At 42.0% G+C, this 144,179-nt stretch overlaps 1 protein-coding gene across 1 annotated transcript; it reads right to left on the reverse strand.

Annotated features, from left to right (window-relative positions):
- Positions 1-33,772: 33,772 nt before the first annotated feature.
- On the reverse strand, positions 33,773-85,179 carry LOC106586820 (VPS10 domain-containing receptor SorCS1). Its single transcript, XM_045713261.1, has 5 exons — positions 85,174-85,179; positions 84,772-84,839; positions 41,405-41,504; positions 34,662-34,820; positions 33,773-33,835 (listed from the first exon to the last, which is right to left on the reverse strand). Exons 1-5 carry the CDS (start codon positions 85,177-85,179, stop codon positions 33,773-33,775), a joined length of 396 nt encoding a protein of 131 aa, XP_045569217.1.
- Positions 85,180-144,179: the final 59,000 nt, after the last annotated feature.

Consider the following 144,179-nt stretch of genomic DNA (forward strand, 5'->3'; position numbering starts at 1 on the left):
AAAATATGGGGGCCTTTCTCTGCTGTGTGTGTGTGTAGTGCTATTCACATCCATGAGGGGTGTCACTCCATGTTAACCAGATCTGACTCCTTGTCTAGACCCGTTACAGACCTGGATTAAAGAAGTCGAGGAGAGAAGGAAGGATGAAGAGGCAGAGGGTGAAGGAGGGATAAAGTAATGAAAAGAAGGGAAGAGGAGGAGTGGAGACAGAGGAGGAGAAAATAAGGGAAGAAGAGGAGAGGAGGAGGGAAGAACAGGATGGGAGAAGATTGGGTGAAGTTAAGGAGGAAAATAGAGGAGAGGAGGAGAGAAGAGGAGGGAAGAAGAGGAGAGAAGAGAAGGATGGATGAAGAGGAGAGGAGGAGGGAAGAAGAGGAGAGGAGGGGGGAAGAGAAGGAGGGAAGAAGACAATAAACAAAGTGAGATGAGTCTCAGCAGAGGTATTCCACTCCAGATATAGATGTCTCATTTCAGCGATGTTTCAACAATGATGGCATTAAAATAGCAATGGCTTTACATGTGAGGACGTTCTCCCCAGAGCGGTGTCACAAAATGTCAAATTACCTTAGCAACCCCCACAGCAACAGCCAGACACTGTGGGTTTGTTATTCTACCAAAAAGTGGTATCTGTCACAAAAGCATAATTACGCAGCAACCTAAATATGGAAATTCTTAAGTCAGGCACTGTACAATGGCAAGACTGTGCCACATAATTCAAGTTAGAGTCACTGTACTGTATATCACTGTATTATATCTGTCACAATTCAAGGTAAGAACCAGATGCAGACAACGTCAAATTAACAACAGTTTCTTAATCCAACAGGCAAAAGACAGGTCAAGGGCAGGCAGGGGTCAGTAATCCAGATAGGTGGGGCAAAGGTACAGGACGGCAGGCAGGGTCAGGGTCAGGGCAGGCTGAAAAGGTCAAAACCGAGATAAATTGAAAACAGGAACAATCAAGAGACAGGAACAGAGGGAAAAACGCTAGTAGGCTTGACAAAGCAAAACGAATTGGCAACAGACAAACAGAGAACACAGCTATAAATACACAGGGGATAATGGGGAAGATGGGTGACACTTGGAGGGGGTGGAGACAATCACAAAGACAGATGAAACATATCAGGGTGTGACAATATCATTTTATTGGGTATACTGGATTACCTTGGACAGATATGGCCTTCCTACGGTGTGATGTATGTCATTCCTGGTGCTGCGAGACAGAAAACCTAATTGTCTGTAAGCATGGCTTGAGGGGCCCGGGGAAGTAATACTGAGAGCCAGAGTTTAAAGTCCTTGAAGGGGTTGGACCATGCACATTTTTTAGAATATGTAATGAAAAGTAGACACTGGATTTATGCAAGTTGCTGTGGACATAGCTGGCAGCAGCTCGGGACAGCACACACACACACACACACACACACACACACACACACACACACACACACACACACACACAGCATCACCTTTATCGCTAGGAAGGAAAGCAGTTAGGCAGAACAAATTCAGAGCTACATTTGTGATGAGTGTGCACTTCTCAGAATGGGGACGGCCACTGCGGTTGGCTGTTGGGGGGGATGAGGGCTGACGTGATTAGATGAGAGGCAACAGGAACTTCCTGGGTGATCTATTACTCATGCCACCGGGCACGACTTGTTATACTGTATCTTCCTATTTTATGTATATACAGTATGCATGGATAACCCCCAATGAAAAAGTAATGAGTGTTTAGATAGGTTCAATTGCCATGATATCTGAGAAATGAACCAGAATGTGACATCTGAGAGGCAGAATGTGAAATGGTGACACTGTGGATGTAGATTAATCTCAGTCCAATCATATCAACAGTGGAAATGAGCAGAATGGTACACAACATTTCCCACCAGCAACACTAGTCATTCAGATAACGTGTTGAAACGTATTATCAATGTACTTCACAGTCTCTTGCACTGCAGAAAACAAACAACACGTTGTTCCACAGACTGCTAGTGATGCTCCAAAACAGTTTGTGATGAGAGTCTGAGTAAACAAAGGAAAAGATCAGGAGCAAAGGATGATGAGAAGAAAGAAGACAAGCGTATGACTCACAAGTAGAACCTCTTCACATGCTCATGAACCAGCTGCTATTTTCTCCCAAAGTCCAGGGAGGCGTACAACTGTGGAGAAGAACATAAAAAAGAGAGAAGAGAGAGATAGAGAACATATCAGTCTACTTAAAGTGACCATGGGCTTGAGTCATGGCAGGATAATGCTAGGAAATGCTAGGAAAGAGCGTACCCATGAGCAATATAGCGTGACACTCTCCAAATTTAAATTAGCACTAGGAATAGATAAAGCACTTCATGTCCAAAATGTTTGCTGAAAAAAAGGTTTAACATCATCATTTGCTTTTCATGGAACAGCAAGACCTTATGTGGATTCCCAGTGACCAAATTAAGTGGAGTGCTTATATATGAAATTATGCATAAAACAAAAGGACAACATTTTTCCAACCCCTATATATCAGAGAGAGAATACAAATCTCGAATGCTACTGTTGTGACTTGACTTACATTCATCTGATGACTGTTATTTATTTAATCCACTAACTATGTTTAATTGTTACCTGATAAAATTAACCATGTAACAATTAACTCATAAGGAATTTAGGGCACCACGGAATAAGTTGTTTAATGAGCTACGATCTCCCGATTTAAACTCTAGTTATAAGTTATATATCGGTAACAGTCATTAATCATTACCTCATATCAGTCTCATTCTGAACAGTCGTAACTCTCTTGGATCTGCAAGAAAGCCAACCTTTGCTCATCATTCAGTACCACAGAAATTGGTTTAATTATTTATTTACAAACGAACTAAATAATAACACAGAATATACATACACACTTACATGAGACAAAAGTCCCTGGACTGAAAAGATATGACGGCTTACTACACAGAGATGGAGAAAGGGGTGGGGAAGATAGAGAAAAAGGGACATTTATCATGAATACATTCTAGGACTGTCTTTACATTAATCATATACCTTGCACACAAACTGTCGCCCATTTTGTAATAGGAAGCAATGAATGTATTTACCTGTTTGAATGCAGTAGTTCGTCATCGATCTCTGTTGAAACCAAACCTTCTTTTTTGGTTTCAACAAAGCACATGCTCTGATTGTCCACCAGATGTCACAACAGTTTATTTTCTTCACCTCGTGTTGTTTCAACCATTTCCCACATGTAGCTAACGCTCCACGTTTCCTGGTCTGAAATGTTAATTCTAACCCAGTCCTTTTAAGCACTCTGGTTGAAAAGAGCGGTTCCATCATGCTGACAAGCTCTCTGACCTCACTCGGGGTGTGGCTACTATTAGGTTGCTGCTTGTGTAAATATTTTCTGTCTGGATTTTAATGATTTGTATGTTCTTAGCTGTTTGCAATTCATTTGCAATTTTTCAACACATGCAGATATGAAAGCCAAAATCTATTCAAAGTGCAAAGGTACTTCTTTCATTCAAGGGGAAATTTCTAACCAGTGGTGTATTCATTACATTTTACAATGAATAAATCAATAACCTTTAAAACTATTGTTCTTCCAATCAATCAAATAACAACTAGACATAAACGGGCCATTTAGATTCTATTCATCAAAATAGTAGAATTAACCTGTTAGGGCTAGGGGGCAGCATTTGCACGTCTGGATAAAAAAAATGTACCCGATTTAATCTGGTTACTAATCCTACCCAGTAACTAGAATATGCATATACTTATTATATATGGATAGAAAACACTCTAAAGTTTCTAAAACTGTTTGAATGGTGTCTGTGAGTATAACAGAACTCATTTGGCAGGCAAAACCCTGAGACATTTTCTGACAGGAAGTGGATACCTGATGTGTTGTATTGACTTTAAACCTATCCCATTGAAAAACACAGGGGCTGAGGAATATTTTGGCACTTCCTATTGCTTCCACTAGATGTCACCAGCCTTTACAAAGTGTTTTGAGTCTTCTGGAGGGAGATCTGACCGAACAAGAGCCATGGAACGATGATGTCCCATTAGACACCTGGCGCGCGAGTTCATGTTGGGTACCCTCGTTCCAATACGTTATAAAAGAGTATGCATTCGTCCACCTTGAATATTATTCATGTTCTGGTTAAAAAGGCCCTAATGATTTATGCTATACAAAGTTTGACATGTTTGAACGAACGGAAATATATTTTTTCCCCTCGTTCATGACGAGAAGTCCGGCTGGCTTAGATCATGTGCTAACGAGACGGAGATTTTTGGACATAAATGATGAGCTTTTTTGAACAAAACTACATTCGTTATGGACCTGTGATACCTGGAAGTGACATCTGATGAAGAGAATCAAAGGTAATGGATTATTTACATAGTATTTTCGATTTTAGATCTCCCCAACATGACGTCTAGTCTGTATCGCAACGCGTATTTTTCTGGGCGCAGTGCTCAGATTATTGCAAAGTGTGATTTCCCAGTAAGGTTATTTTTAAATCTGGCAAGTTGATTGCGTTCAAGAGATGTAAATCTATAATTCTTTAAATGACAATATAATATTTTACCAATGTTTTCTAATTTTAATTATTTAATTTGTGACGCTGACTTGACTGCCGGTTATTGGAGGGAAACGATTTCCTCAACATCAATGCCATAGTAAAACGCTGTTTTTGGATATAAATATGAACTTGATAGAACTAAAAATGCATGCATTGTCTAACATAATGTCCTAGGAGTGTCATCTGATGGAGATTGTAAAAGGTTAGTGCATCATTTTAGCTGGTTTTATGGTTTTGGTGACCCTGTCTTTGACTTGACAAAACATTACACACAACTCTTGTAAATGTACTGTCCTAACATACTCTAAATTTATGCTTTCGCCGTAAAACCTTTTTGAAATCGTAAAACGTGGTTAGATTAAGGAGATGTTTATCTTTCAAATGGTGTAAAATAGTTGTATTTTTGAAAAATTTGAATTTTGACATTTATTTGGATTCAAATTTGCCGCTCTTGAAATGCACCTGCTGTTGATGGAGTGCACCACGGGTGGCACGCTAGCGTCCCACCTAGCCCATAGAGGTTAAATGTGTTGTGCAACGTATTCTCAAAAGAATTACCTTATTAGAAAACTAAAATCACATTCCTATCTTAACAAAAATACTTCCATAATGTGTCATTGTCTACAGCATGTATTGGATGGAAACTTGACATATACAGTGTGTACACTTTCCAAAATACAGTATTTTTGTTATACCATTTTTATACATGTTTTTTATGACAATAGACATTCGTTATCCACGTCTACCTATTGACGATTTCCCACATTCGGATGTTAGAAATATTTGTTCTAGAGTTCACTTTTTGGACATTAGAGTTTTTGGCTGGCAAAAGTCTCTCTCTAGACAAAAACATTCTGATCCCAATACTGGAGAGAGAAAGTTTCCCCCTACAGCAGGGTGTGAAGGGTGACCATCCAGCAGCTCCCCCTGTCCTCTCTGTGGGAGAGACAGAGGCCTGGTTACTGTTACCCCCCCCCCCCCGTCAGTTTGATCTGCCCATTTTGATCCTCACAGGACAGTCATGACACTACTGTAAATTATGGATATATGTGACTAATTACATTTCCCACTTCCTGGGTGCATAATGACAGGGTGCATTTTGTTCCATTCCACTGATTGATGGTACTGATGTTGCTTCCTGCTGGCTGTCTGTATAGTTATTTTAGTCCTACAGACAGAGTCGGTGGCCCCAGTCAAACTCCATGCTAATGTTCTGACATTCAACTCCGAGGCCAACAATCATCAAACACCGGATGCACCTTGCCATAGTTTCAATATATTTATACAGGTTTTTCTCATTGAGATAAAAATCTATTTTTCAAGAGACATCTTCAAACAAATTGGTATGCACACACACAACTACACTGTCATCATCATAATCATCCTGTTATTTATCACTGGCTTCGTACCAGATCTGATCCTATAGCTAAACCATCAGTAAATAAATAGCAGTCCCAAGCAATGTTCCACCTCATAGGATCCTGCATGTGGCAGGCAGGCGGAGTCATGTTCCTTCCAATAGCAGTCTGTGGTTGCAGAAAGGAGGAGCAATGTTCCTCCCAATAGCAGTCTGTCGTTGCAGAAAGGCGGAGCCATGTTCCTCCCAAATAGCAGTCTGTGGTGGCAGGCAGGCTGAGCCGGGTAGCAGGTAGGCAGGTCGGGCTAGTCTCTCATCACCCTGGACAGTGACATATGATGCCACTGGGTGAGCTCAAGCTGCACTCATTCATCAGGCCAATGATATTTTTATTCTAAAACTCAGAGCTGTCACAACGTGAGCTTCATAGTTTTCCACTCACATCAATAACTCAAAAAGAGCCACTGATGAGTCCTGCCCGGCGACAGTCAAGAGACTGAGAGAACGAGAGCTGCCAGGGAAACTTCTCTAAATGGTGGTTGAAGGATTGAGGATAACAGTTGTTGCTTCCACTCATCTATTCACATTGATGGAGGATTTCAACTTAAATCTAAATGGCGTTATATACGCTATGTACGCTATTGTATGCTGACACCAACTGCAGAATTTTAAAAGTAGAACATGTGGTTTACCAGGAAAGAGAGACGGAAACGAGTCATTATTGTTGTGCCTAAGCTAGGTTGGTAAACCATGTAAGCATTTGAGAACATGTCAAGCAGACTAATGAAAACATCTGATTATGTACAAGAACAAAAACATCACGGCGCATGAGGGCATGGAGGGTGTCGCACAGCAGGTATTGCGTCTTCATCTAAAGAGTAATTAATTCTAATGTGGATTCAAGGAAAACACAGAACATTATGTACAAACCTTATCACTGACGCATATTGTGCGTTGCAACCCCAAAGAGTGGGCATCCTGCAGTCTGAATCACAGTCAAGGCTCCAAGATCTTACACAGGCCTTTTTTCCAGACAACTGTAGCTTTTACATTGTCTGCAGCCAGCCAGTTGGAATGTTTACAGCTATGCCTTGGTCTTTAAGAGGGGGAGTAAATGGGATTCATTTTAACATTGGCCATATGACTGATATCAGTTAGATGGGAATATTGGATTTCATATCTGGAGGTGCTTTTTATAAGTGAATGCGTGCATATTATTGTGACTGACACATCACAAGCTGTAAGTCATGTCTCCACAAGGCAATGTTCATCACCTCTTAGCAAACAGTGTCTGACAATGTATTGGCCAGTCTGACATTGTACTGGTCAGTCTGACAGTGTCTTGACTAGTCTGACAGTGTCGTGGCCAGTCTGACAGTGTCTTGGCCAGTCTGACAGTGTTGTGGCCAGTGTGACAGTGTCTTTGCTAGTCTGACAGTGTATTGGTCAATCTGACAGGGTCCTGGTCAGTCTGACATTGTCTTGGCCAGAGATATCCTGTATAGAAGCTGTACTATGCAGTACGTGGACAATCTTGACAGCCATCCCTTCAACTATGTATCTTTTAGTAGCTGTACATAGATACAGTATCTGATATCACCAACACATGCTTGTGAACACTACTATCACTACCTATTCATTATCATAGTGGATATGAGGTGATGACTAAGATGACTGTCATTCTGTCCATCATGTCAGGATCCTGATTGACATAGAGGAAACAGGGTGGCATCATTTGACAATAGCCTGCGTCTTGTGGATGTTTAGCCTACTGTGAACTCTGTATGAGTCCTGGGCTGAAGTGGCAGTAATTTGCAAGGCAGAAGGCAGAATGTGTTTGACTTCCAATTAGTAACATATGCATAGTATAGTATGCATAGTAACATTTACAATATGCGACTCGTTTCAGGAAACTAGGCATATGTCGCACATCAGTACCTAACAGAAATACCATTTGAACTTAAATGTTTTTTTTATCAAAATGTATTTTCTTTGCAGAAATGCCTTCTGGAACTTTCATGTGACTTAATAAAAAACTTGTATGGTATCTGTAAATATCAATACAATTGTTAAATTACAAGCCTAGTTGGTTTAGCCATGGAAAAAGTAAGCAACTGTAATGGCTTCGGTAGTCGTGTAGGAGGAATGAGGCGCAGGAATCAGCGAACACAGGGAGTGGTGTTTTTAATAACACTGGAGAATAAACAAAAGTTCCCAAACATAGGGAATAAATACAAATATGCGACCAGGTAAAGCCGACGAACAACACGTCATCAATGAACAAAATTAATCCCGCACAAACAACGGACGGCCCAGCTAAACTAAATACCCCCTCTAATAGCTAATTGTCCACAGGTGCCCAAAACCCAAAAAAGGGAAAACCAAAAGGGGATCGGTAGTAGCTAATAGGCCGGTGACGACGACCGCCGAGCGCCACCCGAGCAGGAGGGGGTGCCACCGTCGGTGGGAATCGTGACAGCAACCTTCTCGTTAGCATTGATTGGCTGAGATAATGAGTGGGCTGGACATGCTGAGAGATGAGTTCGGATTGGTCTGCCATATTGCTGGCTTCTGTCTATATTATGATCTGGTGATTATGTGTAGGTAATCCTTTCTAATGCAACTTTTTTTTAAGATATCATGTAGTAGAACTGCGTAAATGTTGCTCTCCACTTTCTAGAGGACGAGTTTTGAAATCAGTGGAATTAAACTATGATATGAAAGGTGATGGAGAAAATCTGAAAAGAGAACACAGAAGGCTCCGGATTACATCTTCAAACTAAGGGCAACTATGGCATCCATGACAGAGAGGGAGAAGCATCCATCCATGTATATGGGTAAGAGAGTCTAGCTAGCTACATTTTCAGATATTACACGTTTTTCATTTTGTCATGAAGTCATTTTAATTTCAAGTTAAACTGTACTGTTAGATAACGTTACATGTATGATCTGTGTAGTAATATTATTAGATTCTGAGAGCCATTTGCATTGCTAATTATAGACTAAGGATAGCTAGCTAACATGGAACCTGGTTGGTTGCTACCTACAGATTCATGCAGGGTAGTACTGTTGACGAACCCCATTCCGTACAAATCAGCGCAACCGCAGCATTCAAACGAGGCTGCAATGAAAACCAATGGGACTGTAGTGACTGTGTTGGCATCAAAATCTGGGGTGTGAACTGCATTTCTATTCAAGTGTTGATTGACATGGTAATGGCCAAATGGTATTGAAGAAAAGTTGAAAAAAACTGACCCCTCCGACGCTGTATGTTAAATTGTGACCTGTCATGACATAATGTACAGCAAGCATAATGAAACTCATTCTGTGTCATACAGCCTCTCTCCACCAGGTGTAGCGCTTCTCTCGCAGTTTAAAAATAAGAAAGGGACAGGAACAGGGTGAGGGTAAGGGGGATACCTCAATTGTACAACTGAATGTGTTCATTTTTTGCATGATCACTGCAAGCCATCATGACTCTCAAAATCCACGACAGCCGCTGTTTACTTCTGAAGATAACTTTTGCGCTGCCCTAAAAACCCGATTCAAATTTTGCACAAACCTTCAAATAGGTATGTAATGACACATTATATAAACTCTTTATAGTGTAGTATTTACATTTTAGAGGTGATAAGTTGGACAGATCGGATTTTCCCACATGGTTTATCTCCCACATTCCCTATCACGTAGTAGGTTTTGCTTCCCCACCTGTCATTTTTTTCAAAGACCCGATGGAGCTCATTGCCTACTTCAATCCTGCAGAGACGGGCAGCATGAAGGTCTCGTCATTGATATTGCTGGAAAGGGGAGAAATTGTGCTTTACAATGGTATTCATATTACAGTTGACCTGGAAGTATTATGTTTTTGGGGCGCTAAAATAAGGTCAATTGTACGTTACAGCGTGATGTACAGAATTGCGTTAGTTTACGGAAACTTTATGAGTTGGGATTATGGTTAATTTTTTAGCTAGCTAGCTACATGTCTAAACAAAAGACTCCACTATGCAAGTAACTATTTCAATAGAATGTTTATGATGTCACTGTGACAACTGTCAATAGACGTAGCTGGTAAATTCGCTCTGGCTATAAACTCCGATTTCAGAGCACTCTCGTCTGAGTGTGCCAGAGCGCAGAATAACTGACCAGTGTCAGTAAACGTTGGCAAAAAAAGCGTAATTAATTTGTTGCCAGCAGCACAGTTGCAGTCACCAATGCTCTTCATAACATAAAAACAGCCTAACCAGGTCTGCTAGGGCGACTAAAATGGTCAGAGTGAGCTGTTCTCTCATTTGTGTCTGGAAGTAGCTAGCAAGTTAGCCAACATTAGCCAGTTACCTTGGGTGCTTGACTGCTGTTGTTAGGTCAAAATGTTTGGATCAACCTTACTGTTTACGAACACACCCGTAGTATGAACCAGCCTTTAGTCTTGAAATGTTTGGTTGTTTAGTACATAGCCTCACTGTCACACCCTGATCTGTTTCACCTGTCTTGTGCTTGTCTCCACCCCCCTCCAGGTGTCGCCCATTTTCCCCCATTATCCCCAGTGCATTTATTTGTGTGTTTTCTGTTGCCAGTTTGTCTTGTCTCATCAAGCCTACCAGCGTTTTTTTCCCGTAGTCCTGTTTTTCGGTAGTTCCTGTTTTCTAGTTCTCACAGTTTTTGATCATTCTGCCTGCCCTGACCCTGAGCCTGCTTGCTGGATTGTATCTTTTGACACTGCCCTGGATTACTGACCCCTGCCTGCCCTGACCCTGCGTGCCATTCTGTACCTTATGGACTCTGCCCTGGATTACTGACATCTGCCTTCCCTTGACCTTGACCTGCCCCCTGTTTTGTAAATAAACTTCTGTTCTTTCACACTGTCTGCCTCTGGGTCTTATCCTGAGGTCTGATACTCACATGTGAATCCTTAAAGAGATGGTTGGGGCTAAAGCTTAAAAGGTTGTGAACGATGCTGGATGCGTGTAGACAAAGAAGAGCTCTCCAGTATGTATCAAAACAATCAAGGGCCATTTTCTCAAAAGTGAAGTTACAAGTTTATCAACTTCTACTTTTATCCAATGTAAAAAAACACAATTTCAAATTTTGCTGCATTAGACCTAATCGAGCCGGTCGGTCACATACTGTATGCTACAGGTCAACAATCATCTCTAATTATTTGATTAACTTCATACAGTAGCAGATCAAGTATTGAAGGAACTAAAATGGGATTTCAAGCCAATAGTATCAGAGATTGTTAAGTTTGTTGGTGCTGTACTTCAGGCTACATACTTCAGTTGTTCCTGGCTTTCATTCAGAGTTATTCAACTTGAATCTTTTTTTCACTAATGTTCTTGCCCCTGTGGTCAAAAATACGTAGGCAAAACATGACTGCAGTCACTGAAAGGTTATCTGGGGTTCTAATTATCCTACTGCCTTCTTTCATCTGAACCCTGGAAGCTAGATATCACAACTGACCTCTCTTTCGCCATCGAAACATCCTCATTCATTAAAGGTCTAACACAGTGCAGCGTTTACCAGGAGATTTATCGCACAATCCCCCCGTTGATGGGGTGGTAATTGAGTCGCCTTCTTTTTACAGAAGGCGAGAGCCAAATCGGCATATTCTGGGGGGATGCACATGGTGGAGACCTGGTCTGGACTTTCAACCATGGTAGCACCAACGGAAACCCCTACACACCTCCCCGAACACTCTCTAGACCACCCCTTGAGAGCCCTCTGTTGCCATGAAATGGTGGGGTCATGACGAGCCAACCAGGAAATGCCTAGTACCACAGGAAACGCAGGAGCGTCAATGAGGAAGAGACTGATTCTCTCCTCATGACCCCCCTGCGTCACCATGGCCAGGGAGATGGTGGACTCCCTGATTAGCCCGGACCCTAATGGATCGACTATCCAGAGCATGTACTGGGAAAGGTCTAACCACAGGAACAATGGGGATTCCTAAATTAAGGGCTAACGCTCTGTCAATAAAATTCCCAGCCGCGCCTGAATCGACAAGCGCCTTATGCTGGGAATGAGGGGAAAACTCAGGAAAATAAACAGGTACAAACAGGTGGACAACAGAGGACTCTGGATGAGAGTGGTGCAGACTCACCTGGGGTACGCCAGAGTGCCCTGCCTGCTGCCTCGACTCCCAGAGGGACCAACTCGGCACCGACTGGCAGTGTGCCCTCTGCGGCCACAGATGGTGCACGTGACGACCCCTCCTCCAGCCTCCCTCCGTTCAGCCCCTCCCAGCTCCATGGGCACCGGAGCGGGGGTGCTGGGGGATGGACCCGACAGAACCCTCTCTGGACGTCCGCGGGTCAAAAGTGAGGTTGGCATCCCTGCAGGCCAACTCCCGTCGGACGTCCTCGTGCAGGCTGCATCGGTAGTGGTCGATTAATTATTATTATTTTTTTTTTATTTCACCTTTATTTAACCAGGTAGGCAAATTGAGAACAAGTTCTCATTTACAATTGCGACCTGGCCAAGATAAAGCAAAGCAGTTCGACAACATACAACAACACAAAGTTACACATGGAGTAAAACAAATATACAGTCAATAATACAGTAGAGGGCCCTGTCGTTCCATCCTGCTCCGGCAGCCAAGGTCAGGAATTCTAAGGGGAACTCCTGGGCGCTCCTCATCCCCTGCCTCAAATGGAAGAGCCGTGAACTCCTCGAAGTGGTGAACTCCTCGAAGTGGTCCAACGCCGCGTTTCCTTCCCCCCACACGGCATTTGCCCAATCCAGAGCTCTACCCGAGAGACATGAGTCAAGGGTGGACACACTTTCCCTTCATGAGGGAGCTGGATGAACGGTGGCCAGGTACAGGTCCAGTTGTAAGAGGAACCCCTGGCACCGTGCTGCTGTCCCCCAGCTGTCCATGTTTTGGACAACGCGATCCATCATGGCGCCGAGATGTTGTATCATTGCCAAGTGTTCCTTGACACGCTCCTCCACTCCTCTGACCAGGGTACCTGCTCCTGCTGACTCCACGGTGGTGTGATATTCTGTCAGGCGTGTGCGTACTTGTGGTGAAGTCAGGTGCAGGAGAGCAGAGTATTGTGAATAGGTGCACACTTTATTTCGGCAGGAGAAAGATTACAGACGGACGCAGCTGCGTCATAAACCTCCAGACAACAAGGCAAAGTGTAAAGCACGCAAAAACAGTCACAAAACATCAATGTATACTGCTCAAAAAAATAAAGGGAACACTTAAACAACACATCCTAGATCTGAATGAAAGAAATAATCTTATTAAATACTTTTTTCTTTACATAGTTGAATGTGCTGACAACAAAATCACACAAAAATAATCAATGGAAATCCAATGTATCAACCCATGGAGGTCTGGATTTGGAGTCACACTCAAAATTAAAGTGGAAAACCACACTACAGGCTGATCCAACTTTGATGTAATGTCCTTAAAACAAGTCAAAATGAAGCTCAGTAGTGTGTGTGGCCTCCACGTGCCTGTATGACCTCCCTACAACGCCTGGGCATGCTCCTGATGAGGTGGTGGATGGTCTCCTGAAGGATCTCCTCCCAGACCTGGACTAAAGCATCCGCCAACTCCTGGACAGTCTGTGGTGCAACATGGCGTTGGTGGATGGAGTGAGACATGATGTCCCAGATGTGCTCAATTGGATTCAGGTCTGGGGAACGGGCGGGCCAGTCCATAGCATCAATGCCTTCCTCTTGCAGATACTGCTGACACACTCCAGCCACATGAGGTCTAGCATTGTCTTGCATTAGGAGGAACCCAGGGCCAACCGCACCAGCATATGGTCTCACAAGGGGTCTGAGGATCTCATCTCGGTACCTAATGGCAGTCAGGCTACCTCTGGCGAGCACATGGAGGGCTGTGCGCCCCCCCAAAGAAATGCCACCCCACACCATGACTGACCCACCGCCAAACCGGTCATGCTGGAGGATGTTGCAGGCAGCAGAACGTTCTCCACGGCGTCTCCAGACTCTGTCACGTGCTCAGTGTGAACATGCTTTCATCTGTGAAGAGCACAGGGCGCCAGTGCCGAATTTGTCAATCTTGGTGTTCTCTGGCAAATGCCAAACGTCCTGCACGGTGTTGGGCTGTAAGCACAACCCCCTCCTGTGGACGTCTGGCCCTCATACCACCCTCATGGAGTCTGTTTCTGACCGTTTGAGCAGACACATGCACATTTGTGGCCTGCTGAAGGTCATTTTGCAGGGCTCTGGCAGTGCTCCTCCTGCTCCTCCTTGCACAAAGGCGGAGGTGCGGTCCTGCTGCTGGGTTGTTGCCCTCCTACGGCCTCCTCCACGCCTCCTGATGTACTGGCCTGTCTCCTGGTAGCGCCTCCATGCTCTGGACACTACGCTGACAGACACAGCAAGCAAACCTTCTTGCCACAGCTCGCATTGATGTGCCATCCTGTTTGAGCTCACTACCTGAGCCACTTGTGTGGGTTGTAGACTCCATCTCATGCTACCACTAGAGTGAAAGCACCGCCAGCATTCAAAAGTGACCAAACATCAGCCAGAAAGCATAGGAACTGAGAAGTGGTTTGTGGTCCCCACCTGCAGAACCACTCCTTTATTGGGGGTGTCTTGCTAATTGCCTATAATTTCCACTTGTTGTCTATTCCATTTGCACAACAGCATGTGAAATTTATTGTCAATCAGTGTTGCTTCCTAAGTGGACAGTTTGATTTCACAGAAATGTGATTGACTTGGAGTTACATTGTGTTGTTTAAGTGTTCCCTTTATTTTTTTTGAGCAGTGTATAACAATTAATACAAGCTTCGTGAAAATAACACGGAAAAATAACGAACGCCAGCCTGGCACGTTACAAAACACGTAACACACAAACAATAATCACACAAAGACATGAGGGGGAACAGAGGAATAAATACATGCAGTGTGATTGGGAAATGTAAACCAGGTGTGTAAAACAAGACAATACAAATGGATAAATGAAGCATGGAGTGGCGATGGCTAGAAAGCCGGTGACGTCGACCACCGAACGCCGCCGAACAAGGAGAGGAGCCGACTTCGGTGGAAGTCGTGACAAGGAAGGCCAAAACTCCATCCCACCACAACAGGCTGAAGTTTCAGGAAGTCTATTGAAACAGTTCTTCTTCTAAATGCCATTATCATAATTTTCGCAATTTCACAGTCATATTCAGTAGTGTGGATAGATAAATCACTTTTTTGACTGGATTAGTCCTTTATCACCTCAATAGCACCCTAAGACATAATGGCAGAATCTCATCCCAACGGAAATAGGACATGTGGAGTTATGGAAATGATAATGACGCATTATAGCCCCTGTGTCCCGAACAAATACTATGTCACTTTTACAACACCTAATTAAGCCTCCTATGAATTTCTTAAGAGTTTATGTACAGTACTCTAAATCAAACTGCACCAGTTGACAGTGCCTTGGCTCTGACTAGAGCGGAAGAGGAGGTGATTTTTATGGAGCCAGGAAAATGCAACGCGGCGGTGCTGGAGACGATCCTATGAGGGGAGTATGTGAAAGTGTATGCAAATTAACCATCTGGATTGTTTGAACTGCCTGGGTGTTAGGGAATAAAAAGGTCTCTACTACTGAAATAAGACTGTGTTCCATCCCAAATGGCACCCTATTCCCTATATAGTGCACTACTTTTGACCAGAGCCCCGTAGCGAATAGGGTGCCATTTGGGATGTAAACTATGTCCATTTACTGTACAGTAGAGCTGATACTCTGTAATGAACTCCAGAGTTTGATGTAGTTAATTTAACAGTTGTGTTTGTAATTGATGAACAAATACTTGAAATGGAATTAGACCTGATGATACTGTATGGATGTTCATCACATTTGCTAGGTGCCATGCTGTCACTGCAGTAAGATAAATCCCAGTCTTATAGATTTATAGACCTGTAATACATATTACAACACAGCATTACATCCTCACTCAACTATGAATCGAGAAGGTAATAATCTTCAGAGTATGAAAAATGAAATACACTGCAATGGCAACAGCATGTATTCTCATACAGCATACCGTATTGCTAAACACGTAAGCGGAAAATCTCATGTTGCTAATAGTATGCACTTGCCAAATAAAACAATTATCTAAGGAGATGAACTTCACACTCTAATGGAGCCCACTTTCCTATAAACCAATACCAATTCCCTCTCGCATTGCAGTGATGTATTACCCACCACCGTCCCTCAATGGATGTTAATGGGGCACACATCTGCACTACCGCAGTTAAAAAACAAATGATAGCAGCCATTCAAACGGCGCTGCAACTGCTTTGGTTCACAATGTCACCAAAAGTGTAATCTCTGGTGGGGAGGAGTGATGGCTGCTGAGCTCAGTCATCTATTCCGCTCGGTTGGATACGCTCTGCAAACTCATCAACAGCAACCTCCGCCTATAAACCCATCCACCTTATATAGGTGTAGTTTAGTGGTGTGTAAAGACATGTAAAAAAAGGTTCATGTTATGGTGGAATAACGTGTGTGGATGTGTAAGTAAGTATATTGCTTCTACATGTCTAGACTGTGAAAAAACGTGGAGATTCACAATGCAAATTAATAATACCCAACTAAGTACTTAGGCTTGGTATGTCTGCATTGTTATCCAATTAGACATAATTGCTCTGTGAAGTTCTATGAGGTAAACGCAGAGAAAATTACACTATTAGTCCACTGCCAAAGGCAATATGGGTGCTTATTAGTCCATTGTGAAAGGCAATATGGAGGTCTGCATTGTCATGACAGTGTGTTTCAAATTAAAGTCTTGCGGGTTGCGTCATGAGAAAGTGGGCCTATGCACTGCAGTGGTGGAGACTGGGGAGGCCATTTTGACTCAAGATCAACATCCCCTTCGAGGATCAGTTTATACGGAGGAGTGAAACTGCTGACGTAAGGAAGCCATTTTGTCATACAATGTGTTTCATTGCGGAGTCTGCACCACATAATATAATACAACCACAGTTGGATACTAAACTTTTACTACCTGGATACAGGTCTGGGAACACACATAAGAGGCAGATGTTGCTTCTGCTAACACAACACAAGCTCTCAAATCAGAAAAATGGTTTACTGCTCCCTCTGTATTACAGTACATCTATTTAAGTCTTGTCAATGTCAGAAACGGGAGGTTTTAGAATGAAGAATCAGTATGGAGCAGCAGAAAGGTGTCAGCCATGGATTACAATGACAAGAGATCCTGTAAGTGAAAGCACTCTGGGATTTATAAATTCACTGACTCCTATTAGACAAGGATTGATTTAAACCAGCTTATCTGAAGGAGACTCCTCCAACGACCAGAGCTGAAACCCATCCACAGAAAGGCAATATCCCACATACTACTATTATTACCACAGAATTGGAAATGCTAATGAGTTTTTGTAAAGTAAATTTAAAGCAAATATAGACAGAAAAACCTCAAATCCTGAGAATGTATTTTTTCTATTTATGTTCTCGCTCTGCATACTTTATTGAAACGGATGTCCCCCGTTGCTTTTGGGCTAACGTTCAGCGATGATCCGATTCTGTGTAGAAAATAATTTACGGCGTACATTTGCATCCTTAGGGCGGATTGAGTCAAGCAATATTTCCATATAGAAGGACTGGAGGGAATGTGTGGCTTGCTCAAAGATGCTGTTTCCTACCATTTCCTGATTTGTTTAATTCTGCTGGCAAGCTAAGTGCCAACAGCCAACATTTGGACAAATATTTATTTGTGGCCTGTGTGTTTTGAAAAGCAAAAACAATGGCAAGTGACAAATGTTGGAGAAAACGAATCACCAAGGTTAATAAAGTAGAAAGTGTCAAGAGAACAACCGTATATGTGATTTTGATGATATAACACCTTAGCGATTAGCAACATTTTACCTCTCCCTGAGCCTCCTCGCTAACACAACTTAGTTCTGCCACAAAAGTTATGTGCCCATTTTCTTCAACAGTTAGAGTGTTATTTTCTAATTTTCCAGCCTGCCTCTCTCATCCAGACTGATAATACCTCCAAATCCTAAGACCCTGACAGACTGACGCGGGTTTATCCAGATGTGGGCCGAACCTATTCAGTATGATCCCTGTGAAACCTGGAGAAGCCAAACAATCCTCCAGACATTTTCACATGCCCTTGATGAGTATGGTTTGCTCTGGGCCGCAATCAACTCCTGTTCATGACTTTATCTGAATAACAGAGAGAGGATGATAGGAGGGGGGAAGGGAGGATAAGGGTCCATCTATCACTCTACTCAGGATGAGAGACAAAAGGTACAAGGTACATTGTGGGGTGTTCTCTCTTTCATTATTCAGCCCCCATGATTTTAATTTGCTCCCCATACAAAATGTTCCCTGCTGTTTCTTAAAAATCACTATTCCTATACTTCCTTGCTCTCTAAATAAGTCTATGGTACAGTTGAACAACATGTCATATGCTGTTGGGTTTCAGAGGATATTTCGTTCCAACAATGGCCTGCATCATGCAAACTAGTATACTACAAAGTAGGCTGTACTGTGACATATTGGCAACATTATCTACAATGTTTGTTTCATACTCAGTACAATACTAAACATAAGTGTACATGGAATATGCCATATTGAAAGGATGATGTTGCTATATAGTATTTTGTACGGCAGACTACTAAACAATAGGTTTGTATTTAAAGCTGGAATCCTTAACAATGAAACTGCCATTTCCGTTTGCAATATTACAACAACAAAGTTACTTCAAGTAACAAACACTGTGTTGTTTTTCTCTGACATCATTGTGCGTGCGATAAACAGCAGAGTATGTACTGTGATTTATTTTTACTGTGATGCTGGATGTTCCTCTCCTCAGTTACTTCAACTAAACAAAAGCAATTACACATGTGCTGGGAGGAACAGTGACACTGTTTCACCTTATGGAGAGTTCAGCTTTACAATAAGCTTGGGACTATATCTTTTTATATATATAGACATATTGGTTTATGTCTCCGTGGTGGCACGATGAACATATTAAAACCCCAACATGCATGTTATGAATGCACATGCAGTTGTTAACGTGACAACCATCATGCCATGGGCCTCCAATGAGGTTTCCTAACACATAGGGAATGAACTAACAGCAACAGCATTATACCACAACCCAAAATGGTCTCTGTCAATTTCAGTCACCTATTACCATTTGTCAACCGGTAGAGTGATTCAACTTACCACATTCTGCCAAAGACAACAAAATGCCACGAGGACGTAATTAGTGATATTTTCTTTTGAAAAACTTTTGAAAACGAGATTGTGCCACTACTCTTCAGGACATTTGGTAGATTTTCTCTGAGAGCGGATAGGTGGAAACCGCATAACGACGAGACACTTAGTTTCACTACTGTTTATGATTTATAAGCTCCTGGGCAAGTTTCGATCTTTAGGGGAATATGTGGGGGAGTGCATGGGGGGTATGACCAGTGGTGGACAAAGTACCCAATTATCATACTAAAGTAAAAGTAACGGTTGTCAAAAATAAAAATAGAAAAGTAAAGTACAGATACCACCCCAAAACTACTTAATTAATACTTTACAGTATTTTTACTTAAGTACTTCACACCACTGGGTACGACTAGAGTGGATAGGAAATTACATAAATGTTTTTTCTGGTGAACGTAGCACTTTTCAACTATACATCTTTGATCCTCCCTCTGCACTATTTGTTCAATGGCATTTTGTGCAATGACGACTCCCTATAATTTCACACTCCAATTAGTACATTACTAATTAACCTGTTGGGTCTAGGGGGCAGCATTTGCACGTCTGGATAAAAAAAATGTACCCGATTTAATCTGGTTACTAATCCTACCCAGTAACTAGAATATGCATATACTTATTATATATGGATAGAAAACACTCTAAAGTTTCCAAAACTGTTTGAATGGTGTCTGTGAGTATAACAGAACTCATTTGGCAGGCAAAACCCTGAGACATTTTCTGACAGGAAGTGGATACCTGATGTGTTGTATTGACTTTAAAGCTATCCCATTGAAAGACACATGGGTTTAGGAATATTTTGGCACTTCCTATTGCTTCCACTAGATGTCACCAGCCTTTACAAAGTGTTTTGAGTCTTCTGGAGGGAGATCTGACCGAACAAGAGCCATGGAACGGTGATGTCCCATTAGACACCTGGCGCGCTTACTTCATGTTGGGTACCCTCGTTCCAATACGTTATAAAAGGCTATGCATTCGTCCACCTTGAATATTATTCATGTTCTGGTTAAAAAAGGCCCTAATGATTTATGCTATACAACGTTTGACATGTTTGAACGAACGGAAATATATTTTTTCCCCCTCGTTCATGACGAGAAGTCCGGCTGGCTTACATCATGTGCTAACGAGACGGAGATTTTTGGACATAAATGATGAGCTTTTTTGAACAAAACTACATTCGTTATGGACCTGTGATACCTGGAAGTGACATCTGATGAAGAGAATCAAAGGTAATGGATTATTTACATAGTATTTTCGATTTTAGATCTCCCCAACATGACGTCTAGTCTGTATCGCAACGCGTATTTTTCTGGGCACAGTGCTCAGATTATTGCAAAGTGTGATTTCCCAGTAAGGTTATTTTTAAATCTGGCAAGTTGATTGCGTTCAAAAGATGTAAATCTATAATTCTTTAAATGACAATATAATATTTTAACAATGTTTTCTAATTTTAATTATTTAATTTCTGACGCTGACTTGACTGCCGGTTATTGGAGGGAAACGATTTCCTCAACATCAATGCCATAGTAAACGCTGTTTTTGGATATAAATATCAACTTGATAGAACTAAAAATGCATGCATTGTCTAACATAATGTCCTAGGAGTGTCATCTGATGGAGATTGTAAAAGGTTAGTGTATCATTTTAGCTGGTTTTATGGTTTTGGTGACCCTGTCTTTGACTTGACAAAACATTACACACAACTCTTGTAAATGTACTGTCCTAACATACTCTAAATTTATGCTTTCGCCGTAAAACCTTTTTGAAATCGTAAAACGTGGTTAGATTAAGGAGATGTTTATCTTTCAAATGGTGTAACATAGTTGTATTTTTGAAAAATTTGAATTTTGACATTTATTTGGATTCAAATTTGCCGCTCTTGAAATGCACCTGCTGTTGATGGAGTGCACCACAGGTGGCACGCTAGCGTCCCACCTAGCCCCAAGAGGTTAAGAGACAATCTCCGGGCCACATTAAACAAAAAAGTTCTAAGCCATCACGTCGACCATTTCATCTTCCCCACAGAAAAATGCTGGAATGATGGCAGCTCTGGCACTGATACCCAGCTGATCCTATTTGCAAAGGTAAATGTCAGCCTTGTCCATGGCCGAGATACTGAGATACACACTCTGACTTCTGTCTGTGACAGAGGAGAAGAGGGGGATCCAAAAGGCAGGGACAGGGAGAATCAAGTGAGGGAGTGGGAGAAGTGAAATAAACAAACACATAGACACAAACACTCACCTCCCCTGCATACACACCGTTCACCACTCATATGACTTGACCCCAAGTACACAATAAAATCACAAATAAATGGTTAACAGCACACCTTTATCCATCTGCTGTTGTGACGATGCATATATGCTATTCCATTAAAAGACTAACTTCCCTCTGTTTGTGCTCTCTATCACTCCTTGCTGTATCCATAATTTCCCTTTGATTTCAGTCCCCTGTTCTCTCTGTTCTCTCCGCTTCATTGTGCCAGTTAATGCCAAAACTGCATCGCCATGCATCCTATTGAGTTTGAGTTCCACCAGGCCTGTGCTTTCTAGTTGAGTCTTGTTTAAGTTTTATGTTTGTGTGTATGCATAAATACCCGGCCTGTGCTTTAGCTCTGTATGTTTTCGAACAGGTGTGTGTGTTTGTTTGTGTGTGGGTGTGTGTCTGCATCCCTAGAAGATACATTCTCCAGCTTTAACCTCACCAGGAAGACCCTCCTCCACAACACCTTCTCCAGCTTTATCCTCAACAGGAAGACCCCCCTCCACAACACCTGCTCCAGCTTTATCCTCCACAGGAAGACCCCCCTCCACAACACCTCCTCCAGCTTTATCTTCACCAGGAAGTCCCCCCCTCCACAACACCATTTAGTTATAGTCTATTGTATTTTAATCTATTGGGCTCTGAGCCATCATTCCCACACTTGTCTAATGACACTAATCCTGCTATCTGTAACAGGCAACAAACCTAATGCAGACAAGGGGCCAATGAAATCCCCATACGCAATGTAGGGCAAGTGAGTTAGAGACTGGAGAAGTCACAAATAAACCTGAGATACACTGATGCTTTATTCTAGCAGGCGCTGTCTGGCAATACAGATTATTTCCCCCAGTGGAAGGAATTACAAATAACCCAAACGGGGCTTAGGCGGTGTGTTGGGTTGCCTGCGATGTAATTGTGATGCTGGGTGACTCGGCTGCAAATAGTGTATGCAGGTGATTAACTCCAAACGCATTGGTTTTGATATATTTAATTAAATTTGCTGGAAACTGTGAGCTCATTTGACTGTGTGAAGAAATGTGACTTGTTTCTGTTGATACATCCGAAGTGAAACGTTTTTTTGCTCACTTTTTTCAAAGGTTGAAATGAAGTGTGAATAAATGCATCTCCAACATGTCAACTATCTGATCTGGTTGTTGTACAGAATGCGGTAGACTGACGTTCTTCATCTGACATTGTGCGTCTGAGTGGGAGACTACAGGGGGCTGACAGGAACATTATTTGGGGAAAACAAAGTTATGTCAGACACCTGTGGTTCTCCTCTTGACATACCCAAAACTAATCGATTTGAACACCAGAAACCTGAAAAGGATATAATTAAACACAGAACACTTTTCTTCAAAGACTGGTGTTAAGATAGCTAAGGTTGAACTTAAACAGGATAGATATTGATAGTCTGGCAATAGATAGACGGACATAAACTGGATTTTTTTGTAAATTAATGTTCATTATCTTTCTGTGCTAATGTCATTTTATCTACACTAGCAGCTTAGGTGAACTGTCTGCACTCATAAACACTTCTAACTACATCATGAAACCAAAACCACATATCCTCAAGTGATCGCAGTAACTGCAGTGTGTACTCAATACTTGAACTCAACAGTCCCACCAAGTTAACGTTTTGATGAACATATATTTTACACAATCCATTAGGGACCCAAAGCCCCAACCAAATACATCTCAGACTATAAACACATTCTGAAAAATATCATCTTTGCTTTCTTGCTTTGAATCACCGCAGGGAGGGTCTTACATGAATAACTGAACTGCACAAAACAATTCGGGCCTGAAGTTGTCTAGCATGAAAGCTCTTGTCAAAAGATTTATAAGACAAGCAGCTCTATTATATATTTCGTAGCTGTCTATTTACCACAACAAACCGATGCTGGCACTAAGACCACACTCAACGAGCGGTATACAGCCATAAGCAAACAAGAAAATGATCATCCAGAGGCGGCGCTCCTAGTGGCCAGGGACTTTACTACACACAGAGACGCGTACAAAGCTCTCCCTTGACCTCCATTTTGTAACGTCTGCTTCCAACTCACACCCTCAAACACGTAGATCCCCTGACCGCAGCTCAATTTCCAGCCCACTTTCCAGCTCACACTCTCAAAAACCTAGATGCCCTGAACGCAGCTCACTCTCCAGATCCCAATCACCTGAATTCTGATCACCTGTTCACACACCTGTGTCGTGTCTTTGGCTATGCCGGATTAAGTGATATGACATGCTATTCTATAAAATCATTTCTCTGAAATTAACTTCTTTGGGATAGGGGGCAGTATTTTCACGGCCGGATAAAAAACGTACCCGATTTAATCTGGTTACTACTCATACCCAGAAACTAGAATATGCATATAATTAGTTGATTTGGATAGAAAATACTCTAAAGTTTCTAAAACTGTTTCAATGGTGTCTGTGAGTATAACAGAACTCATATGGCAGGCCAAAACCTGAGAAGATTCCATACAGGAAGTGCCCTGTCTGACAATTTGTTGTCTTTCTGTTGCATCTCTATCGACATTACAGCATCTGTGCTGTAACGTGACACTTTCTAAGGCTTCCATTGGCTCTCTAAAGCCGCCAAAAAGTGGAATGGGGTGTCTGCTGTCTCTGGGCAAAGTATAGGAGCAGAGTTTGTAAGTGGTCAGCCTGGGGACAGTGAGACTGGAGATGCGCGGTCACGAGAACTCGCCATGTTTTTCTTTCAGTCTTTGAATGAATACAACGTTGCCCGGTTGGAATATTATCACTATTTTACGAGATAAATAGCATACAAATGTATTTTAAACAGCGTTTGACATGCTTCTAAGTACGGTAATGGAATACTTTGAATTTTTTCATCACGAAATGCGCTCGCGTGTTACCCTTCGGCTAGTGACCTGAACGCCCGAACAAAACGGAGGTATTTGGATATAACTATGGATTATTTGGAACCAAAACAACATTTGTTCTTGAAGTAGAAGTCCTGGGAGTGCATTCTGACGAAGAACAGCAAAGGTAATCACATTTTTCTAATAGTAATTCTGAGTTTAGGTGACCCCAAAGTTGGCGGATGTCAAAATAGCTAGTACTCTCTTAACTTAATCTAATGTTTTGCTTTCGCTGTAAAGCCTTTTTGAAATCGGACAATGTGGTTAGATTAACGAGAGTCTTATCTTTAAAATGGTGTAAAATAGCTGATTGTTTGAGAAAATTGTGATATTTTAGTTGGTTTTGTATTTCGCGCCGTGCGATGCCATTGACTGTTGGCTAGGGGTTCCGCAGGCGGAACGGGGTTCCGCAGGCGGAACGTCTGTCCTCAACATGTTAATATTACCTGATTAAGCTAATCAAGTAAATAATTAACTAGAAAGTCGGGGCACCACGAAATAATGTTTATAGAGCTGTTATCTTCTGAACAAACTCTTAAGACCTAGTAATCTTTTACATCAATAGCAGTCAATATTTAATCGTCACCTTATTTAGTCTCATCTGGAATTTGCAAATTCTTCACGAACCCTGGCTAACAAGTTGAATCAGCAATACAAAATTTGGTTTAATTATTTATTTACTAAATACCTAAATAATCACACAGAATTACATATACACAGAATGTATCATACATTGATTACAAATTATGTCATAAAGGAAAACGTCCTTAGCAGACGGAACAGATACGACGGCTGGTTACACAAAGAGAGGGGGTTGGGTTTGAGTGAAAAGAGCGGTAGATTGTTCGTAGATGGGAGACCGGGTGGTCCAGAATGGATCTCTGGTCCTCTGAAGAATGTCTCTGGTGGTAAACTGGATACGTTGTAGTATCTTTGTGTGTGTTAGACTGGATACGTCGTCCGTCCTTTCCTAGCCCACGTTTACAGCGACTGCTGCTAACTCAATGGCTAGGAGGTATCACTTCTGGAGTGAATAAGAGTTCAAAGTTCATACCAAGTTGCCATACTTTTAAGCTCATGCTATATTCTGGCTGGTATAGTCGAAATTCATCCTTTCGGCATGTTGACCGTCATCTTCACGTTGAAATTCGTTGCTAATTTCATTAGGTTATTATCTGAGCCCTTTTAACGTAGGACTGTCGCCCTAACATCCTCGGAGCAGGAAGTTACATTTTCGTAAAGGGGCTTATATAGTGGTGAAAGAAGGCAAGTTTCATAGTTACAACCCATGTCTGTTCACTTGGGCGGGGCCTCTGAGAGAGCAGAGTGGTGTTCTGCTGACAAACCGTTCTCTCATTTAGAAGCTAAAAATTACATTTAATCTTTTCACAAATAGTTTCATATTTAAACATTTAAATTGCACAACAATTCCATGTGAATCTGATAACAGAATGTGTAGACTTTCCAAGATACAGTTTATGTCGTCCTATCATCAGTAATAATGTCTCAGACGCCAACTGATCTGAAATCATATTCATTAAGTTCCAACGCATATTTTCAACTGGTTGGATTACCGAAATTTGGTTCAGTTTCCCACCTTTTGATGTTACCAGACTCTCCATGTTAACAAAGGGATTTTCAATAGTCACATCAGTAGAGTAGAGAGGAAAAAGGGGAAAGGTATTTATGGGGGTCATAACCCTCCTCAACAGGCCAGCGTCATGACACTTGTATGTCATTAACACACACTATTTAGTTCAGTTCTTTGCACCCCATCACTGTGAGGTATTGTTTGTTTTGTGACACACGTCTTTCGGAGCTCTGGTTTTCCCGTGATTTACTCCTCCAGTGTACAATAGTTTATGCCTGCCTCACTAAAGACGAATTTTTGCCTATTTGCTGCTTGTACTTTAGCCTATTGGATTTCCTGTTATCTACCTATTGCCTGAACTCCCAGACTACGTTACTAGCCTTTTCCCTGCCTGTACTGTTGCCTTTGGACCCCTTGTGTATGACCTTCTGCCTGCCCCTGGACCCAGCTATCTGCCTCCTCCTGTGGTCCTTTTCAATAAACACCTGCTGCACCCTGCGCTTGAAACCAGCTTGAAACCAGCTCAATCTGACCATAACTCTATCCTCCTGATTCCTGCTTACTAGCAAAAACTAAAGCAGGAAGCACCAGTGACTCGCTCAATACGGAAGTGGTCAGATGACGCAGATGCTAAGCTACAGCACTGTTTTGCTAGCACAGACGGGAATATGTTCCGGGATTCTTCAGATGGCATTGAGGAGTGCACCACATAAATCACTGGCTTCATCAATAAGTGCATCGATGACATCATCCCCACAGTGACTGTACGTACATACCCCAACCAGAAGCCATGGATTACAGGCAACATCCACACTGAGCTAAAGGGTAGACCTGCCGCTTTCAAGGAGTGGGACTCTAACCCAGATGCTTATAAGAAATCCCGCTATGCCCTCTGATGAACCATCAAACAGGCAAAGCATCAATACAGGACTAAGATTGAATTGTACTAAACCGGCTCTGACGCTCATCGGATGTGGCATGGCTTGCAAACCATTACAGACTACAAAGGGAAGTACAGCCGAGAGCTGCCCAGTGACACGAGCCTACCAGATGAGCTAAATGACAATGCTCGCTTCGAGGCAAGCAACACTGAGGCATTCATGAGCGCATCAGCTGTTCTGGAGGACTATGTGATCATGCTCTCCGTAGCCAATGTAAGTAAGACCTTTAAACAGGTCAACATTCACAAGGTTGCATGGCCAGATGGATTACCAGGACGTGCACTCCGAGCATGTGCTGACCAACTGGCAAGCTGTCTCTGACTGAGTCTGTAATACCAACATGTTTCAAGCAGACCACCATAGTCCCTGTGCCCAAAAACACCAAGGTAACCTTCCTAAATAACTACCGACCCTTAGCACTCACGTCTGTAGCCATGAAGTGTTTTGAAAGGCTGGTCATGGCTCACATCAACACCATTATCCCAGAAACCCTAGACCCACTCCAATTTGCATACCGACCCAACAGATCCACAGATAATGCAATCTCTATTGCACTCCACACTGCCCTTTCTCACCTGGACAAAAGGAACAACTACATGAGAATGTTATTCATTGACTACAGCTCAGCGTTCAACACCATAGTGCCCTCAAATGTCATCAATAAGCTAAGGACCCTGGGACTAAACACCTCCCTCTGCAACTGGATCCTGGACTTCCTGATGGGCCACTTCCAGGTGGTAAGGGTAGGTAACAAAAAATCAGACACGCTGATCCTTAACCTTAAGCTTTTATTTCTTTCATCACGTTCTCAGTGGGTCAGAAGTTTACATACACTCAATTAGTATTTGGTAGCATTGCCTTTAAATTATTTAACTTGGGTCAAACGTTTCGGGTAGCCTTCCAGAGGTTTCTCACAATAAGTTGGGTGAATTTTGGCCCATTCATCCTGACAGAGCTGGTGTAACTGAGTCAGGTTTGTAGGCCTCCTTGCTCACACACGCTTTTTAAGTTCTGCCCACAAATGTTCTATAAGATTGAGGTCAGGGCTTTGTGATGTCCACTCCAATACCTTGACTTTGTTGTCCTTAAGCCATTTTTCTACAACTTTGAAGTATCCTTGGGGTCATTGTCCATTTGGAGGACCCATTTGCGACCAAGCTTTAACCTGTTGGGGCTAGGGGGCAGTATTTTCACGGCTGGATAAAAAAACGTACCCGATTTAATCTGGTTACTAATCCTACCCAGTAACTAGAATATGCATATACTTATTATATATGGATAGAAAACACCCTAAAGTTTCTAAAACTGTTTGAATGGTGTCTGTGAGTATAACAGAACTCATTTGGCAGGCAAAACCCTGAGACATTTTCTGACAGGAAGTGGATACCTGATGTGTTGAATTACCTTTAAGCCTATGCCATTGAAACACACAGGGGTTGATTAATGTTTTGGCACTTCCTATTGCTTCCACTAGATGTCACCAGCCTTTACAAAGTGTTTTGAGTCTTTTACTGTGAGATCTGACCGAACAAGAGCCATGGAACGGTGATGGCCGATTAGACTCTGGCGCGAGTTCATGTTGGGTACCCTCGTTCCAATACGTTATAAAAGAGAATGCATTCGTCCACCTTGAATGTTATTCATGTTCTGGTTAAAAAGGCCCTAATGATTTATGCTATACAACGTTTGACATGTTTGAACGAACGTAAATATATTTTTTCCCCTCGTTCATGAAGTGAAGTCCGGCGGGCTTAGATCATGTGCTAACAAGACGGAGATTTTTGGACATAAATGATGAGCTTTTTTGAACAAAACTACATTCGTTATGGACCTGTGATACCTGGAAGTGACATCTGATGAAGAGAATCAAAGGTAATGGATTATTTACATAGTATTTTCGATTTTAGATCTCCCCAACATGGCGGCTAGTCTGTATCGCAACGCGTATTTTTCTGGGCGCAGTGCTCAGATTATTGCAAAGTGTGATTTCCCAGTAAGGTTATTTTTAAATCTGGCAAGTTGATTGCGTTCAAGAGATGTAAGTCTATAATTCTTTAAATGACAATATAATATTTTACCAATGTTTTCTAATTTTAATTATTTAATTTGTGGTGCTGACTTGACTGCCGGTTATTGGAGGGAAACGATTTCCTCAACATCAATGCCATAGTAAAACGCTGTTTTTGGATATAAATATGAACTTGATAGAACTAAAAATGCATGCATTGTCTAACATAATGTCCTAGGAGTGTCATCTGATGGAGATTGTAAAAGGTTAGTGCATCATTTTAGCTGGTTTTATGGTTTTGGTGACCCTGTCTTTGAATTGACAAAACATTACACACAGCTATTGTCAATGTACTCTCCTAACATAATCTAACTTTATGCTTTCGCCGTAAAACCTTTTTGAAATCGGACAACGTGGTTAGATTAAGGAGATGTTTATCTTTCAAAGGGTGTAAGATAGTTGTATGTTTGAAAAATTTGAATTTTGACATTTATTTGGTTTCAAATTTGCCGCTCTTGAAATGCACCTGCTGTTGATGGAGTGCACCACGGGGGGGACGCTAGCGTCCCACCTAGCCCATAGAGGTTAACATGGGGGCCCCTCAGGGTTGCGTGCTCAGTCCTCTCCTATACTCCCTGTTCACCGATGACTGCATGGCCAAGCACGACCAAGCACGACTCCATCATTAAGTTTGCAGATGACACAACAGTGGTAGGCCTGATCACCGACAAAGATGAGACAGCCTATAGGGAGGTGGTCAGAGACCTGGCAGTATGGTGTGTCGTGTCTTTTGTATCATTAAAGGTGAAGACTATTATTTTATCTAATCAATTCTCTGTAATTATTATTACATGATTAAACAAATGTACATTTCATTAACCTCTCTAGGCTAGGGGGCAGTATTTTCACGTCCGGATGAAAAGCATGCCCAAAGTAAACTGTCTGCTACTCAGGCCCAGAAGCTAGGATAGGCATATTATTATTAGTTTAGTTGTTTCTAAAACTGTTTGAATGATGTCTGTAAGTATAACAAAACTTATTTGGCAGGCGAAACCCCGAGGACAAACCATCAAGGATTTTTTTGTTGTTGAGGTAACTCTCTTTTCAATGGTTTTTCAATGGGAATCTAGAATTCTAAGGCAGTTGCTTGCAGTTCCTATCGTTTCCACTGGATGTCAACAGTCTTTAGAAATTGGTTGATGTTTTTCCTTTGTGTAATGAAGAAGCAGCCCTGTTCAGAACGAGGGTCGAGTGAAGTGTACTGTTGTGGTTGAGGCGCGTGACCTGAAAGCACGCTCCACTTTGTTTTCTTCCGGTATTGAACGCAGTTTATCCTGTCTTAAATTTTATTGATTATTTTACGTTAAAAAATACCTACAGTTGTATTAGGAAAGTTGTTTGAAATGTTTGGACAAAGATTACAGGTAACTTATGAGATATTTTGTAGTCATGTTGCACGAGTTGGAACCGGTGTTTTTCTGGATCAAACGCGCCAAATAAATAGACATTTTGGATATATAACAACGGAATTAATCGAACAAAAGGACCATTTGTGATGTTTATGGGACATATTGGAGTGCCAACAGAAAAAGATTGTCAAAGGTAAGGCATGAATTATATCTTTATTTCTGAGTTTCGTGTCACGCCTGGCGGGTTGAAATATGATTGTCTGTGTCTGTCTGGTGCTATCCTCAGATAATCGCATGGTTTGCTTTCGCCGTAAAAACATTTTGAAATCTGACACGTTGGCTGGATTAATAACAAGTGTAGCTTAAATTTGGTGTATTGCATGTGTGATTTCATGAAAGTTTAATATTTATAGTAATTTAATTTGAATTTGTCGCTCTGCCATTTCACTGGATGTTGTCAAATCGAAAGGGATTTGATCCATAAGAAGTTAACTAGGAAGTCGGGGAACCACGTAAAAACGTCAGATTACAAAATTGTAATTTTCCAAATATAACTCTTCAGATATTAAAATATCTGATAAATTAGTCTTCTATTAATGAATTATTCTTTACCTTAGGTCAGTCACATTTCAAACGTCGTAGAATTCTGAGTTATCTGCACGAACCCAGCCTAAACTATGAATCATCCATGCACCAATTGGCTTAATCATTTATTTACTAACTAACTAAATAATCACAGAAATGCATAACAAACAGTAGATATTGTTTACTAACAACAATAGGGAAGATCTCCTAGTGGGCTAAACCGATATGACGGCTTGGTATACAAAGGAAAGGGGGTGTGGACTGATAAAGGAGCGGGAAAGACAAATGGATTAATTAACGCAGTCTATAATTATATACATTGAAAAGCTAATCCTTCGCACATGAACAGCCGCTCCTTCGAGAATAATTGCAAGTATATATTTACGCCCGTATGTCATTGTTGTCTTCTCTGTTGGAATCTGGTCTGTCTGCTGGAGAGTTCATCAGAGTCTCTCTGGTTGCGTTTCCCGAACATCAAAGTATTTTGGGGTTAGAATGGATACTTCAGAGTACAATTCAGAAATCTTCTCATAGCATAGGTGTTTTGGCGGTTGTCGGTACTCGCATCCTAGGTTTACATAATTTCTAGCTGCAGTCTAGTAATTTGTATCTAAGATTTACTCTTATTCTGTAGGGATCGATGGTCTCAGAGTTTAACCATTTCCAGCAGTGTAGCCAATTCTCCATGCGGTATGGTTAGGAATTCAACAACCATTGCAACCTTAGCTTACACCGGGGTTTGCGTGGTCTTAACTATTCGCAAAAACACAGCTCACGCTGGGGGTTTGCTTAGTCTGATGTGAATTTCCTCAGGAGTGGGTTTTATTCGTAACAATAGAAAAGGGCAGTTCCATGATGCCTGATCATGTCTGTACTCACAGGGGCGTGGCCACTGACTTAGTTAAACTTTACAGGAATACAATTCTCTCAAATAAAAGGTTAACATCACATTACATCATTTCACAAATAGTTTAGTCTTTACTCATTCATTTTATGCAAGAATCAGATGCAAACCCAATAATTGAGAAATGTACACATTCAGAGATATAGTTATGTGTTTCCTGTCCTTCATGAGGTCACCAAATGAAAACACACTCAACATAATTGTCCCTTAAGTGTCCATGGACCATTCCCACACTCTCAAAAGTGGACATTTTGTTTAATTCTACCATTTTGGGGATTTAGGAGTTCGGCCAAGGGAAATAATTTGTTCACTCTGTGGTCTCTCTCTCTCTGCATGACCAGGGGGAGAGAGTCTCCGCAAGGAATATATGACCTGAGATAACAGAACCTGGGTGTAGGAGAGAGTGAGAGGGGGGAAGCCACGATCTACATCCAGAAAGGGCCATCTCATGACAGGTGCCAGGTTAACAACTTCTCCCTCAGCGTGATCAAGACAAAGGAGATGAATGTGGTCTACAGGAAAAGGAGGACCGAGCACGCGCCCATTCTCATCAACGTGGCTGTAGTGGAGCAGGTTGAGAGCTTCAAATTCCTTGGTGTCCACATCACCAACAAACTATCATGGTCCAAACACACCAAGACAGTTGTGAAGGGGGCTCGACAACTCCTATTCCCCCTCAGGAGACTGAAAAGATTTGTTATGGGTCCTCAGATCCTAAAAAAAGTATATAGCTGCACTGTCGAGAGCATCCTGACTGGCTGCGTCACCGCCTGGTATGGAAACTGCTCGGCCTCCGACCGCAATGCACTACAGAGGGTAGTGCGTACGGCCCAGTACATCACTGGGGCCAAGCTTCCTGTCATCCAGGACATCTATACCAGGCGGTGTTAGAGGAAGGCCCTAAAAATTGCCAAAGACTCACACCACCCTAGCCGTAGACTGTTCTCTCTGCTACTGGACGGTAAGCGCTACCGAAGCACCAAGCCTAGGTCCAAAAGGCTTCTTAACAGCTTCTAACCCCAAGCCATAAGACTCCTGAACAGCTAATCAAATGGCTACCCGGACTATTTGCATACGCTGCTGCTACTCTCTGTTTATTATCTATGCATAGTCACTTTACCTCTAACTACATGTACATATTACCTCAATTACCTTGACTAATCTGTGGTCCCGCCACATTGACTCTGTACCAGTACCCCCTGTATATAGCCTCACTGCTCTTTAATTATTAGTTATTTTCCTCTTTTTTTTCAGATTATTTTAGTAAATACTTTATTAACACTTATTTTTCTAAAAACTGCATTGTTGGTTAAGGGCTTGTAAGTAAGCATTTTACTGTAAGGTCTACACCTGCTGTATTCGGCACATGTGACAAATAACATTTCATTTGATTTTAATGCTGATTAGGAGACATGAACACAGACAAACAAGAAGAAAAAAAAGCTCTGTATTATATTGAGTTGTATCCATACTTTCTACTCAAATTCTTTTTTGAGACTTGTCACAGATGCTGTAATTCTATCGCCCTAAGTCAGAGAGAGAAAGAGGAACAGCTACATCAATAGTAATCATGTCTTTACACTGAGCACACATTCTGAGATAAGAGTCAAGACAGGTCACCCAGAGTTCTAGAACACGAAATAGAACAGTTTACTCCAGACATTGAGGAAAGAGACAAAGATTGACCTGCATTGAATACAAAAAGACTGAAGACAAATATTAAAGTGATCTGACAAAGCCTGAAAGACTTGTTTGAATATAGAAAAAACATATATATTATCAGTACAGAACAGACTGTTTTAAAGTTGCACTTGTATGGACTCCCAATGAAATATACTACATTATCTAATTTATTAATCACCATTGAATTCCATGTTGCATCAATGCTTAAGTAATCATTTAATCAGCATTGTACTTATCTCGTCTCCGAGTGTTCCATGTCCACAAAGGTATGTTGTCTGCGAGTGTTCCATGTCCACAAAGTTGTTGTCTGCGAGTGTTCCTTGTCCACAAAGTTATGTTGTCTGCGAGTGTTCCATGTCCACAAAGTTATGTTGTCTCCGAGTGTTCCATGTCCACTTTTTCCATGTTCAATGTCCACAAAGGCCCATCCTTTTTAGTGCAAACAAAATATCACCAACATCTATAGTGTGCATCAAACAGCCCAACAGCTTCTGTTACAAACACGTATAGTCCACATTCTCCAACAAAGGCCATCACAGACTGAAAGGGCAACAAATTACAACCTCTGGATCTGTCCAGGTTTCATTGTTATGACTGATATTGGGGTCAGTTAGCAACCCAAGGTGTCAGCCTTCTCCCTCCTCCACCTCAACCAGACTTCCCTATGTGATAGCCATCATGGTAGCCAGGTCAGACTCATTGGCCATAATAATAGGTCTTCTTCACAGGAGGTTATATGGGATGTGACCTGTGTGTGAATGGGGGGTACAGAGCTCTCCTCAACATGAGACCACTGTACAGTGAAGGTTACAGATGAGAGCACTGGTGTATAGGACTGCATAGTCACTGTATGTGGTTTGCAGGCCAATAGTGCTGACATCTTCTAATGAATATTAGAATGTTCCCTAGTAGTTACAAATAAAGTTACTGTGTAGTTGTAATCACGTTATAACACGTGTGTTCAATGCATCTAACTAATTGCCATGGTAATAAAATGAGCTAACGTCTAAAAAAAGTATCATCAAATGGATAACAATAATCAATATTCTAATCAAAACTTCAAGACGGTAAATAAATAATATTAAGAGTACAAAAGAATATTCAATAAACCAATACGGGGCCGCTGGAACCGGGATGGAATTAAGGTAAAACATCAACAGCTAGGAGCTTTATCCGACTGTGTATCACAGTTCAAAATCCAAAGCATACTGTATCAAACAACCAACTGTGGAGAAAAAAACAATATGGAGCTCACCTTCTGGTCGTGGCTGTAGGCTAGAGCCCAATCCTCCTGTGTTGGATGGAACAGAAGGCTTAGGATGTAGAAGCTGAGGCGGTATTTCTGATAGCTCGCTCCTTCATCTGAGCTGATGAACACACTGCTCTCAAACTCAGGGTCTGTCAGCACCATTATCTGGAAAATAGGGAGAGGGAGGTTGGATGGAAAGAGAGAGAAGGGTGGTGGGGGTGGGAGAGGGAGGAGATGGAGAGGGATAGAGAAAGAAAGAGAGTGAATTCATGTGTAGAGAGTGAGGGGAAGATTGAGAGAGAGAGAAGGAGAGTGAGCGAGCGAGGGAGACAGAGAGGGTTAGCCATGTCAGCACTCCAGGTCTAGTGGTTGGCATGCATCATGCTGTTACTAGTGCTAACACCTTCACTTTGTTTTGGACATCATTTCACAAATGTGCCTCTCGCCTCTGTTGCCATGGTTTTTTTGGCCTCTTCCAGTGCACTCACAGGTCTACACTTTGGTGCACTTTGGCTTCCAGTCGCTCCTCTCCAGATACATTCCCTTTAATAAGATAGGTTGCTAGATCAAATCCCCGAGCTGACAAGGTAAAAATCTGTCGTTCTGCCCCTGAACAAGGCCGTCATTGTAAATAAGAATTTGTTCTTAACTGACTTTTTTTTTTTTAAATAAGTAAGTAAATCGTGAGGGGCCACAACACAACTACAACAATAAGTTGCTATGTTAAAGAATAGGATAAGTTTTAAGAATAAAGTTTTAAGAATATAGCTATGTAGCCAGAGAGAACTCCACAACTTGGCGTTTACCAAGCGTGATTACATGTCTAGGCAATGCAATTTGTTTTGAACAATATTTAAATTTGTGATAAGAAAGAACAAATATTTGTGCAATGAAGAATAATGTCTTTGCATACTCAATGTTACCACAGTGGCGGGAATTCTAATTCCATGCTAGGAATAATACAGTCTCTACTTTCATTTCGTCATAAATTCAGTGAAAATGTAAATGTGTTGCTGCATATTTGTTGGAAATGAGCCTCTCGTGAAAGCAATAACAGAGCAAGATCTGTAAAACTAAAATCATAATAGGAACACAAATGTAGGTATTCGGTATAATTATGTAAATTACAGTACATGTTCATACTATAAAACCAAAGATACTGTGAAAGTACACAACGTTGATACAACTTATTTAAAACGCCAATATCCAATGGTAGCGCCTGGTGCGAAATACGAAAAACCTTAAAAATGCTATAATTTCAATTTCTCAGACATATGACTATTTTACACCATTTGAAAGATAAGACTCTCCTTTATCTAACCACATTGTCCGATTTCAAAAAGGCTTTACAGCGAAAGCAAAACATTAGATTATGTCAGGAGAGTACCCAGCCAGAAATAATCACACACCCATTTTTCAAGCTAGCATATATGTCACAAAAACCAAAACGACAGCTAAATGCAGCACTAACCTTAGATCTTCATCAGATGACACTCCTAGGACATTATGTTATACAATACATGCATGTTTTGTTCAATCAAGTTCATATTTATATCAAAAACCAGCTTTTTACATTAGCATGTTTTGTTCAGAACTAGCATACCCACCAAAAACGTCCGGTGAATTTACTAAATTACTCACGATAAACGTTGACAAAAAACATAATTATTTTAAGAATTATAGATACAGAACTCCTTTATGCAATCGCGGTGTCAGATTTTAAAATAGCTTTTCGGTGAAAGCACATTTTGCAATATTCTGAGTACATAGCCCGGCCATCACGGCTAGCTATTTTGACACCCACCAAGTTTGGCACTCACCAAACTCAGATTTACTGTAAGAAAAATTTGATTAACTTTGCTGTTCTTCGTCAGAATGCACTCCCAGGACTTCTACATCAACAACAAATGTTGTTTTGGTTCGAAATATTCCATAGTTATATCCAAATACCTCCGTTTTGTTCGTGCATTCAGGTCACTATCCGAAGGGTAACGCGCGAGCGCATTTCGTGAATTTTTTTTCTCCAAATATTCCATTACCGTACTTAGAAGCATGTCAAACGCTGTTTAAAATCAATTTTTATGCTATTTTTCTTGTAAAATAGCGATAATATTCAACCGGGAGACGTTGTATCCGTACAAACACTGAAAGAAAAACATGGAGTCGTCACATGCACACGCGCACCAGTGCCATTGTCCTCAGAAGGACCCTCACCAAAACCCCTTCTGTTTTTTGCCCAGAGACTGCAGAGCTATCATTCCACGTTCTGGCACCTTCCTAGAGCCAATGAAAGCCTTAGAAAATGTCACGTTACAGCAGAGATCCTGTATTTTCGATAAATAGGCTATAGAAGGACAAGAAATGGTCAGACAGGGCACTTCCCATATAGATTCTTCTCAGGTTTTGGCCTGCCATATGAGTTCTGTTATACTCACAGACACCATTCAAACAGTTTTAGAAACTTTAGGGTGTTTTCTATCCAAATCTATTAATTATATGCATATTCTCGTTTCTGGGCAGGAGTAATAACCAGATTAAATCGGGTACGTTTTTTATCCGGCCGTGAAAATACTGCCCCCTATCCCAAACAGGTTAAGAAAATCCCTTTGTTTGGAAGTCTGTATGATATATAATATTAAATACTACATTGTAACAAAATCTGACCTTACTGGTGTAGTATCTATATCTTGGTATTATATGATTTATTTGTGGGTGAAGTAAAGCAGACATTAGCATTACAGTTCATTACTCTCAAAACACAGAAATATCCCTAAAAAAGCATTTCCCCTATATAAAACCATGGATTTTTTCTCTCAAAGTAATCCATAGATATCTTGATTAATAAGACATACATAGCTCAAATATGCTTTAATTATAATAAACTACTAAACCCAGACAGAAAAGGGAGAAGGAAAAAGCGTGACTTGGATAGTGCAACAGATTTGAATTGGAAAAAACAGCAGTGCATTTGTCACTGACAAAAATACCTTCGTCTTTCCCCAGCTTTAACTAGGAATCCTTCCCACCCCTCTTTCTCCAGCTTTAACTATGAATTCTTCCTGGTGGTGATTTAGATTAATTGTTTTTCATTAAAGCCAATAAACAGACAGCGGATTCTGTGCCAGTTTCTCTTTTTTTAAATGTTCCTTTGTTTTTTTTGCAAAGGGCCCCCTCTATTTCTCCCAGTGTCTTAGGGCCTTGTCCCAGGTAATTTATAGTTTCTAAGGTCAGGTCGAATCATTTTCAATAATATCGTATTAAACGACAGCCTTTATTATGAGTGGAAATTGCATTTCACCTTGTATTTCTGATTCTTCTGTCAGGCCATTTCTCTCTGTCTCACCAAGTACAAACGCTAGAAGTCCTTGAAGGATCTGGTTGAATCAGTGTTTCTTCACCACTGAACAGGGAGAACGTTTCCCAGCTCTCTAATAATAATTTAGGCGAGTCCTTTTCAACCAGGCTTCCTTTATATTTACTGTAATACATCTTAATATTAAGTGTATCTCTATTGAGGGCTTGTTGTATAGCTTTGTGTATAGCTGTACTCTGTATATCCCCTATATCACTGCTGCATTTAATGGAAGGCATAACATACACTTTAAAGGTTGAGAATGAAAGGAATTGCAGAAGTTTGGAAAAGTATAAACTGCCAAAGATGATTCATCTTTAACCAACCTGATTTGATTTCCTGCACAGTAAATAGTATTTGCCATGCGACATATTCAAGATTAAACCCTAATCACACATTATTTCTCTTACAAAATGTAGAAAAATGTATTGAAAAAAATTCTCATAACCCATCTCTCAGTAGATTGAATTCATTTCCTTTCTGATATTGTTTATGTGGCTCATGTCGATCTGTTCCTGAATCAGTTTTAACAGGCACTAAGTTCCACGAGGGGAGGTTATGTAACAGCTCACATCATCGTCAATAACGTTCACATCATCAAATATTACATCGCCAGGTAATTAACATTTCACTCCACATCCACTTTGCAATTGATCACCAATGTGTCTCCCGGGAAGTAAGAGGAGTGAGGTTAGTAACAAAGCTTAGATCAATACAGGTTGTTAGGATAACCTCTACATGTTATCTGCTTATGATCAGCTAGTCAGTGGGAGTCCAGTGACCGAGCTAATCGTCATGTGAAGAGTGCGATAGTTATTACTTTGTTGTCTGAGGGGCTGCAGCCTGCTGTTGGATGGTGCGCAAGCCATCTGATGACCGCAAGAATGGGAGGAGAGGAGGAGATGATGCCTCACAGCAGATTAATATTGTCAAACCCAGATCAATTGTGGTCTATCTGTGAGTGAGCACTCTATAGGAAAGGTATATTTAGGCTCATTTCCAGTGAATTCGGATATCAATCTCGTTACAACCATAGAAATAGAATGTCTATTCATTCTATGTCTATGTCTATTAATTAAATGTATATGTCTAGAAGGCTAGACTTCATTATTAGCAGTGGTTGTGAGTCAAACTGTGCAGAAGACCTTGGAATAAGGCTCAACATGCATAAGAGTGTCTTCTTTCAATGCTTGAAATTTAATGTCAGCACCATCATTCAAATCTATTACCTGCTCTTAGTAAGGTCAAACCTCTGGATTTTTACCTTTAGACAACATGAGAATATAGTCAGTGACGTTATCAGAATATTGTTGTGTGGAAACCAATCGATTGTAATGCTATATTCACATGGGGGAAAAAACATCCTTGAGACATTAAATACACAAATACATTGTCATGGTGATTTAATGGTCATTCCTGCCTCATCTCAACAGATTAGAGATAACACTCTTTGTGTTTTTCCCATGCTTTACATGCAGATGTTATGCTTGGCCACTCGAATGCAATGAAGAAAAAGCGTCCCAGCTTATCCAGTAGAGAGTTGGGCTCATCCATCGATAATGAGATAAAAGATAAGGTGAGGAGGATTGTGGGTCGGTGGAAGCCAGAGGTCAAAAGTGGTTGTCTACAAAACGTGGCCCAAACAAGGGCATCTGGACATCATGGGATCTCGTGACTAGCTTCTACTACAATGTAATTCCCTAACTGGGGTGAACGAAACTACAACATCCTCAGTCTATCACCATAAAAGGGAGATGATAAGGCACTTGCAGCTAATCTGTTTCCTGTCCATGTATCTCCTGTGTCTTTGGCTTGGTTAGCCTTTATCCCTGTGCCTGGGAAATGTACTGGATGGACATACTGTACCTCCAACTAGACTTTAGGGTCTATCGCTATGTCCGGCACGGCCAGTGGGAAAATAGTCACAATGTCAGACCGAGGTATTACTGAGTCCAATGCTGACGCGGGTTAAGTCCATCAGTATTCCACAAACCCTCTCTTTCCATAGAGGGATTTTTAGGGTCGGCGCTAGTAATCTATGGACTTATTTGACTCTCTTTGGGAGGCCCAGAAAGTCATCTGTGGCCATTTTCCTTCACATTACCAACACAGAAAAGCTTATCCATGGAAGTTTGCTAGTGAGGGACCTTGGCATGACCCTTAAAAAAAGATCAGAAGAGACTGAGCCACCTGTGTTATAATTAAGCAATAAGGCTTGAGGAGGTGTGGTATATGGCCAATATACCACAGTTAAGGGCTGTTCTTAAGCCCGACGCAACGCGGAGTGCCTGGATACAGCCGTGGTATATTGGCCATATACCGCAAACCCCTGAGGTGCCTTATTACTATCATAAACTGATTATCAACGTAATTAGAAGAGTACAAATAAATGTTTTGTCATACCCGTGGTATATGGTCTGATAGACCATGGTTTTCAGCGTATCAGCATTAAAGGCTCGAACCTCACAGTTTATAATGTGGAATAGATGGTGAACTTCCCAAAGTAAAAATATACTTTGCTCAGAGAATTAGCACCTACTTTGTTTTATTAGTTTTGCTTCAGCATTTATCTACAAACCAACAAGATGCTGTATTGATGTCACGTCCTGACCAGTATAAAGGGTTATTTGTTATTGTAGTTTGGTCAGGACGTGGCAGGGGTGTGTTTGTTTTGTGTTGTCGGGGTTTTTGGGTTGTGTTCTATGTTTTGTATTTCTGTTATTTTTCTAGTTTTTCTATTTCTATGTCTAGTTTATTGTTTTGACCTTCAATTGGAGGCAGCTGTTCCTCGTTGCCTCTAATTGAAGGTCCTATTTAATAGGGGTGTTTTTCTATGGGTTTTGTGGGTAGTTGTTTTCTGTTTAGTGTTTGTTGCACCTGACAAGACTGTTTTCGTCGTTCTTTTTGTTCAGTATTCATTTTTGTTTAATAAAGAAGAAAATGACCATACACATTCCCGCTGCGTTTTGGTCCAATCCCTATGACACCCGTGACAATTGAATACGTTTTGGCTTTCTAAAAGATATTCTTCTGGTCTCTGTGCTGTGTCATGGTAAATGTCCTGAGGCTATAACTACAGTATGAGTAAGTTTTGCTTGGTAACAATCTTGAATTGACTTTCTAACTCCGGGCAATCTTCCAGCATAAGGCAATGTAAGCTCAATAAGGTCATTACACTTTGGGCATCTCAAAAATAAAAAATAAAATGTAAATGCTTGAGAGAATATATGTATTCAAACCAAATGTATTTTATTATAGTCAGTCTACCATCTAACCTTCACTTCGAGTTAACATTCAATTTGATCGGAAAGAACAAATAGCGGCAGCAGAGAATGGACATTGAACAATTCAGTCATTATTGTGTTATTGAAAATCACTCTTTTGAAGTTTGTCTTACCTTTCTCTTGTTGGATGGACAGACATACAGGTAACTCAGCACTGTCTTAGATCCCACTTTGTCATTCATCCTCTCATAGGTGGATCCATAGTCTGTTGATCTGTAAAAAAAGAAAAAATCATGTGTTTAAACTTAGGGAATACAGACAGCCATATATGTTTATACATAATCTATATACAGACTAACATACAGACTTACAGACAGTGGTTACGTACCAACACCTGCTTCCAACAATAACCACATCTTAAGGTAGGTTTATGACCGAAATCAATTGTCTTGGCTTTGAACCATGTCATGTGAAATAGCCCTGTTATTGTACATCTTACAGTACTTGCCTATCTCACCCTTATAACTACAGGAATCTAGGGTGCTCGAGGGCCTTTGATCCTATAACATGCAAACTAAATATACGACCATAACATATGAAGAAGGCAAAGACATGTGGATGTGTCCCGAATCTCGGAGACTTGAACGTGCACAGATAGGGCTATACCTGTGCAGAATACATGTCCCTTTGCCCTTTCAGTCTCCAAAGTGTCCTTTTCGGTGGTAGTATAATTTCCCAGCCAAAGATTTATTTTAAATACATTTTTTGTTGTTGTTGTTCTGAACCCACTGCATGCAAGTCATCTTTAAATTCTCATCCATGCTTCAGAACCAAAAGGTTGCCAGTCTTGATTGTTGACCAGTCATCAGCATTGGAGCACAAAGGTGGGCACACATATCCAAATTAGTGATCAAAAATAACTTGTATAATTTCTTCCACAGGGATGCTTGCCTATGTTGATTACAATGTGTCAAGTTGGCTGGATGTCCTTTGGGTGGCAGACTATTCTTGAGGGTGAAAAACACAGCAGTGTCGAAGTTCTTGAAACAAACCAGTGCGTCTGGCTCCTTCTACCATAACCCGTTCAAAGGCACTTTCACCCTCTGAATGACACACATAAACAACCCATGTCTCAATTGTCTCAAGGCTTAAAAATCCTTCTTTAACCTGTCTCCTCCCCTTCATCTACACTGTTTGAAGTGGATTTAACAGGTGACATCACTAATGGATCATAGCTTCTACCTGGATTCACCTTTTCAATCTATGTCATAGAAAGATCAGGTGTTCCTAATGTTTTGTATACTCAGTGTATGTCTAAAGAATAGCAGCTGTAACATCGCACTGCTGTCAATATTATGGGATGAAGACTTAACATATGCTGGCAAATGTATTACAATATTTGTGAGGAAGAACAGGGCTACCCGGCTGGCAATGAGCACTCTGCAAGCATGCTGCCCTCCAAAGCGATGGCACGGTGCAGACAGAACATGCTTTCCATCTGATCCTGCAACCTCCATTAAAAATAGGCAGTATGATTTTGCTTGCTCTGGACTCCAGAGAAGTTACATGATATATCCCTAGTTGATATTGGCTGCTAACGTGAACAACTTTCAGCTAAAAATGCAGTTTATATCTGTATCTTGTGATTGAAAATGCATCACCGTTTATGGCTGAATTGACAGGCTACATTTTCGCTCTGATTTTGTGTGCATGTTCGTGTGAGCCTAAGATTAGCTACCATGTGCCTGTGATTAACTAATTATTTCTGGCCGAACACTGAAAAAAGTCCACACCCACTCAGCAATAACCCCCTTCAGATGTGCGGTGCAATTTACAGTATGAGTGAGGAAAGACGAATGGGAACAGATTCTTATTTTATAGCTCTTTAGGTTTTTTCTCCTGATGCGTAGTCGGCAGAGACTAGTGCTACTGTGCCATTAATGGATTTTTGATTGAAATTACAATAAGATCTTTTTTCATTCCAGTTTATTCTGGAGTGCCGGGGAAAGACGGTCACGATGATTACAAATTAGAATAACGAGAGAGACAGACACTGCATGTGGGCATGCTGACAGCTTGTACAGGATATTAAAACAGAGTTGGGGAATTTAATGGGGCGATGACTGATTGGAGAGGGAAATGTTATGGGGAACGGGCCTCCGAGCACTAGGGAGCTCCCAAGGGCTGCGTTATATTGTTTGAGTCTTCTCATGTCCGCGGCAGGCAGGGACATTACAGCAAAAACACAGAATGCTGTCTGACTGAGTTGCTTGTCAAGTATAAATTGAAGAGATAGCAAGCTCCTGTGTGGTATTGTATGTAGGCTACGCATCCATTTTACTTTTCACCACTTAGTTCTATCCTCAAGTACTAAGGCTCTGGTGTGAGAGTGTCACGGATAGACTGTACAATCAGACAGAAATGCATTCAATCAAACCTCCAAACCATAACGCATATGCCTCCTACAGTTTGTCTGATTTCCGAGGTGCCTTTTTTGTTATTCCATAACCTAGAATTACTACATATTCATGAGTGTCTGCGGGGAAGGAAGCTGTAATAATTAGCATGCAATTGCAGTGTTAAACCTGGCTTCACCGCCATACAATATGCTCTTCTCTTCCTTCCTAATGTTTTATTCAGTAATTTCATCCTCATCAGCCCCTGTCCACAGAGACAGTTGTTTATCTGGTGTTTATGTTGATGGGTTCTGAATTCTATACTTGAAAATATGAAATATCCTTATTCATGTCACTGAGCGAGAGAGGGGAATGTAGAATGTTTACATTTTGTCAGAATATGTTATTGTTAGACATCAGGTATACTATAGGAAAGAGGAGGGCCACAGTCTGAGACAAGTCAACATGACAGCCGTAAGTTGGGGAGGAGTGAGGAATTTGGACAGAGGTCAGGTCAGATGATGTGAGGAAGAACAGATATCACTAAAGTTCTTTATATCAACAGAGGTGTAAGGAGGAGACTCAACATAGGAGGAAGGGTTAAATACCAGTGCTTGTGAAAACATGTCTTGGTCTATTCAGCTGTCTGACCCTTTTGGTGAATAAACTTGGTTTGAGCTCTTATACTTGTCTGTCAGATTCTAAATAACAGGGTAAAAATTAACAGTTGGCGTTGTCGACAGGATTCACCACGATTTCTAGTCAAACCAGAGAGTCCAAATCAGTGGAGCAGGATTTACCACTTATTTTGACATTTTGGGGAGATGAGAATCGTAGGCTGAACAATAATAGAATAAGGACCTAAAAAGCCTGAGCTTATTCAGAAGTCCCATTGCATTATGACCGGTCGTAGATTTATGGTATAGGTTAAGTCCCAGAAGGTAAGCCCGCTGATACCTGTAGAGGGTAAATCCTAGCAGGTAAATCCCGAGTGGGTTGGTTCTGGTGAGTACTATAAAGAATAGGGTAAGTACCGGAAGGTAAACCCGAGCAGGCTAGTACCTGCAATGGGTAAGTCCTAGGGGGTAAATCCCAGGGTGGGTTGGGTTGGCGGCAGGGTAGCCTAGTGGTTAGAGTGTTGGACTTATAACCAAAAGGTTGCAAGTTCAAATCCCTGAGCTGACAAGGTACAAATCAGTTTTTCTGCCCCTGAACAGGCAGTTAACCCACTGTTCCTAGGCTGTCATTAAAAATAAGAATTTGTTCTTAACTGACTTGCCTAGTTAACCTGTTTGGGATAGGGGGCAGTATTTTCACGGCCGGATAAAAAAAAACGTACCCCATTTAATCTGGTTACTACTCCTGCCCAGAAACTAGAATATGCAGATTTGGATAGAAAACACTCTAAATTTTCAAAAAAAGTTTGAATGGTGTCTGTGAGTATAACAGAACTCATATGGCAGGCCAAAACCTGAGAAGATTCTATGCAGGAAGTGCCCTGTCTGACAATTTGTTCTCCATCTAGGGCATCTCTATCAAAAATACAGCATCTCTGCTGTAACGTGACATTTTCTAAGGCTTCCATTAGCTCTAGGAAGGCGCCAGAAAGTGGAATGAGAGCTCTCCAGTCTCTGGGCAAAAAACAGCAGGGGTTTTTGTGAGTGGTCCTTCTGAGAACAATGACACTGAGGTGCGCGTGCACGAGACGACTCCATTTTCTTCTTTCAGTGTTTGATTGAACACAACGTCGCCCGGGTGGAATATTATCGCTATTTTACGAAAAAAATAGCATACAAATTTATTTTAACCTGTTAGGGCTAGGGGGCAGTATTGACACGGCCGGATAAAAACGTACCCGATTTAATCTGGTTACTACTCCTGCCCAGTAACTAGAATATGCATATCATTATTGGCTATGGATAGAAAACACCCTAAAGTTTCTAAAACTGTTTGAATGGTGTCTGTGAGTATAACAGAACTCATTTGGCAGGCAAAACCCTGAGACATTTTCTGAACAGGAAGTGGCCTGTCTGACAAGTTGTTGTTCATCTTGGCTCTTTTTATTGAAGACTGAGGATCTTTGCCGTAACGTGACACTTCCTACGGCTCCCATAGGCTCTCAGAGCCCGGGAAAAAGCTGAATGATATCGAGGCAGCCCCAGGCTGAAACACATTATTGCGTTTGGATAGTGGCTGGTCAGAGTACTCTGAGACTCAGGCTCGTGCACGAGGGCACGAGATGTTTTTATTTTCTCTCTCTTTGTACGTATACACGCTTTCCCGGTCGGAATATTATCGCTTTTTTACGAGAAAATTACATAAAAATTGATTTTAAACAGCGGTTGACATGCTTCGAAGTACGGTAATGGAATATTTAGAATTTTTTTGTCACGAAATGCGCCATGCTCGTCACCCTTATTTACCCTTTCGGATAGTGTCTTGAACGCACGAACAAAACGCCGCTATTTGGATATAACAATGGATTATTTGGGACCAAACCAACATTTGTTATTGAAGTAGAAGTCCTGGGAGTGCATTCTGACGAAGAACAGCAAAGGTAATAACATTTTTCTTATAGTAAATCTGACTTTGGTGAGTGCTAAACTTGCTGGGTGTCTAAATAGCTAGCCCTGTGATGCCGGGCTATCTACTTACAATATTGCAAAATGTGCTTTCACCGAAAAGCTATTTTAAAATCGGACATATCGAGTGCATAGAGGAGTTCTGTATCTATAATTCTTAAAATAATTGTTATGTTTTTTGTGAACATTTATCGTGAGTAATTTAGTAAATTTTTTGTAAATTCACCGGAAGATTGCGGGGGGTATGCTAGTTCTGAACGTCACATGCTAATGTAAAAAGCTGGTTTTTGATATCAATATCAACTTGATTGAACAAAACATGCATGTATTGTATAACATAATGTCCTAGGGTTGTCATCTGATGAAGATCATCAAAGGTTAGTGCTGCATTTAGCTGTCTTCTGGGTTTTTGTGACATTATATGCTAGCTTGAAAAATGGGTGTCTGATTATTTCTGGCTGGGTACTCTGCTGACATAATCTAATGTTTTGCTTTCGTTGTAAAGCCTTTTTGAAATCGGACAGTGTGGTTAGATTAACGAGAGTCTTGTCTTTAAAATGGTGTAAAATAGTCATATGTTTGAAAAATTGAAGTTTTTGCATTTTTGAGGTATTTGAATATCGCGCCACGGGATTACACTGGCTGTTGAGTAGGTGGGACGCAAGCGTCCCACCTAGCCCATAGAGGTTAACAAAGTTTGTCGTACAAAATTCGCTGAAGCTGAGGAAGTTGCAAATATTTCTGTCCATCTGGAGAATCTGTCCACCACCAATGCATGAGTCTTTCCACTGCTTCGAGGGAGTGGCCCTATAAAGTCTATCTACAATGATGTAAATGGTCCCTCCGGCAGGGGTTGCTGTCAGGCAGGAATAAGCATTGTAGGTACAATATTATGTTGAGCACATATCACATCTTTTAACTCAGTCCCAAAATGTTCCTAACACCCCATTTCCCCACCATGTCGTCTTGAACTGAGAGTACATCCGAGTGATGTGTTGGTCCGTGATACATTTCAGAGAGAGTGACATTTGTCCCGCTCGGTGCCACGGGCCCGCCAGTGTTAGTATCACACCACAACCCCTCAGTGTCTACTTGGCACCCATGTTCTAAGCACTGCCACATTCCTTTCTTGTTAGTTTGCTGCTGTAAATCTTTTAGAATCCCGGCCCTAGTATTACCAATATTTACATGTGGTTCCTTAACACCTTCTCTGAGTAAGGCTGCCGCTTTAGCTGATTCGTCTGCTCAGAGATTCCCTATGGCTATTTTATCTGTACGACTAGTATGAGCTTCACATTTCACCACTGCTAATTTACTGCGTAGCTGACACACTTCTAATAAGGCCTCTACCTGTTGTCCATTTTTTATTGGTGTCCCTGTCGCTGTTAACATGCCCTGTTGTGACCACTATGTACTGAAATCATATACCCCTAATGCATATTGAGAATCAGTGTATAATGTTACATTCTCCCCTTCCGACAACCTGCGGTGGGTTTACTAGTTCTGAACATCACATGCTAATGTAAAAAGCAGGTTTTTGATATAAATATGAACTTCAACAAAACATGCATGTATTGTATAACATAATATCCTTGGAGTGTCATCTGATGAAGATCATCAAAGGTTAGTGCTGCATTTAGCTGTGGTGTTGGTTTTTGTGACATATATGCTTGCTTTGAAAATGGCTGTGTGATTATTTTTGGGAGGGTACTCTCCTGACATAATCTAATGTTTTGCTTTCGTTGTAAAGCCTTTTTGAAATCGGACAATGTGGTTAGATAAAGGAGAGTATTGTCTTTAAAATGGTGTAAAATAGTCATATGTTTGAGAAATTGAAGTTTTTGCATTTTTGAGGCATTTGTAATTCGCGCCACTCTATACCATTGGATATTGGTGAGGCATTCCGCTAGCGGAACGTCTGTCCCTAACAGGATTTATATAAAGGTAAAATAAATAAAAAACCTGTAACGGGGGTGAAAGCCCAGCCGTGGTGGCCGTGCGGCCGTAGGGTGTGTGCGTGTGTATGAATGTTTGAACAAGGATCGTCTGTAGTAACAGTAGCAATAAAGGGTGCTAAAACCAGAAGTGTACAAGGGAGTGACCAAATTATTAATAGCCTAAGCCTAAGCCTAAACTGTAACTACTTCAGGACGTAACTGAGATGGCTTCTAGAGGCCAGGATACTCCCAGAGAGGGAAGGGTAGAAGTGGAAAATGTTACCAAAGCCTTAGAGGCACTAAAAAAAGCATATGACCAACACCAAGAACCAAATAAATGGTGGGTAAAATTTGCCAAATTTGTACACATTTTCCCGTAGATGGAAAGTTTAAAACCAGCCAAAAGTATATGGATGCATCGTAGTGTGGAACACTGAAATCAGAGAACGGTCCAGACCACAATACGCAGGCATCCTAACCACAGCATTTTATCAGCGGTGGATAAAACTGGAAAAATAGAAAAATAGAGATCTGCGATGTAAAATGGAGTAGGCAGTAGACAAGAACGAGGCGACGAATAAAATACTAGGCACTGCCGAAGGGCATGCACATAGATTAGATGAACAGAAGCAGGAATTGGCTATTGCGCTAGAAAAGAGTAAAACAAAAACAGGATATAGAGAAAGACCTTGTGGATAAACAATTCAGAATTACGCTACAACAACATCAAAATATGTGTGGTGTAGTATATACACAATTGTCACTCCTCCGCGGTTCGCCCCATGCTATGAGGTGAAACAGGTCACAACTGGTAGACCACCATTATACCCCTCTCTTAAAGAGCAAAAAGAGTGATATGGGTTGCGAGAGGCAGAGGACAGGCACATTACGAGTTCGGACAAAGTAGTCCCGGACTGAGTAGTGGACCAGCATGATCCAGGTAATCATAGAGATGTGCGACCAGTACAAACACATGTGACCCCGGTTACATATTATCCGGGACAAATAGTAGCAGGGGTGGACAACCCTATTCCAAATGACTCGCAGCCCCAAATACGGATACAAATTCAGCATCTCCATCTGCCACTGAGCGTGAGCAAAATGCGTAGTATTATGAAAGAGGCACCAGATTCAGTAAGGGAGGGACAGAAATGTAGAAACAATGCGTCCTCTGGCAAGGCCAAACGCTCCTCGCACACTCAGGAAAACCCTAGGAGTTTTCAATTTTGTGAGACATTTTATTCCGTTGTTTTCTGAAATTACTGAACCACTTACAGAGTTGACGAAAGTGGGGAAGGGTCCCCATGAAAGGATAGAGTGAAGTCAAGAATGTGAGGAAGCGTTTGTCGAGCTAAAGAAGCAATTGTGACCCGTTTCAGGAAACTAGACAAACATCGCAAGTCACGACTTCACAGGAGAGCCATTTGAATTAAAAAATATATATGTTTAATCAAAATGCGTTTTTTTTGGCATAAATGTCTTCGGGAACATATGAACTTTCTTGTGCCTTAAAACTTCTTGGTGACAGGGGGCAGTATTCGGAAATTCAGATGAATAACGTGCCCAAATTAAACTGCCTGCTACTCGGGCCCAGAAGGTAGGATATGCATATTATTAGTAGATTTGGATAGAAAACACTCTGAAGTTTGAAAACTGTTTCAATGATGTCTGTGAGTATAACAGAACTCATATGGCAGGCAAAAACCTGAGAAAAAAATCCAACCAGGAAGTGGTTTGTAGTTTTTCAAGTGATTGCCTATCCAAACAACAGTCTCTGTGGGGTCATTTTGCACTTCCTAAGGCTTCCACTAGATGTCAACAGTCTTTAGAACATTGTTTCATGCCTCTACTGTGAATGGGGAGAGAATAAGAGCATATGGAGTCAGATGACTGAGAGAATGACATGAGTTCAGTGGCGCGCACTCACGTGAGCATTAGCTGTGTTCCTTTTCTTTTTTGAAGACAAAGGAATCGTCCGGTTGGAATATTATGGAAGATTTATGTTAAAAACATTCTAAAGATTGATGCTATACATCGTTTGACATGTTTCTACGAACGTAAATATAGCTTTTTTTGACTTTTCGTCGTGACATTTTGCGTGCGCTTCCTGCATTTGGAGTAGTGGACTAAACGCACCAACAAAAAGGAGGAATTTGGACATAAATGATGGACTTTATCGAACAAAACAAACATTTATTGTAGACCTGGGATTGCTGGGAGTGCATTCTGATGAAGATCATCAAAGGTAAGTGAATATTTATAATGCTATTTCTGATTTTATTTGACTCCAAAATTGCGGGTATCTGTATTGCTTGTTGTTGTCTGAGCGCTGTACTCAGATTATTGCAAGGTGTGCTTTCGCTGTAAAGTTTTTTTTAAATCTGACACAGCGGAGAAGTGAATCTATAATTCTTTGAATAAGAGTTGAATATTTTATCAACGTTTATGAGGAGTATTTCTGTAAATTGACCGGAAGTTTTGGGAGGCAAAAACATTTCTGAACATTACACGCCAATGTAAAATTGGGTTTTTGGATATAAATATGAACTTTATCGAGCAAAACATAAATGTATTGTGTAACATGAAGTCCTATGAGTCCTTTTTGTGATGCCTCTCCTTGCTTGGAAAATGGCTGTGTGGTTCTTCTTGTCTCGGCGCAGTCCTAACATAATTTAATGTTATGCTTTCGCTGTAAAGCCTTTTTGAAATCGGACAATGTGGTTGGATTAACGAGAAGTGTATCTTTAAAATGGGATAGAATAGTTTTATGTTTGAGAAATTTGAATTATGAGATTTTTGTTGTTTTGAATTTGCTGCCCTGCTATTTCACTGGCTGTTGAATAGTGTGTCCTGCGGGTGGGACGCTAGCGTCCCACATTTCCCAGAGAGGTTAATAACAAATTTGCATGGCATCTGTAAATACAAATAAAAATTGTTAAATTACGAGCCTTGTTGGTTAAGCCACAGAAAAAGTCAGCAACCTTTCCACTTGCCATGATTGGCTGAGATAATGACTGGGCTGGACATGCCAAGAGAGGTTTTTAAAAAATGTATTGTGTAATGGAGCTGCATAAGTGTTGCTCTCCACTTTCTGGAGGATCGAGTGTAGAAATAAGTGGAATTAGAGTAGGATAGCTAACGAGATGGAGAAAACACTTGTCTCCAGATTACATCTTCAAACTAAGGGCAACTATGGCATTGCATCCGTGACAGGGAGATGCGTCCATCATGCATGATGATGTATATAGGTAAAATAGTCTCGCTAGATACATTTTCAGATATTACACATTTCTAATTTTGACAGAAAGTGGTTTCATTTCAAAATAAAGTGTAAAGCTAGCTAGCTAACGTTAGCTGACAGGATCCCTAGCTAACGTTACGTGAATGACGTTATTATTCGTATCCCAGAGCCATTTGCTTTGCTAGTTTGAGCCTAATGTAGCTAGCTAACATTGAACCTGGTTTGTTAGCTCCCAGTAGATTCATGCAGGATAGTAACGACATGATTTGGCACTATGTTGTTTAACTAGTTGACGTTAGCTGGCTGGCTCGTTAGCTAACGTTACATGTGTGATCTTACACATTGTTTACCTAGGTACGTTCATTGCTTACCTAGTTAGCTACATGTCTTAAGCTAAAGTATACAACACCCATTGAATATGGCCGGTGTTAATGAAATTGTTTCCAGCAGAGCTGGTTAGGCTGTTTTCATGTTATCCAGAGGTAAACAAATCATCGGCTAGCACGTCAAGTGTGCGCTTTGAACGCTTTGAGAGCGAAACGAGATGGGTGAGGCTAAAGCTTAAGAGGGTGTGAACGATGATGAATGGGTGTAGACAAAGAAGAGCTCTTCACCAGATAACAAAACATTCAAAGTCAATTTTCTCAAAAGTGAAGTTTATCAACTTTCAATGCAGAATTACTTTCCCGTTGTTCCTCAAAAATGCAGTGTATGATATACCATTTTTTTTGCTCTGAGTCTCTACTTTATGCAATGTAAAAAAAACTATTTCAAATTTTGCTACGTAAGACCAAATCCAGGTGGTGAGTCACCACTTTGTGACTCACCACAAACTAAAACCTTTTAAAATGTTTGTTCATGAACATGAAGGACATTGTAGTGCAGTGGTTACGCAAAATCATGGGGGGAAAAAGGACCAGTAATGTACTGGAGTAAATCGTTGGACTTGGTGGCAAGAGGAATGCCACCGTGCATGAGGGCGGTACAAGTGACAGAAATGGTGTTGCATAACACGGCTTCGATTACAATGGGGCAAAAAGTGGATTTGTATGTTCGACACGCAGTAGCAACCATTGTTAACAGCACGAAAGCACAACATGGTACTAATGCAAGATGGACCAAATGGGAGTTGTGTTGTTAATGCGTTGTTAATGCAGTTGCCTGTGGAGGGTGAATTGCATACATGTAACCCAGATCAAATTACGGCAAATCTTAGGCCAGATTTGCAAGAGACAGCATTGGAATCGAAACAAGTATTGTAAACAGATGGCTCTAGTTACATGACCGTAAAAGGGTATGCTGTGTGTGAGGACAGGGGTGTAGTAAAGGCTGGCCCACTGCCAGCCTCTGTGTCAGCCCAGGGGGTGGAGTTATATGCATTAGCCAAGGCCTGTAGGTTGTCGGAAGGGGAGAATGTAACATTATACACTGATTCTCAATATGCATTAGGGGTATATGATTTCAGTACATAGTGGTCACAACAGGGCATGTTAACAGCGACAGGGACACCAATAAAAAATGGACAACAGGTAGAGGCATTATTAGAAGTGTGTCAGCTACGCAGTAAATTAGCAGTGGTGAAATGTGAAGCTCATACTAGTCGTACAGATAAAATAGCCATAGGGAATCTCTCAGCAGACGAAACAGCTAAAGCGGCAGCCTTACTCAGAGAAGGTGTTAAGGAACCACATGTAAATATTGGTAATACTAGGGCCGGGATTCTAAAAGATTTACAGCAGCAAACTAACAAGAAAGGAATGTGGCAGTGCTTAGAACATGGGTGCCAAGTAGACACTGAGGGGTTGTGGTGTGATACTAACACTGGTGGGCCCGTGGCACCGAGCGGGACAAATGTCACTCTCTCTGAAATGTATCACGGACCAACACATCACTCGGATGTACTCTCAGTTCAAGACGACATGGTGGGGAAATGGGGTGTTAGGAACATTTTGGGACTGAGTTAAAAGATGTGATATGTGCTCAACATAATATTGTACCTACAATGCTTATTCCTGCCTGACAGCAACCCCTGCCGGAGGGACCATTTACATCATTGTAGATAGACTTTATAGGGCCACTCCCTCGAAGCAGGGGAAAGACTCATGCATTGGTGGTGGACAGATTCTCCAGATGGACAGAAATATTTGCAACTTCCTCAGCTTCAGCTAATTTTGTACGACAAACTTTGTTAACCTCTATACTCAACAGCCAGTGTAATCCCGTGGCGCGATATTCAAATACCTCAAAAATATTTCAATTTTTCAAACATATGACTATTTTACACCATTTTAAAGACAAGACTCTCGTTAATCTAACCACACTGTCCGATTTCAAAAAGGCTTTACAACGAAAGCAAAACATTAGATTATGTCAGCAGAGTACCCAGCCAGAAATAATCAGACACCCATTTTTCAAGCTAGCATATAATGTCACAAAAACCCAGAAGACAGCTAAATGCAGCACTAACCTTTGATGATCTTCATCAGATGACAACCCTAGGACATTATGTTATACAATACATGCATGTTTTGTTCAATCAAGTTCATATTGATATCAAAAACCAGCTTTTTACATTAGCATGTGACGTTCAGAACTAGCATACCCCCCGCAATCAGCTTTTACATTAGCATGTGACTAGCATGTGACTAGCATTCCGACCGAACACTGCTGGTGAATTTACTAAATTACTCACGATAAACGTTCACAAAAAACATAACAATTATTTTAAGAATTATAGATACAGAACTCCTCTATGCACTCGATGTGTCCGATTTTAAAATAGCTTTTCGGTGAAAGCACATTTTGCAATATTCTAAGTAGATAGCTAGGCATCACAGGGCTAGCTATTTAGACACCCAGCAAGTTTAGCACTCACCAAAGTCAGATTTACTATAAGAAAAATGTTATAACCTTTGCTGTTCTTCGTCAGAATGCACTCCCAGGACTTCTACTTCAATAACAAATGTTGGTTTGGTCCCAAATAATCCATTGTTAATCTAACTTTATGCTTTCGCCGTAAAGCCTTTTTGAAATCGGACAATGTGGTTGGATTAAAATGGTGTAAATAGTTGTATGTTTGAGAAATTTGAATTATGACATTTTGTTGTTTTGAATTTGCCCCTCCTGATATTTCACTGGCTGTGTCCCACGTAGCCCATAGAAGTTAAGGAGAAATTGGCCAAGACTTTGAGCGCCACAGGGAAAGTGGGTTACTAATTTACCCGTGGTACTGATGTCAATGAGTGCGTCAACTAACACCAAAGGACTCACACCACATGAAGTGGTAACTGGGAGAACGATGAGAGTACCGGGTGCTGTTATTCACATGTCACAAATTTGAGATTTGGCAATAATGGGAGAATCTATGTTGTTCTATTGTCAGAAAATGAACCTTGCATTGCAGTATGTATATTCCCAGGTGAAAGCAGCACATGAGGAGCAGGCGCCAGGAGATAACCGAGAGCACGGGCTGAATCCTGGAGATCGAGTGTATATCAAGACCCACCAGGAAGGGGTGTTGGGACGGCATTGGACTGGAACACACATAGTACTCCTTACAGCACCTGCAGTGGTAAAGACCATAGCCTCTCCTCGGTGTGCTCACACTTCTCATGTGGAATGAGATCCAGCTGCATAATGGGTGAGCTGGAAGCTGCAATGATAGAGGAAGTGGAGCTAAAGAGAGAGAGGAAGGGTAGATGCCACTGTTGACAAGCAGTTGGGTTGGGTCTGTGAGCTACTTTAACCGCCATAGTTTTTGTGTCGGTTGCTTTAATGGTTACTGAACCATGTAAAAAGGATAGATTGACTATTAGCGTAGAATGGGTTGCCAAATATAAAGACACAAGAATACATTGGGGTACAGTCAGTACTAATGCTACGGATACTAGACAGATCACTAATCACAAAGGTATGGTGATCTGGGTGGAACCACTTGATAACAGGACTAGTATATTGGATGTAGGTTGTTCAGAACAAGGTGTAGTTGTATTACAGACAGGATTGTGGAATGAACGTAATAACACTGAGAGTCTAAAGAACTACTCAGTCGATAACTTTGATTAATGTTACCAGAACTAAAAATATTTCAGGAGGATGATAGCGTGGACACAGTCATTGCTGATGATGAAGCAGCAAAGGATAGTTGGGGGAAAAGCTATATCATAAAAGGAGGTTTATTCACCAGTAATGGCCTTTAGTACAGCAACTAAGGGAGTGAAGTGGTCAGAGAAAGTTTTAGACACCAGTAGATCGCGCACCTTGGGAAAGATAGCTTATTGGGGGTAATTATACTCTGGACAACATCCTAAGGGGTGATTATGGGAACCAAACTATTCTTACTGTCAAGAGTTTTAGGGGCTGAACTAGTGACAGACAGAAATCCATCAGTGTAGATGGTATGATGTGGGGGTCAAGGGTCAGTCCTACGGAGTGTTAGTTGCAGATTCTGGCAGGACCGATATCAGTGCATTCTATGGAGTCCCAAAAACCAAGGCATTAACATTACAGGAGATGGGGAGCAAAGTGAAAATGACATGACTTGGGAACACCTCTTGGAACCTGTGGTCTGAAAGCTGTAATCAAGACAAAGGGTGGCTACCTTGAAGAATCTAAAATCTAAAAAACATTTGTTTGACACTTTTTTGGTTACTACATGATTCCATATGTGTTATTTCATAGTACTGATGATTTCACTATTATTCTACAATGTAGAACATAGTAAAAATAAAGAAAAACCCTTGAATGAGTAGGTGTGTCTAAACTTTTGTCTGGTACTGTATAATTGTGCATAGTTTAACACCTTATTAATAGTGTTATGTTTTGTGTTTCTTTTTGCATCTCAAGTCTTGTGCTATCACTCTCTTAAGGAACCAGATGCTGAACATTTTACAGATGCACAAGTGAGAGCATCCTGTTGGGCTGTATCACCGCCTGGTACGGCAACTGCGGTCTGCACAATGCCTTAGCGGGGGCACGCTACCTGCCCTCCAGGACACCTACAGCACCTGATGTCACAGGAAGGCCAAATATATCATCAAGGACAACAACCACCCGAGTCACTGCCTGTTCACCCCGCTACCATCCAGAAGGCAGTACAGGTGCATCAAAGATGGGACCGAGAGACTGAAAAACAGCTTGTATCTCAAGGCCATCAGACTGTAAAACAGCAATCACAAACTCAGAGAGGCTGCTGCCTACATACAGACTCAAATCATTGGCCACTTTAATAAATTAATCACTAGTCACTTTAAATAACGCCATTTTAATCATGTTTACATATCTTACATTACTCATCTCATATGTACAGATGAAATTGGAAGTATACATACACCTTTGCCAAATACATTTAAACTCAGTTTTTCACCATTCCTGACATTTAATCCTAGTAAAATTTCCCAGTCTTAGGTCAGTTAAGATCACCACTTTATTTTAACCCTTTCACGCGTGAGTTCCAAATATCTCTAACGGTCGCCCCAGCGTGAGTTTTTTTATGCACGTGATGTTCGAACGTTCTCTCCATTCCAGGATGTGATTGTTACATAAACAACAACACTGAATGGCTCAGAGTGGGAGTGAGAGGTTACCGTGATTGACTGCCTAAACGCGCAATTTGTATCAATAAATCACTATCAGAAAATGTTTTGTGTGGTATTATTGATATATTTACTATTTTATTTACGTTTTTCAATTACCCGTGATAAATCATGCGTTCCGATTTTTGCATAAGTTGTAAAGGGCGCATAGTATGTGTGTAAAATAATGTTTTGAAGGTTGTACTGATTATGATGAGCTAAGCTAATTCCAGCTTTGTGTATGGGGCCATGTTTGTTGACATACAATGCATTCTGGGTTTCACTTGATCGTCTGTCGGACCAAAGATGCTATAACAAAATGAGGTGAGTAAGGGTTCACTCATTTTTTGAGAACTTCAGGAAGTGAATGTGGGATGTGAATGATGGTAGACCACACCCCTTCAACAACTCATCTTGTCTTCTCTTATTATCTTCGGTTTCTGTGAGGTAAAAAAGCATGGCTGCGCGCTGAAACTAATCGTCGGATTACTTTCGATTTCTAGAAAGTGTTTTACTCAATTATTTTGATCAACGGTGAGCTCACCCGTGATGTGATTAATTGTACATAGTAATTGCTATTAGCTAATTCATAGTGTAGTTTATGTCAGCCGATAGTTAGAAATTATGACCGCTTGTGTTGCGTCAATCTTTCCTCAGCGCTAGGACAAATGTAGCCTACATTTTTCCGGTTAGGATGATTGTGTTATGCTATAGATACTTCTGTGAATATCTGAACATTGCATCCAAAAATAAACTGCTCACATTCTGGACATAACTTTGTAAGGACTGTGTTTGTGTAAATAGTTTCTGAAAAAAGTGTGGCCAGCTCAAATGTTGATTGTTGCGTCATTCGAAACTGGCCGTTCTAAATGAGTGTTCTAAATGAGTGTTCTAATCACACGGGGTGTGATCGTACGCTTCAGGGACCACTGTAGAACGATCACACCCCGTGTGATTGTACGTGTGAAAGGGTTAACCTGTTGGGGCTAGGGGGCAGTATTTGCACGGCTGGATAAAAAAATGTACCCGATTTAATCTGGTTACTAATCCTACCCAGTAACTAGAATATGCATATACTTATTATATATGGATAGAAAACACCCCAAAGTTTCTAAAACTGTTTGAATGGTGTCTGTGAGTATAACAGAACTCATTTGGCAGGCAAAACCCTGAGACATTTTCTGACAGGAAGTGGATACCTGATGTGTTGTATTACCTTTAAACCTATGCCATTGAAAAACACAGGGGCTGAGGAATATTTTGGCACTTCCTATTGCTTCCACTAGATGTCACCAGCCTTTACAAAGTGTTTTGAGTCTTCTGGAGGGAGATCTGACCGAACAAGAGCCATGGAACGATGATGGCCCATTATACACCTGGCGCGCGAGTTCATGTTGGGTACCCTCGTTCCAATACGTTATAAAAGAGAATGCATTCGTCCACCTTGAATATTATTCATGTTCTGGTTAACCTGTTAGGGCTAGGGGGCAGCATTGACACGGCTGGATAAAAAAACATACCCGATTTAATCTGGTTACCACTCCTACTCAGTAACTAGAATATGCATATACTTATTACATATGGATAGAAAACACCCAAAATTTTCTAAAACTGTTTGAATGGTGTCTGTGAGTATAACAGAACTCAAATGGCAGGTCAAAACCTGAGAGATTCCTTTACAGGAAGTGGCCTGTCTGACCATTTCTGGAACTTCTTTGCCATCTCTATCATTTACTAAGGATCTCTGCTCTAACGTGACACTTCCCACGTCGTCCATAGGCTCTCATAGCCCGGGAAAAAGAGAATGTCGTCATTCCAGCCCCAGGCTGAAACACATTATCGCCTTTCTCAAGTGGCCCATCAAGAGACACTAGCTTATGCGCGTGACCCCGACCGCCCCGCCTTTGGGATTTTTTCCTCTGTTTGCCGAAAAGGAGATTCCCTGTCGGAATATTATCGCTTTTCTACGAGAAAAATGACGTAAAAATTGATTTTAAACAGCGGTTGACATGCTTCGACGTACGGCAATGGAATACTTTGAATTTTATTGTCAGGAATTGCGCCAAGCGCGCGACACTTCTTTACTATTTCGGATAGTGTCTGGAACGCACGAACAAAACGCCGCTATTCGGATATAACGATGGATTATTTTGGACCAAACCAACATTTGTTATTGAAGTAGACGTCCTGGGTGTGCATTCTGACGAAGACAACAAAAGGTAATGACATTTTTATAATAGTAAATATGATTATGGTGAGTGCTAAACTTGCCGGGTGTCTAAATAGCGAGCCCGTGATGCCTGGGCTATGTACTTAGAATATTGCAAAATGTGCTTTCACCAAAAAGCTATTTTAAAATCGGACATATCGAGTGCATAGAGGAGGTCTGTATCTATAATTCTTAAAATAATTGTTATGCTTTTTGTGAACGTTTATCGTGAGTAATTTAGTAAAATTTCCCGTTTATGTTTGGGGGATGCTATACAACGTTTGACATGTTTGAACGAACGTAAATATATATTTGGACATAAATGATGAGCTTTTTTGAACAAAACTACATTCGTTATGGACCTGTGATACCTGGAAGTGACATCTGATGAAGAGAATCAAAGGTAATGGATTATTTACATAGTATTTTCGATTTTAGATCTCCCCAACATGGCGGCTAGTCTGTATCGCAACGCGTATTTTTCTGGGCGCAGTGCTCAGATTATTGCAAAGTGGGATTTCCCAGTAAGGTTATTTTTAAATCTGGCAAGTTGATTGCGTTCAAGAGATGTAAATCTATAATTCTTTAAATGACAATATAATATTTTACCAATGTTTTCTAATTTTAATTATTTAATTTGTGGTGCTGACTTGAATGCCGGTTATTGGAGGGAAACGATTTCCTGAACATCAACGCCACAGTAAAACGCTGTTTTTGGATATAAATATGAACTTGATAGAACTAAAAATGCATGCATTGTCTAACATAATGTCCTAGGAGTGTCATCTGATGGAGATTGTAAAAGGTTAGTGCATCATTTTAGCTGATTTATGGTTTTGGTGACGCCTGTCTTTGAATTGGCACAACATTACACACAACTCTTGTAAATGTACTGTCCTAACATACTCTAAATTTATGCTTTCGCCGTAAAACCTTTTTGAAATCGTAAAACGTGGTTAGATTAAGGAGATGTTTATCTTTCAAAGGGTGTAAAATAGTTGTATGTTTGAAAAATTTGAATTTTGACATTTATTTGGATTCAAATTTGCCGCTCTTGAAATGCACCTGCTGTTGATGGAGTGCACCACGGGTGGGACGCTTGCGTCCCACCTAGCCCATAGAGGTTAAGAATGTGAAATGTCAGAATAATAGTACAGAGAATGATTTATTTCAGCTTTTATTTCTTTCATCACATTCCCAGTGGGTCAGAAGTTTACATACACTAAATTAGTATTTGGTAGCATTGCCTTTAAATTGTTTAACTTGGGACAAATGGTTTGGGTAGGTCAAATGGTTCGGGTAGCCTTCCACAAGCTTCCCACAATAAGTTGGGTGTAATTTGTCCCATTCCTCCTGACATAGCTGGTGTAACTGAGTCAGGTTTGTAGGCCTCTTTGCTCGCACATGTTTTTTCAGTTCTGCCCACAAATTTTCTATAGGATTGAGGTTAGGGCTTTGTGATGGCCACTCCAATATCTTGACTTTGTTGTCCTTTGTTGCCACATCTTTAGAAGTATGCTTGGGGTCATTGTTCATTTGGAAGACCCATTTGCGACCAAGCTTTAACTTCCTGACTGATGTCTTGAGATGTTGCTTCAATATATCCACATCATTTTCCTGCCTCATGATGCCATTTATTTTGTGAAGTGCACCATTCCCTCCTGCAGCAAAGCACCCCCACAACATGATGCTGCCACCCAGGTGCTTCACGGTTGGGATGGTGTTCTTCAGCTTGCAAGCCTCCCCCTTTTTCCTCCAAACATAACGATGGTCATTATGACCAAACAGTTCTATTTTTGTTTCATAAGACCAGAGAACATTTCTCCAAAAAGTATGATCTTTGTCCCCATGTGCAGTTGCAAACCGTAGTCTGGCTTTTTTATGGCGGTTTTGGAGCAGTGGCTTCTTCCTTGCTGAGCGGCCTTTCAGGTTATGTCGATATAGGACTCATTTTACTGTGGATGTAGATACTTTTGTACCTGTTTCCTCCAGCATCTTCAAGGTCCTTTGCTGTTGGTCTGGGATTGATTTGCACTTTTCGCATCAAAATACGTTCATCTCTAGGAAACAGAACGTGTCCGTCATTTTGTTTTCTGAGGTCTTGGCTGATTTCTTTAGATTTTCCCAAGATGACAAGCAGAGTTTGAAGGTAGGCCTTGAAATACATCCACAGGTGCACCTCCAATTGACTCAAATGATGTCAATTAGCCTATCAGAAGCTTCTAAAACCATGACATCATTTTCTTGAATTTTCCAAGTTGTTTAAAGGCACAGTCAACTTAGTGTATGTAAACTTCTGACCCACTGGAATTGTGATACAGTGAATTAGAAGTGAAATAATCTGTCTGTAAACAATTGTTGGAAAAATGACTTGTGTCATTTACAAAGTAGATGCCCTATCTGACTTGCCAAAACTATAGTTTGTTATCAAGACATTTGTGTAGTGGTTGAAAAACGAGTTTTAATGAATCCAACCTAAGTGTATGTAAACTTCCAACTTCAACTGTATATACTGTATCTTATACCATCTATTGCGTCTTGCCTATGCCGCTCTGCCCTTTACATTTGTGTGTATTAGATAGTTATTGTGGAATTGTTAGATTACTTGTTAGATGTTACTGCACTGTCGGAACTGGAAGCACAAGCATTTCGCTATACTCGCATTAACATCTGCTAACCATGTGTATGCGACCAATACAATTTGATTTGATTTTAAATGGAGAAAGTCAAAAGCTACAGCTGAAATGGAGGAAGCCAAAAACTCCAGCTGAAATGTCATTCTGTTGTCTGATGAGAAATGGAAATAAGAGGGTGCTTAGTGTGAATATCGATCAGGGGCCATAAGTCTTGGAGGTGTAAACATAATAATCAACTGTGAATGTTAATCATGTTACATTTTTTGTTCATGTTTTATTATCATTGTTTGTTCATTTATAAGTAATTCCCAAGTGTATATAATGATGAACAGTATGGAGTCAATGTTCAACAGGGGGGACTGACAATGTCTGACTTCTAAACTTGAAAATTTGAAATATACTTATTCATGTCACTGAGGAAGAGGTAAATGTAGAATGTTTATATTCAGAACGGCTGTCATATGTTAGTTAGACATCAGGGATACTATGGGAAGGAGGGGGGGCACAGTCTGAGACAAGTCAACATGACAGCCGTGAGTTGGGGAGGAGTGAGGAATTTGGGCAGAGGTCAGGTAAAATGAAGTGAGGAAGAATAGATTTCACAAAAATTCTGTATAGCAACAGAGGTGTATTGGCTGTTCAGAGGTGTAAGGAGGAGACTCAACATAGAAGGAAGGGTTAAATAACAGTGCTTGTGTAAATATGTCTTGGTCTGTTCAGCTGTCTGATCCTTTGTGTGAATAAACTTGGTTCAACCTGTTATTTGGAACCTAACAATGTCTAGGTTCTGGTCTGGATACAATGTCTTAAGTGAGACAGAGAGAGCCAGAGCCACTGTGGCAAGTGAATGGAGATTCAGAGGAAAATACGAAAAGTAATTTGCCTTCAGAATTTAAATTCTGAGCAAAACATAGCTGAAGTGCCTTCAGCAGCTCAGCAGAGAGGTAATACTCCCTCTTGTTGTTGGAGCAGCAGTTTATGAAATATTCCAACACTTGCCAGGCACCTGAAACTAATGGGGTTTTGGCTTGCTGATGGAAGATAGCAGCAGTCTGAAATATTACTTCAGTTTCAGAGAAGGGATTAGGTACTGCAGTAGTTACACTGTCTGCTGTTGTGTCTGCCTGGATCGAGGAAGAAACCCTGAGGTAGTATGGATATTAGTGATGAAATGCTTTCACTATAGTAAAGAAGTTAGTTATTCAAGGTAAATAAGAGTGCTTGAAGCAGTTTAATCATCCATTCCATTTGTACACAGTTTGATGCAAGAGAAAACTTCTCTCATATCCTAGAGTTAAATTCTCATTTACTAGGAGCTTCAATCCAGGAACTTTATTTTCCAAGCACTGCAAGGCAGTTGCTTCAGAATACACCTACAGTGCAAGAGATAAGTAACTAAGTAATAAGTAATATTGTTGTGTTATTGAATACACTGAGGGGTAAAATACATTAAAAAGGAAAGACAGGGTGAGGCTAAATATTTTTAGAAGACTCATGAAAATATTTTTCATAAACACTAAAGCCATGTACCTCATACTGCAGATTGCTGAATATGTAACGTGTATATGTACAGGGTTGGATAGGTTACATTCAAAATGTAATCTGTTACAGTTACTAGTTACCTGTCCAAAATTGAATCAGTAACGTAACTTTTGGATTACCCAAACTCAGTAACGTAATCTGATTACATTCAATTAATTTTAGATTACTTTCCCCATAAAAGGCATTAGAAGAAGACAAAAATATATGTTACCAATTGAATGACATCTATTTCAGGATAAATCAATGTTAAAGTTTACATAGCTAGCTATATGGATGTTACATTTTACTTTACGGTTGGTTACGTAGGCTTCTTCTAACCCATCACTTTCTACTAGGTATAATAATACGATTAAATGATATCTTTACATTAAAAACCAAAGTCTATCAGAATTCCAGTCAATCCAATACATTTTATACCCCTCTTCAAGAATAGAACTTGGAAATGTGGAAGTATAGACTAGCCAAATTGTTTTACCTGAGCATGACCCCAAAACGAAGGACTTATTAGCCAGCCCTACTCCGTTGGCTGCCCAGCACTGCGTACTCCTTACATCATCATTACGCACACCTGCTTCCCTCGTCACACGCATCAGCGATTCATTGGACACACCTGGTGTAACGACTGTCGTATAAATGAGACCAAGGTGCAGCGGAGGATGTGTTCATCTTAAATGAATTTATTCAAGAAAGAACACGTTAGACAAAAAAACAAGAAACCAAGAAACCGACAGCCAAACAGTACTGTCAGGTGCAAACACTAAACATAAATTATTCACCCACAAACCCCAAAGGAAAAACAGACTGCCTATGTATGACTCTCAATCAGCAACAACGATCTACACCTGTTCCTGATTGAGAGCCATAATAGAGAACAAAAAACCCTCTCTATGGCCAGGGCGTTACACCTGGACTCAATAACCTGTGTTATTACCTCCACTATATCTGTCTGTTCCCCAGCTCTGCTCCCCGCTTCTGCATTAATTGTCGTATGTCTTTGCGTTACCCAATTCTGATGCTGTTCCTGTCCTGTTCCATGTCTGTGCAAAAATAAATGTTCACTCTTCTCTACTCCAGCATCAGTTCTTACAATAGAAGTCCAGGGAAATTCCAGAATCCCGGCTGTTTCTTCTTGGAATTCAAACCCCCCCCCCCCCAGCATTTTGGCCAGGTTCCATCTGCACGTACATAAAGTGAGGAGCGTTTTCATTACTAAATCAATTTCAGAGAGGCGTGAGAGAGGGGATAAACAATGTGCATGTTCCTTCATGAACATCAAATGAACAGTAAAAAAAAGACCAGAAATCGCATTAGGCATTGTTGTGAGCCTTTGCCAGATGGCTGCTTGTGAGGCAGAACAATTAAGTGGTTGGTGTACACAGGCACTGTGTGGAGACCAGGCTCTGGGGAGAGAGGAAAAAACCTAGTGCTTCAAATCCGAGAGTGGGACCAAACTCCCAAACCAAATCACCTCAGTCTGTCATGCCACACAAAACAAAATAAATAAAGCCTGGGGCATTCACGAGCACAACCGACTCAGAGGTCCTATTCCTGTATTGTTCCAGAAGTCAAACAAAGTTTGCCGATCTATCTTGCACAGTTCTCACAGACTGAGGTCTCTCTTGGTCTCTTGCAGCTGACTTGGCTGGTCGCAGACCACAACAAAGAGATAGTAACAGCGTGATTGAATAACAAAATCACCAAACAGGCTAGCCAGGGAGAAAAACTCTAAAAACCCTGTCAAATAATTCCACCGGGGCCCAAAAATTAGACATGGTCGGGTTGTTGGTGTCAGAAGTGAGATTAACAAAAAGGAAAAACTTTACCTGACATTGCAACTGTGAAAGAGAAGAGAGAAACCAGGAAAGTTCTTAGCTGAAGACCCTGAGGCAAGATCAAGCCTTCAGGCTCTAAACATGATCTTTCCTCTGACTGATATGCTTAAACATTATTCTGAACGTAGACAAAACACAAGCATTCTGAACACAACATCTGAATCCACTGTGAAACATTTCTACAGATATTGTTTGAGATAATATTAGTAATTTTTGTTCCTAGCCAGAGCACAGGTGAATGAGATGCAATATGGGTCCAAACACCCGATCCTAGAATATGTGGACAACTACAAATACCTAGGTGTCTGGTTAGACTGTAAGCACTCCTTCCAGACTCACATCAAACATCTCCAATCCAAAGTTAAATCTAGAATTGGCTTCCTATTTCGCAACAAAGCATCCTTCACTCATGCTGCCAAACATACCCTCGTAAAACTGACCATCCTACCGATCCTCGACTTCGGCGATGTCATTTACAAAATAGCCTCCAATACCCTACTCAATAAACTGGATGCAGTCTATCGCAGTGCCATCCGTTTTGTCTCCAAAGCCCCATATACTACCCACCACTGCGACCTGTACACTCTCGTTGGCTGGCCCTCGCTCGAATACTCGTCGCCAAACCCACTGGCTCCAGGTCATCTACAAGACCCTGCTAGGTAAAGTCCTCCCTTATCTCAGCTCACTGGTCACCATAGCAGCACCCACCTGTAGCACGCGCTCCAGCAGGTATATCTCTCTGGTCACCCCCAAAGCCAATTCCTCCTTTGGCCGTCTCTCCTTCCAGTTCTCTGCTGCCAATGACTGGAACGAACTCCAAAAATCTCTGAAACTCGAAACACTTATCTCCCTCACTAGCTTTAAGCACCAGCTGTCAGAGCAGCTCACAGATCACTGCGCCTGTACATAGCCCATCTATAATATAGCCCAAACAACTACCTCTTCCCCTACTGTATTTATTTATTTATTTATTTTGCTCCTTTGCAACCCATCATTTCTATTTCTTCTTTGCACTTTCTTCCACTACAAATCTACCATTCCAGTGTTTTACTTGCTATATTGTATTTACTTTGCCACCATGGCCTTTTTTGCCTTTACATCCCTTATCTCACCTCATTTGCTCACATTGTATATAGACTTATTTTTCTACTGTATTATCGACTGTAAGTTTGTTTTACTCCATGTGTAACTCTGTGTTGTTATATGTGTCGAACTGCTTTGCTTTATCTTGGCCAGGTCGCAATTGTAAATGAGAACTTGTTCTCAACTTGCCTACCTGGTTAAATAAAAGTGAAATAAATAAAATACATTTAAAAAAATCAACTATCTGGATGGATGCCGAGACCTCTAGATGACACCGGAAAATGAGAGATGAGAACTTAGCGACTGAGATTTGGTTGGCAGAGGCAAACCGCAATGGGCATGAATTGGGAAATACCCTACCATCATTGCTCTGATGTATAGTGATGGAAAGCAGAGAGATTGTGGGGCCAGAGATCTTAGAGACAGATGAAGAGGTAATGTGAAAAGGTCATGCAATAACCGACTAAAACGGAAATAAGTGAATAGTTGAGGGGAAAAAGCTGATGAACTATTCAACACCAAAACTTCTCTAACTCTTCATTATCCATCCTCATAGCAAATCACATTGTGAGATGCTGGGATAAAAAGTGTTTCATATTCAGCAAGAGGAAAACTACCCTATTGAAAAACAACTTAGATAAGTGCAGTCAACACAGAGAATGTGGTAGAAAATGTTCTGCAGAGTCGGGGTGTTACTCGGGGTGGAACAGAGGGTAACCCAATTGCAAACTCAGACAAAGAGACAGGGATAAGGTAACCAAGGTATTTATTGAAGAGAGGGGGGGGTGGATGGGGTGCAGGCCAGAGGGAGCAGGACTGACGAGACGAGGGACTGGTGACAGGGACCAGAGTAAGGGGGCGCGGAACTGTAGCGGAGAGAAAAGCAGCATCAGGCTAGGGAAATCAGACACCACAGGATAACAAGATCCATGCAGGAACAAACGGCTTGAAATGCAGACTGACTGAGCAGAGGCTAAGAACTGGCAGCGTGGAAGCGGCAGGGCTGAGTATTTGTAGAGGTCTTGACTATGGAGCAGGTTGCAGCTGGTGGGGATCTGCTCTGACTCCAGCATGTCTGTCTCCACTCACACAATCAGATGGCATGGGTCAAGAGAGAGAGAGCACTGTGGGAGTGGTGGCAAGTTAGGAAAAGACAGGATGAGAAGTAGAGGGCATGGCAGGGGCAGATGTAACACGGGGGCCCATAAAAAAACAGTAAACCGATAATAAGGCCCACAGTAAAAGGGACTGTGATAGCACATTGTCTCAGGCTATTCTAAACCCTTAATATACACCGTTAACAATCACATCTCAAGATAAATAACAAGAGCCTCCCATCATCAAACTGCCGTCGTTTTGAGATCAGAGACAGTAGCTGAGCTGAAAGTTTTGTGATGAAAATCCATTCCACCAGAGCTTGCATGCCAAAGAGAAACAGAGAGAGAGAAAAAAGAAAGGGAGGAGAAAATTAAGAGGGGGAAAAAGAATGAAGAGAACGCATCAGTAGAGGAAGGTGTCGAGAGCAAAGGCAGCAACTAAAGTTTTTAATCATCTCTGCTGCCATCAGCATACCTTATCTCAGGAAGAGGACCAGCATTGTACAAACTGTGTGTTTTATCTGTTGGAACATATACACAACGCAGAGGCATTGAGACACACACACACACACACACACACACACACACACACTTCTCACCCCTAAGGTACATTAGCTGTAGAATAATCTCTCCTCTAATAACAGAATCCATTGAAGCATAATTGAAAATTACTTTTGGAAAATTGCCACATTAAGGGTACGGAAAGATATTTGCAGGTGTTTGCCGGAAGAGCACAGTGGATTGTTGCTGAGAGACATGTAGGATGGTGGAAACTCAAGCGTGAATGAATAATGGAGGGAAAAACATTCACATTTACAGACTGGGTCCAATCAGTGAAAGGAGATGTGTTTTTTCTTCTTTATCTCGACACTTGGAGTGACCTTGAAAAATGAGAAACAGGCAACAGAGACAGGAAGAGGAAATATGAAACAGTCCATGCGTGAAACAAAACAACAACAGCAGGAACAGGGAAATGTTTCTGATGCACAAACAGATTCACTACACCATCTAGGCTCTCTGGCTTTTTGATAATAAACTAGGAAGTCAAAGACTATTCCCACTGTGTGAAAAGAAAATGTTAGATAAGAACCAAGGTACTGTAGGTACTGTATAGCTACTCCAGGTAGCTTGGAAGTTTACAGCGTTTGGCAAGGTCGCTGATCTGAATCTGGAGCCGACAAGGTGAAAAATCTGTTGCTGGGCCCTTGATCAAGGCACTTAACCCAAATTGCTCCAGGGGCGCTGGGCAATAGTGACCCTGGCCGTAACTCCACTCCCTGCGGGTGTCTCAAGGGGAGTTGGGATATGCAAGAAAAACATTTCCATGACACACTTGTAACATGACAAATATAAGCACTCCCTAATTGTATTATTATCATTTTTCAAGTGTTACTGAGCACAGTGTGGAAGAGAAAAGCTATGAGACAGGAACGTTTCAGTCTCCAAATGTACTTAACCCTAACTTTCATGGAACTGTATGCATATAACAACCAAGAGGGCTCCCGAGTGGCGCAGCGGACTAAGGCACTGCATCTCAGTGCTAGAGGTGTCACTACAGACACTCTGGTTCAAATCCAGGCTGTATCACAACTCGCCATGATTGTGAGTCCCTTAGGGTGGTGCACAATTGGCCCAGTGTCGTCTGGGATTGGCCAGTGTATGCTGTCGTTGTAAAGAAGAATTTGTTCTTAACTGACTTGCCTAGTTAAATAAATCAAATAAAGAGTGAGCACAAGATACAGCATTTGTCATAAGTTACTGGACACTGGGAAAAACATAAGTGTACATTTCACAAATCATACTTTTCTGGCACTTTATGCAAGTTACTGGACAGGGGAAAACGATGAGACATGAAGTTTGCATATCACAAATCATACTTCCATGGCACTTTAGGCATGGCCTTCATGGCATAAATCCATGTGTCCATTCACAACCAAGAGTGCACACCAGATAAGGTATTTGTTATTTGTACAAGTTACTGAACACAAGTTGAAAAACAACTACAAAGACATGAAAGTTTAAATCTCACTTTGGTCCTAAGTAATTCTTTCATGGCACTTTAAGCATGGCATTCACTGCATGAAAACATGCCAATGCTTTCATTCACAAATGCACTCTTGAAGTGCTTTGAAGAACTATAATGTAAGAAACGCTGACATTTGGATGATGATTTTAAGCACTTAACACCCAATCATGCTTAGGGTCATGTATTACAATGCTCCGTTTCCGATTATTTTGACTACCATGGCTAGAAGAAGAGATCTCTGTGACTTTGAAAGAGGGGTCTCAAAGGAGCATAGGGAGTTTAAAGAGAGTGTGTGTGTGTGTGTGTGTGTGTGTGTGTGTGTTTGGTTTTAGTGGAACAAGGAACATTCGGACTATTGGGGACATTTCACCATTCCCCACAAGGAAAATGGCTATTTTAGGCTTAGGGGTTAGGTTTAAGGATAGGGTTAGAATTAGGTTTAGGAGTTAGGTTTAGGTTCAGGGTGAGGGCTTTGGGGCTAAGGTTGGGGTTAGAGTTAAGGTTAATTTTAGGTTAAAGGTTAGGGTTAGGGGTTGGGGAAAATAGGATTTTGAATGGGAATAAATTGTTTGGTCCCCACAAGGATAGTAAAACAAAAGGTACGTGCATTTGTGTCTAAGTCACCAGATCTCAACTCAATTGAACACTTATGGGAGATTCTGGAGTGGTGCCTGAGACAGCGTTTCCCCACCATCATCAACAACATGTCTTGTGGAACAATGGTGTCACATCACTCCAATAGAGTTCCAAACACTTGTAGAATCTATACCAAGGTGCAATGAAGCTGTTCTGGAGGCTTGTGGCGGCCAAATGCCCTTCTAAGACACTTTATGCTAGTGTTTCCTTTATTTTGGCAGCTACATGTACTTCTTTAAATTCCTTTTTGATTTAAACATCAGTCTGTTTTAGACAGTTTTTCTGACCCTTTAAAGGATATCTTCACTGATCCCAGTCCTGCTGCTTTTCGTTTGTGGATGGAGGCGTTAAAGGCTCCATTTCTCTTCACCAAAAGCCTTGGGGGGTGATGTGTGAAGTCACACATTTTTACATCATCTGTTCTAACCTGCCCCTTGGCATTTTGGGTAAGTCAATAATCTACCTCTCTTTAGTTGGATGCTGCTGAAGTAGCTCTACGCCTTTCTAAAGACTGCCACTTTTCAAAACATTTGAGAAATCACACAAAATATTGCGTTGCTGAGAGTAAGTGAGGGAACTTTTGCATTTACAATAATTGTATGGAATCTTCCCAGGCTTTTCAAAGCCATGTCTTAATGTTGGGGATCTTATCCCGATATCGGGATTCATTGTCAAGAGACCATGGCGGGAAATTCAAAAACTGCAAGAATCTAATAATTTCAATTTCTCAAACAATCAACTATTTCTCACAATTTGAAAGATAAACATCTCCTAAATCCAACCACATTGTCCGATTTCAAAGAGGCTTTACGGCGAAAGCATAAAGTTAGGTTATGTTAGGAGAGTACATTGAAAATAGCTGTGTGTAATGTTTTGTCAATTCAAAGACAGGCGTCACCATAAGCGGATAACCAGCTAGAATTATGCACCAACCTTTGACAATCTTCCTCAGATGATACTCCTAAGACATTATGTTACACAATACATGCATTTTTTGTTCCATCAAGTTCATATTTATATCCAAAAACAGCATTTTACCGAAGCGGTGAAAATCAGATTTTTTTTTTCTCTCAAATGCTTCCGGTGAACAACGTTACAAATCACAAAATTACTATTCGATAACATTGGTAAATTATATTATTGTCATTCAAATATTCATAGTTTAACATTTCGTAAATGCTACTGCAATGCCAGATTTCAAAATAACTTTACTGGGAAATCACAATTTGCAATAAACCGGGTGCTGTGCTAAGAACAATAGGCTAGGCTATACAGGTTAGCACCATCTTGTAACCATGTAATATCAAAATTACTATTGTCAATATTCCCTTACCTTTGATTCTCTTCATCCATTGGCAATTCCACGCATCCCAGGTCCACTGCAAATGTGGTTTCTTTCAACAAAGTTCATAATTGATGTCCCAATAACTCCAAGTTGTTAGCGCTTCGGTAGGCTACTAAAAAGTAGCGGGGGGGGGGGAGTCACGGCGAAAAGTAAAAAAAAATCTATTTACATTGTTCAAACATGTCAAACGTTGTTTAGCATCAATCTTTAGAGCCTTTTTTGACGTGAAACATCAGTAATGTTTCAACCCGACCTCTCCTGTGTCTTGAAAAACGTCTTTGAAAAATGTATCGCATCACATGATTGCGCAGGTGCAGCCAATAATGAAGTGACGACATCCCAGGGAGGTCAACTTCTCTTCCTTGTCATCCGGTCTCTGTTCATCATAGACGCTTCAAACAACTTTATAAAGATCGTTGACATCTAGTGGAAGCCGTAGGAGTTGCGAAATGAATCCTTTCTCACTATGGTATCTATAAAACAATGACACTAAATAGTACAGTCACAAAATTCAATTTTTTTTGATCTATTTTTCACAGGTTTTTGCCTGCAATATGAGTTTTGTTATACTTACAGACACCATTCAAACTGTTTTAGAAAATTCAGAGTGTTTTCTATCCGAATGTGTTAATAATATGCATATCCTAGCTTCTGAGTTGGTGTAGGAGGCAGTTAAAAATGGGCACATATTTTTTTCAAAATTTCTCAATACTGCCCCCGAGCCCCAACAGGAATGAATGAGAGGCCAGAAACAAACGTTTGATTTATACCTAGCCATAACTATGGTTGACTGATGGGCATCATACTCATAATCCCCCTCGCTGTCGGGTATAAATAACGTTGTTGAATGAATGGCACACAAATGCAATTGTTTAACTTCAAACAGGGTTGTTTTTCAGGCTGGGATCTGGGGTTAAATAAGGCAATACTCTTGCTTTCTAAAATAGGTGTTTGATAGTGTACTATCAATAACATATTCACTGCCTTCCATCCTGCTGCGTTCCCCTCAAAGGATATGTGTTTTGTTGTTTCCAGCAACTCTCCAAAGAGATATAGAAAAAATATAACTCTCAGAGAGAGTGGAAGTGAGAGTAAGCCATATATTCCACCTCTTCCATCCTTGATCTGTTTCCTCCTCCCTCTCTATAAGTAGTTTCAGAGCCAAAACATTTAGAAATGTATAACTCAAGCATGAGGAGATGGGCTGAGTTGATCTGAAGGAGGAAGTAAAGAAAAAAAGAAGGAAAAGGTGAGAAAACTTCCCAAAACTTCAGGAATAGAAGTGTGAAGAAGTAAGATTGTGACTAATCTTTTTCATTGAAATGGATAATGTTGTTTTCCAGGCCAGGTTCACAGGAATCAGATAAGTCTGGCTGGCATTGAGGCTGTTTCTTGTTCTCTCTTGACACATCCCTGTCACCTTCTCTCAGTCCCCAGAATGCTCCCAGAACTCTGTTACAGTGTTGGCAAAAGTCCATCCATAATCTCAATGGATTTAAGTCCTTGGCGTCCATGGCTGTAGATTCACTATCGTGTGGTAGGGGCAATTGGTATGCAAATTAAAAACAACATGCAACTAGGCCCACCTCACCAGCTAGCTACCACAGACAACCATTCAGGACCCCTCACAACGGTTGTCAGAAAGTAGCATTTCTTGTAGTATTTATGTTATTTATGTCAGAATTCCAGTGGTGTACTCAAGACTTCTAAGGCCACACACTGCATGACTTGTAGGCCAGATAGATTACAAAACATTGCATCATCATGTCTGAGGCAACAAGGACTGTACAGTCTGCATGCACTGGTCAGTGTACAATTTGTACTAGTACACACTGGCCTGTACATCCTTGGATTAATGATTAAGTCCACATTTCCAATTTGGATTCATTACCAGTCCAGTGAGTTATAAAACTCCAAAACAAACCTAGTATCAAATCAACGAAGTAGAGGGTCGTACAAATTGAATGAGAACTTCTGTGCCGCAACAAAAAAACAACAACCAATTAAGCATTCGCGCACAAGAGGAAAATAATTGTGCCTTTATCACTGACGCATGTGGCAGCTTGATGAGATTTTAACTTGATTAGCACAAACAAAACCGAGAGCTGCGGATTCAAAAGGGAGCTGCTCGAGTCGCATTTGTGTTGAAAACCCGTATTATGAGCGGTTAAAGCTGGTGATGAAAATCCAACCATTTACTGTTATGACAGAAAGCAAATTAGAGTGTGCTTCAGGATATGAGGGGAAAACCCAAGAGAATGTAATTAAAAAGGTATGAATTTAAATATTGTGAGAAAGGAACTAAATAAATTACCACTATAATCATAGAATGAGTGATTAATGTATCAGACCCCAGGAAACGGGAGGGGAGAAGGACGTGCCCATTGAAATGACTAGAAATCCTATATGGAGAGCAAAACTATTAGTATTTTTCACAGCAGTTTCACTGTAAAATGGAAGATGTAGATATTGTATATCAAGGGGTCCTTTCAAATCGTTACAATGCCATGGACTAAAGCCTATCTGTTGACGCAAAGGACTATGTTGGCAAATCTTTTGTTTTGAGCCGAGTCCTGGATTATGAATAATCTAGATTGAGCGGCTTTGATATGGAATATACTTTATGCGCCTTGACATGACGATAACACAATATAATAAACATAGATATTCTACAACATATGAGAATCGTTCTGAAAACCTCTACCGTCAGACGTTTATTTGACTATCAAAATCAGATCTCAGTCATAGCCTTTTTTTTACTTCCTAATTGAGGAAGGATTGGATTCCAATAAAAAAGTTCTATAGCACCTCTGGGGTTTTGAGGTAATGTCCAAGTCCAATTGTAAAAGGTCAGAGACATCAGGTTGGTCTATGGGAGAACAATTACAAGATTATGTTCATGCTTTGATGAGTACTATCTCATCTGTCTCTCTTGGGCCTTGAGACGATGCCTTGGTGATAAAACCTAAAGACTGCATTCCATAGAAAGGATATTGTGTGTGTGACCCGAGATAGAGATAGCCTAGAGGAGTAGAACAATCCCTCATTGTTTCTAATCAATCTTGCATCTGGGAAACTAAGCCGGATTGGGGGTAAAACAACACCCAGTGCAGATAACCACAAGATGAACCTAAGGTGGCTTATGATGCCCCCCGATCTGCATGGGCGGGGTGGAACCAGCCATGACTAAGCATTTTTAGATCTACTATATAAGAACTCTGCATTTTTCTATAAGGTTAACCTGTTTGGGATAGGGGGCAGTATTTTCACGGCCGGATAAAAAACGTACCCGATTTAATCTGGTTACTACTCCTGCCCAGAAACTAGAATATGCATATAATTAATAGATTTGGATAGAAACTACTCTAAAGTTTCTAAAACTGTTTGAATGGTGTCTGTGAGTATAACAGAACTCCTATGGCAGGCCAAAACCTGAGATGATTTCAAGCAGGAAGTGGCCTGTCTGAGAAGTAGTGTTTCATCTTGGCTCTTTTTATTGAAGACTCAGGATCTGTGCAATAACGTGACACTTCCTACGTCTTCCATAGGGTCTCAGAGCCCGGGAAAAAATTGAACGATATCGAGGCAGGCTCTGGCTGAAACACTTTATCGCTTTTGGCAAGTGGCCACTCAGAGTACTATGGGCTTAGGCGCGTGCCCGCTTCGACCGAATGCTTTGTTTTCCTTTGTCTGTTTATCTAAACGCAGATTCCCGGTCGGAATATTATCGCTTTTTTATGAGAAAAATGGCATAAAAATTGATTTTAAACAGCGGTTGACATGCTTCGAAGTACGGTAATGGAATATTTAGAATTCTTTTGTCACGAATTACGCCATGCTCGTCACCCTTATTTAGCCTTTAGGATAGTGTCTAGAACGCACTAACAAAACGCCGCTGTTTGGATATAACGATGGATTATTTTGGACCAAACCAACATTTGTTATTGAAGTAGAAGTCCTGGGAGTGCATTCTGACGAAGACAACAAAGGTAAGAACATTTTTCTTATAGTAAATCTGACTTTGATGAGTGCTAAACCTGCTGGGTGTCTAAATAGCTAGCCCTGTGATGCCGGGCTATCTACTGAGAATATTGCAAAATGTGCTTTCACCGAAAAGGTATTTTAAAATCGGACATATCGAGTGCATAGAGGAGTTCTGTATCGATAATTCTTAAAATAATTGTTATGCTTTTTGTGAACGTTTATCGTGAGTAATTTAGTAAATTCACCGGCAGTGTTCGGTGGGAATGCTAGTCACATGCTAGTCACATGCTAATGTAAAAAGCTGGTTTTTGATATAAATATGAACTTGATTGAACAAAACATGCATGTATTGTATAACATAATGTCCTAGGGTTGTCATCTGATGAAGATCATCAAAGGTTAGTGCTACATTTAGCTGTGGTTTGGGTTTATGTGACATTATATGCTAGCTTGAAAAATGGGTGTCTGATTATTTCTGGCTCGGTACTCTGCTGACATAATCTAATGTTTTGCTTTCGTTGTAAAACCGTTTTGAAATCGGACAGTGTGGTTAGATTAACGAGTCTTATCTTTAAAATGGTGTAAAATAGTCATATTTTTGAAAAATGTAAGTAATAGCATATCTAAGGATTTGAATAACGCCCCACAGGATTCAACTGGCTGTTGAGTAGGTGGGACGCAAGCGTCCCACCTAGCCCATAGAGGTTAATCTGGTTACTACTCCTGCCCAGTAACTAGAATATGCATATAATTATTGGCTTTGGATAGAAAACACCCTAAAGTTTCTAAAACTGTTTGAATGGTGTCTGTGAGTATAACAGAACTCAAATGGCAGGTCAAAACCTGAGAAGATTCTGTACAGGAAGTACCCTGTCTGACCATTTCTTGAACTTCTTTGAAATCTCTATCTATTACAAAGGATCTCTGCTATAACGTGACACTTCCTACGTCTCACATGGTCTCTCAGAAGGCGGCAAAAAGCTGAATCGTGGCTTTGCAGGCTCTGGCTGAAACAAAGTAGCGCGTTTGGGTAGTGGCTGGTTACAGTACTGTGAGACTCAGGCTCGTGCCCGCGTCGACCGAAAGCTTTCTTTTCCTTTGTCTGTTTACCTAAAAGGATATTCCCGGTCAGAATATTATCGCTTTTTTACGAGAAAAATGGCATACAAATGGATTTTAAACAGCGGTTGACATGCTTCGAAGTACGGTAATGGAATATTTAGATTTTTTTTGTCACGAATTGCGCCATGCGCACGACCCTTATTTACCATTCGGATAGTGTCTGGAACGCACGAACAAAACGCCGCTATTCGGATATAACGATGGATTATTTTGGACCAAACCAACATTTGTTATTGAAGTAGCAGTCCTGGGAGTGCATTCTGACGAAGACAACAAAAGGTAATCAAACTTTTGTAATAGTAAATCTGATTTTGGTGAAGGCTAAACTTGCCGGGTGTCTAAATAGCTAGCCCGTGATGGCTGGGCTATGTACTTAGAATATTGCAAAATGTGCTTTCACCAAAAAGCTATTTTAAAATCGGACATATCGAGTGCATAGAGGAGTTCTGTATCTATAATTCTTAAAATAATTGTTATGCTTTTTGTGAACGTTTATCGTGAGTAATTTAGTAAATTGTTAGTAAATTCCCCGGAAGTTTGCGGGGGGTATGCTAGTTCTGAACGTCACATGCCAATGTAAAAAGCTGGTTTTTGATATAAATATGAACTTGATTGAACAAAACATGCATGTATTGTATAATATAATGTCCTAGGGTTGTCATCCTATGAAGATCATCAAAGGTTAGTGCTGCATTTAGCTGTGGTTTGGGTTTTTGTGACATTATATGCTAGCTTGAAAAATGGGTGTCTGATTATTTCTGGCTGGGTACTCTGCTGACATAATCTAATGTTTTGCTTTCGTTGTAAAGCCTTTTTGAAATCGGACAGTGTGGTTAGATTAACGAGAGTCTTGTCTTTAAATAGCTGTAAAATAGTCATATGTTTGAGAAATTGAAGTAATAGCATTTCTAAGGTATTTGAAAATCGCGCCACTGGATTAGACTGGCTGTTGCGTAGGTGGGATGAATTCGTCCCGCCTAGCCCAGAGAGGTTAAGTTTCCTGGAATATATATTTGTTTGAAAAGTCAAAAGCTAAGAGTTACGTTTCCGTCTAGTTATATTGAATGTGTTGTGTTTTCATAGCCTCTGTATGTATGATATGCTGGTCCTGTTGAGTTGGATTGGAGTCAGGGATATGATGTGTGAAGTTGGATACATGCAGACAGGCTCATCTCGAAGAGGTTTCAGCATCTGCCATCCAGTCATCTGCTCTGCTGCAGTAGGACTGCCGAAGACAATACCTTTCTGAATTCCCTCCAGACTTCCTACTGAGTGGCAAGGTACATACTGTGAGTGTTTCTTCAGTAAGCATACTATAAATGCCCTTTGGAACTAGGATCTCCAGTATGGGAGATCATTTTTGGCTACCTACACAGAAGTAGAAAAGGGTACAAATTCCCCAAACAATCACACAATGCATATCAAATGCTTCTGTGTTTCTATACCTGTGTACCTATTTGCTAAGACTGAATAATTAATGAGCAATAAACTGCTCAACCGCCAAATTAATATACTCAGAAGACTTAGATGAAGAAAGGAGACAGATCTGAATAACTTTGAAGAAAGTATTTTTGCAAGAGATCAATTTTCATTGTTAGGGTTAGGGTACACGGAAAAAAGTCTGCCTACACTTCGCTCATATCCCTAATCATCCAATTGAGATATGGGACCGCTCCTTTGAATATTATTTATAGGAATTACTGATCTGCTTCCATTGTTTAAGGTCAGGACGTTCATTAAAATTGACAGGCTGACTTTGAGATACTTGAAGGCGTTGGCTTGACCTTTATTGAAAAGTCAGCATCTGTCCTGCCATTTGGGTGACAGCATGGACGCCGTGGTATAAACAGACTCTAACGTTCTATCCGGACCCGGAATCTTCTTAGCAGAGCTGTGATCTCACTTAACAATTAATATTATGGACAGAGAGGAACAGAGCAAATCAAATGCAGAGACATTGCAAAGTTTATGGCTGCACTCATTTGTTGATTCATGGGTATGAACTATAATGTTCTGGACGTTTCTGACTAGTATTTAGATTGATCTCCCTCTAACTCTCTGTTTCCACTTGTTCTCTCTCTACATCCCTCATTCTCTGGGTCCCACCAGTTCTCATTTGAACAAAGTCAAATATGATCATATGTGCCCTGGTTTTGTTGATACGGAATCCCAGCACTGTGGCAACCGTCACAGTGATGTATCAGAACCCCAGCCAAGCAGGGCAGGTCCCATACAACGGGTGGGTTACTGCTCTAACTGCCTTCTCACGGCGGAGGTATATGACTCGGCTGAATAAATGGCAGGTCACATCTCAGAGGCTTGGGGATGTCAATGTTCTCCTAACACCCAGGACTATTTACTCCTCTTAATGACTACACCTGACTTCAATTACTTTAAATGCTGACAAAAACACCTGGCTTATTTATCCTTGTTCCTGCTGAGTAGCTCATTTTGAAGAGCTTCACTGTTGGATGAAGTAATTTGTTAGAAAATAGATATTTCAACATCTAAGACAAATCATTTTGGATTATTTTTGAAGACTGACTCGCAGTAGTAGACTTTTCTCTGCCCAATAACCAGGGACGGACTGGGAGAAAAAAAACGGCCCTGACCGGCCCACCAGAACCGGCCCCCGAATACTCCACCACGGCCGCCCTGCTAATGCACGCATGTACACACACGACCAGCCCCTAATACAACCACCTAGCTGCATCACAACCATTGATCACTATTGCAGTACTACTTTAAAAAGGCTGCAGAATACACACAAACACTGCACATTAGTGTAAAACTTCTATAGAACACACACTGAATTTGTCATGATTGAACTACCTCACATCACATGAAGCCTGGGATGAAAAAGAGATTCTAAAAAGAGATTCTAAAATATTCACTATACTCACTGAGACATAGAACTGTCTAACTGCATCTTCCTCTTGCAGGTTTAGCACTTCTATGTTAATGTCGGTGGCACTGGTACTACTCCTACCGAATAAGTCGGTTAGTTTTTTACATTTATAGTACTTGCATTTGAGTGAAGTTTTTGACTCTTTTGTCTCTTAACTTTTCAGCCTCACCCTTACGTTTTTTACTCTGCTTTTCCATTTTCTATTTTAGCTAGTTTTCGAGCTGTCAGTGTCAATGTGTGAGTGAGTGTGAGCGAGACAAAGGGGGCGGGGCTAAGGGTTGCATAGACGTTTGTTTGGAATAGACCTGGGGGAAAGGGGGGTTTGGCCCGTGTCGCTCAACTTTGGCAACTTTTTTATTAGTAAAAATTAAGGCAGGTGACACAGCGGCCCAGAGGTTGAACAACCCACCGGGAATTCTCCAGGTGGCCAGTCTGCTACTGTCTATAACTAATTAAAAGGAGCTTTGCGATTGAACAATGTCTTAGGTTAGATACTGGATATCTATTTTGTTTTCAGTATTTAATGGTGTCACTTTGATTTTCTAGCAACTGATTCATACCTTGACATTCAACAATATGGGAACATTTAAAGGACATTGCTAATCTTTGCAGATATTCAAAGAGAAACCCAGCTCGCTTTCTCTAGCCTCAAAGAAAAACCCTACATACCAGTTGTCATTGTCAGATTTATTTTAGTCTTTAGTCTGAATGTCTGTCTGAAAACCTACTCAAACATGAAGGGTGGATTTGTTTTGTGCTCTGAAGAGAGATATTAACATTGAAATCCCATAGCCTCAATCTAAACAAGTCCAAATACTGGAGTCTGTACTGGAGTCAAACATGGTGCAGTATTATGTGTAACAAACAATAATTCAAATGTGAATTGAACTGCACAAAAAAAAGATGAAGATTGAATCCTCCCTTGCTCTCCAATGGAAAACAAATGCTGTACTGAAACACATGGAAAAGAAACAAGGGTTTTATAGTCATTAAATGTAAGTCTTGGAATAACAAAACACAGAACATTAGCCACTGATTGGTTTTACAATATGTATACTATTTTGGCCACTGCTAGCTAGCCAACTCTAGCAGCTAGCAGTACTGTATCATTTTTAGTCAATAAGATTTTTGCAACGTAAGCTTAACTTTCTGAACTTTCGAGATGTGTAGTCCACTTGTGTAGCTAGCAGGACTGACTTTGTGTTAGCTAGCCAACGTTTAATTACTTCTGCGTTATGAAAGGAACTAGACACGGACACGAATGATCCATTGGTAGTTTGTTGTAACCAAGTATTGGTGCTAACCGTTAGCATGCTAGTTAGCTACGGCGTCATAGGACACGGTGCACTGGGTGGGTTTCACGGAAGAATACTGTACCAAGTTATCTAGCTGAATAAACTAAGTTTGAGCCTATTCCTGGAAACATTGAACCACTGACGTTTACATCAATTATAACTTCTAAAGTGGAAGTTGGAAAAGTTATATTTGAGTGTTTCAGTGAATGGTTAGTGAGGGAGGCCCTGCTCTCTCGCTTCCCCAGTTGTTTAGTTAATTTTCATTCCAATCTCCTTTGCATTAGCGTAGCCTCTCCTGTAGCCTGTCAACTATGTGTCTGTCTATCCCTGTCTTCTCCTCTCTGCACATGCCACACAAACGCTTCACACCGCATGGCCGCTGCCACTCTAACCTGGTGGTCCCAGCGCGCACGACCCACGTGGAATTCCAGGTCTCCGGTAGCCTCTGGAACTGCCGGTCTGCGGCCAACAAGGCAGAGTTAATCTCAGCCTATGCTACCCTCCAGTCCCTCGACTTCTTGGCGCTGACGGAAACATGGATTACCACAGAAAACACTGCTACTCCTACTGCTCTCTCCTCGTCTGACCACGTGTTCTCGCATACCCCGAGAGCATCTGGTCAGCGGGGTGGTGGCACTGGAATCCTCATCTCTCCCAAGTGGACATTCTCTCTTTCTCCCCTGACCCATCTGTCTATCTCCTCCTTTGAATTCCATGCTGTCACAGTCACTAGCCCATTCAAGCTTAACATCCTTATCAATTATCTCCCTCCAGGTTCCCTTGGAGAGTTCATCAATGAGCTTGACGCCTTGATAAGTTCCTTTCCTGAGGATGGCTCACCCCTCACAATTCTGGGTGACTTTAACCTCCCTATGTCTACCTTTGACTCATTTCTCTCTGCTTCTTTCTTTCCACTCCTCTCCTCTTTTGACCTCACCCTCTCACCGTCCCCCCCTACTCACAAGGCAGGCAATACGCTTGAACTCAACTTTACTAGATGCTGTTCTTCTACTAATCTCACTGAAACTCCCCTCCAAGTCTCCGACCACTACCTTGTATCCTTTTCCCTCTCGCTCTCCTCCAACACTACTCACTCTGCCCCTAATCAGATGGTATTGCGCCGTCGCAACCTTCGCTCTCTCTCACCTGCTACTCTCTCCTCTTCCATCCTATCATCTCTTCCCTCTGCTCAATCCTTCTCCAACCAATCTCCTGATTCTGCCTCCTCAACTCTCATCTCCTCCCTTTCTGCATCCTTTGACTCTCTATGTCCCCTATCCTCCCGGCCGGCCCGGTCCTCCCCTCCTGCTCCATGGCTTGACGACTCATTGCGAGCTCACAGAACATGGCTCCGGGCAGCCGAGCGGAAATGGAGGAAAACTAGCCTCCCTGCGGACCTGGCATCTTTTCACTCCCTCCTCTCCACATTTTCTTCCTCTGTTTCTGCTGCTAAAGCCACTTTCTACCACTCTAAATTCCAAGCATCTGCCTCTAACCCTAGGAAGCTCTTTGCCACCTTCTCCTCCCTCCTGAATCCTCCTCCCCCTTCCCCCCCCTCCCTCTCTGCGGATGACTTTGTCAACCATTTTGAAAAGAAGGTTGACGACATCCGATTGTTAAGTCAAACGACACCGCTGGTCCTGCTCACATTGCCCTACCCTATGCTTTGACCTCTTTCTCCCCTCTCTCTCCAGATGAAATCTTGCGACTTGTGACGGCCGGCCGCCCAACAACCTGCCCGCTTGACCCTATCCCCTCCTCTCTTCTCCAGACCATTTCCAGAGACCTTCTCCCTTACCTCACCTCGCTCATCAACTCATCCTTGACCGCTGGCTACGTCCCTTCCGTCTTCAAGAGAGCGAGAGTTGCACCCCTTCTCAAAAAACCTAGACTCAATCCCTCCGATGTCAACAACTACACACCAGTATCCCTTCTTTCTTTTCTCTCCAAAACTCTTGAGCGTGCCGTCCTTGGCCAGTTCTCTGGCTATCTCTCTCAGAATTACCTTCTTGATCCAAATCAGTCAGGTTTCAAGACTGGTCATTCAACTGAGACTGCTCTTCTCTGTGTCACGGAGGCTCTCCGCACTGCTAAAGCTAACTCTCTCTCCTCTGCTCTCATCCTTCTAGACCTATCTGCTGCCTTTGATACTGTGAACCATCAGATCCTCCTCTCCACCCTCTCCGAGTTGGGCATCTCCGGCGCGGCTCACTCTTGGATTGCGTTCTACCTGACAGGTCGCTCCTACCAGGTAGCGTGGCGAGAATCCGTCTCCGCACCACGTGCTCTCACCACTGGTGTCCCCCAGGGCTCAGTTCTAGGCCCTCTCCTATTCTCGCTATACACCAAGTCACTTGGCTCTGTCATATCCTCACATGGTCTCTCCTATCATTGCTACGCAGACGACACACAATTAGTCTTCTCCTTTCCCCCTTCTGATAACCAGGTGGCGAATCACATCTCTGCATGTCTGGCAGACATATCAGTGTGGATGATGGATCACCACCTCAAGCTGAACCTCGGCAAGACGGAGCTGCTCTTCCTCCCAGGGAAGGACTGCCCATTCCATGATCTCGCCATCACGGTTGACAACTCCATTGTGTCCTCCTCCCAGAGTGCTAAGAGCCTTGGCGTGACCCTGGACAATACCCTGTCATTCTCCGCTAACATCAAGGCGGTGACCCGATCCTGTAGGTTCATGCTCTACAACATTCACAGAGTATGACCCTGCCTCACACAGGAAGCGGCGCAGGTCCTAATCCAGGCACTTGTCATCTCCCGTCTGGATTACTGCAACTCGCTGTTGGCGGGGCTCCCTGCCTGTGCCATTAAACCCCTACAGCTCATCCAGAACGCCGCAGCCCGTCTGGTGTTCAACCTTCCCAAGTTCTCTCACATCACCCCGCTCCTCCGCACACTCCACTGGCTTCCAGTTGAAGCTCGCATCTGCTACAAGACCATGGTGCATGCCTAAGGAGCTGTGAGGGGAACGGCACCTCCGTACCTTCAGGCTCTGAACTGTCCCTACACCCAAAGAAGGGCACTGCGTTCATCCACCTCTGGCCTGCTCGCCTCCACAGTTCCCGCTCAGCCCAGTCAAAACTGTTCGCTGCTCTGGCACCCCAATGGTGGAACAAGCTCCCTCACGACGCCAGGACAGCGGAGTCAATCACCACCTTCCGGAGACACCTGAAACCCCACCTCTTTAAGGAATACCTTGGATAGGATTAAGTAATCCTTCTAACCCTCCCCCCCACCCTCCCCACCCAAAAAAGATATAGATGTACTATTGTAAAGTGGTTGTTCCACTGGATATCATAAGGTGAATGCACCAATTTGTAAGTCGCTCTGGATAAGAGCGTCTGCTAAATTCCTTCCCCTTGTCTCTTCCTTGTCGTCAGCTTGACTCACTCAACAGGAGAGTGATCTACACACGTCACCCCACAAACACACGCAAGAGCCGCATCACTATAATCTCACAATATTGTTGACACACCAAATTGCCTGAAAGGACCGCAAGCTCTTGCTGTGTCACCACTACAGCCACTACATCAAAACGACAAAAAAACATCAACGAAAGTAATGAATGAAAACAACCTGTTCGGTAATAAAATATCTTGATTGTGGTTATGGCTTATAGCTTCCCATTGACTCAAAGGGGACTTTTCCTTTTGTCAGTGTATTTTTTATGCACTTCGTGTTGTTACTCTGTGTTGTGTTTCTGTTAGTGTCCCGGGAAGGTGTAAGTGGGACAGCGGTACATCCGTGGTGCATCACGTTAAACATGCACTCAGTTTACACAAGAGACTTGTCATCGTTCACCTGGGGCACCCTGACCAATGCTCAGTAGTGCATTGCTGCTTTGCATGCAGCAGTCTTGTACAAAGCAATGAGCGAGAGAGAAAGAGAAAAGGGGTAGGGAAAGAGAAAGATGGAGGGGGGAGAAAGAGTAGAAAAGAGAAAGAAGGTGGAGAGAGACTGCACTATTGTTCCTATGATGCATCTGAATACGTGTCAGGGGAGAGAGGGAAAGAAAGAGGGAGAGAGGAAGTGAGAGAGACAGTGAAGGAGATATGAAGAAAGGCTACTGTTTTACCTCCACAAGGTGCTCTCTGTAACACTCCCCAGGTGAAAGTCGTAGAGTTTGGTCAGACTCAGGATCACCTGGAAACGAAACAGACATATCATGCGTTATAAGTATGTAATAAGCCATGAAATAACGCAAACCAATTAGATAATAAACAGATAAACATTTAAAAATAAGAGAGACTGGGCAAACTTATGTTATATTCTCTTAGAAGAACACCAACCTATGTATTCCATAAAAAAACTATCAAAAGCAGCAAAACAACAACAACAACAGGTGTTCGTCGATACATTGGCATGTTATGAATGTCCCTTCGGCTCCGTCCCCAACACAACACTCGTCAAGGTCACACTTTGCTAGCCTGTATGCCCACTTTGAACCCTCTCTCTCTTTGCTGTAAATGTGCCATACGTCCATGCCAGTACATTTTACCGAAATTACACAAACCTAAAACACAACAAGGAAATTATCCAGGTAGACCAGTGGTTACAGGAATAGGCTCAATGCTAGAGCCATTGTCGAACTTTGTAGACGCTTTTATTAAAACTCATGTGCAAGCATTGCCATCATATGTAAAAGACTCTATAGACTTCATAAACAAGATCTCACCAATAACGGGTTTAAAAGAAGACTGTATTCTGGTCACAGTAGATGTCGAGAGTCTATATACCAGCATTGCCCATGTGGGGGGGCTGGCAGCACTAGCACACTATTTGGGAGACAGAGATACTAATGAATATCCACCAACATATTTTATTCTAGAGCTGTTTGTAACGTCTGTCGTTAAAGGTAGACCAAGGCGCAGCGTGAGTTGGGTTCATCATACTTTATTTTAAATGTGAACCAGCACAAAAACAATAAACAATACAACGAATGAAAAGCTATGCATGCAAACACATGCAACATAAAGACAAGATCCCACAACTGACTGTGGGAAAAAGGGCTGCCTAAGTATGATTCCCAATCAGAGACAACGAATGACAGCTGCCTCTGATTGGAAACCATACTCGGCCAAAAAGGAAAAAATAACATACAACACATAGAATGCCCACTCCATGTCACACCCTGACCTAACCAAACAGAGAAAAACGACTCTCTCAGGTCAGGGTGTGACACTGGCAGAATATGTTTTGAAGTATAACTATTTTAGATTTGATGATAAATACTACCTCCAAACGAATGGAACATCGATGGGCTCCACATTCGCTTCGAGCTATGCTAACCTTTATGTGGGTCTATTTGAAGAAGGTTTTGTCAATAATAAAAACAAAAACCCATTTTTGAATAAAATCCTGAAGTGGTATCGATATATTGACGACATTTTTTGCATATGGGAAGGAACTGAACAAGAGCTGTCAGAGTTTATGGCACTACTCAATGACATTGACCCCAATCTCAAATTCACTATTGAAAGTGACTCTCAACTCGTTCATTACCTCGATATGTGGATTGAGAAATCAAATGGAACCCTGTTTACAACTCTGTATAGAAAAGAAACGGACAGAAATACTCAGGGGGACAGCTTCCATCCTGAGACATTAAAAAGAGGACTTCCAAGAAGCCAATTTTTCAGACTGCGCCGTATATGCCACTCCACAGATGATTATTTAGAAAAAGCAGCGGAGATGCGCATTAGGTTTCTAAGAAGAGGCTATTCGTGTCACGACTACTGCCGAGGGTAGTTCCTCTCCCTGTTCGGGTGGCGCTCGGCGGTCGTCGTCACCGGCTTACTAGCTGCCATCGATCCGCTTTTTCATTTTTCTGTTAGTCATGTCTTTATTAGTTGCACCTGTGTTCTATTATGTAATTAGTAGTGTTATTTAAGCCTGCCTCTCCACCTGTTCTGTGTGTGGGCTTGTTACATGTTTTCACTGTGTTCGTGTTGTGTATTGTGTTGTTGGACTTTGGGTTTGTTACGCCCTGTTGTGTTTGGGCATTTTTCCTCTTTTGGGGTACTTATTAAATGTATATATTGTACCAAACATTTTTCTGCCTCCTGCACCTGACTCCACACCCACGACGTCCAAGTGTTACAGAAGCCCGCACCAGCAACATGGAGTCAGCAGAAGCAGCCACCACTCCTCTACCATCGATGGAAGAACGGGTCCTCCATCACACCACCGTCCTCCATCGGACGATGATGGAGAGGATGGATCGATGGGAGAGGAGTGGTCTCCTCCCTTCACTTCCGGCTCAACCAACGAGTCCACCTACTCCACTCCCTTCCCCGTCTGGATCTGGGGCACTGCGTCTTACGCCTCCGAGGGAGTACGATGGAGCAGCGGCAGGGTACCAGGGATTTCTATTACAACTAGAGTTATACCTGGCGACCGTGAAGCCGACTCCCTCGGGGGAGGAGAGTGTGAGCCTCCTCATCTCCTGCCTGATGGGTCGAGCATTGGAGTGGGCCAACGCTGTTTGGAATGGACCAGAGCCATTAAGGAATAACTACCCTGACTTCACCCTCCGTTTCAGGGCCATATTCAATCACCCGCCAGAAGGACGAGCGGCGAACGACTGTTCCACCTCAGACAGGAGATGAGGAGCGCGCAAGACTTTGCCCTACAGTTCCGGACCTTGGTGGCTGGGGCTGGGTGGAACGACAGGGCCCTAATGGACCACTACAGGTGTAGCCTCCGGGAGGATGTCCGCAGGGAGCTAGCGTGTCGGGATACTACACTCTCCCTAGATGAACTCATCGACATGTCTATACGACTGGACAATCTGCTGGCTGCCCGCGGGTGTACAGAAAGGGTCCTGTCAGTTCCATCTCCTAGCCTACCTACACCCATTCCTATGGAGGTAGGGGGAACCGCGTCAAGGGGAACCGGAGGAGGGCGCCACTCCTGCACCAATTGTGGTCGACGAGGACACATGGCATGGTGCTGGGGGGGTCCCTCTGGGAGTCGAGAAGGCAGGCAGAACACTCCTCGTTCATCCCAGGTGAGTCAGCACCACACTCACCCAGAATCCTCTGTTGGTCACATGTTTGTCTTAATTTCTTTTCTTGATTTTGCTCCCTTTTCCCAGCATAAGGCGTTAGTCGATTCAGGCGCAGCTGGGAACTTTATGGATAGCGGACTCGGCCTTAACCTGTTATGGCTAGGGGGCAGTATTTTCACGGCTGGATAAAAAACGTACCCGATTTAATCTGGTTACCACTCCTACCCAGTAACTAGAATATGCATATACTTATTACATATGGATAGAAAACACCCTAAAGTTTCTAAAACTGTTTGAATGGTGTCTGTGAGTATAACAGAACTCATTTGGCAGGCAAAAACCTGACAAGGTTTCAGGCAGGAAGTGGCCTGTCTGACAAGGTGTCGTTCTTCTTGTCTCTGTTTATTGAAGAGTGAGGATCTTAGCTGTCCCGTGACACTTCCTACGGCTGCCATAGGGTCTCAGAAGGCGGTAAAAAGCTGAATCGTGGCTTTGCAGGCTCTGGCTGAAAAAAAGTAGCGCGTTTGGGTAGTGGCTGGTTACAGTACTGTGAGACTCAGGCTCGTGCCCGCGTCGACCGAAAGCTTTGTTTACTTTCCTCTGTTTAGCTAAAAGGAGATTCCCGGTCGGAATATTATCGCTTTTTACGAGAAAAATGGCATAAAAATGGATTTTAAACAGCGGTTGACATGCTTCGAAAGTACGGTAATGGAATATTTAGATTTTTTTTGTCACGAATTGCGCCATGCGCACGACCCTGATTTACCATTTCAGATAGTGTCTGGGACGCACGAACAAAACGCCGCTATTCGGATATAACGATGGATTATTTTGGACCAAACCAACATTTGTTATTGAAGTAGCAGTCCTGGGAGTGCATTCTGACGAAGACAACAAAAGGTAATCAAACTTTTATAATAGTAAACCTGATATTGGTGAGTGCTAAACTTGCCGGGTGTCTAAATAGCTAGCCCGTGATGCCTGGGCTATGTACTTAGAATATTGCAAAATGTGCTTTCACCAAAAAGCTATTTTAAAAATCGGACATATCGAGTGCATAGAGGAGTTCTGTATCTATAATTCTTAAAATAACTGTTATGCTTTTTGTGAACGTTTATCGTGAGTAATTTAGTAAATTCTTAGTGAATTCGCCGGAAGTTTGCGGGGGGTATGCTAGTTCTGAACGTCACATGCTAATGTAAAAAGCTGGTTTTTGATATAAATATGAACTTGATTGAACAAAACATGCATGTATTGTATAACATAATGTCCTAGGGTTGTCATCTGATGAAGATCATCAAAGGTTAGTGCTGCATTTAGCTGTCTTCTGGGTTTTTGTGACATTATATGCTAGCTTGAAAAATGGGTGTCTGATTATTTCTGGCTTGGTACTCTGCTGACATAATCTAATGTTTTGCTTTCGTTGTAAAGCCTTTTTGAAATCGGACAGTGTGGTTAGATAAAGGAGAGTCTTATCTTTAAAATGCTGTGAAATAGTCATATGTTTGAAAAATTGAAGTTTTTGTATTTTTGAGGAATTTGTAATTCGGCTTCTGACACCTATCATTGGATATTGGAGCAGGTGTTCCGCTAGCGGAACGTCTAGATGTAAGAGGTTAAGTTGGGAATTCCGCTGGTACCGTTAGATTCCCCTTTCCCCGTGCACTCCTTAGATAGCCGACCATTAGGGTCAGGGATGGTCAGGGAGGCCACGGTGCCACTGGACATGGTAATGCAGGGGTAACGCATAAGGAACCATTTTTTTTTCTTATCGATTCACCTGCGTTTCCAGTGGTGCTGGGGGTGCCTTGGCTAGCCAGTCACAATCCCAAGATTTTGTGGAAACAGGGGATTCTCCAGGGATGGTCAGAGGAGTGTTCAGGTAGGTGTCTGGGTGTTTCCATCGGTGCCACGTCGGTGGAGAGTCCAGACTAGGTTTCCACTATGCGCATTCCCCCTGAGTATGCCGATATGGCTCTCGCCTTCTGTAAAAAGAAGCCGACTAAATTACCACCTCATCGACAGGGGGATTGTGTGATAGACCTCCAGGGTAACGCTGCGCTTCCCAAGAGTCACGTGTACCCATTGTCCCAGGAAGAGACGTTGGCTATGGAGACATATGTCACGGAATCTCTGGGGCAGGGGTATATTCGGCCCTCCGTTTCACCCGTCTCCTCGAGTTTCTTTTTCGTGAAGAAAAAGGGGGGAGGTTTGCATCCGTGCATTGATTATAGAGGTCTCAACTCCATTACAGTGGGGTTCAGTTACCCGGAGCGCGGTTTTTCACGAAACTGGATCTCAGGAGCGCGTATAATCTGGTGCGTATTCGGAAGGGAGACGAGTGGAAAACCGCATTTAGTACCACATCGGGCCACTATGAGAACCTCGTCATGCCGTATGGGTTGAAGAATGCTCCAGCCGTCTTTCAATCTTTTGTCGATGAGATTCTCAGGGACCTGCACAGGCAGGGAGTGATTGTGTATATCGACGATATCTTGATTTACTCCTCCACATGCGCTGAGAATGTGTCTCTAGTACGCAAGGTGCTTAGTAGACTGCTGGAGCATGAGCTCTACGTCAAGGCTGAGAAGTGTGAGTTCTTCAAAAGAGCCGTCTCCTTTCTGGGTTATCGCATTTCCACCTCAGGGATGGTGATGGAGTGTGACCGCGTTAACGCCGTGCGTAATTGGCCGACTCCAACCACGGTGAAGGAAGTGCAGCGGTTTTTGGGTTTTGCCAATTACTACCGGAGGTTTATCCGGGGTTTTGGCCAGGTGGCGGCTCCCATTACCGCACTATTGAAGGGGGGACTGGTGCGTTTACGGTGGTCGACAGAGGCGGACAGAGCCTTCAACCAGTTGAAGGAGCTGTTCACTGATGCGCCCGTGTTGGCGCACCCGGACCCCTCTTTGCCGTTCATAGTGGAGGTGGACGCATCCGAGGCTGGGGTGGGTGCCGTTCTATCACAGCGCTCGGGTGCGCTACCGAAACTCCACCCCTGCGCTTTCTCTCTAGGAAGCTCGGTCCATCGGAGCGGAACTATGATGTGGGGGACCGGGAGTTGTTAGCTGTGGTCAAGGCTTTGACTGTGTGGAGACATTGGCTTGAGGGGGCTAGACACCCTTTTCTTATCTGGACTGACCACCCGAACCTGGAGTATATCCGGGCAGCCCGGAGACTGAATCCGCATCAGGCACGGTGGGCCATGTTTTTCACCCGATTTCAGTTTAGGATTTCGTATAGACCAGGCTCCATGAACACCAAGGCTGATGCGCTGTCCCGCCTCTATGACACTGAGGATAGGCCCATCGATCCTACTCCCATCCTTCCAGCTTCTAAGCTGGTAGCACCAGTGGTATGGGAGGTGGACGCGGACATTGAGCGAGCGTTATAGATGGAGCCTGCGCCTTCTAACTGTCCTACAGGTCGTAAGTATGTTCCGCTTGGTGTCCGTGATCAATTGATTCGATGGGCTCATACGCTACCCTCGTCGGGTCATCCTGGGGTGGCGAGGACAGTGCAAGGCCTTAGGGGGAGGTACTGGTGGCCCACCTTAGCTAAGGACGTGAGGTTTTATGTCTCTTCCTGTTTGGTATGCACCCAGAGCAAGGCTCCTAGGCACCTTCCTAGAGGGTGGACTTTGTTGGTGGACTTTCTTACCGATCTTCCACCGTCTCAGGGGAATACCACGGTTCTGGTAGTTGTGGATCGGTTTTCTAAGTCCTGCAGTCTCCTCCCATTGCCCAGTCTCCCTACGGCCCTACAGACTGCGGAGGCTCTATTCACCCATGTCTTCCGGCATTACGGGGTGCCGGAGGACATCGTTTCTGATCGGGGTCCCCAGTTCACGTCCAGTGTATGGAGGGCGTTTATGGAGCGTCTGGGGGTCTTGGTCAGCTTGACCTCCGGTTATCACCCCGAGAGCAATGGGCAGGTGGAGAGAGTGAACCAGGAGGTGGGTAGGTTTCTGCGGTCGTACTGCCAGGACCGGCCAGGTGAGTGGTTGAGGTACTTACCATGGGCTGAGTTGGCTCAAAACTCACTCCGCCACTCATCCACTAACATGTCGCCTTTCCAGTGTGTGTTAGGCTACCAGCCGGTCCTGGCAATATGGCATCAGAGTCAGACCGAGGCTCCTGCGATGGAGGATTGGGTGCAGCGCTCCAAGGACACCTGGAGGGCTGTCGAGGAATCCCTGAAACAAGCAGGAGGACGACAGAAGAGCGCTGACCGCCACCGCAGTGAGGCCCCCATATTCGTACCAGGAGACAGGGTCTGGCTCTCGACCCGAAACCTGCCCCTCCGCTTGCCCTGCCGGAAGCTGGGTCCACAGCGTGTAGGGCCCTTCAAAGTCCTGAGGAGAATAAACGAGGTGTGTTATAGATTACAACTCCCTTCTTATTATCGTATTAACCCCTCGTTTCATGTGTCTCTCCTCAGGCCGGTGGTAGCTGGTCCCCTACAAGACGATGAGGTGCCGGAGGTCCCTCCGCCCCCTCTAGACATCGAGGGGTCCCCGGCGTATACAGTACGTGCCATTCCGGACTCAAGACGCCAGGTGGGGGGCCTGCAGTACCTCGTGGACTGGGAGGGGTACGGTCCGGAGGAGAGGTGCTGGGTGCCAGTGGGGGACATACTGGATCCATCACTGTTAGAGGATTTCCATCGCCTCCATCCGGATCGCCCTGCGCCTATCCTGTTGTTGGACTTTGGGTTTGTTACGCCCTGTTGTGTTTGGGCATTTTTCCTCTTTTGGGGTACTTATTAAATGTATATATTGTACCAAAGATTTTTCTGCTTCCTGCGCCTGACTCCACACCCACGACGTCCAAGCGCCTGACTCCACACCCACGACGTCCAAGCTTTACAATTCGCCACAATGTGTGGATGAAGCTCTTAATTTGGCATTGGGAAAGACACGAGATGAATTGTTACAAAACAGACCCGCTAAAGCAAAAGAACACTCCGTAATGTTCACAACCACATATACTTTGAATTCGCGAAAAGTGGGAGGTGTGGTCAAGAAACACTGGCATATTTTATCATCGGACCCAGCTTTGCTGGCTAAATTAAAAAATCCACCACTTATTGTGTATAGGAGAGGTCGCAATTTACGCAATAAATTGGTTCATGCCAACTGCCAGCCACGAAAGAAAATCAGCCAGGCTCTTTTACGCCCTCTACCAAATGGTAGCTGTAAATGCAGAGGATGCGCACAATATGATGAAGTGTGAATATTTCTGCCACCCCCACACAGGAAAATGGTTTCAAATAAATGATATCATTACGTGTACCACCACCCATGTTATTTACATTATTAAATGTCCATGTGGGCTCTGCTATGTCGGTAAGACCTCCCACTCTCTTAAACAGAGAATTAGTGAACATAAAAGTTCAATCAGGCGAAACGACAGGGATTATCCAGTCGCAGTACATTTTAATGACCTAAAACATGACATTTCTACCTTTTAGATTTTGTGGCATAGAGAAAGTCAAGATATCAGACAGGGGAGGTGATATTAACAATACTCTGAGCAAAAGAGAATGTTTTGGGATTTTCACCCTCCAGACATTATTTCCCAAAGGACTTAATGATGAAATGCCTATGTATGTTAAGTTGTGAATTTGAACATGTGCCTATTTAAGATTACTCAATGTTTTTCGTATGATGTACCCAATGATTAATGAAAACTTGCTATGTCCTCATTGTGGTTTTATGGACGTGTTCAATGTGTCTTATTTATACACGTTTGTAGTGTTTGTGAAATGCATATTGTTATGTTTGGTAGCACTTATTTATTTTTCCTTTGCCTCCAACCCCTTTCCATGCGTGGAACGGATGTGGGTGGGACTAGGTCTACATAGAGCTGCTGTTTTCAGAAAATTCACAAAAGCTGTGATGAAGGTCGTTAGGCCGATTCGTAAGCGTATTAAATATCAGTGATACTATAAAGAGCAGTGTGCGGTTTCCTTTTTCCTTTAACCCTCTCTCTCTTGATCGCAGGCTTGGACCCTGACAAGCATGATCCTGCAGTCAGTCCCTCTGTTCCCATAGCTTTGGTCTGAGCGGTTTGTAGAGCTGCAAAGTGAGGGAGGAGGGAAGGGGGTCTATGATAACCCACTGAACAGGTTGAAGGGTGAATCACAGACCAAGATGGCCGACCCTGTTCTACAGACCCAGTGGTCAGCTTTGCTATCAAAATAGAGGTCCAAAGATCTGTTTTTTTACTCTGTGAAGCCTGAAGTGACATATAACTGATATACTGTACCTGAATCCCAAGTCAACCCCTATAACTCCTCCTGGAGGACATTTTAAACTTGTAGAGTATTTGATGTATAAAAATACTTACGAAGTTTCTAATTTCCACTTTGAAATTTCACAGTTGATGTAACATCACCCCTAAATGAAATCTATTTAGGATCCACAAAATAATTCACATTTCCTCTTTCTGCAGGATTATTTGCCTGCTATAGCAAACTGCCTCAAATCAAGATCCTACAAAGCAGTAACGCAAAAATTCCACCCAGCCTATTAGAAGGGAAATTGTTAAAACGTTTTAACAATTTTGCTTAAACCTATTGAGTTATCTTGGATCTACAGGAGAAGCTAGTGGGTAGAAATGGCCAAGGGATTGATATAGGGATTCAGTGTGTGCTCCTCTGAGTGGTAGGCTACTGATGCAACCAGGTCACATATGGCATCTGTGGAGTAGACCAACAAAGAGTAATACTGGGAAGACAACACTGTCTTTATATAAATGTCACAACAGCCAGATGGTCACAGCGCCATTAGCGATTGACATTACCACCTCCGGGTTGCGTCATTAATTCCGAGGTTGACGCTGGAATTTGTTAAATGCAAAAATGGAAAAGAATGACTCGTCTAAAACTTTAATTATTTACCATTCGTCACGACACAGATGACTTGAGTGTGCACGGGGAAGAGGTTTTACATAATAAATGCTATTTTCACAGCAGTCACTTTGTTTCTAATGCTACAAACCAACTAAAATCTGGCTTTTTTGTTTGCATACTTGTCACTTGTTAGCGTCCCCCTCTTTGCGCCAAGCGTACGCTTCCTTAAAGTTAATAGACAAGCTTGACTTCAGGTCACTTCGCTGCAAGGTGATTCGCTAGCTGTCTCTCTTCATCTTGCCTGACTACATTTAGAGATATACATCAGGAAAATGGAACTCAGGAGGGAGAAGGGAATAAAGCCAACACCAGTTGTTAGACTTGACCTCAGTGGTCCATGTGTACAGGCTCCAGGCTTGGTCTCACTAGCCTGGCTGGGCCTTAAGAGCCCCAAGGACTGGCCTGGACCTCAATGGGGAGCCACTGATGGTTCTCTCTGAGAGACGGTGCCTCCACCCCGGAGCCTCTCTCCTCCTAAGACTGTGAGCAAATGGTTCGGGCCGGGCAAGATTGCACTGCCAGAGAGGGCAATGTAGAGAGAGAGGAAGAATAACATAGAATAAGAAAATTGGATTCATGCCATGCCTGTAAAATGCAAAGCAAAACTGAGTTTTTCTTGGAGTGTTGGTAGTGTGTGTGTGTGTGTGTGTGAGCTTACTTGTTCTTGCTTAAGAGTGTGTGTGTTGGGGTTCCTGCAGGGGTCTGATGTTGTCAGACAAGCTCGCTCTCCTCTGCCAGGTGGTGGCACCATACAGACAGGGAGCAGTCCCCTTCCATGACAGCATGAATTGAAAATTCACATTGAATAACTGGGGCACCAGCTGAAATCCCAGAGAATACTTTTGTCCTGTCAGCTTGTATCACCTTCATGAAAATCTTAATCATGTCTCCGAGAATGCCCTGCTAGCCCAACCACAAATGGAATGCAAATGGTGAAAGCATTAAATGTGGGGCGGTTGCGCTAAAAACTGAACTTTCATCAACCCCATGTCAAATATTGTCGAGTTTGTTTACATAGTGCCAATCTTAGTTGGTCCTGATTAGTCGATTGACAATGGATTCAATGCAATACGGAATGGCTATCACGACTTCCACCGAAGGTGGCTCCTCTCCCTGTTCGGGCGGTGCTCGGCTGTCGTCGTCGCCGGGCTACTAGCTGCCACCGATCCATTTGTCCTTTTCGTCTGTTTTGTTTACACCTGTGTCCTATTAGTTAATTTCGGTGGGTTTATTAACCTCCGCTGCCTGCTAGTCTTTGTGGGGGATTATTTGCTGTTGTTGCTCTGCTAGGGGGGCATGTTTGCGCCACAGGGTTTTTTTCCCCTCACGGTCGTGTTGTACCGTTTGTAGTGTATTTAGGAGTAGAGGTTTCTCCTCCGTGTGTTACGTTTATTTCCCTGTGTGTGGCGACTTTGTTGGGTGTGTTTCCCCACCTGTAGTTGGAAGTTCCTTGCTCTCCTGCTCCTGACTCCTGCACCTACACTTCTTAGGAGGTACCTAACAATAGCACAAACTCGAAACAACTTAAATATATATATATATATATATATAAAACCTTTATTTAACTAGGCAAGTCAATTAAGACATTATTATTTACAATGACGGCCTACGCTAAGCTAACAACTAAGATTCACAAGGTTGCCATTTTTCCAGTACACTCTGATCTAGTTTCACCTGTACTTGTGATTGTCTCCACCCACTCCAGGTGTCGCTTATTTTCCCCAGTGTATTTATCCCTGTGTTTCCTGTCTCCCTGTGCCAGTTCGTCTTGTATGTTTCCAAGTCAACCAGCATTTTTCCCGTTCTCCTGCTTTTTGCTATTCTCCTTTTTCTAGTCCTCCCTGTTTTGACCCTTACCAGTTTCTGGACTCTGTACCTGCCTGCCTTGACCACGAGCCTGTCTGCCACTCTGTACCTCCTGGACTCTGATCTGGTTTTGACCTTTTTGCCTGTCAACGACCATTCTCTTGCCTCCACCTTTGGATTAATAAACATTGTCAGACTCCAACCATCTGCCTCCTGTGTCTGCACTTTGGTCTCGCCTTATGCCTTGATAACTCTCCCCTCTTCGAAAACCCCAATTGACCCGCAATGAACGGAAGAAATTGTCAGCTTGTTGCCTCGCAATTAACCAACTGTGGCGAAAACATATTATTAGCATAACTAAACGTCCCATGTCCACAAAGACCAATTCAAGGTGCCAAATGCAATTTTGAATGCTGATTTAGTTCTGTGGTGCGCTAATGATAGGTCGCTAATGACTTTGAGAAAACAGTTCATCTCTCCTCCAAACCAGGCCGAAGTTTAATTGTGTTAGCCCTATGAATTGCTGGTGTCTATCGCCGGGGTCAATGCAATGTGGCACGGTTACAAGGACACTAAATTAAATGTGCTTTTCGATAGTGAATACTGAATGAGTATCTATTCCCTCAGGACTGTTAAATCAGTGTGGCGTGGCGGAAACACCTGGTTAATAAAATAACACCTCAGAATGTCTGTGTCCTTGTGGATAACTGGCGCTGCATGTGATGACAGTGTTGCATCATGGTTGCATTAACCATACAGAAGCTGTGTTATTGAACATGGCACATGTCAAAGAATAATCATTAAAACCTAAATGTAGTGTGGGGAACATTAGTTGACCGTTTGTTTTAACATATTTTTCTTGAGACACCTGTATAGGTGAATGTTACTGAGACTTCTGCCTGTTAAAACAACGATTCCTCTCATTCAAAGACTTCAGTAGCTATTCTACTTAATTGCATACTTAGAATGTAGCTACTCTCTATACCCGCCATAACCACACTACTGATCAGGTCCACTCTACTCTTAAGCCCCAGAAACAGCACCATTTGAGAGAGAGAGAGAGAGAAGAGCCAGACAGAGAAAGAGAGAGAGACAGAGACACCGAGTCTGAAAGCCACGTTCAAATCACCAAAAAGGCGGCAGAGAGCTTGCAAATCAAACGTAAGAAGAGATGACATCAAAATGGCAGCCAAACGAAACGTTGATCTGTATCCAAAAGCCTTTCAGTAACGTGTCAGGGGCCAAGCAATTACTCCATCAAGTGGAGGGAGAGGCCTGTTTATGAGAAAGGGAGATAATAGATGTTTGATGGCTCTATCCGAACACACACACACTCCACAAATGGAGAGGTGTGATGGTTCTATCCGAGCTGTGTGTGTGTTCTATTTAGCTACTGTCGTTGGAAAACAGGATCCCTTTTCCTGTCATGATTTGCCTTGACTGACATGTATGCTATAGAGCTGGCGGTAAGTGCATTTAATAAGCACCTTTCAAATGGCCCCGACACAATTACTTATAGCTTCCAATTGGCTCATTCCTCCCCTCTCCTCTAACTATTCCCAAAGTTGTTGATGTAAATGAGAATGTGTTCTCAGTCAACTTACCTGGTAAAATAATGGTAAAATAAATAAATAAATAAATAGTGAGAGAAAAATGTGTCTGTGTCTGTGTACATAGAGTACATTTGTGTGTGTGTGCGAGAGAGAGTGAAAGAGAGAGACAGAGAGAAGCTACATGAGCTTGTAGCACTACGCCTAAACCCTGCTGAAACAAGGGGAAGCGCTGGCTGTTAAAAAGTCTGTTCGGTAGCATGTTTACGCCGGCTCAGGTGGTGGGGGAAATGGTGGGAGATATCCCATTAAAATGTAACACATGAATATACTGTGCAGCGTTGTACATTTCATGAGTCATTCCCTCAATCCCTCTCATCGCCAACGGTCTAACACAAAAACACACACACACACACACACATACACACACAGAGACATACTCAAACACACATGTACACACACCAGTAGAAGCTGGTGGGAGGAGCTATAGGGGGACAGGCTCATTGTAATGGAACAGAGTGAAACATGTAGTTTCCATTTTGAATTGTGTTTGATACCGTTCCATTTATACCATTCCTGCCATTACAATGAGCCCGTCCTCCTATAGATCTTCCCACCAGCCTCCCCTGACAAACACACAGACACACATACTCACGTACACACACACACATGCACGCACGGGAGATCGTTCAAGATTGACGTCAGAATTGGACGTCTATCCATGTCCTGAGGACGTCTGGAAATGCCTTCAAAACCGGCCACTAGTGGCAACAGTGAGTGATATTACCATCAAAATGGCTTGGGTTTTGATAGGGCGTTGTGGACGGGGGTGGTGGATGGGCGTAATCCCATGGGTTAAGGTTTGGGATATGGTAAAAACATTAAGTTGAACCACGTATTCTGAATGGTTAAGGTAAGTGTTAAGGTTTTGAATATGGTAAAAACATTAAGTTGAACCACTTATTCTGAGGGTTAAGGGTTAAGGTTTGGGATAGGGTTCAAACTATAAAAATTTAAACCAATTGGAGCAACTTCAAAATGTGATGTTTTTAAGGACGTGGATGGACGTCTAATGCTATAGTGAGACTGTGAGAGCTTGTTGTGTACGCTTGCCAGCACACACAGTTAATATTTTTGGCCTTCAGCTGATACAGCCCTCATCTCCTTTATAAAATCCTTATTGATTCTCCTCATTCATGGCAAAGTAAGATATATACAGTAGTGGTCTGTGGAGCCAATCTAAGGTTAACTTTACAAATCATTACCTATTTAAATACTGACAGATGGAGTAAGTAGATTAATAAACAGACAGGAAATACAGTATGAGAGAGTAGGTCTGGATAGAGCTCTACCTGTTCACCATTATAGCGATGGTGATTCTTATGGAGAACTAGTGAGGTAGCCAAGCCAAATTTCCCTATGGCGTTCTCCCTCCCTCTATCTCCCTTCCTACTTTCTCCTCTAACACTCCTCTCCCTCTATCCATGCCTCTCCTCCTTGCTGCCTCTATTTCGCAAGTTCTTTCCTATTCTACAATCCATTGCTTTCCCCTACTTCCACCTTTATCTGCCATCCCTTCATTTCTATCTCTCTCCCTCCCACACATCCCTCTCTCCCCTCTTGCTCATTCTCTCAATCAAGCCTTTGTCCTTTGTCATTGTATCCTTTCTTTCTTTCCCTCCCTTCCTCTGCCCCTTCCATCCCTCTCTCTCACTCCACAGCCCTCACTCCCTCTTTCCCTCCCCCTCTCCACTCTCTCCCCCATCTCTGTCTCTCTCCTCTGCCATCTCTCTCCACCCCATCTCTCTCTCTCTTCCTCCCTCCTCTCTCCCTGAGGCAGAAGGGAGTAGAGTTAGTTATACATTGCCTGGAGGAGGCCTAATTAAAATCAATGTACATTTCCTGAATGCTCGTTAAACCAGAATGGAGGTGCTGATCTGTTTGGAATTTTAATTAAAGACCTCCCATGAAATGTGGAACGAGAGCGTTCTCACCTATCACTACTATTGTTTTTTCAAATGTGATTGATTGATCACAACACTGTCATAGGCTATTACACAAATACACCTGAAACGTACACAACACAGTCAATAATCATTTTCATTTAACTAAACCAGCTCAAGAGAAATTGTTGTTTTTCGTACATTTGGAAGATGTTACCTTTCACACCAACAGAAATGCACTGGTTTCCATATGTTCCCATTATGTGGCACATCCCAACACAACATTCTTCTATCTTTATCTGAAGTCTTTATGTGGTGGCATTCCACTTCATAATCACCTGTCAGAAGCACCTTCCAATTTCATCTTCAAAGTCCAGCGATAGAAGAGTGCTACCATAACTTAAATGTTGCTGCAATGTCCCTGTACATTCACAGGGACAGAGTGATACTTCCTGGCGCCATTTTGGATGGATATTTTCTGGAAACCAAAGAGTAACATTTAACCTGGCACAGCTAGCATTGGGATGGATACAATTCACAGGGACAGAGTGATACTTCCTGGCGCCATTTTGGATGGATATTTTCTGGAAACCAAAGAGTAACATTTAACCAGGCACAGCTAGCATTGGGATGGATACAACTCTCTACCAGACCATGACGTTTGGTGAGACTGGGTCACAGCTGCTGTTGCTCACAACAAAAGTCACCGTGACCAGTTTGTACCCTATCGTCCAAACTGGAGACCGGCATTTTCTACTTGTTTTACGATTCGGTGGGAACAAAGCATGATGATATGTGCTGGATTGTGATAAAAGGTTTTCATATTTCATGTTCCATTCCAATATGTCTTATCATTAATCATCATCTCATCAGACTGTGTCATACAGTAGATAAAACGCTAGGCATAACAGCAGGCATAACATAACAAAAATGAGTTCACTACACAGCAAAAACAGATCAGAGTCAAACTAATACAACCCTAATACCTGGCAAACAGGAACTCTGGAAAAGTTAACTTAAAGTGTCATCAAAAGTGTTCTCTCAATGCTCTCTATACCTGCTCTATACGTTTGACATTTCCAGAGTGAGGGCACAAGCTGCAGAGCTTCCTTCTCTTTACATTACATTACGGTTGCCCTTTTTCCCTTCCCATGGTGCAACTGGCTCTCAGGCTGGCGCTAGGTCTTGGAGTTTGTCAAGTGAATCAAACGCTATCTGGCTGCCCAGGAGAATCCTTTGCGGGGGTTTGAGTGTGCACACTGAGGAAGAAGGACAAAAGCCCAAGCAAGATCTGGCAGACCCAGACACTCTCCCTCTCTCTGAATCCATCTTATCTCCAGTCTTGAGTGGTGAGATATCTCCTTCCTTCCTTCTAAAAGCATAAAGGACTAAAATACTAGAAAGTAAAGAGTAAGTGCCAGAAGAAATGTAAGATGATGTGATGGGAGACCAGGTTTGGAGATATACTGGGGCGTTGGTATGGTCTAATGTACAGTGTTCATCAGGGTAGAAGACACCATTGTTGTCTTAGCCCTCCCAATCAATACCTGTGATTGCTTTATGCCTCCCTCTAATGTCAATATGCCTTGTGTACTTTTGCTTAGGGTAGCACTCATTGTTTTGTTTTTCTGCGGAGCCCCTAGTCCCGCTCTAGATGCCTCGGTTAGCTCACTTGCCCCACCCCCCACACATGCGGAGACCGCACCTAGCATGACTGGCGCCTCCAGAGATGCAGCCTCTCTCATCGTCACTCAATGCCTAGGTTTACCTCCACTGTACTCGCACCCTACCATGCCCTTGTCTGTGCATTATGCCCTGAATCTATCCTACCATGCCCAGAAGTCGGTTCCTTTTACTCTCTGTTCCGAACGCACTAGACGACCAGTTCTTATAGCCTTTAGCCGTACCATTATCCAACTCCTCCTCTGTTCCTCTGGTGATGTAGAGGTTAACCCAGGCCCTGTGTGTTCCCAGGTGCTCTCATTTGTTGACTTCTGTAACCGTAAAAGCATTGGTTTCATGCATGTTAACATCAGAAGCCTCCTCCCTAAGTTTGTTTTACTCACTGCTTTAGCACACTCCGCCAACCCTGATGTCATAGCCGTGTCCAAATCCTGGCTTAGGAAGGCCACCAAAAATTCAGAAATTTACATCCCCAATTACAACATTTTCCATCAAGATAGAACTGCTAAAGGGGGCGGAGTTGCAATCTACTGTAGCGATAGCCTTCAGAGTTCTGTCCTACTATCCAGGTCTATGCCCAAACAGTTCGAGCTACTACTTTTAAAAATCCAGCTCTCCAGAAATAAGTCTCTCACATTTGCCGCTTGTTATAGACACCCCTTAGCTCCCAGCTGTGCCCTGGACACCATATGTGAATTCATTGGCCCCCATCTATCGTCAGAGTTCGTACTGTTAGGTGATCTAAACTGGGATATATTAACATCCCGGCCGTCCTACAATCTAAACTAGATGCCCTCAATCTCACACAAATGATCAAGGAACCTACCAGGTACAACCCCAAATCCGTAAACATGGGCACCCTCATAGATATTATCCTGACCAACTTGCACTCTAAATACACCTCTGCTGTTTTCAACCAGGATCTCAGCAATCAATGCCTCATTGCCTGCGTCCGTTATGGGTCCGCGGTCAAATGACCACTCCTCATCACTGTCAAATGCTCCCTAAAAAACTTCTGCAAGCAGGCCTTTCTAGTCGACCTGGTCCGGGTATCCTGGAAGTATATTGACCTCATCTCGTCAGTAAAGGATGCCTGGTTGTTCTTCAAAAGTTCCTTCCTCACCATCTTAATTAAGCATGCCCCTTTCAATTTTTTTGAAATAACAATGGATATAGCCCTTGGTTCACTCCAGACCTGACTGCCCTTGACCAGCACAAAAACATCCTGTGGTGCGCTGCACTAGCTTCGAATTGTCCACGGGATATACAACTTTTCAGTGAAGTCAGGAACCAATATAGACAGTCAGTTAGGAAAGCAAAGGCAAGCTTTTTCAAACAGAAATTTGCATCCTGCAGCACTAATTCCAAAAAGTTTTGGGACTGTGAAGTTCATGGAGAATAAGAGCACCTCCTCTCAGCTGCCCACTGCACTGAGGCTAGGAAACACTGTCACCACCGATAAATCCACAATAATCAAGAATTTCAATAAGAATTTCTCTAAGCTTGACATGCTTTCCACCTGGCTACCCAAACCCGGGCCAACAGCTCTACACCCCCCGCAGCACCATCAAATCGGAGGGCCTGTTGTCCAGATCTCTGGCAGTCTCTATGGGGGTGCCACAGGGTTCAATTCTCGGGCCGACTCTTTTCTCTGTGTTTATCAATGATGTCGATCTTGCTGCGTGTGATTCTTTGAAGCACTTCCACGCAGACGACGCTATTCTGTATACATCAAGCCCTTCTTTAATCACTGTGTTAATATACCTCCAAACAAGCTTCAATGCCATACAACACCCCTTCTGTGGCCTCCAACTGCTCTTAAACGCTAGTAAAACTAAATGCATGCTATTCAATCAATCACTGCTCGCCCGTCCAGCATCACTACTCTGGACAGCTCTGACTTAGAATACGTGGACAACTACAAATACCTGGGTGTCTGCTTAGACTGTAAACTCTCCTTCCAGACTCACATTAAGCATCTCCAATCCAAAATTAAATCTAGAATCGGCTTCCTATTTCGCAACAAAACCTCCTTCACTCATGCTGCCAAACATACCCTCGTAAAACTGACTATCCTACCGATCCTTGACTTCTGCGATGTCATTTACAAATTAGCCTCTATTCTACTCAGAAAATTGGATGTAGTCTATCACAGTGCCATCCATTTAGTCACCAAAGCCCATATACTACCCACCATTGTGACCTGTCTGCTCTCATTGGCTCGTCCTCGCTACATATTCGTCGCCAAACCCACTGGCTCCAGGTCATCTATAAGTCTTTGCTAGGTAAAGCTCCGCCTTATCTCAGCTCACTGGTCACCATAGCAACACCCACCCGTAGCACGCACTCCAGCAGGTATATTTCACTGGTCATCCCCAAAGCCAACACCTCCTTTGGTCGCAATTCCTTCCAGTTCTCTGCTGCCAATGACAGGAACGAATTACAAAAATCACTGAAGTTGGAGACTTATCTCCCTCACTAACTTCAAACATCGATCGCTGCAGCTGTACACAGCCCATCTGTAAATATCCCATCCAACCAACTACCTACCTCATCCCCATATTATTTGTTTTGCTCTTTTGCACACCAGTATTTCTACTTGCACATCCTCATCTGCACATCTACCACTCCAGTGTTAATTGCTAAATTGTAATTATTTCACCACTATGGCCTATTTATTGCCTTACTTCATTTGCACACACTGTATACAGATTTTCTATTGTGTTACTGACTGTACGTTTGTTTATCCCATGTGTAACTCTGTGGTGTTGTTTTTGTCGCACTGCTTTGCTTTATCTTGGCCAAGTCGCAGTTGTAAATGAGAACTTGTTCTCAACTGGCCTACCTGGTTAAATAAAGGTGAAATAAAAAAATAAACATATTCTACTATATTCTTCCAATGAGGGACAGGAATTAGTTTGGAGTTTGTCTTCTCTTTTTCTTTCTCTTTTTCACAGCTTTGGTATTTTTCTCTGTTCCCCCTGTCAGGCAGAGATAGGTGAGAGAGAAGAAGGGAGGGAGTCTTTCTTCACCACAGGCATACCAGTGTGTGTCATTGTGAATCTTCCTCAGAGGTGACACGATGAGGTGACAGCAGGACACCTGATTAACGCTGAGCCACATCTCCTAACATCTTTATTTGATTTTTTTCAACATTGTCTTCCTGTCTGTCACCTTGCTGGAGCAGCAGACTGATGTGTCCAATATGGAGGACGTGTTGTAAAAAATAAAGATATAACTTTTAAAAATGTGTTACCGATAGTGTGCCGGTGTAGTCATAGCATCTGTCAGGTGCAATTAAAAATGCAATACTTCTTCCTTTTAGTGGCCTGCGTTGAGATATGGTTTCTCCCTCAGCAGGTGACACCGGGGGGAATGGTCGCTGTCATCCATCAACTAAGTGATCCATTGGCTCAATGTGATACGGCCCACCAATAATGTGGCTCGACTTGGCGGGGGCCACCCGCCAGCATTAACATCCGATAAAACAGTGTCAGGATGGTAGACGGCTGGTGTGCGTTACCATGCCAATGCTCTCCCACCATCCCGCCAGCCACAACGCCATCCATTATTGCTATTTGCGACTGTTTATGATTGATCAGCCATTTTGGAGAATCGCTTTGGCAGTTGTTGCTCCCTGCACTTTTTGTGATTTATGTCTTTCCAGAGTAAACGATGAGAGATGTTAGCAAATCACAGAGCCAAAGGGGATGAAGACAGTGTGTTAAATACACTTACTGTAACATAGTCTGTCTGTCTGTCTGTCACAGATTCATTTCCATTATCTTCCCCTGTTGAGAGACATGGTCCTGAAGGTGAATCTGTACATTATTTAAATGGCAGAAAATTAATATCTATTTCCATATTTACAATTCAAAAGAGCCCTGTTGGTTAAAATAGATATGTGAATGATAAAATGTATTCATTAATTTTCAGAGTATTGAGAATAATAAAACAAGTGTTTTTTAATTGTTAGGAGATTATATAAAAAATTATATTTAGAAGGCTATTCTTCCATCTTAAAAACACAACTAAGCCAGAACCAACAAAAATTGTATACAGAATATTGCTACAGTGTCCATATTAGGGCAGCATACTGTAACTCAGTGAAAGTTTGATGTTAAATAATACACACAGTTGATGTAAATTGGAAAACATGGTGACTCAGTCAAGCAGAAAGTCACTCTTCAGCTGTCATGATTGTACACAGGCCCTGAAGGTCTTGCCATTGGCTCATTCAGGTCTGGCATGGGTCACTTATACACAGTGCTTTTGTGGATTCCTGATTGTTTTCTTTCCCATCTCCCTCTTCTGCTCCAGCCTTTGTCTCTGATGGCCTGGAAGGGGAATTTGATTCTTGCAGACATTTTCAGATGGGCCAATGCAAACAGATATTCCTTTTTTCTGCTCTTGTTTCGGTTCAGTTCCCTAGCCTGAAGGTTGGTTCTGTCTGACAGAATATTCAGATCTAAATAACTCTAAATAGGCCGTCATTGTAAATAAGAATTTATTCTTAACTGACATGCCTAGTTAAATAAACATTAAATAAAAAACATTGCAGTCTTAAGACAATATCATTTATCAAATTTGTTTAGATCCCAGAGCATTCCTCCTTTGCCGAAATAATCCATCCACCTGACAGGTGTGGCATGTGTCGAAATAAAAAAAGCAACTCCAAAATGTGCAGTTTTGTCACACAACACAATGACACAGATGTCTAGAGTTGAGGGAGCGTACGTTTGCCCACTGACAAAGAAATGATCAGTCTATAATTTTAATGCAAGCTTTATTTGAACAGTGAGAGACAGAATAACAACAAAAACTATCCAGAAAAACGCATGTCAAAAATTTTATAAATTGATTTGCATTTTAATGAGGGAAATAAGTATTTGACCCCTCTGCAAAACATGACTTAGTACTTGGTGGCAAAACCTTGTTGGCAATCACAGAGGTCAGACGTTTCTTGTAGTTGGCCACCAGGTTTGCACACATCCCACTCCTCTTTGCAGATCTTCTCCAAGTCATTAAGGTTTCGAGGCTGACGTTTGGCAACTCGAACCTCCACAGATTTTCTATGGGATTAACCTCTATGGGCTTCCAGACTGCCTCTGCCTACCCAAGGACGTCAGAGGACAAAAATCAGTTAACCACCTAACCGAGGAACTCAATTTAACCTTGCGCAATACCCTAGATGCAGTTGCACCCCTAAAAACTAAAAACATCTGTCATAAGAAACTAGCTCCCTGGTATACAGAAAATACACGAGCTCTGAAGCAAGCTTCCAGAAAATTGGAACGGAAATGGCGCCACACCAAACTGGAAGTCTTCCGACTAGCTTGGAAAGACAGTACCGTGCAGTATCGAAGAGCCCTCACTGCTGCTCGATCATCCTATTTTTCCAACTTAATTGAGGAAAATAAGAACAATCCGAAATTTATTTTTGATACTGTCGCAAAGCTAACTAAAAAGCAGCCTTCGCAAATGGAGGATGGCTTTCACTTCAGCAGTAATAAATTTATGAACTTCTTTGAGGAAAAGATCATGATCATTAGAAAGCAAATTACAGACTCCTCTTTAAATCTGGGTATTCCTCCAAAGCTCCATTGTCCTGAGTCTACACAACTCTGCCAGGACCTAGGATCAAGGGAGATACTAAAGTGTTTTAGTACTATATCTCTTGACACAATGATGAAAATAATCATGGCCTCCAAACCCTCAAGCTGCATACTTGACCCTATTCCAACTAAACTACTGAAAGAGCTGCTTCCTGTGCTTGGCCCCCCTATGTTGAACATAATAAACGGCTCTCTATCCACCGGATGTGTACCAAGCTCACTAAAAGTGGCAGTAATAAAGCCTCTCTTGAAAAAGCCGAATCTTGATCCAGAAATTATAAAAAACTATCGGCCTATATCGAATCTTCCATTCCTCTCAAAAATTTTAGAAAAAGCTGTTGCACAGCAACTCACTGCCTTCCTGAAGACAAACAATGTATACGAAACGCTTCAGTCTGGTTTTAGACCCCATCATAGCACTGAGACTGCACTTGTGAAGGTGGTAAATGACCTTTTAATGACGTCACACCGAGGCTCTGCATCTGTCCTCGTGCTCCTAGATCTTAGTGCCGCTTTTGATACCATCGATCACCACATTCTTTTGGAGAGATTGGAAACCCAAATTGGTCTACATGGACAAGTTCTGGCCTGGTTTAGATCTTATCTGTCGGAAAGATATCAGTTTGTCTCTGTGAATGGTTTGTCCTCTGACAAATCAATTGTAAATTTCGGTGTTCCTCAATGTTCCGTTTTAGGACCACTATTGTTTTCACTATATATTTTACCTCTTGGGGATGTCATTCGAAAACATAATGTTACATTTCACTGCTATGCGGACGACACACAGCTGTTTCAATGAAACATGGCGAAGCCCCAAAATTGCCCTCGCTAGAAGCCTGTGTTTCAGACATAAAGAAGTGGATGGCTGCAAACTTTCTACTTTCATACTCGGACAAAACAGAGATGCTTGTTCTAGGTCCCAAGAAACAAAGAGATCTTCTGTTGAATCTGACAATTAATCTGGATGGTTGCACAGTCGTCTCAAATAAAACTGTGAAGGACCTCGGCGTTACTCTGGACCCTGATCTCTCTTTTGAAGAACATATCAAGACTGTTTCAAGGACAGCTTTTTTCCATCTACGTAACATTGCAAAAATCAGAAACTTTCTGTCCAAAAATGACGCAGAAAAATTAATCCATGCTTTTGTTACTTCTAGGCTGGACTACTGCAATTGTCTCTACTTTCCGGCTACCCGGATAAAGCACTAAACAAACTTCAGTTAGTGCTAAATACGGCTGCTAGAATCCTGACTAGAACCAAAAAATTTGATCATATTACTCCAGTGCTAGCCTCCCTACACTGGCTTCCTGTTAAGGCAAGGGCTGATTTCAAGGTTTTACTGCTAACCTACAAAGCATTACATGGGCTTGCTCCTACCTATCTTTCCGATTTGGTCCTGCCGTACATACCTACACGTACGCTACGGTCACAAGACGCAGGCCTCCTAATTGTCCCTAGAATTTCTAAGCAAACGGCTGGAGGTAGGGCTTTCTCCTATAGAGCTCAATTTTTATGGAATGGTCTGCCTACCAATGTGAGAGACGCAGACTCAGTCTCAACCTTTAAGTCTTTACTGAAGACTTATCTCTTCAGTAGGTCCTATGATTAAGTATAGTCTGGCCCAGGAGTGTGAAGGTGAACGGAAAGGCTGGAGCAACGAACCGCCCTTGCTGTCTCTGCCTTGCCGGTTCCCCTCTTTCCACTGGGATTCTCTGCCTCTAACCCTTTTACAGGGGCTGAGTCACTGGCTTACTGGTGTTCTTCCATGCGGTCCATGGGAGGGGTGCGTCACTTGAGTGGGTTGAGTCACTGACGTGGTCTTCCTGTCTGGGTTGGCGCCCCCCCTTGGGTTGTGCCATGGCGGTGATCGTTGTGGGCTATACTCGGCCTTGTCTTAGGACGGTAAGTTGGTGGTTGGAGACATCCCTCTAGTGGTGTGGGGGCTGTGCTTTGGCAAAGTGGGTGGGGTTATATCCTGCCTGTTTGGCCCTGTCTGGGGGTATCATCGGATGGGGCCACAGTGTCTTCTGATCCCTCCTGTCTCAGCCTCCAGTATTTATGCTGCAGTAGTTTATGTGTCGGGGGGCTAGGGTCAGTCTGTTACATCTGGAGTATTTCTCTTGTCTTATCCGGTGTCCTGTGTGAATTTAAATATGCTCTCTCTAATTCTCTCTTTCTCTCTTTCTGTCTTTCTCTCGGAGGACCTGAGCCCTAGGACCATGCCTCAGGACTACCTGGTATGATGACTCCTTGCTGTCCCCAGTCCACCTGACCGTGCTGCTGCTCCAGTTTCAACTGTTCTGCCTGCGGCTATGGAACCTTGACCTGTTCACCGGACGTGCTTGTTGCACCCTCGACAACTACTATGATTATTATTATTTGACCATGCTGGTCATTTATGAACATTTTAACATCTTGACCATGTTCTGTTATAATATCCACCCTGCACAGCCAGAAGAGGACTGGCCACCCCTCATAGCCTGGTTCCTCTCTAGGTTTCTTCCTAGGTTTTTGGCCTTTCTAGGGAGTTTTTCCTAGGGAGTTTTTCCTAGCCACCGTGCTTCTTTCACATGCTTCGCTTGCTGTTTGGGGTTTTAGGCTGGGTTTCTGTACAGCACTTTGAGATATCAGCTGATGTACGAAGGGCTATATAAATACATTTGATTTGATTTAATTTGATTTGATTTACTCAACAGCCAGTTGAATCCTGTGGCGCGTTATTCAAATACCTTAGAAGTGCTATTACTTCAATTTTTAAAAAATATGACTATTTTACACCATTTTAAAGATAAGACTCTCGTTAATCTAACCACACTGTCCGATTTCAAAAAGGCTTTACAACGAAAGCAAAACATTAGATTATGTCAGCAGAGTACCCAGCCAGAAATAATCAGACACCCATTTTTCAAGCTAGCATATAATGTCACATAAACCCAAACCAGAGCTAAATGTAGCACTAACCTGTGATGATCTTCATCAGATGACAACCCTAGGACATTATGTTATACAATACATGCATGTTTTGTTCAATCAAGTTCATATTTATATCAAAAACCAGCTTTTCACATTAGCATGTGACTAGCATGTGACTAGCATTCCCACCGAACACTGCCGGTGAATTTACTAAATTACTCACGATAAACGTTCACAAAAAGCATAACAATTATTTTAAGAATTATAGATACAGAACTCCTCTATGCACTCGATATGTACGATTTTAAAATAGCTTTTCGGTGAAAGCACATTTTGCAATATTCTCAGTAGATAGCCCGTCATCACAGGGCTAGCTATTTAGACACCCAGCAAGTTTAGCACTCATCAAAGTCAGATTTACTATAAGAAAAATGTTATTACCTTTGTTGTCTTCGTCAGAATGCACTCCCAGGACTTCTACTTCAATAACAAATGTTGGTTTGGTCCAAAATAATCCATCGTTATATCCAAACAGCGGCGTTTTGTTCGTGCGTTCAAGACACTATCCTAAAGGGTAAATAAGGGTGGCGAGCATGGCGCAATTCGTGACAATTACCGTACTTCGAAGCATGTCAACCGCTGTTTAAAATCAATTTTTATGCCATTTCTCTCATAAAAAAGCGATAATATTCCGACCGGGAATCTGCGTTTATGTAAATAGACAAAGGAAAAGAAAGCATTCGGTCGACGCGGGCACGCGCCTAAGCCCATAGTACTCTGAGTGGCCACTTGCCAAAAGCGATAAAGTGTTTCAGCCAGAGCCTGCCTCGATATCGTTCAGCTTTTTCCCGGGCTCTGAGAGCCTATGGAAGCCGTTGGAAGTGTCACGTTATTGCACAGATCCTGAGTCTTCAATAAAAAGAGCCAAGATGAAACACTACTTCTCAGACAGGCCACTTCCTACTTGAAATCTTCTCAGGTTTTGGCCTGCCATATGAGTTCTGTTATACTCACAGACACCATTCAAACAGTTTTAGAAACTTTAGGGTGTTTTCTATCCAAAGCCAATAATTATATGCATATTCTAGTTACTGGGCAGGAGTAGTAACCAGATTAAATCGGGTACGTTTTTTATCCGGCTGTGTCAATACTGCCCCCTAGCCCTAACAGGTTAAGGTCTGGAGACTGGCTAGGCCACTCCAGGACCTTAATGTGCTTCTTCTTGAGCCGCTCCTTTGTTGCCTTGGCCGTGTGTTTTGGGTCATTGTCATGCTGGAACACCCATCCACGACCCATTTTCAATGCCCTGGCTGAGGGAAGGAGATTCTCACCCAAGATTTGATAGTACATGGCCCTGTCCATCGTCCCTTTCATGCAGAAAAACACCCCCAAAGCATAATGTTTCCACCTCCATGTTTGACGGTGTGGATGGTGTTCTTGGGGTCATAGGCAGCATTCCTCCTCCTCCAAACACGGCGAGTTGAGTTGATGCCAAAGAGCTCCATTTTGGTCTCATCTGACCACAACACTTTCACCCAGTTGTCCTCTGAATCATTTAGATGTTCATTGGCAAACTTCAGACGGGCATGTATATGTGCTTTCTTGAGCAGGGGGACCTTGCGGGCGCTGCAGGATTTCAGTCCTTCAGGGCGTACTGTGTTACCAATTGTTTTCTTGGTGACTATGGTCCCAGCTGCCTTGAGATCATTGACAAGATCCTCCCGTGTAGTTCTGGGCTGATTCCTCACCATTCTCATGATCATTGCAACTCCACGAGGTGAGATCTTGCATGGAGCCCCAGGCCGAGGGAGATTGACAATTCTTTTGTGTTTCTTCCATTTGCGAATAATCGCACCAACTGTTGTCACCTTCTCACCAAGCTGCTTGGCGATGTTTTTGTAGCCCATTCCAGCCTTGTGTAGGTCTACAATCTTGTCCCTGACATCCTTGGAGAGCTCTTTGGTCTTGGCCATGGTGGAGAGTTTGGAATCTGATTGATTGATTGCTTCTGTGGACAGGTGTCTTTTATATAGGTAATAAACTGAGATTAGGAGCAATCCCTTTAAGAGTGTGCTCCTAATCTCAGCTCGTTACCTGTATAAAAGACACCTGGGAGCCAGAAATCTTTCCGATTGAGAGGGGGTCAAATAAATTATTTCCCTCATTAAAATGCAAATCAATTTATAACATTTTTGACATGTGTTTTTCTATATATTTTTGTTGTTATTCTGTCTCTCACTGTTCAAATAAAGCTAACATTACAATTATAGACAGATCATTTCTTTGTCAGTGGGCAAACATGCAAAATCAGCAGGGGATCAAATACTTTTTTCCCTCACTGTAGCTAGTCTGCACGTCAGTTCACAAAAGGTTTTCTGGTCAATTAATAAGTTCAAACCACTTTCTGAATTTTCATGATTAAGCCTTTTATCTGAAATGTGAAAATGAAGGTGACCAAGAGGTACTTGTCAAGGGTTCTTCTGGCGGCCTTGGCCTTTTAGGTAAGCTAGTTGAGAACAAGTTCTCATTTACAACTGCGACCTGGCCAAGATAAAGCGAAGCAGTGTGACACAAATAAAAACACAGAGTTACACATGGAATAAACAAGCGTACAGTCAATAACACAATAGAAAAAAAAGAAAGTCTATATACAGTGTGTGCAAATGGCGTGAGGAGGTAAGGCAATAAATAGGCCATAGTAGCGAAGTAATAACAATTTAGCAGATTAACACTGGAGAGATAGATGAGCAGATGATGATGTGCAAGTAGTGATACTGGTGTGCAAAAGAGAAGAAAAGTAAATAAAAACAATATGGGGATGAGGTAGGTAGTTTTGGTGGGCTATTTACAAATGGACTATGTACAGCTGCAGCGATCGATGAGCTGCTCAGATAGCTGATGTTTAAAGCTAGTGAGGGAAATGTAAGTCTCCAGCTTCAGCGATTTTTGCAATTCGTTCCAGTCACTGGCAGCAGAGAACTGGAAGGAAAGGCGACCAAAGGAGGTGCTGGCTTTGGGGATGACCAGTGAGATTTACCTGCTGGAGCGCGTGCTCCGGGTGGGTGTTGTTATCGTAACCAGTGAGCTGAGATAAGGCGGGGCTTTAACTAGCATAGACTTATAGATGACTTGGAGCCAGTGGGTCTGGCGACGAATATGTAGAGAGGGCCAGCCGACTAGAGCTTACAGGTCGCAGTGGTGGGTGGCATAATGGGCTTTGGTAACAACACGGATGGCACTGTGATAGTGTCACATGCTGACCAGCAGAGGGAGCAATTGGATTAGTTTTGGTCAGGATGTGGCAGGGTTTTTGTGTGTGTGAATGGTTGTGTTGGTGATTAGGACTCCCAATTGAAGGCAGGTGTGTTGAGTTGCCTTTGATTGGGAGCCCTATATAGGAGTGTGTGTTTTTCTTTGGGGTTGTGGGTAATTGTTTCTGTTCAGTGTGTTATGCTGTCAGTACTGATGAGCTGTCGGTATTTTCTTGTTTTGTAGTGTTCCAGTGATCTTTTTTTGAATTAAATGATGCTGAACACTAACTCTGCTGCATTTTGGTCCACTTCTTCTCTCCATGACGACAGTTGTGACAGATAGACTGCATCCAGTTTGCTGAGTAGAGTATTGGAAGCTATTTTGTAGATGACATCGCTGAAGTTGAGGATCGGTAGGATAGTCAGTTTTACTAGGGTAAGTTTGGCGGCGTGAGTGAAGGAGGCTTTGTTGCGAAATAGAAAGCCGATACTAGATTTGATTTTGGATTGGAGATGTTTCATATCAGTCTGGAAGGAGAGTTTACAGTCTAGCCAGACACCTAGGTATTTGTTGTTGTCCACATATTCTAGGTCAGAACCGTCCAGAGTAGTGATGCTAGTCGGGCGGGCAGGTGCGGGCAGCGAACGGTTGAATAGCATGCATTTGGTTTTACTAGCGTTTAAGAACAGTTGGAGGCCACAGAAGAGGAGTGTTGTATGGCATTGTAGCTTGTTTGGAGGTTAGTTAACACAGTGTCCAAAGAAGGGCCAGATGTATACAGAATGGTGTCGTCTGCGTAGAGGTGGATCAGGGAATCACCCACAGCAAGAACGACATCATTGATATACACAGAGAAAAGAGTCGGCCCGAGAATTGAACCCTGTGATACCCCCATAGAGACTGCCAGAGGTCTGGACAACAGGCCCTCCGATTTGACACACTGAACTCTGTCTGCGAAGTATTTGGTGAACCAGGCGAGGCAGTCATTTGAGAAACCAAGGCTATTGAGTCTGCCGATAAGAATACGGTGATTGACAGTGTCGAAAGCCTTGGCCAGGTCAATGAAGACGGCTGCACAGTACTGTATTTTATCGATGGCGGTTATGACATCGTTTAGTACCTTTAGCGTGGCTGAGGTGCACCCATGAACAGCTCGGAAACCAGATTGCATAGCGGAGAAGGTACGGTGGGATTAGAAATGGTGAGTGATCTGTTTATTATCTTGGCTTTCAAAGACTTTAGAAAGTCAGGGCAGAATGGATATAGGTCAGGAAGCGGCAACCCAAAATGTTGAAAGAGCCATATTGGACCAAAAAAACAAAAAACAAATCTGTCTGGAGCCGCAAAAAATTAAAAGCCTTATATAAGCCTTATAATGAAGGCAACACATGCTGTAAGTGTCTATATTAGCTATATTAGCCTACTATCAAAATTATAAGTAGGCTACAAATACATAATGAGCATTCATGATTAAACGTTTATTTTACCTGCAGCGCATCCTGGAGAGAATGACGCACCACGTGACTACTCTGCTGTACGATGGTGCTTTAAGTTTAACTTCCATTATAATATTAATGTATTATGTTTCGTTGCATTGATGAAATTATAGAAATACAATACAGAAATCAGATGTCATTTTTATTTTAGGATTCGAAAAAACAACAAAATGTGCAACGTGCATAATAGGCCTCCTGTAATTTCAGACCTCCCCATGGAAATAAAATGCAGTCCTTTTCAATCCTCAATAATACGATACAATCCTCTTCTCTTTTCCCCCTTATCTGGGCAACAGACAGAGTGCAATAAAACAGCAGCCTTTTGAAAAGGTAAAGTATATAAAATTAAAATAATACAGTTTAAGTTCAATTTCTGTGCATTATCCTCTTCTCTTTAGTTTTCTGCAAATGTGCAAGGGTAAAATGCAGCATCACCCTCTTCTCTTTTGACACGCACAATACAATGCAGCCATCCTCGGACCTGAGCAAAATCAGAAATCACTTTATAAAAACAGCCACTTTGTTACTAAATATGTGCCTATGACAGGATTGTTTTCTTACCCGTTTAACTTCTTTGGGCTAGGGGGCAGTATTTTCACATCCGGATAAAAAACGTACCCGATTTAATCTGGTTACGACCCCTGCCCAGTAACTAGAATATGCATATAATTATTGGCTTTGGATAGAAAACACCCTAAAGTTTCTAAAACTGTTTGAATGGTGTCTGTGAGTATAACAGAACTCCTATGGCAGGCAAAAACCTGAGAAGGTTTCATGCAGGAAGTGGCCTGTCTGACAAGGTGTTGTTGTTCTTGCTTCTGTGTATTGAAGAGTCAGGATCTTAGCTGTAACGTGACATTTCCTAGGGCTCCAATAGGAGAGCCCGGGAAAAACCTGAACGATGACAAGGCAGCCTCAGGCTGAAACACATTATCGCCTTTTCCAAGTGGCCCATCAGAGGACAATGGAATTAGGCGCGTGCCCGATTCGACCCCGTGCAGTATTTTCCTTCGGCTGTTTAGCTAATTGCAGATTCCCGGTCGGAATATTATCGCTTTTTTACGAGAATAATGGCATAAAAATTGATTTTAAACAGCGGTTGACATGCTTTGAAGTACGGTAATGGAATATTTAGAATTTTTTTGTCACGAAATGTGCCATGCGCACGACCGTTATTTACCATTTCGGATAGTGTCTAGAACGCACGAACAAAACGCCGCTGTTTGGATATAACGATGGATTATTTGGGACCAAACCAACATTTGTTATTGAAGTAGAAGTCCTGGGAGTGCATTCTGACGAAGAACAGGAAAGGTAAGACCATTTTTGTTATAGTAAATGGGATTTTGGTGAAGGCTAAACTTGCCGGGTGTCTAAATAGCTAGCCCTGTGATGCCGGGCTATCTACTCAGAATATTGCAAAATGTGCTTCATCCGAAAAGCTATTTTAAAATTGGACATATCGAGTGCATAGAGGAGTAATGTATCTATAATTCTTAAAATAATTGTTATGCTTTTTGTGAACGTTTATCGTGAGTAATTTAGTAAATTGTTAGTAAATTCCCCGGAAGTTTGCGGGGGTATGCTTTTTCTGAACGTCACATGGTAATGTAAAAAGCTGGTTTTTGATATAAATATGAAGTTGATTGAACAAAAAATGCATGTTTTGTATAACATAATGTCCTAGGTGTGTCATCTGATGAAGATCATCAAAGGTTAGTGCTGCATTTAGCTGTCTTCTGGGTTTTTGCGACATTATATGCTAGCTTGAAAAATGGGTGTCTGATTATTTCTGGCTGTGTACTCTGCTGACATAATCTAATGTTTTGCTTTCGTTGTAAAGCCTTTTTGAAATCGGACAGTGTGGTTAGATTAACGAGAGTCTTGTCTTTAAATAGCTGTAAAATAGTCATATGTTTGAGAAATTGAAGTAATAGCATTTCAAATGTTTTGAAAATCGCGCCACAGGATTCAACTGGCTGTTACGTAGGTGGGACGAATTCGTCCCGCCGGTCCCATAGAGGTTAATGTGACTTCTGTTTTCGGACATCACTGGACAGCTTCTCAACATCGGGCATGTAAGATGTAACTTTAATCTTCACGCAGGACTGCAAGCTCTCATCTGTGAGGCGGGTGCGGTATTTGGATTTTGTGTAGTTCATGTTTGAGAATATCTGCTCGCACAGGTATGTTGATCCAAAGATGTATAATACTCCAAATGCATATTTCTTCATGTTCCTATAACTGTCAGGAAGAATGGAAATGTCTTTCCACGTTACTCTTTTTGTTATTTGACAACTTCTCATTACAAAGCAAACATGCAGGCAATCCTTCCGCACTGGCAATGAAAGCAAATGATTCGGTCCAAGAACTGTGGAATCCTCTGTTCTCCTCAGCTATCTTTCTCTTTTTCCCTTTGGGATCCATGGCCCATGACACACCCGCCGGTTTGTTTGCAACAGCCACCTGTCTGGCACTACGCCGAGCTGAAAGAAACGTGTGTCACTTTGTGGAGTTAGAGTTACAGGATGCACATTTCTGTTTGAAAAAGCTTGCCTTTACTTTCCTGACTGACTCCGTGTATTGGATCCTGACTTCCCTGAACAGTTGCATATCGCGGGGACTATTCGATGTTATTGCAGTCCGCCACAGGATGTTTTTGTGCTGGTAAAGGCCAGTCAGGTCTGGAGTGAACCAAGGGCTATATCTGTTCTTAGTTCAAATCTTTTGAAAGGGGCATGCTTATTTAAGATGGTGGGGAAATTACTTTTAAAGAACGACCGCGCATCCTCGACTGACGGGATGAGGTCAATATACTTCCAGGATACCCGGGCCAGGTCGATTAGATAGGCCTGCTCGCAGAAGTGTTTTAGGGAGCGTTTGACAGTGATGAGGGGTGGTCGTTTGACCGTGGTCCCATAGCGGATGCAGGCAATGAGGCACTGATCGCTGAGATCCTGATTGAAAACAGCAGAGGTGTATTTGGAGGGCAAGTTGGTCACGATAAAATCTATGAGGTTGCCCATGTTTATGGATTTAGGGTTGTACCTGGAGGTTTCCTTGATAAATTGTGTGAGATTGAGGGCATCTAGCTTAGATTGTAGGACTACTGGGGTGTTAAGCATATCCCAGAACGAACTCTGAAGATAGATGGGGGCAATCAATTCACATATGGTGTCCAGGGCACAGCTGAGAGCTGAGGGGGGGTCTATAACAGGCGGCAACAATGAGAGACTTATTTCTGGAGAGATTCATTTTTTTTAATTAGAAGCTCGAACTGTTTGGGCATAGACCTGTAAAGTATGACAGAACTTTGCAAGTTATCTCTGCAGTAGATTGCATCTCCTCCCTCTTTGGCAGTTCTATCTTGACGGAAAATGTTGTAGTTGGTATGGAAATCTCCGAATTTTTGGTGGCCTTCCTAAGCCAGGATTCAGACACGGCAAGGACATCAAGGTTGGCGAAGTGTGCTAAAGCAGTGAGTAAAGCAAACCTAGGGAGGAGGCTTCTGATGTTAACATGCATGAAACCAAGGCTTTTTTGATTACAGAAGTCAACAAATGAGAGTGCCTGGGGACACGCAGGGCCTGGGTTTACCTCTACATCAACCGAGGAACAGAGGAGGAGTAGGATGAGGGTACGGGTAATCTACACAGCTCTTTATTCCATGGTGAGGGACACTTCTCTGTGTGGCCATGCCATATCTAATGCATAATGTCATTTCAGATAAGGAGTCTACAGGGAATAGAGCATCGCTGATGGGACACTGGCCTGATAAACTGGACTCTGGTGTGTGTGTGTGTGTGTGTGTGTGTGTGTGTGTGTGTGTGTGTGTGTGTGTGTGTGTGTGTGTGTGTGTGTGTGTGTGTGTGTGTGTGTGTGTGTGTGTGTGTGTGTCCAACAAGCTGTTCTCACCATCCCCATTAGAGCTATACTAGGCCTCGACTTTTCCATTTGGAGAGTGAGAAGTCAATGTTTCCAGCATGAATGTGAATGGTCATGACACAGCAATACTCTGATGGCTCTGTATAGACAGAGGGAAATGCCATGTGTTCACAGTGACGTGGATAATATTTTACAGATCAAAGCACAGCAGACGAGGACAAACTCATGACCTGAATCATGGTACATGTGGATATCAGTTGTTATTGGTTTTAACTCAATGGAATCGATTGTGGCAAGGGGCGAATAGCCTCCCCTAACCAACTGACTGACAGTGATTGGGCACCACATGGTAATCCCTGTCCTGTCAATTCCCAGGAGTACAATGGCTAGACTTCTATATTCCTTCCATCCCTTCTGATCCACCATCCCCTCTCTACCTGTCTGCTTCTGTAAAAGTCCACTAACGTCACTAAAAAAGACAGAGGTCCTCAGGAAAACATATTTTCAATGCTGTGGTAAAACTCAAAGCCACATGCCATTTCATGGCTTTTCAGATTTTGTGTGTGTGTGTGTGTGTTATGTGTGTGTGTGTGTGTGTGTGCGACTGTTTGGTTGATGGCTTCTCTGATTGGGTTGGATTTGAATGAGGACCATTGTTTTCCCACACGGGGGTTTGCCACGGTCCCCTCCTCATGAAGATTGCCATGTTAACCCACTCAGGGTCATCCTTTTGGAGAGACTAGTAGGAGTCCTTTTCTGTCACTGAGGATTTGAGAGGCCTGATAAATACAAATGTGGAAAAAATTATACAACTGAATGGAGTAATTTGTCATTCCTCTTTGTCTCAAATGTAATGTGGCCATTCACATTACATTCCTAAATAGTCAAGATATGTTCTCCCATGAGTTTTGAGGGTACACACTGTCCATTTCTATTGTAGCCTTTGGTTATATGCTTTAGCCAAACAAGAATCACATGTATCTCTATTACAGTATGTAGGTAGCCCATAATTGCAAATGAACTGACTTGCCTAGTTAAATAAAGCTTAAATAAAAACAAATAAAAATAAAACAGTACCTTGAATATTACTTTAAGCAACATATTCATAGCTAAGTACCTCGGAAATCCTCACAAAACAACACGATTGTCATTTACGTTTAATAAGACTGCCAATCAGATATAATTTTTAGCGTCATGTCCTTAAACACTGTAACTGTACTGCCTTTCGCTTTCCATCAGCAGTTTCTGATCTGAATTTCACTTGCAGACTAAAGTTCAGCCTAGAAGCTGGTAGGAGCTTGTAGTCCGTCAGGCTTGATGAGGTGTCATTAGAGAGTGAGTTAGAATGATTGATATCTTCAAATGGAAGTGTGGCGGTGAGAAAATCAACGTTTCCCCCTCAGGCAGACGTCTGTATTAATAAAACATTAGTAGGAATAAATCACCATCTCTGTCTGTGCCCTCAGAGGTACTTAATGATTGTTGTTTTACCTCACGTAGGTATAAGTGTTTAGATGCACTACTAGCACTTCTAAAAGTCCTAAAAGGAAAAATCCTGTGAACTTTACCCACATGGCACATTTCAACAAATGATTGCTAGGCTTGATTGCTAGGCTACAACAAATCAAATAAAAGTTTATTTGTCACGTGCGCCGAATACAACAGGTGTAGAACTTACAGTGAAATGCTTACTTACAGGCTCTATCAAACAGTGCAATTTGTAAGTAAAAAAAAGGTATTAGGTGAACAATAGATACGTAAAGAAATAAAAACAACAGTAAAAAAGACAGTGAAAAATAACAGTAGCGAGGCAATAACAGTAGTGAGGCTATATATTAGGGGGCGGCAGGTAGCCTAGTGGTTAGAGCGTTGGACTAGTAACCGAAAGGTTGCAAGATTGAATCCCTGATCTGACAAGGTAAAAAACTGTCGCTTCTGCCCCTGAACAAGGCAGTTAACCCACTGTTCCTAGACTGTCATTGAAAATAAAAAATAAAATCTTAACTGACTTGCCCAGTTAAATAAAGGTCATATTTAATTTTTTTTAAATTAATTAACAAGCACTGGTTAGTCAGGCTGACTGAGGTAGTATGTACATGTAGGAAAGGTTAAAGTGACTATGCATACTGATAAACAGAGAGTAGCAATAGTGTAAAAGAGGGGTTGGCGGGTGGTGGATGGCGGAACACAATGCAGATAGTCCGGGTAGCCAATGTGCGGGGGCACCAGTTGGCCGGGCTAATTCAGGTAGTACGTAAACGGATGTATGGTTAAAGTGACTTTGCATATATGATAAACAGAGAGAAGCAGCAGCGTAAAAGAAGGGTTGGGGTGGGGGGGCACACAATGCAAATAGTCCAGTTAGCCATTTGATTACCTGTTCAGGTGGCTTGGGGGTAAAAACTGTTGAGAAACCTTTTGGTCCTAGACTTGGCACTCCGGTACCGCTTGCCATGAGGTAGTAGCGAGAACAGCATATGACTGGGGTGGCTGGGGTCTTTGACAGCTTAGCCCCAGTGATGTACTGGGCCGTACGCATTACCCTCTGTAGTGCCTTGCAGTCGGAGGACGAGCAGTTGCCGTACCAGGCAGCGATGCAACCAGTCAGGATATTCTCGATGTTGCAACCTTTTGAGGATCAGAGGACCCATGACAAATCTTTTTTTGTTTCCCGAGGGGGAATAGGCTTTGTTGTGCCCTCTTCTGTCTTGGTGTGTCTGGACCATTCTAGTTTGTTGGGGATGTGGACACAAAGGAACTTGAAGCTCTCAACATGCTCCACTACAGCCCTGTCGATGAGAATGGGGGCGTGCTCGCTCCTTCTTTTCCTGTAGTCCACAATCATCTCCTTAGTCTTGGTTACATCATCTCCTTAATTGTGGTCATATTTACCAAATGGAGGGTGAGGGAGAGCTTTGTACGTGTCTCTGTGTGTGGAGTACAGGTGATCTAGATTTATTTTCTCTCTGGTTGCACATTTAACATGTTGATAGAAATGAGGTAGAACTGATTTAAGTTTCCCTGCATTAAAGTCTCCGGCCACTAGGAGCGCCGCCTCTGGGTGAGCGGTTTCCTGTTTGCTTATTTCCTTATACAGCTGACTCAGTGCGGTCTTAGTGGCAGCATCCATCTGTGGTGGTAAATAAACAGCCACAAAAAGTATAGCTGAAAACTCTTGGCAAATAGTGTGGTCTGCAGTTTATGAAAAGATACTCTATTTCAGGCGCGCAAAATCTACAGACTTCCTTAGATTTCGTGCGCCAGCTGTTGTTTACAAATATGCACAGACTGCCCCCCCCCCCACCCCCGTCTTACCGAAGTGTGCTGTTCTATCTTGCTGGTGCAGCATATATCCCACTAGCTGAATATCCACTGTACACCATTTGAAATATCAATCATTTGTCACTGGTTTCTAAAACCATTTATATTAAATTGGTTGTGAATTAAGTCATTATGGTGGTGGGACACACAATGTTTTAGCCACTCTATGGCGGTGTGTCACGACTTCCTTGTTCGGGCGGCGTTCGGCGGTCGACGTCACCGGCCTTCTAGCCATCGCCGATCCACTTTTCATTTTCCATTTGTTTTGTCTTTGTTTTACACCTGGTTTCAATTCCCCAATTACATGTTCATTATTTAACCCTCTGTTTTCCCCATGGTTTTTGTGCATGATTGTTTTATGTATGTTCGGTCCGTTATTGTGGGCTTGCTATTACGAAATGTTATTGGAATATTTGAGTAAAGTTACTTGTGTTACTCATCTCTGCTGTCCTGCGCCTAACTCCTCTGCACCAGCTACACCCAGACCACTACACGGTGATATTGCAGGAGCTTGACGTTTTGTTTACCGGAAGCCATTTGGAGGTAATTAGTTGTGCAAATATTTCCGATCTAATCTACAGTATATTCATTGTCCCGACTTGCTGTCTCTTCGTATTGCGCCTTTGAATAATGAACAGGGTAGTAACAATGAGGAATTTAATTCTGTCTGCACAGGACCATTCTGAATCTAAAGTAGATTCACACACTAGCTGAAACAATGTGAAATTGTCTGTCCTTGTGGATCAGCGATTCATTGCACTCACCTGGACTCAATCACCTGTGTTCATTTCTGCCCCTATATCTGTCTGTTCCCTAGCTTTGTTCCCAGCTTCAGGATTAACCTCTTACATCTAGACGTTCCGCTAGCGGAACACCTGCTCCAATATCCAATGATGGGCGTGGCGCGAAATACAAATTCCTCTAAAATCCGAAAACGTCAATTTTTCAAACATTTGACTATTTTACAGCATTTTAAAGACAAGACTCTCGTTAATCTAACCACACTGTCCGATTTCAAAAAGGCTTTACAACGAAAGCAAAACATTAGATTATGTCAGCAGAGTACCCAGCCAGAAATAATCAGACACCCATTTTTCAAGCTAGCATATAATGTCACAAAAAACAAAACCACAGCTAAATGCAGCACTAACCTTTGATGATCTTCATCAGATGACAACCCTAGGACATTATGTTATACAATGCATGCATGTTTTGTTCAATCAAGTTCATATTTATATCAAAAACCAGCTTTTTTACATTAGCATGTGACGTTCAGAACTAGCATACCCCCCGCAAACATCCGGTGAATTTACTAAATTACTCACGATAAACGTTCACAAAAAGCATAACAATTATTTTAAGAATTATAGATACAGAACTCCTCTATGCACTCGATATGTCCCATTTTAAAATAGCTTTTCGGTGAAAGCACATTTTGCAATATTCTCAGTAGATAGCCCAGCCATCACGGCTAGCCATTTAGACACCGACCAAGTTTAGCCCTGATCAAACTCCGATTTACTATTACAAAAGTTTCATTACCTTTGAGGTCTTCGTCAGAATGCACTCCCAGGACTGCTACTTCAATAACAAATGTTGGTTTGGTCCAAAATAATCCATCGTTATATCCAAATTGCGGCGTTTTGTTCGTGCGTTCCAAGACACTATCCGAAATGGTAAATCAGGGTCGCGAGCATGGCGCAATTCGTGACAAAAGATTTCTAAATATTCCATTACCGTACTTCGAAGCATGTCAACCGCTGTTTAAAATCCATTTTTATGCCATTTTTCTCGTAAAAAAGCGATAATATTCCGACCGGGAATCTCCGTTTAGCTAAACAGAGGAAAGAAAACAAAGCTTTCGGTCGACGCGGGCACGAGCCTGAGTCTCACAGTACTGTAACCAGCCACTATCCAAACGCGCTACTTTGTTTCAGCCAGAGCCTGCAAAGCCACGATTCAGCATTTTGCCGCCTTCTGAGAGTCCATGTGAGCCGTAGAAAGTGTCACGTAAGAGCAGAGATCCCCTGTAATAGATAGAAATAATCAACAAGGCCAAGAAATGGTCAGACAGGCCACTTCCTGTACAGAATCTTCTCAGGTTTTGGCCTGCCAAATTAGTTCTGTTATACTCACAGACACCATTCAAACAGTTTTAGAAACTTTGGAGTGTTTTCTATCCAAAGCTAATAATTATATGCATATTCTAGTTTCTGGGCAGGAGTACTAATCAGATTAATTCGGGTACGTTTTTTATCCGTCTGTGAAAATACTGCCCCCTAGCCATAACAGGTTAATGTTAATTTTTCATTTTGTTACCTGGTTCCGACGGTATTCAATGTCTGTTCCACAATTAATGTTCAACTCCCTTCTTCAACTCTGCTTCTCTTCCCCAGCGTCGGTCTTCACAGAATCCTGAAGCCATCAAATGAAGAATCGGAGAGTGCTGGCTTTCCGGTTGGTGGTGAAGTCAGGTCCGGGGGCCACGCCGACGGAACCGGGGGTGCCTAAACCAGCTCTCGGGCTTCCATATCCTAGCTGGCTCGAGAGATTTTCTTGAACCGGTTGGCGGTGCCCATCCCATGTCAGGCCTCAGCCGGATCGCCAGGGTTTTATGCCTCAGCTGGCTCGCCAGGCGTCTATGCTTCAGCCGGCTCATCAGGCATCCACTTTCAAGTGGGATCATCAGGCTGTCATGCCTCAGCCGGTTTGCCAGGCTCCCATGCCTCTGCCGGTTTGTCGAGATGTTACACCCCAGCCGGCTGGTCCAGTGCCCAGGCCTCGGCCGGTCCGTCAGGCTCGCCCAGGTGGGACGCCGGGTGGCACCCCTAGAGGGGGGGGTACTGTCATGCCTGCTCCCGCTCTCACTCCCTGGTGCTCCAAGGCGCCAGGCTCCCCAGCATTACGCACTCCTGACAGCATCATTACGCACACCTGCTCCCCTCGTCACGTGCATCAGCGATTAATTACCAATCACCTGTGTTTATTTCCTCCCCTATATCTGTCTGTTCCCTAGCTCTGTTCCCCGCTTTAGTAATAATAACTTATTTGTAATTTTGTTACCTGGTTCTGACGCTGTTCCTGTCCTGGATTTATAATGACTACATGCAGGAAACAATACTATTTTAGAAACTATATCTGTAATTCACCCCCCCCCCCCACTATTTTTTGGATTCCCAATCCGAGTAAAATTCCACATCCACCATGATGCTAGGGCAATTGAAATTCTCCTGAGATTCTATTATGTAGAGACTAGCAAAACTCTATGGTATTCCATGGGCATTTATTTTATTTTGAACACCCTGCCTGCCCTGATTCCACCAGCACAACACTAAAGTGGTATTCAGACAAATACAATCTGGCAACCTTCCCCTAGTCTGGTTCCTTCTGATGGACCAGAGGCTAGGAACCAGGGCCGCAAACCTTGACCACTCTTGCCACAGTGTGCGGTTGATTGAGAGAGTTTGGGACTATATGAGGAAAGAGGTTGTGAACCCATCTTCAAGTATTAAATGGATCATTCCAATTCCATTCTGCAGCTAAAACAGTGCCGCGAGCAAAGAGAAAGAGAGCGTCAGAGATGACACCATTAACAACATAACAAGCTCCAGTGCCTCTCGGTAAAACGAATGAAATCATGAAGATGTGTTTTTATATTACTTATTTCTTCACTTCCTTTGCTTCTAACCTTGGGGTCACAATCCACCATGATTCCTGCCTCGGCTCAGGTTTTCACTCATGTTAGTAATGTTCATATAGTGTCCCCAACAAAATACTTATTCTCATCCTCCTCATCGCCCTTTTCTCTCTCTCTTCCCCCTATTCTTTTGGCCTTTGATAATAAAAGAGGAAAAACGCTTGGCGAGCCACCTGGTTGACGACTGGCCTCTTTATTAAATCGAAAGTTAAAGGGAATCCACCACTTTTCAACTTCATTATCATTATCTACTGCACAATACCACCGTCAACACACGTTAAAAATGCGCATTTCTACATTTTGTCGAAAGAAATATACAGTTAAAAGGTTTTACGCAATGACATCACACTAAAAAAGAAAAAAGCATTTTAAAAACAGTGATTTTTAAACACTGTTAGATTCTGGGTTAAACTTGGAACATTGTTATACTCAAGGATATTATCTAAGGAGTGAAAGAGACTGGTTTTTAGATCAGAAGTTAATGTTTATCTGTCGGAGCCAGATGGCTTTGGATTGTGTGTGTAAGACGGGTGGAGATCTTAGAACCTAACAATGTCACTGAGGGAGAGAGGGTAATGTATAGTGTTTACATTATGTCAGGATATGTTATTGTTAGCCATCAGGGATCCTATGGGAGGGATCCTCTAGGAGGAGAAGAGACACAGTCCGGTATCAATCACCCTGACAGCCTTGAGTTGAGGAATGGTGAGCACTTTGAAGGAGAGGTCAGGTCAGATGAAGTGAGGAAGAACAGATACAGTTGAAGTCAGAAGTTTAAATACACTTAGTTTGGAGTCATTAACACTAGTTTTTCAACCACTTCACAAATTTCTGGTTAACAAACTATAGTTTTGGCCAGTCGCTTAGGACATCTACTTTGTGCATGACACAAGTGATTTTTCCAACAATTGTTTACAGACAGATTATTTCACTTATAATTCACTGTATCACAATTCCAGTGGGTCAAAAGTGTACATACCCTAAGTTGACTGTGCCTTTAAACAGCTTGGAAAATTCCAGAAAATTATGTCATGGCTTTAAAAGCTTCTGATAGGCTAATTGACATCATTTGAGTCAATTGGAGGTTTACCTGTGGATGTATTTCAAGCCCTACCTTTGCTTGACATAATGGGAAAATCAAAAGAATCTGCAAAGACCTCCGAATAAAATATTGTAGACCTCCACAAGTCTGGTTCATCCTTGGGAGCAATTTCCAAATGCCTGAAGGTACCACGTTCATCTGTACAAACAATAGTATGCAAGTATAAACAACATGGGACCACGCAGCCGTCATACCGCTCAGGAAGGAGACGCTTTCTGTCTCCTAGAGATGAACGTACTTTGGTGCGAAAAGTGCAAATCAATCCCAGAACAACAGCAAAGGACCTTGTAAAGATGTTGGAGGAAACAGGTACAAAAGTATCTATATCCACAGTAAAACGAGTCCTATATCAACATAACCTGAAAGGCTACTGCACATGGGGACAAAGATCGTACTTTTTGGATAAATGTCCTCTGGTCTGATGAAAGAAAAATAGAACTGTTTGGCTATAATGACCATCATTATGTTTGGAGGAAAAAGGGGGAGGCTTGCAAGCCAAAGTACACCATCCCAACTGTGAAGCACCGGGGTGGCAGCATCATGTTGTGGGGGTGCTTTGCTGCAGGAAGGACTGGTGCACTTGACAAAATAGATGGCATCATGAGGCAGGAAAAGTATGTGGATATATTGAAGCAACATCTCAAGACAGCAGTCAGGAAGTTAAAGCTTGGTCGCAAATGGGTCTTCCAAATGGACAATGACCCAAAGCATACTTCCATAGTTGTGGAAAAATTGCTTAAGGACAACAAAGTCAAGGTATTGGAGTGGCAATCACAAAGCCCTGACTTCAATCCTATTGAGAATTTGTGGGCAGAACTGAAAAAACATGTGCGAGCAAGGAGGCCTAAAAACCTGACTCAGTTACACCAGCTCTGTCTTGAGGAATTGAGGGCCAAAATTCACCCAACTTACTGTGGGAAGCTTGTGGAAGGCTACCCGAAACATTTGACCCAAGTTAAACAATTTGAAGGCAATGCTACCAAATACTAATTGAGTGTATGTAAACTTCTGACCCACTGGGAATGTGATGAAAGACATAAAAGCTGAAAAAAATCACTCTCTCTATTATTCTGACATTTCACATTCTTAAAATGAATTGGTGATCCTAACTGACCTAAGACAGGGAATTTTTACTAGGATTAAATGTTAGGAATTGTGAAAAACTGAGTTCAAATGTATCTGTCTAAGGTGTATGTAAACTGTATCACAAAGGTTCTGTCTAGCAACAGAGACGCATTGGCTGTTCAGATGTGGAGGAGGAGACAGCCTAGGAGAAGGGGTTAAATATCAGTGCTTGTGTGAAATGTCATTGTCTGAATGCAGCTGTATTGACCCTTTGGGAAGAATGACATTTGCTTAAGCTTTTCTAGTGTCAATTGAGTTATTTACTGAGAATTGGACCCTAACAACACTATGAGAATTGCGGTGACATGGGTAGCAAAAAAATACCCTCCCTTGGGCTAGACATTTTTTGCAGGTTTTGAAAACCTTTTTTTTTAGGACCTTACTTCTTTTCTTTTTAACCACAGATCATAGAAACGGGCTGTTATCACATACAGTATGTAGACACTTGTTTGGTGCTGGAGATGATGAGTTCTGAACGTCACATGCTAATGTAAAAAGCTGGTTTTTGATATAAATATGAACTTGATTGAACAAAACATGCATGTATTGTATAACATAATGTCCTAGGAGTGTCATCTGATGAAGATCATCAAAGGTTAGTGCTGCATTTAGCTGTGGTTTTAGTTTTTGTGACATTATATGTTAGCTTGAAAAATGGGTGTGTGATTATTTCTGGCTGGGTACTCTGCTTGACATAATCTAATGTTTTGCTTTCGTTGTAAAGCCTTTTTGAAATCGGACAATGTGGTTAGATAAAGGAGAGTCTTGTCTTTAAAATGGTGTAAAATAGTCATATGTTTGAAAAATTGAAGTTTTTGGATTTCTGAGGTGTTTGTAATTCGCGCCACAGCCTATCATTGGATATTGGAGCGGTGTTCCGCTAGCGGAACATCTAGATGTAAGAGGTTAAATATAACACAAAAAGGAAAATGATCATGATGAATCTGCATGAGAGGCAGAGCATAAGGCCATATTCAACCTAGCTCACAGACAGGCCGGCAGTTAAGAGAAATACATTATCTCTGTGAATTATTAATAAGATTGTTCTGTGCGAAAAGTAACTGTTTGTTACCTCATATTGCCACAGATATGGAAGAGATTGTAAATCCAGGAGGCATATGCGTGTATGTGTATGTGTGTGTGTGTGTTCAAATGGAGTAGGTGTAATGAACACGATGGGAGACATAGAGTTGGTTTCAAGCACAGGGCACATCAGTGGTTATTTGTAAAGGACGACAGGAGGAGGCAGGTAGCTGGGTCCAGCAGCAGGCAGAAGGTCATACACAGGGGGTCCAAAAAGGCAACAGTACAGGCAGGGAAAAGGCTAGTAACGTCATCTTGGAGATCAGGCAATAGGTTGATAACAGGAAATCCGATAGGCTAAAGGACAGGCTGTCACGCCCTGACCATAGAGAGCCCTTGGTTCTCTATGGTATAGTAGGTCAGGGCGTGACTAGGGGGTGATCTAGCATATCTATGTCTATGTTGTGTTCTAGTTTCTTTTTCTATGTTGGTGTTTTGTATGATTCCGATGGATTTTGTATGATTCTGGATGGATTGTCCTCAGGTTTTCGCCTGCCATATCAGTTCTGTTATACACACAGACATTATTTTAACCTGTTGGGGCAAGGGGGCAGTATTTTCACGTCTGGATAAAAAAACGTACCCGATTTAATCTGGTTACTAATCCTACCCAGTAACTAGAATATGCATATACTTATTATATATGGATAGAAAACACCCTAAAGTTTCTAAAACTGTTTGAATGGTGTCTGTGAGTATAACAGAACTCATTTGGCAGGCAAAACCCTGAGACATTTTCTGACAGGAAGTGGATACCTGATGTGTTGAATTACCTTTAAGCCTATGCCATTGAAACACACAGGGGTTGATTAATGTTTTGGCACTTCTTATTGCTTCCACTAGATGTCACCAGCCTTTACAAAGTGTTTTGAGTCTTTTACTGTGAGATCTGACCGAACAAGAGCCATGGAACGGTGATGGCCGATTAGACTCTGGCGCGCGAGTTCTTGTTGGGTACCCTCGTTCCAATACGTTATAAAAGAGAATGCATTCGTCCACCTTGGATATTATTCATGTTCTGGTTAAAAAAGGCCCTAATGATTTATGCTATACAACGTTTGACATGTTTGAACGAACGTAAATATATTTTTTCCCCTCGTTCATGACGAGAAGTCCGGCTGGCTTAGATCATGTGCTAACAACACGGATCTTTTTGGATATAAATGATGAGCTTTTTTGAACAAAACTACATTCGTTATGGACCTGTGATACCGGGAAGTGACATCTGATGAAGAGAATCAAAGGTAATGGATTATTTACATAGTATTTTCGATTTTAGATCTCTCCAACATGGCCGTTTGTCTGTATAGCAAAGCATATTTTTCTGGGCGCAGTGCTCAGATTATTGCAAAGTGTGATTTCCCAGTAAGGTTATTTTTAAATCTGGCAAGTTGATTGCGTTCAAGAGATGTAAATCTATAATTCTTTAAATGACAATATAATATTTTACCAATGTTTTCTAATTTTAATTATTTAATTTGTGGTGCTGACTTGACTGCCGGTTATTGGAGGGAAACGATTTCCTCAACATCAATGCCATAGTAAAACGCTGTTTTTGGATATAAATATGAACTTGATAGAACTAAAAATGCATGCATTGTCTAACATAATGTCCTAGGAGTGTCATCTGATGGAGATTGTAAAAGGTTATTGCATCATTTTAGCTGGTTTTATGGTTTTGGTGACCCTGTCTTTGAATTGACAAAATATTACACACAGCTAGTGTCAATGTACTCTCCTAACATAATCTAACTTTATGCTTTCGCCGTAAAACCTTTTTGAAATCGGACAACGTGGTTAGATTAAGGAGATGTTTATCTTTCAAAGGGTGTAAGATAGTTGTATGTTTGAAAAATTTGAATTTTGACATTTATTTGGTTTCAAATTTGCCGCTCTTGAAATGCACCTGCTGTTGATAGGGTGCACCACGGGTGGCACGCTAGCGTCCCACATAGCCCCAAGAAGTTAACCGTTTTGGAAACTTTAGAGTGTTTTCTATCGAATACACCAATTATATGCATATCCTAGCTTCTGGGCCTGAGTAACAGGCAGTTTACTTTGGGCACCTCGTTCATCCAAACTTCCGAATACTGCCCCCTAGCCCGAAGAAGTTAACAAGAACTTAAGCTTTTAAATGATGTATGACACTTGTATTTTCATGAATGTTTAATATTACGATTTCTGTAATTTCAATTTCACGCTCTGCAATTTCACCGGATGTTGTTGAGATGGGACGCTAGCATCCCAATGATCCGTAAGAAGGTAAGAAACACATCAGCCACAAAGGAGTTATAAACTAGGGCAGAGAATGGAAATGCATCAGTGCACCTGTACAACATCACACATCAAACTGGAAATTACTTGCCCTCCCTTGATCTCCGAATACGAAATTATGTGTAAGAAATATTAATTGTGTGTGTGTTTGCCACGTTATGAATAATTAACCCCTTAACGACAATCCCTTAACGAATACTCCAAATACTTACGAAATAATTTTGTATTAAAATAACCAATGGTGGCAAGGGAGTGTTAGCTACTTAACCTTTCTAGGGTCAGGGGCAGTATCCTGAATTTCCACCTGTTGGATGTGCCCAAAGTAAACTGCCTGTTACTCAGGCCCAGAAGTTAGGATATGCATATAATTGGAAAATTGGATTAACCTCTATGGGCTAGGTGGGACGCTTGCGTCCCACCTACTCAACAGCCAGTGGAATCCCGTGGCGCGATATTCAAATACCTTAGAAATGCTATTACTTCAATTTCTCAAACATATGACTATTTTACACCATTTTAAAGACAAGACTCTCGTTAATCTAACCACACTGTCCGATTTCAAAAAGGCTTTACAACGAAAGCAAAACATTAGATTATGTCAGCAGAGTACCCAGCCAGAAATAATCAGACACCCATTTTTCAAGCTAGCATATAATGTCACAAAAACAAAAACCACAGCTAAATGCAGCACTAACCTTTGATGATCTTCATCAGATGACACTCCTAGGACATTATGTTATACAATACATGCATGTTTTGTACAATCAAGTTCATATTTATATCAAAAACCAGCTTTTTACATTAGCATGTGACTAGCATGTGACTAGCATTCCCACCGAACACTTCCGGTGAATTTACTAAATTACTCACGATAAACGTTCACAAAAAACATAACAATTATTTTAAGAATTATAGATACAGAACTCATTTATGCAATCGCTATGTCCGATTTTAAAATAGCTTTTCGGTGAAAGCACATTTTGCAATATTCTGAGTAGATAGCCCGGCCATCACAGGCTAGCTATTTTGACACCCACCAAGTTTGGCCCTCACCAAACTCAGATTTACTATAAAAAAAATAGGATTACCTTTGCTGTTCTTCGTCAGAATGCACTCCCAGGACTTCTACTTCAATAACAAATGTTGGTTTGGTTCCAAATAATCCATAGTTATATCCAAATAGCGGTGTTTTGTTCGTGCGTTCAAGACACTATCCGAAGGGTAAGGAAGGGTGACGCGCCCGGCGCGTTTCGTGACAGAAAATTTCAAAATATTCCATTACCGTACTTTGAAGCATGTCAAACGCTGTTTAAAATCAATTTTTATGCGATTCTTCTCGTAAAAAAGCGATAATATTCCGACCGGGAAACCCTGTTTTTGTTCAAAGACTGAAAATGTAAACATGGTGGAGGCTCGTGCACGAGCGCCCCAGTCTCATTGTTCTCAGATCGACCACTATCCAAATGCGCTACTGTTTTTCAGCCATGGCCTGCAAAGTAATCATTCAACGTTCTGGCGCCTTCTGAGAGCCAATGGGAGCGTTAGAAAATGTCACGTTATGCCAGAGATCCCCTGTTTTGGATAGAGATGATCAAGAAGGCCAAGAAATAGTCAGAGAGAGCGCTTCCTGTTTGGAATCTTCTCAGGTTTTGGCCTGCCAAATGAGTTATGTTATACTCACAGACACCATTCAAACAGTTTTAGAAACTTTAGGGTGTTTTCTATCCAAATCAAATGATATGCATATTCTAGTTACTGGGCAGGAGTAGTAACCAGATTAAATTGGGAACGTTTTTTTATCCGGCCGTGCAAATACTGCCCCCTATCCCCAACAGGTTAAAAAACTATCTGAAGTTTCTAAAACTGTTAAAATAATGTCTGTGAGTATAACAGAACTGATATGGCAGGCAAAAACCCAAGTGTGAAGCTAATGGAAAATATGACTTCCGCCTCCCAGATTGCAGTTCCTATGGCTTCCACTATATGTCACCAGTCTTTATACATGGTTTCAGGCTTGTTTTTTGAAAAACCATAGAGTAATAGTTGTTTATCCATGGGGAGAGGTAAGGCAAAAGTAGTCTCTGCGCGCGTGAACGAGGGCACGCTCTTCTTTCTTTTCCTTTGCTATTGAACATAGTAATCTCTGTCTGAAATATTATCGTTTATTTACATATTAGACAACCTGAGGATGAATAAAAAACATTGTTTGACTCATTTGGATGAACTTTGCTGGTAACTTTGCTGGTTTATTGAATTCTAAACGGCATTTTTGGGATATAAAGAAGGACTTTATCAAACAAACAACCATTCATTGTGTAGCTGGGTCCCTTGGGATTTCAAACAGAGGACGACCTTCAAAAGTAAATGATTTATTTTATCGCTATTTGTTATTTTGTGATGCCTGTGCTGGTTTGGAAAATATGCTAATGTCAGGCGCTGTCCTCAGACAATCGAATGCTATGTTTTTGCCGTAAAGCCTTTTTGAAATCTGACAACGCAGTTTGATTACCAAGATTCTAAGCTAAAGAATCATGTATGACACTTGAATTTCCATGAATGTTTAACCTGTTAGGGCTAGGGGGCAGCATTGACACGGCTGGATAAAAAACATACCCGATTTAATCTGGTTACCACTCCTACTCAGTAACTAGAATATGCATATACTTATTACATATGGATAGAAAACACCCTAAATTTTCTAAAACTGTTTGAATGGTGTCTGTGAGTATAACAGAACTCAAATGGCAGGTCAAAACCTGAGAGATTCCTTTACAGGAAGTGGCCTGTCTGACCATTTGTTGAACTTCTTTTCCATCTCTATCATTTACTAAGGATCTCTGCTCTAACGTGACACTTCCCACGTCGTCCATAGGCGCTCAGAGCCCGGGAAAAAACAGAATGTCGTCATTCCAGCCCCAGGCTGAAACACATTATCGCCTTTCTCAAGTGGCCCATCAAGAGACACTAGCTTATGCGCGTGACCCCGACCGCCCCCGCCTTTGGGATTTTTTCCTCTGTTTGCCGAAAAGGAGATTCCCTGTCGGAATATTATCGCTTTTCTACGAGAAAAATGTCGTAAAAATTGATTTAAACAGCGGTTGACATGCTTCGATGTACGGTAATGGAATACTTAGAATTTTATTGTCACGAATTGCGCCAAGCGCGTGACACTTCTTTACTATTTCGGATAGTGTCTGGAACGCACGAACAAAACGCCGCTATTCGGATATAACGATGGATTATTTTGGACCAAACCAACATTTGTTATTGAAGTAGCTGTCCTGGGTGTGTATTCTGACGAAGACAACAAAAGGTAATGAAATTTTTATAATAGTAAATATGATTATGGTGAGTGCTAAACTTGCCGGGTGTCTAAATAGCGAGCCCGTGATGCCTGGGCTATGTACTTAGAATATTGCAAAATGTGCTTTCACCAAAAAGCTATTTTAAAATCGGACATATCGAGTGCATAGAGGAGGTCTGTATCTTTAATTCTTAAAATAATTGTTATGCTTTTTGTGAACGTTTATCGTGAGTAATTTAGTAAAATGTTAGCGAATTCCCCGGAAGTTTGCGGGGGTATGCTAGTTCTGAACGTCACATGCTAATGTAAAAAGCTGGTTTTTGATATAAATATGAACTTGATTGAACAAAACATGCATGTATTGTATAACATAATGTCCTAGGGTTGTCATCTGATGAAGATCATCAAAGGTGAGTGCTGCATTTAGCTGTCTTCTGGGTTTTGGTGACATTATATGCTGGCTTGAAAAATGGGTGTCTGATTATTTCTGGCTTGGTACTCTGCTGACATAATCTAATGTTTTGCTTTCGTTGTAAAGCCTTTTTGAAATCGGACAGTGTGGTTAGATTAACGAGAGTCTTATCTTTAAATGGCTGTAAAATAGTCATATGTTTGAGAAATTGAAGTAATAGGATTTTTAAGGTTTTGAAAATCGCGCCACAGGATAGCCGTGGCTGTTACGTAGGTGGGACGAATTCGTCCCGCCTAGCCTAGAGAGGTTAATATTGCGATTTTGTATTTTGAATTTGGCGCGCTCCGATTTCACCGGATGTTGTCGAATTTGATCCAGCTAGCGGGATCTTCACGCTAAGAGGTTTTTAAGAGCCTGCAGCTAAATCACCTTCAGTCATTAGTCCTGGACATCTAAATGTACGAACAAGGAAGGAGTCATAGAGATATTTGGAAAGCCACTTTCTGTCTACTTAGTGTGTATCCTCATCTGACGTCCATACATCACAGACAATCACTGTTTCACAAAGAGACCATTTGGGACTCTCCTATATCATTATGCATTCTTAACGTCTTGACGGTCGCCTAGGATAGGGGGCGCTACAGCGATTTTTGAAAAACATTTGTGCCCATTTTAAACGGCCTCCTACTCAAACTCAGAAGCTAGGATATGCATATAATTAATACTTGTGGATAGAAAACACCCTGAAGTTTCTAAAACTGTTTGAATGGTGTCTGTGAGTATAACAGAACTCATATGGCAGTCAAAACCCCGAGACCGATCGTAACAGGATGTGGAATTCTGAATTGCGGACTCAACTTCATCACTTTGCTCACGGTGTGAGTTATAGGCAAAGGTTCATTGAGCACTTCCTATTGCTTCCACTAGATGTCCCCAGTCTTTACAAAGTGGTTTGAGTCTCCTACTGTGAAAACTGACTGAATGAGACGCTGTGGAAAGTGGTCACATGACGAGGGCCATCACCATTATGATGCCGGCGCCCCTGGCTACCCTCCCCTTTCGAAACGTTTTGAAAGACAATGCAATCGTCCCCCTTGAATCTTATTGGAGCTCTGGTTGAAAAAGGCCCTAAAGATTTATGTTATACAACGTTTGACATGTTTGAACGAACCTAAATATTGAAAGAGAAGGCCCGCGGCCGACGGAACTTTTGGTGCAGCCTTCAGAACGCGCTAACAAGAACGAGCTATTGGGACGTAAAGGATTCACTTTTTCGAACGAAAATACATTTGTTGTGGACCTGGGATTCCTGGAAGTGCTTTCTGATGGAGATAATCAAAGGTAAGGGATTATTGACAATAGTATACAAGAGTAGATTTGATATGCGATTATTCCAAGATGGCGCTGACCTGTAACGGTAGCCTATTTTTCTGAGTATCGCATCCCCTTTTATCGCAAAGTGTGATTACCCAGTAAAGTTATTTTTAAATCTGGCATTGCAGGTGCTTTCAAGAGATGCTAATCTATAAATCTTAGAATGACAATATTACATTACAATAGTAATTTGGTAATTGCAGCGCTGTTTCAACGGACACATTTGAAGGAAAATAGTTAGTCAACGTTACGCGCCGATGTAAAATGCTGTTTTTATATATAAATATGAACTTTATCGAACAAAAGAATGCATGTATTGTGTAACATGATGTCCTAGGTGTGTCATCTGATGAAGATTGTCAAAGGTTAGTGCTGCATTTAGCTGTTTTTTGGTTATTTGTGATGCATGTGGTTGGTCGGAAAATGGCTATGTGGCTACTTTTACGATATACTCCTCTAACATAATCTAATGTTTTGCTTTTGCTGTAAAGCCTTTTTGAAATCGGACAACATGGTTCGATTCAGGAGAGGTGTATCTATAAAACGATATAACAAAGTCCTATACTTGAAAAAAAATATATATAAAATTTTGTTATGCTAATAGGGATAGGATTTTTCGCTGGATGTCCGTTCCGCATACGGGACGGAGCCCGACCAGGGGTTAAACAGGGTACAACGAGGATTAGCCAAGGTACAGTAATCTGACATCGTTTTTTTATAAATGTTTTACTTTTTGTTTTTTACTTCTTCACAGCAGAATCTGTTTGTGTGTGTGTGTGTGATGCATAATGGAATTATTTTAATAATTAGGGTTGCGCAATGACAGATGTGGTGATGAGGGTTGAGTTTGTTTAGTTATTTAAATGTCCATTACATCATAACAGCACTCAACATTTCCACCTATTTTAACTAAGGGCATATAATGCAGTATGAATGATAGATTACTCTCTTTTTGATGTGGATCAGAGATTTAGGTCAAATGGCATTACCCATCCACCCATACTATCCACAAATCAGCCATTCAATATCCTATGATCGCCTAATTTAAATGTCACTGGTTTTCTAGTCTGGAAATCAGATGGGGCCACAGTGTCTCCTGACCCCTCCTGTCTCAGCCTCCAGTATTTATGCTGCAGTAGTTTATGTGTCGGGGGGCTAGGGTCAGTCTGTCACATCTGGAGTATTTCTCTTGTCTTTTCCGGTGTCCTGTGTGAATTTAAATATGCTCTCTCTAATTCTCTCTTTCTCTTTCTTTCTTTCTCTCTCTCGGAGGACCTGAGCCCTAGGACCATGCCTCAGGACTACCTGGCTTGATGACTCCTTGCTGTCCCCAGTTCACCTGGCCGTGCTGCTGCTCCAGTTCCAACTGTTCTGCCTGTAGCTATGGAACCCTGACCTGTTCACCGGACGTGCTACCTGTCCCAGACCTGTTGTCCCAGACCTGCTGGAACCCTGACCTGTTCACCGGACGTGCTACCTGTCCCAGACATGCTGTTTTCAACTCTCTAGAGACAGCAGGAGCGGTAGAGATACTCTCAAAGATCGGCTATGAAAAAGCCAACTGACACTTACTCTTGTGTTACTGAGTTGTTGCACCCTCGACAACTACTATGATTATTATTATTTGACAATGCTGGTCATTTATGAACATTTGAACATCTAGGCCATGTGCTGTTATAATCTCCACCCGGCACAGCCAGAAGAGGACTGGCCACCCCTCATAGCCTGGTTCCTCTCTAGGTTTCTTCCTAGGTTTTGGCCTATCTAGGGAGTTTTTCCTAGCCACCGTGCTTCTACACCTGCATTGCTTGCTGTTTGGGGTTTTAGGCTGGGTTTCTGTACAGCACTTTGAGATATCAGCTGATGTAAGAAGGGCTATATAAATACATTTGATTTGATTTGGAAACACAGCAAAAAAAGCTACACTGAAAAACACACTGTCGTGTGCATTCAACCAGAAATAGATGAAAGGCAATGGAAAATAATCCTTGAAAACACCTTATGAGACCTTTCTGAGACACTTGCTACTCTTTAGCCTCAAAGTAGAAGAAACAAACAAAAAACCAGACAAAATCAAAACAGTTTTGTGAAAATACTTTTGTGTTAGTCAATTGAAGGAGAAAGACACAATCCCTCTCATGTACCTCATTACTAGGATGAGCGTTCTTTACCCGATTTAGCTAGACCCATCATCTGTCAAACACCTGCTTTCTAAGTCTGCGAGACAGAGACATAAAGACAGGAGCGCCTTAAGAGGGCAAGTGCAACCAGTCGTGTGACTGCGAGTTGGTGGCACTTCCAAAGCAGCTGACATCAAAAAGAATACGCTGCATTGCAATGAATGTGATCACAACCTGAGACAACCCTTGCTGGTTTTTGTAGATTTCAGATGTTCACAACTATGTTTTGATATCAGCAATAAAAGTGTAATGAAGGCTGCAGGTATTTTATGTAGTTTGAAGAGTTTTAGAGTAACTTTGAAGTTCTGTTTTTAGAGTAACTTCGGAGTTCTGTTGTCACTAAAACACATTCAAAACTGTGATTTACATCTACACAGTGACTGACTTTCACAGAATAAAAATATTTTTGGTTTGGTTTTTATTCCTTTTTACCTGATCTGAAATCTCCTTGGAATTAATTAGTTTTACTCTGTCATTTAGTCAATTGCATTGATCATTCGCTCATCTCAATGTGGACCTTGATGGTGCTATCATACACCTCAGTGCACCCTCCCTAACTTTGCATCAGTGCCTGGTTAAAAGGAAAACAATGGGGAATGAATAGTGAATGTCATTTTAAGATTGAGATAAAGTGTTACTCTTGTTGTTGTGGAAGCACTCTGGGGATCGCTCAATTGAGCTTTTCATGCAATATCAGTGATTTAATTGCCATTCGTCACTTTAGTACTGAGGGGAAATATCCAAGAGTGAGTTTGACCCCTTTGTCCTTCAACATATAGGTGTGAACAGTACAATCATTTTACCCTTCTTTTTGAAAACCGTCATAAATTACTATTTTAGGTCTTTGCTCTCAATTTCCCGCTGTGGTGCAGATCTCTGAACCCGCCAGTAGGCTATATGTAGGCCTGCTCTCCTCTCCACTCTTCCAATGGCATTCACTTCCTCTGGCCTCCTGGAGAGTATCACTCTGCTCATTAACATCTGTGCACCGGCGCACCCCAGGGCTCTGGTCTCGACCCTCTGTTTTTTTATCACTTGACGCCCACTCACTGGGCCATCTCGCTGCCTTTCCCAAATGCCTCCTTTCACTACTATGCAGATGATACTTGTGCAGTTTAACACGTTTTTGTTTTTTACGCTCTGTTTTTTCCCCTTGTCCGTCTATCATGCTGGACGCAGACTCCTCTCCTCCTGTTCGTCTATGCCAACCACCTAAGAGTGACCTCCACCTCCTTGCTGTCCTCTCTCACATTAAAACACATTTACATCCTCTCTGAGTAGTTTCTCCCTTCCCCTCTAATCCTTAGGCAATTTCAAAGAGTGAATATTGTTTTAATGCATTAAATATCACAAAATACTATCTCCATCCAGAGTTAAAAATGACCTTAAACCCACTCTATATTTCTCCAGTGCTACACACATCAATACACATTATTGGAAGTCTCTTTACAAGCTCAGACACATTTGAGGTTCTTGAGACACATTTTGACAACAGACGGTATATGTTTGTTTTAAAGATCAGAAGATACAGAGAAGGATAAACTCAATTCATACAATATAGACTTTGGAAACAACATTGAGACAACATCAAGGGCGGGGTTATCTAGCATGTCTATGGTCTTACAAGGCCTTACACTCCCAAGTCAATTCTACAATCCAATCTGATAGTCTGTGAGTAATTCTCTCAGAGAGAGATATGAAACCAAGCCACTTCCATACACCAACTGCTGACATCCTGACCATCCACAAACCATGCCAGGAACATGGGGAGAAAGGCTTTGGATGCGCCATGCCTCTGGCAAACTGGGAGCCATGGCATTTCAACACATATTCCCCTGAAAGGTAATTCATTGGATTTGGGAACAGATGGTGTGAGCCGTTTACCAAGGGGTTGTAAATGAGAAGATCAATGCACTCTGTTTTTCCTGTCATATAGGAAAAAGTTGAATCGACAGAGACATAATGAACTCTAAGTACACAGACGTATACTTTTTTGTGTCATTCTCAATCTGTCCTAAATTGAGTTGTGATCATTTTGCATAATCAGAGTTCTTCAGTAGAGTCTTCAAGCAAGCCAATGTAATGATCTTTACTCATATATTGAGCATATTAGCATAGTTCTTTAGTTTAGAATTTGAAGACAACAAATCTATCTCTACAACATAGATATTAACTGTTTGGCTTCATCATATCGCTCATGAGTTGTAATAATTTCACATAACCATTGTTCTCCAGTAGAGAATCTCAAAGACACTGGATCTTTAGTGTAGGTGTACAAGGACAAAGCCGGCTGAACTTCTCAGAGTAAAATGGAGCAGAAACTGCAGGCTGTCCGTTTGTGTCCCATTTTAATGAAGTGACTAAACATTGCCTTCAGCTTGAATGTGAGTAGAGCAGTAATGAATCCATTACATTCACAAAAAACTGCTGAGATCCAAGGCTCTCCCTCTCAGTGTGTAACAGTACTATACTTTGTGGTTGTACAAAGGAGATGAGAGAAGGACTGAAAATATTTTGTGTATTAAAATGTTTCACAATCTCTCTCTATGGGTGTCATATGGTGAAGGCATTTAATGGCTGATGAGTGTATCATTTATTATTCTGAAAAGGCCTGTTCAATAGAATACATCTTAATAAACTGTAATGTACTGTCTTTATTTAGACAAGCTAAATTACTTCTATACTCGCTTCAAGGCAAGTAACACTGAAGCATGCATGAGCGCATTAGCTGTTCCGGACGACTGAGTGATCACGCTCTCCATAGCCGATGTGAGTAAGACTATAAATAGGTCAACATTCACAAGGCCGCAGGGCCAGATGGATTACCAGGAAGTGTACTCCGAGCATGCGCTGACCAACTGGCAAGTGTCTTCACTGACATTTTCAACATGTCAGTCAGGGGACTGAGTCTGTAATACCAACATGTTTCAAACAGACCACCATAGTCCCTGTGCCCAAGAACACTAAGGTAACCTGCCTAAATGACTACCGACCCATAGAACTCACGTCTGTAGCCATGAAGTGATTTGAAAGACTGGTCATTTGTATTTGTATTTATTTATTATGAATCCCCGTTAGCTCTTCCTGGGGTTCAGCAAAAGTAAGGCAGTTGATAAAATTTTTTAAATATTGCAATACATTCCTCAGACCCCTACTCCACCACTACCACAAATATACAGCACAAAATACATGTCTACATGTGTACGTGTGTGTATGCTATTGTGTGTGTGCACCTATGTTTGTATTGCTTCACAGTCCCCGCTGTTCCATGAGGTGTTTTTTAAAATGTTTTTTAAATCAAATTTTACTGCTTGCATGATTTACTTGATGTGGAATAGCGTTCCATGTAGTCATGGCTTTATTTAGTTCTGTGCGCCTTGCATAGTCTGTTCTGGACTTGGGGACTGTGAAGAGACCTCTTGTGGCATGTCTTGTGGGGTATGTATGGGTGTCCGAGCTTTGCGCCAGTAGTTCAAACAGACAGCTCGGTGCATTCAACATGTCAATACCTCTCATAAATACAAGCAGTGATGAAGTCAATCTCTCCTCCACTTTGAGCCAGGAGAGATTGACATGCATATTATTACTATTTGCTTTCTGTGTACATGCAACGACCAGCCGTGCTGCCCCGTTCTGAACCAATTGCAATTTTCCTGTCCATTTTTGTGGCACCTGACCACACGACTGACCAGTAGTCCAGGTGCGACAAAACTAGGGCCTGTAGGACCTGCCTTGTTGACTGCTGTCAAGAAGATAGAGTAGCGCCTTATCATAGACATACTTCTCCCTATCTTAGCTACTGTTGTATCAATATCTTTTGACCATGACAGTTTACCATCCAGGGTAACCCCAAGCAGTTTAGTCACATCAACTTGCTCAATTTCCACATTATTTATTACACAATTTATTTGAGGTTTAGGGTTTAGTGAATGATTTGTCCCAAATACAATGCTTTTAGTTTTAGAAATATTTAGTACAAACTTATTCCTTGCCACCCACTCTGAAACTAACTGCAACTCTTTGTTAAGTGTTGCAGTCATTTCAGTCACTGTAGTAGCTGGCGTGTATAGTGTTGAGTCATCTGCATACATAAACACTCTGGCTTTCCTCAAAGCAAGTGGCAATTCATTAGGAAAGATTGAAAAAAAGTAATGGGCCTAGACAGCTGTCTTGGGGAATTGCTGATTCTACCTGGATTATGTTGGAGAGGCTTCCATTAAAGAACACCCTCTGTGTTCTGTCAGACAGGTAACTCTTTATCCACATTATAGCAGGGAGTGTAAAGCTATAACACATACGTTTTGCCAGCAGCAGACTATGATTGATAATGTCAAAGACCGCACTGAAAAACAGCCCCCAATCTTTTTGTCATCAATTTCTATCAGCCAATTATCAGTCATTTGTGTAAGTGCTGTGCTTGTTGAATGTCCTTCTCTATAAAAATGCTGAAAGTATGTTGTCAATTTGTTTACTGTAAAATAGCATTGAATCTGGTCAAACACCATTTTTTCCAAAAGTTTACTAAGGGTTGGTAACAAGCTGATTGGTTGGCTTTTTGAGCCAGTTAATGGGGCTTTACTATTCTTAGGTAGCAGAATGACTTTTGCTTCCCTCCAAGCCTGAGGGCACACACTGTCTAGTAGTCTTAAATTGAAGATGTGGCAAATAGGAGTGGCGATATTGTCTGCTATTATCCTCAGTAATTTTCCATCCAAGTTGTAAGACCCCGGTGTCTTGTCATTGTTGATAGACAACAATCATTTTTTCACCTCTTCCACACTCACTTTACAGAATTAAAAATTACAATGCTTGTCTTTCATAATTTGGTCAGCTATACTTGGATGTGTAGTGTCAGCATTTGTTGTTGGTATGCCTAAATTTGCTAATCTTGCCAATGAAAAAAATTATTAAAGTAGTTGGCAATATCTGTTGGTTTTGTAATGAATGAGCCATCTGTTTCAATGAATGCTGGAGCTGAGTTAGCCTTTTTTTCCCAAAATGTCATTTAAGGTGCTCCAAAGCTTTTTACTGTCATTCTTTATTTCATTTATCTTGGTTGCATAGTGTAGTTTCTTCTTCTTTTTATTCAGTTTAGTCACATGATTTCTCCATTTGCAATAAGTTTGCCAATTGGTTGTGCAGCCAGATTATTTGTCATTGTCATACAATAAGTTGTACTCATCCTTAAAAATGTCGTACTGGAGAGAAGAGGACCAAAACGCAGCAGGTATGTGCAGGCTCATCTTGACTTTTATTAACTATCGAAATGAATGCCAAAATAACAAACCATGAGAATGAACGAACAACCAACAAACAGTCTGGCAAAGCACAGGCTCAACACAGAACAATTCCCCACAACCCCAAAGACAAACACACACACCTATATAGGACTTCCAATCAAAGGCAACTATACACACCTGCCTTCAATTGGAAGTCCCAATCATCCACCCAACATTTAACCAACACAAACATGCCACGTCCTGACCCCAAAACTAAAACACTAGCTCCATCTGCTGGTCAGGACGTGACAGTACCCCCCCCCT

Source organism: Salmo salar, chromosome ssa02, assembly GCF_905237065.1.
Source record: "Salmo salar chromosome ssa02, Ssal_v3.1, whole genome shotgun sequence".
Classification (NCBI taxonomy): Eukaryota; Metazoa; Chordata; class Actinopteri; order Salmoniformes; family Salmonidae; genus Salmo; species Salmo salar.

What these genes read in the sequence shown, in the direction of transcription:
- LOC106586820 (XM_045713261.1), bottom strand. An exon ending in ACAGAGAGCACCTTGTGGAG is followed by an intron (nt 41,505 to 84,771) that starts GTAAAACAGTAG and finishes CTTTTTTTACAG; the next exon opens with ATCAACAGACTATGGATCCA. An exon ending in GTCCATCCAACAAGAGAAAG is followed by an intron (nt 34,821 to 41,404) that starts GTAAGACAAACT and finishes CCTATTTTCCAG; the next exon opens with ATAATGGTGCTGACAGACCC.